At 46.4% G+C, this 116,728-nt stretch overlaps 1 protein-coding gene across 1 annotated transcript; it reads left to right on the top strand.

The window, feature by feature from the left end:
- Positions 1–14,092: 14,092 nt before the first annotated feature.
- LOC129383474 (monocarboxylate transporter 3-like) lies at positions 14,093–79,914 on the top strand. Its single transcript, XM_072283998.1, has 4 exons — positions 14,093–14,598; positions 38,517–38,660; positions 44,609–45,586; positions 79,730–79,914. Exons 1-4 carry the CDS (start codon positions 14,379–14,381, stop codon positions 79,852–79,854), a joined length of 1,467 nt encoding a protein of 488 aa, XP_072140099.1. The 5' UTR covers positions 14,093–14,378; the 3' UTR covers positions 79,855–79,914.
- Positions 79,915–116,728: the final 36,814 nt, after the last annotated feature.

The raw sequence follows: 116,728 nt of genomic DNA on the forward strand, positions 1-116,728 counted from the left end.
TTATTTGTTCAAGGTACCGCCACAGACTTATTTTTACTTCTCGTTCGCACAGTTTGCGCACGCAGGACGTGAGTGAAATGGCCCTCATAGCGACAATAGAAAGGGGGGGAGGCGTCTGTTTAGGTTTGGGGATCATGATAATTTAAATTCTTCCATTCCATTGGCAATTGGCCTTCGGGCCAGCTCCCGCAATGAAACAGTTATTAATTGTTATTAATCAGGACTCTAGCGTCAAGCTTCCGAAGAATCGTGTCCGTGATAGCATCAGGGCCGGGAGCAGAGTTTTTGGTGGCTGCTTGAGCTGCTTCAAGCTAGTTTTGCAATTGTCAGAGGTACGTCTAATTTGGGATTGCTCTTCCCAAGGCATGGATGCGTCTCATTTGAGGCGTCCGTGTTTAGTAATGGTCCTATGTATCGTTATTTCGCTCTCTGTATAATTTCCGCGTATGCGCTAGAGAAACTTGGCTCTCTAAAGGTCGACTCAGATGATCCTAACTTTATAGTCGGCGGAATTTGCCGAGCCCCAGACACAAACGAAGCATTCTGTGACATGCTAAATGAATTTCTTCGTGCCATCCGCCATTACTCAAGCAATATGGTAATAGGCGGTGATTTCCATGTCCCTTCAGCTACATGGTATTCCAACTTTCCTGTACTGCTTTCAATGAAACTAAACGCTTAGTTGATATAATTCTTTTTTATGATCCAACCAAACTACTTAAGCAACCCTCCCGCATCCAGAATGCTACCACCTCAATCCTGGATCTCTTTTGTTAGCAGCGGCATGTTACGTCATGTGCTGGACACCCACGTGTTTGATGGACTATCATATCATGAACTGGTCTACGTGAGCATTTTGTGCCGGATACCTATGTGTATGATGAAATATCAGATCATAAACTGGTCTACTTGAGCATTACCTAGACGAAGTTTCAAAAAGCAAGAGGGAAGAATGCGTGGTCTCTGTCTCCTGGCGCACCAATGATGTAGAAATGCTAGAAACATTGCTTATATTTTTCTCGATTTACCACAGTTTCCTAATCCGGAGCTTGTACTGCTGACAGTCCTTGGCGCTTCCTCAAGAACCTCGAATTGCGGTGCCTTCACGATTTTCTACCGACAATAGTAAGAGTAGGAAATGTAAGCCCATGGATTAATAAGTCAGTTGTTTGCTTGGGATGAAAGGTGAAGATTAAAAACGGCATCTCGAGAACCCATCATTGCCTAACATGCATAAAGCCTTCATCGTGCACAAAGAGCTAGTGAAAAGTATCGAACAAGCAAAAATCTATTATTATAACTTCATTTCGGACACCTTACTTTCGTTTCCAGCGAAATTCTGAAAGCATTTTTCACCAAGAAAGTAGTCTTTCCTTAAGAGGAAGCTTTAGCTCGGGCCCAACTCCAACGCGGCCTATTCAAATACATGTAAAAACGCAAAAACGTTTTTCTGAGATAACCCCTGGACTGATTTTAATGAAATTTGTTGCTCTTGAGAGAGAAAGTTAAATTCTAGTGACTGTTGGAAGCGGAATTTTGATTTAGGGCTTGAATTTTCTTAAACAGATTTACAAAAATTCAGCAGTTTGAAAAAAATAGAAGCACAAAGTTTACAAGCTAATAGCTCTGCATCAAGAACAGATATCGCGGTTCTGTAAACGGCATCCATTAGATCATTCAAAGCGGACAAATTTTATATGTCATATTTCATCTTACGTGAATTTGTTACGTTGTTTACGAGGGTTCTGCAAAAGCTGTAATTACACATTTATAAATTTTTTGAGATTCATGTATAAGATGTCAAATTTGTCCGCTTTAGATGTGCTATTAGGTACAATTCACAGAATTGCGATATCACCTATTCTTGCTGAGTTACAGAGTTGTAAACTTCATAGTTTCGTTTTTCTGAAAATTTGCGATTTTTTGCCAATTTTTTAATAAAAAATTGACGACCTAAATCGAAAATTCGAAACCAACAGTCACTAGATTTTAAGTTTTTTCTTTTAAATGCAACAAGCCCCGTCAAATTTGGTGCTGTGGTTGCCAAGAAAAACGAATTCTCCTTTTACATGTATTTAGATAGGAGCACCCGAGCTAAAGCTTCCTCTTAAGATCTCTATACATGGGGCTGTTGTTATGAACAACGAAATAATTGTAGATTCATTTAATACGTCCTTGTGCTCAGTGTTTATCAGTGCTGGTGGTAGAAAACCGTGTTCAATAGCGGCGCATAATATTTCACCAGTGTCTGACATCTCGTTATCGATCGAAGGAATCTTGCGAATGCTCCTTATTATTGATTAAAAAATGACGTTTCGTATAGATGACATAAGCGATGCATTTCTTGTTATATGTGCCTTACTTTGACGTCGAGCGTGAAGGTCTCCGGCCAGCGTTGAACCAGCTGGACTCTAGACCATTTTCGGAAATGAAGATCCTTGGACCATGGCAGTGCGCGTCGATGTCACAGAAAACCACTAAAGCGTTGTTGCAGTGCCTCATGTCGACAAGTCTTGGCGACCATGTGTAGACTCGGCGCGAACATTTAAAGTGTGCGAAAGTTTGCTCTCTCTCTCATCTTTCTCTCTCTTTTCATCCCTATACTCCTTACCCCAGTGCCGAGTAGCAAACCGGACGCGCGTCCAGTTAGCCTCCCTGCCCTTCCTCTGTTCTATTTCTCTCTCTCACTCCATTCGGCTAGAGGAGCAACGACATGGGCGGTAGCAGAATCCGATTACAAGTGTTTACACGCTTGCAAGATAACTATCGACCAACAAAGTTTCCAGGGCATCACTGACGAAGATAGGTGCAACTCTTTCGTCGTTGACGCACTTCTCAGAATAAGGAAGAGCTTTCTCTCAGCCTTGCCTTTCCGAAAAAGAAATGTTATGTTTATGGTATGGAATTCGTCGCGGTGATATCGCCGTAAAGCTCGAACCTATGGCTCCGTTCCTGGCGCGATTGACGCGAGGTTGCGAGCGTCGTTATGATACGGATGGCTTTGGAAGTTCTGTCGCAACTTGTTTCGTTCTTGCACAAGTTTAATCCACGTGACGGAAACCGGATGTTTGATGTCCTAAATAATGTTCACAAATGTCAGCGACAGTGAAGTAAAACAACACACTTTTATTCTCGCAATAATAGTTTGAAATTATCGTGCTTGCACCGCCTTTCGCTGTTCAAATTTTCGACATCAATCAAATTGCTTTCTCTAGCTTGTGAAGAGCAAACCATTTCCAAATAACAACTGGTGGCTCTGATAGTCGCAAGCTCTAAACAGCACTGAAGCACTATGTATGGTAAATATCTAATTAGGTAGGCTATCTAACAAAGTTGCCTCACAATAAATTGTATGCTACTAGCCACAAATTGCACTTAAGCAGAGTTGTTTTCTGTCGCTGAATTGTCCCTCAAAAAGCATACTCTGAAAATATTGGAGGCTTATGAAAGCCTCATGCTCTGGAATAAAAAGTTGTGGAAAATGCACTTTCATTGAGTGGCTTTGCAGCTATTGATAGAAAGGTTTAAGAGTCTGCCTTTATTTCTCGAAAGTGAGATTTCAAAGTGCACTCTTGCTGTCACAGAAGAGCATTTATTAAAGTAATGGCACACTGCTTAGAAAATAGTATGCATAGAAATTTTTCCACATCCCAAGGAACCCATCCAAGTGGTGGCGACTACCAAACCCTTATCTGCCATAACTTATCGCAGATCCAGTTTCGCGACACCTGCCTGCCACGATGGCTTAGTAGATATGGCATTCCGCTGCTGACCGCGTATTTTTGGGTTAGTTTCCAACCTCAGCAGCTGCATTCCGATGGGAGCGCACTGCAAAAGCACTACCGTCCAAAAGTCTACCGTCCATTGGGTGCACCGTAAAAAACCCAAGGCGGCCAAAATTAATCCGAAGTCCCCAACTACAGCTTGCGTCACAATCAGATCATCGTTTTAGTAAGTAAAGCATCAAAATTATTTTTCAATTGTTTTGCAATGCGTCCAACGTACCATTCGCTTGTTCGATAGCCGGAAGTTTTCAGCTACGTAATTTATCAAATGAAAGACAATTTGCCTTATGGAAGGAATCTGAAGGTTAGGAATCGAAGCAGTGGGGACGATCAGCGTGTTAATGCAACGCATATGGGAGAGGCCAAACTGAAAGGGTATCTAGGATTTCAGCATTCCCAAAGGAGATGTCACTCGACTATTGACAGCCAAAGTATAAGCGCTTTCTAATTCTCTCGGCAGCTTGCACGGCTATTTCTGTTGCAATTTTATTTCTTTGTTTTAACCACCCTGTTTTGAGATTTCAATGCAATACAGATTAGTTTTTGTAAATTTGTGAGGTATAACAGAATAGTATCAAGATGCGTACCCCCATCAAGTGCTATATTCCAAGCATAAATTGATCATCTTCTATTATTGATGATGATTTGGAATTTTTATGGCGCAGCAGCCGTGCAGACTTTAATGCGCCAACGTCTTCTATTAAGAAAACTGTCTAAACACATTGCCACAATGCACAGCATACATCGCCTGAGTACCCCTACAATAGCGAATACTTTTGACGTGCTACTCATGACATTTTTATTGCTCTTAGAAAGAAACGTGCAGGTGAAAGAATGCAAACGTGCGAGATTTATTGCAGCGAATTTCAACGAATAAAGCTTGGTGCCCTGCAAGCGACACGCCAAGGCCTCGCGTAAGAGAAATAGGACTTGCTAAAAATCAAAGTATGGACCAGAATTATTAAGGCACATGGTAAAACGAAGTGCTGAACTTTGTTTTTCTAGCACTGAAACTGTGTGGCAGAATTATACCCAGCAGTTGTGCTGTGGTTTGCTGGCGAAAGGGAAGTATTTGCCCTACCTCAATAGGGTATTTGCCCTGCCTCAATTTTCTCTCTTGCGACACCTTTTGCTATATTTTCTCCTTTCAGTACGTGTTTTTCCGGCGAATGGTAGCGATAAGGCTGTGCAAGCCCTCACCATCTACTCGAGGGTATCTTTATCAGTCGTCGACTCCTTGTTTTCGCAGTAAGAGAAACAGCGATTTCACAAGTGCGGCCCATCGCAGCACTTCTATTAAAAACTTTAATTGTACCGCTGACAGGGGAGAAAAACCTTGAGCGCAGTCAACGTACCAGCTCTCTTCGAATCGCATCGTGAGAAACAAAATTGCTAACACACTTGAAAAACACAACAGGAAATTTTCAGTCTGTCATATTTTGGGACGTTGTTTCTGTCGTTCTGTTGTTTGTAGTTCTGTTGTCTGTACTTCTGTTGTCTGATGTTCTGTTGTCTGTAGCGTGACGTCCTGTGGTCGAACGTTCTGTAGTTCCTGATCAATATTTAATTAAAAATTGACAGAGATCTCTTTAACGATATGTAAATTTAGTAGTACAAAAAAAGAAAAATATCAAAGTAAAAAAAAGTATCCCGACAGGGATTCGAACTTCGGGCCTGAAGATCCCGAGCCCAGTATCTCACCACTGTACCACGCCAAACTTTGCTTTGCTTTCTTTCATGGTATTTATTATAGTAGCATTCAACCAGACGTTCACCAGGGGTGCTAAGCGAAAGTTTGGCGAAACTCGGGATCTTCACGAGCTCTGGCGACACCCCAACATGAAAGCACAAATAGTACCAAGACACAGTTTATCTTTCGACAAGCCTCCAGTTTCATGGGTTTATCTAGATACATTGTGGGTGGCTATCATTCCTTGGGCGTTGCCTTCTGGGTGGTCGACAAACTGGGGCTCATGTGATCATACCGCCGGTGCATGGTCGTGCCTTCTTTCCCTTGTTTGTCGTTCCCCCGAGTGCATTACATGCAGAAGCAAGTTATAAAACAAATGCATTCAGTACAATATTATTAGTTACTTTACCGTTGTTTAGAAGAATTTTAAAGCTTACAAGATGTGCACTGAAGCGTATTAGACTAATTTGTAATTTGGTACGCTTCGCATTATACCACGAGGGAACGCTGTGGTGGCGTCATCACATTCGCTCACCGGGCGAGCATGGCGGCTAAGCATCCAAGAGGCCCAATGTAAACAAACTCGTACAACGAGCTTGCAGTGCGGGACGTAGTGATCAGGCTCGACGATGGCCACTATTTCTTGGATAGTTCTGTTCCTCCATGAGTAATCTTTCCGAGCACCCCGAAAAACTGCCAATAGCTTCGGCGATTTTACAGATCGTAACGCGCTCCTACTGTTCACGGCGTAATGCTGAAGAAACTTGTCCGCTGCTGTTTCTGTGAGTGCAGCGAGTTCCTCCACTCTGCGAGCGTCACGAATATTACATAGTGTGTGGAAAAGAAAGACAGCCGATATAGCTACGATGCGACAAGGCGGTGGTGCCGACGATGGATCTCGCAACCAACACAGTGACGGAGGCATCGACAAACTGCAGATAAGTATATTTCTACTGTTTCATATTTAGCATAATAATAGTGCACGGATTAAGTCACTTTCGTAGTAACGAACTGAATGTCCAGCAGTATAAAAAAGGCATTGAGAACCAATGAGTGTTCGCGCTTTTACATGCACGTGGGCCCGCGAAAATTTAAAAGTGATCACGTTTGCCCGAGCTTCGAAGCCATGCCCCTCCCACCAGTAGGCATATGTCATAGCCAGAAGCGTGGCGGAAAGGGAACTCGCACTACCTGCAGCAAAAAAGGCTAGGTCGTGGCGTCATGCGCCTAGACCTAGAGTGAGCATTGGAAGGTTGTATAATACGGAAAAGATAAAGGTAACCTTCACTAACTTGGTGAGATAACAGAAATTCATAAGTGACCATCAACCCGCAGAATCTATGGAAGAGTATCTTTCCCCAGGTGAAATCTCAATAGCAGGTAGTGACATAAAGCAGGAAATTTATACAAAAATTTCATGGGTTGAACAGCACATGGAAGGCATTACCGAATCGTGATCGCCACGTTACCAATATCCTTAAAAAAAGTTCAGAATCATTGCATTCTACAGGTTATGCAATATGGGACAAAATCTGGAGGTTAACAAAGAAACTTGAGAAGTCAAGGACTGTGCAGAAAGCAAAGTAACAAAAATTGTTGGAGATAGCATTAAGGCAGGAAGACAGTGGCGTAGTAAACCGTGGCAGCTGATTTGCTAGTCGAGATTAAGAAAAACAAATGGAGTCGGCGGGCAGGCCATGCACGTCTTCAATCGCTTGTGGCCAATTCATAACAGGTGATTACATAAGTGTGACAGAATGGATCTCAAGCAGACAGAACTGCAGCCGAGGATGGTAGAAATTTGCGTAATGGGACAAAAATATGTTTGTAGGCATAGGATGCAATCAGCTCGCATAAGACGGGATCGTAGGGAGAGGCATTTGTTTTCGACAGACCAAAAATAGGTTTGTGGTACTGACAGTAAAGACTCGTGAAGGCACCTTAGCTGCTGGCACACTAATCAACATGACAATTGGCTCTGAAAAAGACAAGCCCAGTTATGAAAAATAAAGCAACGTTGTCCCGACATATCGTTTTATTATTCATACTACTCTAAAGCCTTCCACAGTTGAGGACGCTTAGTACCAATAGTGCAACGAGCATTTTTCTTTGTAAATAATGGTTTACTTGCGGTTGATTCATTCCAACAATTCACTTTTTTTTTGCAGCAAAACATTCTCTGCTGGAGGCACTCAACCGCATGGTGGCAGTAGGCGAGTGCCAGGCACGTGCTCTTGAAAGTGTGGCAGAGGTCCAGAGGGCTGATCTTCAACAGCAGTATCTGTGCCCTCACTGCTCTACAGACGAGCCTCCAGTATACATCTTATAAAGGAGCTATCACTTTATTATTCAAGAGCATGAATAAAAATTATTGCAGTAAACTTAGTGCTGTGCATATTAGGACACTTGTAACACGCACTTGGTGTCTCTTCAATATGGGCAAAAACGTAAGACAACCTGTGCCACTCTTGGACCATGTAAATGAAAAATACACTAATGCAGCATACACGTCACTGTGCTGTTTGTTCTTTCTATGTACAAGAATACAGTGCGTGTTGATTAGCCACAAGATGAAGTGTGTGTGTAATTCACAATGAAAAGACAGGAAACACAACAAGAGCCTAATAATGCTAACACCTATAGACTGCCCTTATGAATGCAACACTCCCCAATTCAAACGTGCCATTATATGCATGTTCAATACCACATATTTGCATGTACTAATTTTCGCATAGCTAAACCCTAGCTCCCCCAGCATAGCTCACTTGTGATGTATCCGTTTCATAGGCCAAATAATTCTATTTTGTCCTTTTGTGTTGTATGAAAAGCAGCATCCCCTACATTTGGATACAGCCTCAGAAGACAGGAGGCAGTCCAGATGAGCAAAGCGCAGCAGCCGATTGCCTCCCCGTCTAAACAAATAGTCCCTCTCCAACGAGCGGGTATAGTGCATGCGGCGGCACGACATCAGTTTAGAGTGTGTGCCCATTGGTGCAGGCTTGTGTTCACCTTCCTTTGAAGTTAAGATTCCATGGCCTCCTAAAGTTGTATCCGACTATAGAATCATGCCATGCCTTGCACCAGTTGCATAGACTTTAGCAACTTGATAGCACACAATAATCAGGAACAGAAATCTATAAAGGCATCCAAGCAAAACTGGCTGGCCACACATCCATTATGAGGGGCTGCAAAAAGGTTTCACCAAATATTCCCATGACGTCCTTGAAAAATATGTGGTGTTTGGCACTTCTCTGGAATAAAAAACAGATTACAGTGAATGTTCTGTACCACGTCAAAACAAACTGAGCTTGGTTATCTGCACAGTATGTGGGAAGCTTGTGCTTCACATAGGAAAGAAACTGCTCTGTCCAGTACAATTGTCGAGTTCGGTGTGGATCCTATTATGTCATTAGCGTCAACATAAAAATTACACTTTTCAAAGGCCATTTATTTCACCATTATTTTTGTATGACGGTTCTTTCAATCAGTGCTTGTATTACATGAGCAGGTGGATTTGAAAGTAAAGCTTTGTTTGCAAACCTTCAGACTTCCATAATTGTGCAGCAAGGCACTGGCATGTTGCCGAATAGCGCACACTTCTTCGGTCTGCACCAAAGAAGCCCAATGCTTTATTTGAAGTTGGATCGTGCAACAATTCGACAACACACAAAGAAGAGTAACACACACAGCAGAGTGTTCTGCTGTGTATTTCTCCTCTTTGTGTCCCGTCTAATTGTTGTGCAATTCAACTTCAAGGTTCTGTACCAATACACCCTGTCTTCAATCTCACCAATGCTCTAGTTGTGCGCCACTCAAGATGTGCGCCATCTTTGAAATGTCCCAACAAAAATTAACTCTCCAAAAAATCACCACAAGCATTAAATTTTGCAGCACAGGTGTATGCGCGTGCCATATTCTTTACCACTAAACTCACAGGAATAAAGGGTCAAGCATTAACCAGCCTTACTGCTGCCGTTACCATCACCATCATGACACCAATGGAAATACAGTGCCACGTTTCAGTAAAGGGAGTGCTGGAGGGAAAGGAGTGACAGCGAGGCTTACAATAAAAATAGCAGTTACAAGACATGTTCAATGCCAAAATATGCTGCATGTCGCTCATCCTACTTTGGCATTGCGGCAAGTTTTTACACGCTTGAGCATATTACGTTTTGTTTATTCATTGCTCTAATGCTGTACGAAAGGTCTACTCGCTCTGCAATCTTTATTTTTGTCGTGGCAGGTTAAAGACCCACTTTTCATTGGCATCTGCACCACACTTCTCTTGAAATGTAATATTGCCTTGGTGGTTCATGACATCATCACGCACACAGAGTTATGCAGAGCATTGGATCTGCATTGTTCTACTGATTAAGAATTAGAGCCCCATTATGAGAAGAAAATATATGATTTGTCCATCCAGAATAACACTGCCCTCCCCCCCCCCCCAAAAAAAAAGATACACTGAACCTATGGCACATGCATCAACAGTGAACAGAGCAAACACTCTGAAGTATTTTCTTCATGCAAACCAACACACTAAGATTCTCAATGCATTTTTATTTCGCCACAAATGCATAGGCACAACCGGCTTAGCGCAAGATCCGCATCTCGCGTTGCAACGAAGACAAGTCTCCACAGACTCGTCTTCGCCTAGCTCGTCACACAGCCAGCGCACTGAGGTCTTCGACAGGCGAAAATGACGCTGACACTCCACGTTGGTGATGCAGGTGAACGGGTCCAGACGGTCATACTGCCGCTTGCTGCCGCAGGATGCAATGACACAGGCTGCTGCTGCCGCCGCAATGTTCCCGAGTTGAACTCGGAGGGGGTTTCGCGATGTACGAGTTTAGCACGAGTTCGGCTGTCAATCAAAACCAGAGGTAACGCCCCGCGCGAGGCATGTAACTCTTGTGCGCCCACCTACCACGGTTGGGCCACGCCCAACTTATCTTTCGGCTACAGCGACGAGCTGCCGAGCTGAGAGGCATCAACAATTTTGACCGCCGACATAAAACACGCGCAACGCACTGTCATCGGTAATGTACTGAGCACCACTACCAAAAACAAAGCGTTGACTATCGCTGGCTTATGCATATATATTCTCGGGCTGAGATGGCCAAACAAGACGGTTTCATTGCCTGCATTGTGGCGACGTAGCGCACAGTAAATAATTGTCGGCACGCCACTGTAGCTGCTTGCAAGGCGTCGATGCGCCGAGGGGGACGACGATCCTGAGGAGTGCGTATCGCAGCAGTGGTTTGAGATGGCTGCTCTGTCATCGGTGAGTATCGGAGCCACAGCGCCGTAAACACGATCAGCGTCCGAGAATCACTCGCTTTTCTAGACACAGTGCAATGCATTTCATCAGCACAATCACTGCGCACTCAACAGTTCCAACACCTTCCTGCGTTCGAAGTCTCATTTCATAACTGCACACAAGAGCCCTCACTTGCCAAAATGCGATTGCTGTGGTGTCGTTACGATATCCATCTGCGATCGCTGCTGGATCCAGCAGAGGTAATCCGCAAGCACCTTGGAGTGCACAACACATCCAAATACAGCGTAGATGCGCTCAGAGGCACCTTCAATGGGCAAGTGATGACAAGCGATGAATTGTGCCGCTGGGAAGCACGCACATTGTCGCGATGCATCGCAGAGGCTTCGCGCACAACGATAAATTGGCAGATTTTCACTGAACTGCGTCGCTACGGAACATAAAATAATGCACCGCCATTTTGCAGCGACAGCCGTTGCTCCCGTATCTATAACTAGTGTATCGTTTTCAGTTGGTAGAGCGGGAGCCTTAATAGTCTAATGAAGCACCTGCGATGAACAGCCCTACCGCGGCGCTGTGTTTTTATTCCCCTAATAGAGAAAGATTGACTTTATTGAGAATAGCACTGCAGCGCCCCTAGGCAACTTATCACCGTGTGAACTCCCTCGTGCGTGCTACCCTTTTCAATGTATCCGCTTCTAAGCTTTCGCCTCAGTGTCGCCACTCGCGGCAAGAAGTGCAAAACTTAATAATTTGCTCAATCTCCGTTTGTCATCGGAAATTTCTAGCATTCGAAACGAAAAACAGATGCCTAAAGAAATAAAAATGTTTGTTATTTTATTTGTTGTATTTTAACATATTCGTTTGAGCGAAAGCGTAGGTGGAAGAATGCGCTGCATGTACCCTGTTCGCGTTCGATGGAGGATAGAAAGAGAGTGCCCGAAAGAGGAGGCACGCCCTTGACGCGCCCGGGAAAGGCGTGGCAAGCGGCTCACGGCAAGTGTGCAGACAGACAGCGGGACAGTCGCGGTATTGTTAAGTTGCGATAATCTGTTGATAACAATACGCGGCGCTCGCGCGTTTCGTTGTGCAGCCTTCTGCGCTTGAAACGTGAAAGCAGTGGGCCGCACAGGGTGCGCTCATATTGTCATACGCGGCTTTTTGTCTACATATTTTTTTTTCCTGTAGCTTTTGCGCGTTGCACGCTATCTCCGTTCACTGACTGCCGTCGAGCAAACTCAGGTAAAACTCGTGTGAACGAGAAACTCGGCGCATCCTGCATAGCACCCCAGTTCTGCATAGTCAGAGAATGGAGGGCACAATGGAAGTCACACACACAAAAGGCAGCGTTCATACTGTGAGTAGAAACGTTCGTTTCACTTTAGAAGGGTGGCAAGGACAAGCACCTCACGAAAATAGGGTACCATTCCGGTTCTACCCCAAGTCCATCATAAACATGTTTTAGGTGGAGTCATTTGGATAAAATGTACCCTTGTAGGTACCGCCGTTTCGGCGTTTCGGTCCATCATTCGCGTTTTCCACAAACTGTGCATTCCCATGACAAAAACATATCGAAAGGTGCACTATTATCAGAGGTTGGCAGCAGCTATCGCACAGTATGAGCGATACCATATCGCGTATGTCAAGGTAGATTTTGGCTAAGTCAACAGTAAAAATCGCAGTCTGCGTTGCTGTTTTCATTTGCACTTAAAAAGCCAGGACGCACTTTTACTCCACCGCGTCAACTGCCGCATCTCTAGAAGAGCACAAGTGTTGTTACCATCGACAGGTACATCGTGGAATGCGAGAACCTCGATTTCGCTGTACGATATCCATATTGAATAAGAGAGAGAGAGACAGAGGAAAGGGGAAAGGCCGGGAGGTTAACCAACGGGGAAGATCCGGTTTGCTACCCTACGCTGGGGAGAGAGGGGGAGGTAAAGTGATAACAAAGTAGAGATAAAGAAAAAAAGGAGCGAAGATACACAATCACAGTCGGTCACTGTCGCCGCATACTGCCACCGCACTGAGCAGTAGCACTTGGAGCACTATAAACATCTGTTCAGGCTACAGCCGCTTGTCCAATTGTGTCGCCCTCAAACACCACAACGCTGCCCTCGTCACCCTCTGCTGGGATGGATTGTGATGGTGGCATTTTAAAATAAGTTCCTCTGTGAGAGGTCTTCGGTCAAAGCGCGCTATCGCGATTGCGAGGGATCGTCTATATATATTATAGCGAGGACAGTCACAAAGAAGGTGTTGAAGAGTCTCCTCGTCACCACAGTCATCACACGAGGCGTCGTCGGCCATGTAAACCTCTTAGCAGCTTCAAAGGCTATTTCTGTGATCTTGACTTTTTTTTACTCTTTCCATCCACCTTGAGAAAGCTTTGAGTTCACTATGGTATTTTAAGTTTAACATGTTGACTGGCGAGAGGCTTTAGAGCGTCGATAAGATTATCATTCTCATGGCCACGACTTTTCAGCGATCTCTTTCTTTCAGGTGATCATCTCAACAGCCGAACAGAGCGGACGGGTTGATAGACAGAATGATAAATAAACTGATTAGAGAGATAAGCAAGTCAGTTGACCAGTCAGACGCTATGTTAGTTCATCGGTCAGCTGCTTCGCCACTTGGTCAGACGGATGGACGGACGGACAGGCAGACAGGCAGACAGACAGACAGACAGACAGACAGACAGACAGACAGACAGACAGACAGAGATATGAAGACAGAGATAACCTAATCTTTCTATCAGGTAGACATCGGGGGACACGCACTTACATGATAGAATAATAATCAGTTGCTCAGTTCAAATCCAATCCAAATACATGGGTGAATGATCGCAGAGGCATGAGTTTGAATGCAGCAAACTTCAAAAGGAAGCTTCGTTCCCTGCAAACGGCTAGTGGGGGCCTCGTGTAAGAGAGTCGGACTTGCTAAAACTCGAATTGTGGGCAAGGATCGCTGGGGCACATTGTAAAAGACCGTGACAAACTTAGTTTTCTAGGCGAAAAAGAAATGGTGACAAAATGTTAACAGCAATTGTGGTACTGGGCTCTGCCAGAAGAGAGGCAGCTTTCGTTATCTAGACTATCGTTTCTCTATCGAGAGGGTCGTTTACATCGGTGTACCATCTTACTGTACTTTTCTGTATTTTATCCTTTCGTTGCATACCATGCGAGAGAATGGCAGCGATAAGGCAGAGCCAGCCCGACGCGTGTACTCAAAAGTATGTTTATCTGTTGCAAGGCTTGCAGTCTGACTAACAGTGGCAGCTGTTCGCTGAACCCAACCTCTTGCAGTCCCGCCAAACACACATTGGTCGTGCTGCGAAGAGGCGGGGACGACTTGAGCGCAGTCCCCATACAAGCTGCTTCCGCGTCGCATCGTCTAAAACAGAAGTTGTGAGCACCGCAATCAAAGGAGCCCTCCTGAAGTGATCCAGTAATTATCTAAGAGGACAAGCACTTCTTCAGCAGCGATGATCACACCTCAACAGTGAACGCTGGGCATATAGACAGCACCTCTTAATTCACTACGGTGGTTGCTTAATGCGAGTGGCTTTGATGCACTCCCGAGCCTGAAATAGTCACGGTTGCCAAGTTTTCATGCGGCGAGCGTCATGGTGAGCGCACCACGGCTTAAGGATGACCCGCTGTTTGGAGTCGACTCTCGGTGGAGTTGGATCACAGCCTTCTTCTGTGCTTGGGTGTTGTTCCTGGCCATGGCGACGCCCCGTATGGCTGGCATTTTCTTTTACGGAATCGTCGAAACATTCGGCGCAACCAGAAAAGAGGCTTCGTGGCCGTTGTCCCTGGCAGGTACCTTCACAGTATTAGGAGGTACGTGATTAACAATGAACTCTTCATCGTCGAATTTAAATAAAACTTCACTGGAGAATAATTTCGCTGCGGGCTCCAAAAAACCAAGCTTGTTTTGTGGTATTTATTTGTTTATACGAGGACTATATCACGTATGACTATTTTTAAATACTAAGGATCCAGGGAAAACCTGTAATAAATTGCAAATCTTGAGCTCCGCAGGGTCCTCAGAAAGGTCGTGCGCTGCACTACATAGTTAAATAAACGCTTGGACAAAGGCTTTACTAAATGGCGCATGAACCTTTCTAAAGAGGTAATTACTGCTCTCCGCAGACGGTTATTGGGAAGTATTTACAGTATTCCTTTTTTCTATGGACCCTGAGCACTCCAGCGCTAAACGAACAGTTTTTAATGCGTAAGCATTCTTTGGCGAGTACCCAAGCCACGTCAGGCGAAAACTGTAATGCCATGCATCTGCACAAAACTGCGTAATTTGCAAAGTTAACACATTTACTCGTTATAACAGTGTAAAGGTAGATGAGTGGCAGCTTTATAAGTGATAAGGAACAATTTAAACCGAAAAGTATTGAAAAGAGAATAGTGATAAAGATACATACGGCTCCTTACAAAACGCATGGGGAAATTTACAGTATGGGCGAGCCAACTAGAATTTCGCGTTGGTCAACTTAAAATTTGGAGGTGAGTCAATTGTAATTTAGATGTGGCAGACTCTAACTTGGGGGTGTCCGAAATTAAGATTATGGGTGCGTCAAATTGATATTTGGGGCTGAATGGTGACCCAACTTACTTTTGGGAGTGGGCCAGTTTGAAATTTGGCATTGCCACAACTCAAATGTCTGGTTGGGCCAACTTGACGTTTGCGGGTTGACCTACCTAAATTTGGGGGTTGGCCAACTTGAATATTGGGTACGGGCCAACTTCACATTTTGGTGCGACCCAATGTCCCATTTAACGCTTCTGAGCGTCCCTCGACTTACGAAGTTGCGGGCAAGCGAGCCCGTCCAGATGCCTGGCGTATTTTGATTGGGCCTTGCCAAGACACAGTCACAACGCAGGCGAGAGCTTGCGTGGACGAGAAACGCATGCAAAACACAGGCTTGTGGGGGCGATAGCGAGTGTGACATGGCTTCGCAGCGATGCACTCTCCCCTCACGAAACGCCTCACAGGCTACTGCGGCAGCTGGTATTCCCTTCCGAACACTATGCTCCGTCGAGGCTCGCTCGTTCCCGACGTTCCGCCCCAATTGGTACGATTGTATTGAAGGGGCCGAATTCGGCAAGAAAACCTCACAGTTTCCCACAAAAGCCTACTTATTCTTTGCCTCCAGAAACGCCATGCGTAGGCGCGCATAAACTGGGTGAAGCAAGCTAGCTAAAGTAAGCAAAACCGATGCCATAGCCGAGTAAACAATGCTTGCACACTAGCAGCCAAATGTCGGAATTTCTGTAGCTTTATTTTAACATAGCCATTAATTGGTCAACCAAGTGAAAGGTCAAATTTCTCGCATGAGTTCATGCATGGCACTTCTATACGTTTAGGCAGGATACAAACAGCTCCTGCTTTTGGCATTATGTCAAAATACAGCCAGGCAAACGTAACATTATTTGTATGACTTGCACACAATTAAAGTTTGAGTTTTGTTATAGTGCGGATAGCTTTTCTCGAGTCTTCCGCAAAGTTTTGTGGTGGTTAGTGGTCTTTGCACTTTCATCGCAGATGCAAATACGCTGATCACATAGCAGGTCCTCTCGTACAACCGAGTAGCAGGGTACATTCGTCACCGAATGCTAAACAATTATTAGCACCGAAATGTTAGTGGCGCCTTCTTGTGAGTAACAAGAAGGCCAGGACGCCGCTCGCACCGGCTCACTCGCCTGCCACGCGCGCTCGTTCCTTTGTGCATGCTTGGGGCATTGGTGGCTCGAGCCGTACTTGATAAAGGATATGTCGACTTCTTTCTGCTTCTCTGCCTGAATCGAAGTTTTTACTTCAAATCCACGTGAGCCGAGAAAATCCGCGGCTTGGATATCGCAAGCTATGTAGATTTGAAGGGGTTACTGATTTTGAGTTGCATATATGCACCGTGTGTGTCCATCAATTTTGCGTAAAAATAACGTCTGGAAATTCAACATACTGACACGTGTGCTTATCCTTATCGGCCGACCACGTTTCGCCGCTTAACAACTGTAATCGCACAGCGAGGGACGCGCCTGCATGTATCCGACGTTTCTGGAAAGTTATCGATGCCTCTACCCGGCTGTCTGTTGTCGCCGAACCTTGTGTTATCTGATTTCATCGCGTGACTCGAATGTTGTAGAACTTTGTGGAAGGCATGCGGGTCCCAACGATTAGTCTGGAACATTCGACGACTGTTGTATAAAAGCCGACGCGCTTGACCCGCTGATCAGATTTTCGACGATCGCCGAGCGTGTTCGCCGCTATCGTTGTGCTATAAGTGTAGCCTGTTTTGTGGGCACAGGTTCGCTCAATAAAAGTTTGTTTTGTCGTTCACAGTATTGCTACTGTGTTATTCAACGTCACCACCACGTGACATCTGGTGGAGGTGCTTTTCGTTCATGTACCGGACGCCCCCGACAAGCCGTGATCCAAGCCCGGACCGCAAAGAGAACACCAACGTAGTCCCGGAGCATCGAGCAAGCCGCCGTCTTCAACAGCTGCCCCCGGAGCACGGACTTCTACCTGAGAAGACCAAGAAGATTGTGGACAAGGCAACCCCAATGGCAGCCCCAGCGTCCCCCATCGTGCTGCAGCAGCCCAGGGAACCTCCGACGTTCCGCGGATCAACATTCGAGGACCCGCAAACCTGGCTCGAAACGTATGAGAGGGTCGCTAAGTTTAACAGTTGGGACACGCCGACCCGGAAATGTCGGAGGAGAAAAAAGTTCGCTTCCTGATGCGCGGCGTCAAGCAAGACCTTTTCGCCGGACTTATTCGTAACCCACCGAAGACTGTGGCTGAGTTTTCTGCAGAGGCATCGACGATCGACAAAACTCTGGAGATGCGCACCCGGCAATATAACCGCCAGGGGCACACGCCGCAGTATGCCATCCAAGGACTGGGTTCGGACGACCTTCAAGAGACCATCAAGGCCATTGTGCGCGAAGAACTGCGCAAGGCCCTGCCTTCGTCGCAGCCTCAAGTAGCTTCGATCGCTGACATCGTGAAAGATGAGGTTCAGCGATCGCTTGGGGTTCCTGAGGTGCAACCTCAATTACCGCAGCCCCAGCCGGAAGCGATGACCTACGCCGCCGTCGCACGCCGTCAAGGTCCCCCTCCGCGACCACGCCAGGGCCCTGCAACGACGCAATTCCGTCGTCCGCCGCCGCCGCCGCCAGCACGTCCACCTGTCGCCCAGCGCACCTACGCGAGGAAGACGGACATTTGGCGAGCCCCCGACCACCGTCCGCTCTGCTATCACTGCGGAGAAGCCGGCCATGTGTATCGCCGATGCCCATACCGGGAGATGGGACTGCGAGGTTTCGCCGTCAATGCTCCGCGCCCACAGCGAGGTGAACGCCCTCGCGATATCGCCGACTACCTCGCCGCTACTCAGTGGAGTTCTCGACGACCGTCGCGTTCACCATCACCAGGCCGCTACCTGTCGCCGCAGCGCCGACCATACACTGGCCCAGCCCGGGGCCGGTCAGCGAGCCCGTATCCGGAAAACTAAAAGCAGCAACCGATGGAGGTGCGGTTGCTGTTCGTCGAACTGACGAAGATCCTCCGCCGCCGACGAAGACGACGAAGAAACCATCTCGACGACCTAATGACGACACGCCGCCGTCCCGACGAAGTCAGGAAGCCAAGACTACACCGACGAAAGACGACTTGACGACGCGGCGTTCCAGCTTCAGTTCAACACGACGCAGCCGTGATCCGACGCCGAGACCTAACTGTAACGCAAGACAAAGAACCACCGACCTCGACGTGCTTCTCGACGGCCACGCAGTCACCGCCTTAGCAGACACAGGAGCCGATTACTCCGTCATGAGTGGACCCCTCGCCGCCCAGTTGAGGAAAGTTAAGACTGCATGGGAAGGCCCTCAAATTCGCACCGCTGGAGGACACCTGATTACGCCGACTGGGATCTGCACGGCAAGAATTACCGTTCATGACCGGACTTACCCTGCCACCTTCGTTGTCCTCCAACAGTGTTCACGAGACGTCATTCTCGGCATGGACTTCCTGAATCAACATGACGCAGTCATCGACCTGAAGTCGAAATCGATAACGCTGTCACAAGATCAAGCGATACCGCCGGAGAGCTGTCGTAGTCACCACGCCTTGAGTGGGCTCGAAGATCAAGTGAGCATCCCGCCGCGCTCCAGCATTATTATTTCCGTCGGCACTGAAACACCCGCTGACGTAGAAGGCGTCATCGAGGGCGACCAACATCTACTGCTCGACCGTGAAATTTGCGTCGCAAGAGGGATCGCTCGACTCCACGGAGGGCAAGTGGAAGTTATGCTAACCAACTTCAGCCAAGAGTTCAAGCACATCAACAAGGGCACGACAATCGCATACATCGAGGAAATTGTGAAAACAAGCAATGCCTTTGTCCTCTCGGATTCAGCCGCATCTACCCCGATGAGCATTGCCCCCGAACCAGACTTCGACGTGAATCCAAGTCTTCCTATGAGTAAGCAGCAACAGATCAGAAGTCTTCTCCGACGATACAAAGACTGCTTTTCGACGTCATCGAGGATTCGACAAACACCAGTTGCAAAGCATTGCATAATAACCGAAGAGAGCGCTCGACCACTCCGCCAGAGCCCTTACCGAGTTTCGACGCGAGAACCTGAAGCTATTAGGCAACAAGTCGACGAAATGCTGCGCGACGACATCATCCAGCCGTCGAAAAGCCCGTGGGCCTCTCCTGTAGTCCTGGTAAAGAAAAAGGACGGAACCCTACGCTTCTGCGTCGATTATCGTCGACTGAACAAGATCACGAAGAAGGATGTGTACCCCCTTCCACGGTTAGACGGCGCATCGGATCGGCTCTGCAACGCTAAATACTTTTCTTCGATGGACCTCAAATCTGGCTATTGGCAAATAGAAGTCGACGAAAGAGATCGCGAAAGAACCGCCTTCATCACCCCAGACGGCCTCTACGAGTTCAAGGTCATGCCATTTGGACTGTGCTCGGCCCCTGCAACGTTCCAGCACGTGATGGACACGGTTTTAGCAGGATTGAAGTGGCAGACCTGTCTCGTTTACTTGGATGACGTCGTTGTATTCGCCGGAAATTTCGACGATCACCTTAGGCGGCTTGCCACAGTACTAGAGGCCATCAAGTCATCAGGGCTCACTCTGAAACCAGAAAAGTGCCGCTTCGCTTACGATGAGCTTTTGTTCCTAGGGCACGTGATCAGCAAATCAGGAGTACGCCCCGACCCACAGAAGACAGCTGCCATCGCAAAGTTCCCGCACCCAACCGACAAGAAGGCAGTGCGCAGATTCCTTGGCATGTGTGCCTACTATAGACGCTTTGTCAAGGACTTCTCACGCATCGCGGAGCCGCTAACACATCTAACCAAATGTGATGTCGCGTTCAAGAACTCAAACGACGCATGCAGTCACCGCCGGTACTTGCACACTTCGACGAGGACGCCGATACCGAAATCCACACTGACGCCAGTAGCCTAGGCCTCGGTGCCGTCCTAGTCCAGAGGAAAGAAGGACTTGAAAGGGTGATATCGTATGCTAGCCGGTCGCTGTCAAAAGCGGAAAGCAACTATTCTACGACTGAAAAGGAATGCCTCGCCATCATTTGGGCTATAGCTAAATTCCGCCCTTACCTCTATGGCAGGCCATTCAATGTCGTCAGTGACCATCATGCATTGTGTTGGCTAGCTAACTTAAAGGACCCTTCAGGACTGCTGGCGCGGTGGAGCCTCAGACTACAAGAATATGACGTCACGGTAATATACAAGTCCGGAAGAAAACACTCCGACGCCGACTGCTTATCGCGTGCCCCCATCGATTCCCCGCCGCAAGACGACGAGGACGACGACGCCTTCCTTGGGATAATAAGCGCGGAAGACTTCACTAAACAGCAACGAGCAGACCCGGAGCTAAAAGGCCTCGTCGAGTATTTGGAAGGAAACACCGACGTTGTCCCTAGGGCATTTAAGCGCGGGTTGTCGTCATTCACGCTACAAAACAACCTGCTCGTGAAGAAGAACTTCTCACCAGTCCGCGCCAGCTACCTTCTTGTTGTACCGTCAGCGCTGCGTCCAGAAATACTGCACGCCCTACACGACAATCCAACCGCTGGGCACCTCGGTTTCTCCCGGACGCTGTCGAGAATACAGGAAAGGTATTACTGGCCGCGTCTGACCGCCGACGTCGCCCGTTAGGTCAAGACATGCCGAGACTGTCAACGACGCAAGACACCACCGACAAGGCCAGCAGGATTACTACAGCCGATCGAACCTCCTCGCCGCCCATTCCAGCAGATTGGGATGGATTTGTTACGGCCGTTTCCGATATCAACATCCGGGAAAAAGTGGATCGTCGTGGCGACGGACTATCTCACCCGCTTTGCTGAAACTAAAGCTCTACCAAAAGGCAGCGCAGCCGAAGTGGCGAAATTTTTCGTCGAGAACATCCTGCTGCGACATGGTGCCACAGAAGTCCTCATCACCGACAGAGGAACGGCTTTTACAGCAGAGCTCACCCAAGCCATTCTGCAGTACAGCCAGACAAGCCACAGGAGGACAACTGCCTACCATCCGCAGACGAATGGTCTCACGGAGCGCCTGAACAAGACCCTCGCCGACATGCTAGCAATGTACGTCGACGTCGAACACAAGACGTGGGACGCGATCCTGCCGTACGTAACCTTTGCGTACAACACAGCGGTGCAAGAAACAACACAGATCACGCCGTTTAAGCTGGTTTACGGCAGGAACCCGACGACGACGCTTGACGCCATGCTGCCGCACGTAACTGACGAAGAGAATGTTGACGTCGCTAGCTATCTGCAGCGCGCCGAAGAAGCCCGACAGCTCGCCCGCCTGCGAATCAAGAGCCAGCATAGGACCGACAGCCGACACTACAACCTCCGACGACGCTTCGTCGAGTACCAGCCTGGCGACCGTGTTTGGGTCTGGACCCCGATACGCCGACGAGGACTCAGTGAGAAACTACTCCGACGCTATTTCCGACCCTACAAGGTCATCCGACGTATTGGCGCTCTGGACTATGAGGTCGTGCCAGACGGCATTTCGCATTCACAGCGGCGCCGCGCACGATCTGAGGTGGTCCACGTGGTGCGCCTTAAACCCTTTTACGGACGCTGACGAACTTCGTTATTTTTGTTCTTTTCTTTGCTACGAGTGCTTTTGCTTATTAACTTCGTTTGTTTGCAGCATCGGGTCGATGCTTTTTAAGAGGGGGGTATTGACACGTGTGCTTATCTTTATCGGCCGACCACGTTTCGCCGCTTAACAACTGTAATCGCACAGCGAGGGACGCGCCTGCATGTATCCGACGTTTCTGGAAAGTTATCGATGCTTCTACCCGGCTGTCTGTTGTCGCCGAACCTTGTGTTATCTGATTTCATCGCGTGACTCGAATGTTGTAGAACTTTGTGGAAGGCATGCGGGTCCCAACGATTAGTCTGGAACATTCGACGACTGTTGTATAAAAGCCGACGCGCTTGACCCGCTGATCAGATTTTCGACGATCGCCGAGCGTGTTCGCCGCTATCGTTGTGCTATAAGTGTAGCCTGTTTTGTGGGCACAGGCTCGCCCAATCAAAGTTTGTTTTGTCGTTCACAGTATTGCTACTGTGTTATTCAACGTCACCACCACGTGACAATACGAAGTTGTGTATGATGCTTTGTTAAAGACTCACAATTCCCTTAGCGCTTCTATATGAGAGACATTGCATTCAAATAGAAGAAATATCTTGGTATATGGTGTCAACATTAAAAATCCGTGTTAAGACGCTGCCGACTGAAGCTTTCATCATGATTCTTATTATTCTGGTGAGTTGTTAGAGCCAAATATGACAACTTCATTATTGTGTAAAAGGATGAGTTAGGTGTGCTTTATATAAAAAAGTGCTACTATCTTTCAACATTCTCTGGAACAGGCACCCAGAAAACTCATTGCTCTTGGCTGTTAGCACGATGGTGCGTCATGTTCAATATGTATGCACATACTTCCCGAATGCCATAACATCAGTTACCTGAAATAAATGATTCTTAATTAAAATCAAGAGCCAATCGATTGGCGCTATGTATCACTCAGGCATTCATAGTGGCCCTCAGTAGCCTTTTTCGAAAATATGGCATACCCCTCACGCAACGGAAGCAACCAACTGCCGTTATGGCGAGGCGAACATTATTTTCGATACCGATCCGTTTCCTGCAACTTCGAATTGAAACCATGATGCAGCTTTTACAGCGCCAATTGCAATGCCTAAAGTATACTTGAGACAAAACAGCATACCTTAGGCAGCCTTGACAATGAAAATTCAAACACCGTCTGTTTTACCACGTCTCGATGCGGCGTTTTTTAATCATACGAACAGAACTATTCGCTTCGTCAGGACGTAAAAGGAACCCTCGCGTGCCCGCTTCATATGCAAGACACCACGAGACTCACATGAATTCACTTGATTTCTGACCTACACCGAGAAATAATGATATCTTCAACAATTGCTACTTAATAAGGCTTCGGCTTCTTCCTGGCTGCAGCTATACGGTCCAAAAGGCACATTTCATACGAACATGTGCGCCGAGCAGCCTCTGTCAGTTCTCCAAACAGATCATCAGTGAATTGCTCAAATGAGTTGAACGTGTAGCACGGAAAATGGAATAAATTTTGGTACATTCCTTTTCGTGTGCGGAAAACCAATGTAAGCCTCCCAATTACCTTACTTCAAATTACCGCCATTTAAAACTAATTGTGAAGTACAGTTTAATTATCATAAGCAGGTAATGAAGGAAGTGGTAATGGTAGACCCTATTTTGCAGTGTTAAGTTCTCGTGTTGCTGTCAAGCGTTACTGTGAAGAGATGCAAAAATGGGATGTTATACCATGAACTGCTTGTCTCGAGCAAATATGTTTTAGCGCTATAATATCAGGGTAAATGTTGTGGAATTTATCTATATCCAGTGTTCGTGAGATGGTTGTTGCATCACGGCAGGTATTATAGCCTAACGGGATTCTCATTTGCTGTTTTTGCTGTTAAGCTTTTATTATTCACGACAGCTACCACTCTAAAGCTTAAATCCGCGCATGAAAGACTTGCAGTGGACTGCTCTGAGCTTCTTCGGCTGCCGCTGTAGCGTTACCTTTGAGAAATGTATTGTCGTCTAGCAAAAAGCTCGTGAAATTGATTTTCGCGAAAGAAGACGTCGTAAAAATATTTGTAAGACTACCGCCAAAGTATGCAAGATTAGGGAACTTGGGCGAACAAACGGAAACACTGCACAAGACGCCCGGACACCGCCAGAACTGCAGCGGACGACAGGTGCGAGTTCGTGGCCTCACGTGACGTGAGTGGCGCTCGAACTTCCTCTGTAGTTAATTCTCTGCGCTGATAGCTCTTTGAGAGACGCACTGTCGCATGACAGTTATGGGGTATCACAATGTGTAGATGCTATGGTTGAGCGCTCAGGAAGGGCAGCCCTCATATTCTCCCCTCATCCTCTGCACCAGTGGGGCCTGTAGGAGAGCAGAAATTGAGTCGACATCCTCGACGGCAAGGGAGACAACACATGTATGACGAATTCCCTTATACCATGTGTCCCAGCGAACGGGGGGCAAATTGTTTACATAAAAAAAAATGGAGGAGACGAGATTCGACTATGAGAACAATGGGGCTCTGTTTGCCGTCGCCTTGCGCACAATGGTGATTTTTTTCCGTCTTCATTGATTTCCTAATTTGTCAAAAGTGCTTCCCTAAATTCATGTTGTTAGGCTAAAGCTACAGGAAGAACGGAGGAAGAGAAGAACGAAGTACACTTGTCTTCGCAGCAGCTCGGTGTCGGCGCGGTCCTTCTTGATCAATTCATTTTTAAATAAACCCACCATCGTAGGAGCTTTGGTGGATGGTGCGGAGTAAAATGGCGCCCCCAAGAGCGACGACGAACCGGCCGCAGAAGCGCAATCTGTGGAGCTTCGCCGAAGTCGCCGAATTGCCGGTCTTCTATTACAGATGGCTTCCGACGGCGATAATCCGCCACCTTCTTCCAGCTACCAATATCATTCCAACATCAAACCACGAAGCTTGGCCGGAAAAGCATGGCTCAACTTTTACTAACGCGCAAGTCGGTTCAATGGCTAGAATGCCACCGCCCAGCCTAACAACGTTGCCTTCTTCCTCAAGGGAACCGCGTCTGTGTGGCTTGAAATCCGCGAAGAAAGCATGACGACGTGGGAAAAGTTCGTAGACGAAATCAGGAAGTGATTCGGAGATCGAGCAGCTAAAAGGAATTGTGCAGAGCTCACCCTAATGCAACGAGCCCAAGTTCCCGGCGAAAACTGCACGACGTACATCGAGGAAGTGCTGAAGTTGTGCAAGGCCCTGGACCCCCAGATGACAGAAGAGGACAAAGTTGGCCATCTTTTAAAAGCAATCCCCTTGGACGTGTACCAGTTCTTCACCGGAAAAGACAGTCTGGACTCTGTAAGTGACGTGATTCGGCACTGCCGTACATTTGAAGTCTTGAAAGCTCAGCGTATCGCAATGGAAGGTCGGCCGCCTGGCCAACATGGTGACATGGTCCCAGCTCCTTCCGCCCTTGCGTCAGTTATTCGGCAAGTGCTGCGCGAAGAGCGCGACTGCCGTGAGCCGGCTTCCGTCTCGACTTCGTTGGCTCGAGAGCCCTTTTCTCATTGCGACTTGCGTGAGACGTACATCAACGGCAACTCCATAGACGCCTAAAACTTCACTCCTCGTTCAAGAGCGCCAAACCATACTATGAACGCGCATCCGAGTTATAATTTACAAAACGGTTACTCAGCCAGACCACCTGCAATGTCTCAAGAGGGGGACGGCCGTGCCAGTTATCCTGCTACTGAAAATTTCGGTGCGTCCCTAGAGCGCCCCATCTGCTTCCAATGCGATATTCGCGGTCATGTCCCCAGATTTTGTCCTCATCGCAATCGCACGTCACCACCGTCCCATGAGCGATCGCGCACTTTTTAATCGGCCTAGCAATCGGCACGGCGACGGGAAACGCTGGCCTCCTGAGTCTGATAGCGGGAGAAACCACCAGGCGAATTACCGTAGCGACTCACCAGCTTCTGTGCGGAGCTTGACATCACCGCCTTCACGCCAGCGCAGGTCTCCATCTCCATGACGACGTCTCACGTCACCGCCGCCGGGAAACTAGGCGGCGCGACCAACGGAGGTGAAGCCGCCAATCATCATCAACTACATGCCCCTACGCCTCCGCCAGTCACAATGTGTCATAACAAGATACGCCTTTTAGTGGACAATGTTGCTACGTTGACCTCAGTGGACATAGGAGCGAGTGTATCCGTTATCATCCTGGATTTCAAAACCCGACTAGGCCGTAAAGTGATTTTTTCGCTGGAATAACGCTGATGCATTTCGTGCGGTGAGTGGAGAGTTGCTCCGACCTATTGGACTGTGCACCGCGAACGTTTATTTCTCTGATAACGTGCATCGAGCCGAACTCGCAGAGCTTGCTCAATCCACTCACAACGTAATTCTTGGTCTCGATTGTCTACAACAGTGCGGTGCCACTGTTGACTGCGGTACTGGCGAGCTTTTCCTGTCTCCTGTTGTCGCCCAACCTGCTACCTGCTCACACGCTCTCGCCGTCATTGAAGATGCTGTCTCACCGGAACGTTTCTTATCCAGAGTTCGAGTTGCTCCTTGCGGTGTCGACGCCGATACATTCGATGCAATTGTTGAGCCTGTGCATTCGATGGTTGTGAAGAAAAATGTGCTCGTACCTCGATGCGTCCTCTCTGTCACCTGCGGAACAACTACACTGTGAGTGTCAAATTTGGTCTCCCACTCTGTTGAGCTACCCAGCGGTATGCGACGTGCCTCTTTTGAAGTGGATACCAGTCTCAGCATAGACGCTCTAACTGATGACACGTCACGTGAATCCCGAGAGCACGGGGCTGACCACGGTGTCCCTGAACTAAGAAGTCACTGTCTTCAGAGGAGCGTGAAGCCCTGGTCAGCATCCTTAGCAAGCGTGCGTTATTTGATTTCGCGAAAAACGCTAACAAAGTTCGCGTTCCAACTACGCGCGCTCGCGACAGGAGCGACACGGGGTCGGCGCCTCCCGCCAGGCAAGAGCCTTACCGCGTCTTCGCGTCAGAGCGCAAGATCATCGCTCAAAAGGGCGACGACTTGCTAGCCAAGGGCGTCATCCAAGATTCCTCTAGCCCTTGGGCTGCGGCGCTCATCCTCATGAAAAAGAAAGATAGGTCCTGGAGGTTTTGTGCCGACTACCAGCGTCTCAATTCTGGGAAGAAAAAGGATCTGTAACCACTTCCCCGGATCGATGACGTAATCGACTGCCTTCATTCCGCATCCTACCTTTGATCTGTAGACCTCCGATCGGGCTGCTGGCAGATACCTATGCATTCAGGTAACAAAGAGAAAACCGCTTTTGTGACCCCAGACGGGTTGTTTGAATTGAACGTCATGCCATTTGGTTTGTGCAACGCGCCTGCAACATTTGAAAGGTTTATGGACACGGTACCACGCGAACTGAAATGGGAGGTTTGTTTGTGTTATTTAGACGACGTCGTCATTTTGGCCGCACTTTTGCAGAGCACAAACATCGACTGGACGTTGTTATGACGTGCTTTTAACAAGCTGCCATTACCCTCAAGTCCAAGAAATGTCACTTTGGCCAACGAGAGGCGTAAGTACTTTGACATCTAGTTGACAAGCAGGGGGTGCGACCATACCTGCAGAAGGTCGCCGCAGTTAGCGGTTTTAAACTGCACTCACAACACCAGCTGAGGAGCTTCTTGGGTATTTGCTCGTACTACCGACGTTCTGTGCCCAACTTTGCCAATACTGCCTACCCTCTGACATCATTGCTGCGCAAGGATAACCCTTTCATGTGGACAGCTGATTGCCATTCCTCGTTTCGTCAACTGAAGTTCCTGCTCCCTATCGGACCCCTACTTCGCCATTTTGACCCCTCTGCCACCACAGAAGTGCACACCGACGCGAGTGGAATCAGTCTCGGCGCCGTCCTCGTCCAGCGTTTTGGTGACGCCGAGCATGCCACTGCCTAGGCAAGCCATCGTTGAGCAAGGCCGAACAGAATTACACCGTTACTGAGCAAGAGTGTCTCGCTGTTTTCTTTGGAGTTCAGAAGCTCTGCCCATATGTCTATGGACGCCGCTTTACAAACGTTACTGATCACCATTCACTATGTTGGTTGGTTGGTCAAGTTCCTTGCAGGAAAGACCTGGGGAGTGCCAATACACTCTATGCTGCAACTGTACAGGGTCCTCTTTATTGGATTCCTGCGGTACAGCCTACCTGTCATGTCCAATACCTGCAGAACTAACCTGAACACAATCCAAAGCATCCAAGCCCAAGCACTCAAGATATGTCTCGGTCTACCGCGGAGTGCGTCAACGACTGAAGTCATCGCAGTCGCTCAAGATTTCACTATTAGAACGCACATTAACATTGAAACAATGCGTGTGCACATAAGACACGTCGCCCGGACCCCTACCCATCACCTAGCAAGTCTCCCAGTAGATAGGCCCCACACGACATTCAGTGCGACTGTCTTCGCGCACCGTGCCTCTTTCAGGTCAGGTTACACACCTGCGGCAAGGCCTTCTATTCCTCCATGGTGTATGCGCCGTACTCAAGTGAACCTTACAGTCCCAGGACTTCAGAAAAAGTCGGACTTGCCATCATCAGCGCTCAAGCAACTAACTTTACTTCTGTTGTACGAGAAATACAGCGACTGCACACACGTCTACACTGATGGATCAACTACACCAACCAGTTCCGGCGGCGCTGTAGTTATACCAGCAATGAGAATAACCAAGCGATTCAAGACTTCCCATGTCACTACGTCTACAGCTTCAGAGCTCGCGGCTCTCCGCGAGGCGCTTCAAGTGATAAATACTGAAAGTCCTAGAAAATGGGCAGTCTTCTGCGATTCAAGGCCGGCCTTGCAATGTGTGCATTCATTTCTCCGACATGGGAATCACGATCAGCTCACGTGCGAAATCGCGGAACTTGTCCATCACTTAGGAGAAAAAGGCCATGATATCTCTTTTCAGTGGATACCAGGTCATTGCGGTATCATTGGTAATGATGACGCCGATAAGGCAGCTCGGACGTCAAACCAAGAAGACCGCTGCGTCCCCATTCCGCTCTCAAGGACCGACGCCGCGAGACAACTTGGCATTCTGGCACGCACGATCTCCTTAGCAGAGTGGAATACCGTACATACAAGGCGCACAAGACTGCACCGACTAAACCCATCACTTCAACTCAGACCTCCAGCCGGTGTGCACCGGCGTGAAGCGTCTCTTCTGTGTCGGTTATGGCTTGGAGTGGCCTTCACGAATGCCTACTCAGCCCTAATTGGAATGGCTGATAGTCCTGCATGTGATGTTTGCGCATGCGAGGAGAACATTGACCACATATTGTGCCATTGTCCTCAATTTCAAGCACAAAGACAGTATTTGTCCGACACATTGAGGAGACTAGACCATCGTCCTCTGAGTGAACAGACAATATTAGAGCACCGTCCCGACCGATCATCGGCTCAGAAGGCAGTGAAGGCACTTTTGTGTTTTCTCAGAACTTCTGGTTTGCTCGAGCGACTTTAACTGAAGTGCTGTCCGTACACGTACCTACACCTTCTCTCTCCCTTCTTTCTCTTCCCCTTCTCCCTTCCCCCAGTGTAGGGTAGCCAACCAGACTATTGACTGGTTAACATCCCTGCCTTCCTGTATTCTTCTCTCTCTCTCTCTCTCTGGTCTCCGCGACGCGTCTGGCCGCCTTGCTTGACGAGTGCTACGTTTGCAGGAAGTTGACTTTGCAGTCCGTTACAAGAGTGCCTGGCATCATCATGCGGACGCTGACTGTCTTTCGAGGCTCCCCCTACCAACAAGTGCATGTGACACCGACGATTTCGGTGAGTTTGTGGGTGCCATCGACGACATTCTTTTTCCCGACCTGGCCACTTTGCAGGAAGAGCAGCATGACGACCCCAGCCTGGATGCCCTCTTCGCCTCAGCTGCTCAACCAACAGGTAAAAATTGCTTTGGCACCCAAGATGACACAGCCTTTCTTCTACAAGAAGAATTATGCGGCTGATGGCACCCGCCTCCTCTTAGTGTCCCAAAGAATTTGAGAACCCACGTGTCCCGCGCCATGCACGACGACTCGACTGCTGCGCACCTAAGTTTCAGCAGAAAATAGCACCGGATTCATGGCCTATTCTACCGGACTAGTCTGAGACGGGCTATAGAAAAGTGTGTGGCCAGTTGTAACAAGTGCCAGCAATTCAGGCGCCCTAATACTGCTCCGGTCGGATTCCATCACCCTGGGGTGCCACCATCATCTCCTTTCGAAATGGTTGGAGTGGACCTTCTCCGCCCATTGCCACGCTCAACAAACGACAACTGTTGGATTATAGTCTGCGTCGACCATCTGACGCGTTATGCTGAAACTGCAGCGATGCCAACGGGTACGGCTCTTGATGTTTCGAGCTTCCTCCTGTCCTCCGTTATACTGTGTCATGGACCCCATCGTCTTATTGTGAGCGATCGTGGTCGCCAGTTTGTGGCCGACGTAGTCGAAGAACTGTTGTGTCTCTATGCGTGCCAGTTTCGCCACGCGACGCCGTTTCACTCGCATACACATGGTCTCGTTGAGCGCACTAACATAACCTTGACCAACGTGCTTTCGATCTGCGTCGATTCCAGGCACAGAAATCGGCATGATATCTTGCCTTTTATCACATACGCCTAAACACTGCAAAGCATGAAACTACTGGCTACAGTCTTTTATATCTTCTTTATGTCAGACAGCTTCCTTGACAACATTCTACCTCTTACTCCTCATGCGGACTCTTCCATTGCCCGGACTCTCTGCCTCGCTGAGGAAGCGCGCCGCATAGCTCAGCTCTGTACGTTGGCATTCCAGGACTACTCCAAGATCAGCTACGATTCATGCCATAGGAATGTGTCGTACGTCAACGGGGCCATAGTATGGCTTTGGACACCACTTCGAAAGCGCGGCCTGTGCCAGAAGTTTCTGGCTTGTTACACCGGGACTTCCGCCATCACCGATCGCCCAAATGCTGTGACCTATTCGATTGCTGGTCTCGTTTCTAATGGCTACCCGTCTAAGAAGACGCAGCTTGTTCCCGTCGCCAGCCTGAAACGCTGTCATCCCCGTGACTTCGAGTGGAAGTGACAATTACTCGCCCAGTGGGCTTCGTCTGTGAAGGGAGGAGTGTTACGCTGAAACTACAGGAAGAATGGAGGAAGAGAATAACGAAGTGCGCTTGTCTTTGCAGCGGCTCGGTGTCGGCGCGGTCCCTTCTCATCAATTCATCTTTAAATAAACGCACCTATCGTAACAATATTAATGGGCTACTTGGGTGAGCCTGAATGGCAAATTGTACATCACATGGGAAATATTTCTTCAATAGTTTCCAGCTCGCGATAATTCCCCCCGTTATCTTTTCGGTGCTTCAAAATTGTGGCGCAATCTGAAAATGAGTACGAAATGAATACGCGAAAAAAATACACAAATGCGCCGCACGCGCGGCTGCACTGCCTTAAAAATGGGTTGAAATGAATCAGCACTACTTAATTGCTGAGTTCACGAGCCCGATAAAGTAAAAAGGCGACGGTGCAGGTGTTTGCTGCGGCTACGAAAAAGCAGCCACGTCCCTGCGTTTGTTAGATCATTGCGCACTGGCATACGGCGACGATAACAAATACCACAGAAGCGAGGGAAAAATAATTAATGTCGCACTATGCGCTATTGCTTGCAAGCCACGGCGAGGCACTCACCTTGTCACAATTTCGCAGTCACGAAGTCAATCACAGAGTGATGACTCCTTGAAACCCCTTTTGAAAGCACGCAAGCCAAACGTGCGAGCCTATCATCCGGTCATTCTTTTTAATTATGGGGTTTTACGTGCCAAAACCACTTTCTGATTAAAGGGACGCCATAGTGGAGGACTCCGGAAATTTCGACCACCTGGGGTTCTTTGACGTGCACCTAAATCTAAGTACACGGGTGTTTTCGCATTTAGCCCCCATCGATCCCTTCATATTCTGTTTCGCGATTTGCCTAACTTTGAAGAGCGCAAAACATAGGTGAGGAAAATGTAGCGTGTTTCAAGCAGCTAAATATGGTGTTTCCGAATGCGATGCACAGTTTAACATGCAGGCTTACGCAATTATGTAATAATAAATTTAGGCAGTCCATATGAAATAATTATCTAATCAATGAGAACGAAAAGTTCACCAGCGTGTGGAAGGCAACTGATCGCAAAACATTGTTTGTGCCATCGTCATACCTGATAGCACTTTTATATTTAATCAATTGGACCCGCGATACATGGGCCGCACGGTCTATATAGCCACCTATATAGACGGGCGTTTTCAATATGCAATGAAACAGGAAACGCTACCTCAATATCGTCATTGCAAAAAATATGTGCCTTCAAGCTAATCATTCATCTAATAAAGCAAACAACTTTCTAGAAGCGCCCGGCTATTCCTTTACATCATGGAGGACGAAAAGCGTAGGAGAGGCCCCGGCCAGCAAGGACGTGTCCGAGAAAGTGTGGCGGAAGTCACGTGCTATTTTTCGCAGAGTAGCACTGGGAATGGTACCCCGAAGGTCAACATTCCCATAGCAACCGCGATCCTGAAGCTCTTGCCGCTGCTCTAGGCCGCTGAAAATGAGAAGTTTTGTCGGCGCGTGTCTTTGTCCCAGCACATCTTGTTCACAACACAAGCTGACTTCGGAACATGGTGTGTAAGCTTTAAAGATGTGTTTTCGGTCTGTGAGTGCGAGTGACAGTCAGCAAACGACACACTCAAGTATTGACGACGCGCGTCTTCGTCATCTTCTTCAACGTGCCACGGAAAAGCACTGGAGCGCGTCTGTTTCAATAAAATTGTAACAGAAGTTTCGCAGGCTTTCTTCTGATGCGCCTCAGCAGCACAAACCTCCGGCAGCTCGTAGCAATGCAAGTTCAAAGATGGCGCCTATCTGTACCGACGAGCTGATTAGAGGTGCAAATGGAGATGGTACACGATCATGGCTGCATTACCGGCCTCAAAATCGTGACCGCAAGGCCTCTCCTATTTTGTATCTTTCCTCCATGCCTTACATTGATAATCATCATCTATACCTGGCGACAACTTTCTGTGGCAGTCCAGTGAACGCTACGGTGTCGGAGCATATGCACATGTATTACAGCGCGAAGTAGTCCGAACCTTTCGCTCGAGGATTCGGTATTCGGTTGCGCCGGCTCCTTCCGCAAATGGGTGTTTTTGGAGATTGCTTTTGTGCATGCATGTGGTAAATACATATTGGCCGTGTTAAGGCGCTCTAAAGATTAGTCATACGTATATCGCATCGTATTTATGGAAAGGTGATGTATGTATTTTAGATATGAATACTTAAAAATTGGTTCTTTCGCAAGTTACCATAACCTTTAAGGAATCGCCGTCGTAGCTACGTACGAACTCAATTTCAGTTGAACCTTTATGCACATTAGAAGAGTTAAGTGCTGGGCTAGTTGGTGATCTTGCATACTGAAAAGATTTTGTGCCAAAAACAACACACACAAGACAGACGACGACACCACGGGCGCGCCCGTGGTGTCGTCGTCTTTCTTGTGTGTGTTGTTTTCTGGCGCAAAATCTTTTCAGTATGTTTTATGCACAATACACTATTTCTGAAAGTTTCGAAAAATGCCTTCGACTATGCGCTTTGTTGCCCATTCTAAATATATAATGCGCGTCATGCCATGCTGCGACATGCCATGCGATGTGCTTGATTGAAAGGAGCAAAGTCAGCATCTCTGTTTCTACAAACTTTCTTTCCAGGTGATTGCAGCATTCCAGAGCTATTCATAACTGTTTCCACAACTGGTATGTTCACCATCGAAATGCGCTTGTCCTGCATCCACCACGACTGCTTAGCAGATGTGCGCTGCTAAGCGCAAGTTTGCGGGCTCGATCACTGCGGCTGAATTTTGGTGCCACTAATTTTGGTGCACGTCAAAGAACGCATTTGTTCACGTATTTTGCACGTCAGCTTGGTTAAGCCTAAGGGGAAGCTTTCAAAATTCAAAGGAAAACGAAGTGGCGCTCATTGTTCCAGGGTGGAGCTCTACGCTGTTCCTTGAGATCCTACTGTGGTTTTGGCACGTAAAATCTCAAGGTAAAATATTTCATATGCCACGTGATTAGTAAAAGCTTCACGCAGAAGCCCAAGCACAAAACGCAATGTTGCGGACGCTTCGCCGACCGTGCCCGCATTCACAACAGCTGTTCCATTCCGCTCATCTCACAATCACTCGCATTGCTCTCCCTGCTCGTATCTGATACGAGTAAAATTAAAAGCTTGTCGAAGCTTGCGTCGATGATGTGTCACGCAGCCAGAATTTCTCTTCGATCTTCTGACTAGAAGAACTCTTCCTAAGCCACTTGTGTGCCGTTACAAAATTGATGGTTTCCTGCAGAAACATTTTGTCAGCTGCGATGATGAATGCGGTAATGTTTGCCGCTACAGAACCTTCCAATTGACTCCAAATTATTTCGATCAGATTCAACTCGAAGTGGTATGGAAGAAGCCTCACGACGTCGTGACTGACAGCCTTAGCAACCACATCTGCGCCATTGGCCACAAACATCTTGTTTTGTTGGGTGACGAGCTCAAGCAACTCTGGCTTCAATTGACCCTGAGAAAAGGCGATGCCTTTCTCGGTTAGCCAAGACTGAATGTTAACCTTTCGTGCTGATGCTGTCGGTAGTTTCTCGAGGTGAACACTCTGGTAGGGTGCATTGTCCGTTGCTATAACGCTGCGTGGTTTGATGTTTGGTAGAAGCTGCTCAGAGAAGTACTGCTTCTCGTACCGTGGCCCATCTATTTTTTGCGGTAGTCACCAGCTCCTTCCGTTGCTCGGAAAACGAGGCAAGCATCATTTACGAAGCCATCGTCGCTACCGGCGTGCAATGGGATCAGCCTGCCGCCGGGTGCGCCAAGGCCTGTTGTCAGACCTTCCCGGAAATCGTCCTCGCGTGTAACGACGTTCACGTCCCCCCATACCTCTTCCTTGATATTTCCGGCATTGACACAAATTTCGTCAAAGTAGTATATGTCCCTGCAAATAACAAATAAACAACGAAAAGAATTGAAGCAGCTCGCCAGGCATACGCTGCTCGCGATGCGGAGTTGGCGAGACGGGCGAAGGAATGAATAAATTTGCACTGCTGAGCCACTATGATCAAGCAATATCCTGGCACTGCAAATTCGTGAGACGCAATAAGCGAAGCATATTACTCAGCTCAGCGTTCAACGCTGGCCAGGTGATTGAGTTGAGCTGCGCAGCGAGTATCGAAATGTGGTGACGCACGACATGCGGCCACAAGAAACGCCGCCACTTGCAACGCTAACTTTAATGTACGTTCCGCGAGAATAAACAGCGCACCTAACTGTGACCATAACAATGACAATTATGTTTATTTGCAATCACTACATGATGCTAGGGGCATGCAGAAAAAGCTGCCACGTGGACAGCTTGACGAAGCGGCAGGCCTCCACATTAAGCGGCAGTCCCCCGCGTTAGCAAACACAAAGGCATACATCATTGTTTAGAAATACCATTTACACAAAATTGAGCATCGCGAACCATGCGAAGCAAATGAAGAAAAAAAAAACATGGGCTCTAAGAACAGGGCATAGTAAAAAACATCTCCAACCAATAAGCAACAACGTCAAGCAACAACGCTTGCGTTTGTGGACACAGCGCTTCTGGGAGCAGCGAAAGTTTGGACGCTGCTACTTTTTATGCGAACAATTACAGCCAAACGCTGTTTGCGTGTTTAGCCTCTACAAAAAAATCTTTTTACAGAACAATTGAAGGTTCAAGCTTACGGGGTAATCAAAAATCACTAATTTGTCCATACACTATCAACCTTGCAAAAAGAGTCGATTATAGCACATACCTTCTTGGGTGCCAAGTTCCCGGATGGTATGCAGGAACTGCCGCCGCCACAAGATGATGTCTTTTCACTTGAGGAGAGCAGAGCAGAGCAGAATAGAGCAGAGTTTCTCTTTCTTTTGCGAAAAGCCATTGTCGTTGAGCAGCCTTTGCATTCTGCGTAAAAAAAATTTTAGGCATATCCATATCACTATCATTGGTCACATCTCGAGCAAGCTTTTGGCTGTGGGAATTTCATTTCGCATTGAAATACTGGTGCACTTTTCTTCGTAGAGCAGCTAGGGAGAAACTTCCGTGAAGTTGCCGTCTAGTTCTTCCGGTTATGGCATTGATGTGTGCTTCTGGCAGACGCGGCCGTTTGCGCTTCGGCAACTTCAAGGTGCCACACTGTACGTCGCGCTTAATCCGGCACGCACTGCGTTCGCTAACCATAGACAGCTCGCCCACCTTCCGACAAACGTCTGTAATAGCCAGCTGCGGGTCGCTTTTGCATACTTGTGCGTTAAAAGTGTACATGACTTTCTTGGTCTTGCGTGGACAGTTTTTCCTGCAACAAATCTTGCCACAGATGCACGGCAGCTGGGGTGATGGAACGCTGTGGACGTGCGTCGGCAGGCGACGTTAATTCGGGGAAGGCATATCCCCGGGGACGCCATACTCGTTTAAAGGTGATGGAAAAGAGATGCGGCTGCCACAAAACCAAAAAGCATGGAAAAGCGTGAAAGAAAATTCCGTAGACACGGCAACATTTTCCATGATTATATATTATTAAACTGCATCAAAAAAGTTCTACTTACTGTACCATTTCTATTTAACCTGCACAGCGTAAAAATTATTTAGCTAAGAAACTACATGCAGGGGCTTAGCAAAATACGTGTGACTCGACTCCGTAGCCTTGGCTGCATTGCCACAGAAAGTTGGCGCCAGGTATAGAAACCTTTATTTTATGTACAACCATAACTGCCCAGCCCTTCAAATCGGTGGTGTACGTACGAGGCCGCGAAGCATTCTATACGGCACTGACGTTGCTCGCACATTCTCTCAGATCCTTTACAAAGGGTTTCCTCAAAATTTTGAGAATGACAGCCGACAAATAAATGCCGTGAAACAAAACGCCGGCAGCGAGCGTCTTTTCTGTTAAATCTTCACAAACTGAAAGAGGAAAAGAGTGAAATATTAACAAAAGATCGGCCCACGCAAGAAGCCTCGTTTCTACCATAAATGTGACCTTCGGGCATAATGTTTTGCTTAGACGCCAGGGTGCTCGCGGTGCGTGTTCAGAGTGCCTGTTTGCATATCTAGCACTTGCTCTTTCACTGTGGCACGACAGGCGTCGCAACGTTAGGATCAATGTAGCGTGCGTGATCGCGTTCGCACCATTTCAGTTTGTGATTCGACGCCATGGTGCTTGCTGTTCATGTTCGCGGCGGTTGCTTGCATGCCTATGCTCCGTTTCATACATCAGATGCAACGCTGTGGAGGGTGGAGATGCTTTTCGCAGTGGCTGATCTTTAGACCAATTCATGTGAACATGTTCTTTATATAAGGTCAGTTCTGAATGCAAATACGAATTTGCCCTTAGAAACAAACAAACCATACCCTCTTTCAGATGCTAACAGGATTATTATTATCAATTCGCTTGTCGTTGTTACATGTTGGGAGCACGTTGCGGCAGCCTCACGTGCGGGCTCGCGCGAGCGAATGCCGCTAGCGCGCAGCGAAACACAGATGAAGTGCACAGAGTGATAAAATTTCGAGACTGCACTACTTGCGTAGGTTCCACAGCGTTGTACCTGATGTATGAAACGGTCTATAGCACTTGTGGTATCACCGTCACACCGTCGACATCAATGTAGCGTCCGCGACCGTGTTCGCGCTCTTTCAGTTTGTGCTTCGACGCCGTAGTGCTTGTTGGGCGGGCATATCCGCGGTGTTTCTTTGCATGTCTCACACTTGCGCTTTCCCTGCGGCACAACAGGCCTCCCACCGTCAAGATCAATGCAGCGACCGCGTTCGCGCCCTTTCAGTTTGTTCTTCGAAGCCGTGGTGCTCGCTGCGCACGTTCGCCACGTTTCTTTGCATTTCTAGCACTTGCGTTTTCCCGGTGGTACAACAGGCGTCACACCATCCCGATCAACGAGCGTCCGCGATCGCGTTCGCGCCCTTTCAGTTTGTCCTTCGACGCCGTAGTGCTCGCTGTTCATGTGCACGGCGCTTCCTTGCATGCCTAGCACTTGCGCTTTTACTGTGGCGCAACAGGCGTTACACCATCGAGATCAATGCAGCGGCCGCGTTCGCGCCCTTTCGGTTTGTTCTTCAGCGCCGTGGTGTGCACGGTGCATGTCACAGAGTTTCTTTGTCATTCCCGGCACTTGCGCTTTCCCTGTGGCACAACAGGCAACGCACCATGGAGATCAATATAGCGTCCGCTGCCGTCTTCGCGCTCTTCCAGTTTGTGCTTCGACGCCGTGGTGCTCTCTGTGCATGTTAGCGGCGTTTCTTTGCATGTCTAGCACTTGCGCTTTCCCTGTGGCACAACAGGCGCCGCACCGTCGAGATGAATGTAGCGTCCGCGACCACACTCGCGCTCTTCCAGTTTGTGCTTCGACCCAGATGTGCCCTCTGTGCATGTTCCCGCTGTCCTTACGCTTGTGCGTAACCCGCGTACATGAAGTGAAGCATCGCTATAATTTTTATTCCAGGTCCGATAGCTGGCTACCTATGCCAGCGTTTTTCGTGCCGGGCAGTGCTGTTGGTCTGCTCACCTTTGGCTGGAATTGGAGTCTGTCTGTGTTACCTGGCACGAGATATCCTATTCATCACCATTTCCTTGGGAATCCTTCACGGTAATCATACCATATTTGTATACTATTTTTCTCCACGACAATGTTGCTTAAAATTTTACGAAGCAACTGTAGTATAGTCCACGTGTAAAAAGATTCAACACCTTTACTCAAATTATATTGCGCAACAAAAAACGACACGGACGTGAGAGGACGACACACCAAGCGCAAAGCGTCATTTTTGCGCTTGGTGTGTCGTTCTCTCACGTCCGTGTCGTTTTTTGTTGTGCAACATCATTTGAGTGATGGATTACCAACTTGCCCGGAATGCTGCTCTCATTAAGCACAACACCTACTTACATGACCTATATGACCGGGACATCTATTTCTTCCCTTTTATTGAGGTTTGCGGTTTGAAAGCAACGCTCCTTGAAATTTTTGATGCGCACTACTTCTTTTAGGGGCTAAAATAATGATTGAATATGCAATAAAAATTTTGCGCTTTGTTGAGTACATATTTTGGTCAAATGTTTAAAGCGAATAGCATTCTTTGCTTAGTCGAGCCGTTTCCAGCCTGCCTATCATCTATCTATCTATCTATCTATCTATCTATCTATCTATCTATCTATCTATCTATCTATCTATCTATCTATCTATCTATCTATCTATCTATCTATCTATCTATCTATCTATCTATCTATCTATCTATCTATCTATCTATCTGTCTGTCTGTCTGTCTGTCTGTCTGTCTGTCTGTCTGTCTGTCTGTCTGTCTGTCTGTCTGTCTGTCTGTCTGTCTGTCTGTCTGTCTGTCTGTCTGTCTGTCTGTCTGTCTGTCTGTCTGTCTGTCTGTCTGTCTGTCTGTCTATCTATCTATCTATCTTCTGACGCTAACGCCAGCGTCATTTCATTGTCGTTATTTCGCCGCCATCATACCATATTCGTCAGTCTATCGACATCATTTTTGTTCGTCTTATTACGGTAATCAAGCTGTCGTCTATAAGTTAAAATTATACCACAGGTGTCATGCCATTGCCTTCATATCGTCGTAGTCATAAAGACGCTATCTGCCTGCATTGTCATACCATTGTCATCATGCCTGCGTGTCGTGCCCTCGTCGTCTTTGGAGCCGTTCTATCCGGTTGATGTGATACCGTCACCGCCACACCACCGGCGACGTCTCATTGTCCTCATATCGTTGTCGTCTCCTTGTTTCCTTTACACCACTTCATAATTAGCAATCAAAATCTACTTGTCCTGCCGCGTCGTTATAGCACCTTTGTCGTTCAATAGATACAATTCCTTCGTCATTGCAACTTCACTGCGTCGTCGCCATAAAGTCGTTGTCGTGCCGCCATTGCCTATGGGTGGCGTTAGCAAGGGAGTGCCGTCGCACAGTGGGACAAATCAGAATAGGCAGCACATAGCCGAAACATCCAAATTTTCTGAGTTACCACTTCACGTGTTAATTGAACGTGGCTTCAGGAATATGGCCTCTCGCTGTATTGCTCGAATTCTATTCCCATTACCATCGACTGTCATAATGAGGTACATTCTGCCGTAATTGTTGCGGATCAAGTGAACATGCTAAACTGAGGAAACGACGTGTATTTCGATTCGTAGTTTGAGAAACACACTTTGACATGTCAGTTTCGGCATCACGAAAGACCATTTAGTAGGGAACAAAACAGTGCTATCGACGGAAGAGTACTGGAAAAAAGTTGCATAAACAGTACCTCTGGGCTTCTCAACTTTCCTGGATAAAACAGATGGTGCCCTACAAAGACAAAGGGAAAGCTTCTCGAAACCTTTAATCACTGAAAAGTTCCCACAGAACAGGAAAATTTATTGGAAGAGGTTTCTCCATTGGACGAAAACATGTGTAGTTACGTAAGTGCTCATTGGTACTTCGCTTAATAACAGCAGAGCACCAATGGCAGAGGGAGAGGATGAGGAACAAAGTTTATTTAAAATGAAGTTCTCACTGCTTCACCTTACAGCGTGCGAAACCGTAGTACATGTATTTTTTTATCAAATATACGCATTTCTCATCTTGTGTTCTTCTTGCTTGGCTCGGGTATTGAGAAGCCAAGCTAGTACGGGTAGTCGCAAGCTGTCAGGGTATCTGATGCTATTGCGCTGTACCTGAAGCGGGGGCGTCTGTGTGCAGTAGAGCCCTCATCTTACAGACACAAAAATTGACGATGGCTTAGCTCGGCTATGCCAGGATATACGTAGCGAAAGCTAAGGCATAGCATGGTTAGCCTTGGTTTATCTTGATTTCAAGTCCAGGTTAGCCTGGTTCTCTAGCTATGTGGCGGTGTTTAGCCAGTCGTTCGGCGCGCTGTTCGTCTGTTTCCTGGGCGATTCGTTTCATCTTGGTCTCGTTCCGATGTCGATTCCAGGCCTCCTCCTGCTTAACACAATTTTCGCCGTCCATACTGCCGCCTCAACTGTGGTTGCGGTGCACGCGAGCTCTCCTTTTCAATCCTCTGACGTGTTATCCGTCATGCGATACAGATGGCGAAGCGAGCGGAGGCGAACGCAACGACGAGGAATGTGTTGTGACGAGGAACGTGGTGTGACGTCATCTGCCTCCTCGGAGCACGGCCACGGCGAAATCGCAAGTTCGCGGCCAGTAAAGCTTCCGCTTTAAAAGCTACGCGAGAGTTTAGCAGTGCACATAATTCCAGGAACAAGGAATGTGGGCTACGCCATGTATATGGAGTGCAAACACTTCACAGGTGCTGCGGCGAACGGAAGAAAGCAGCACGTAGTGCTGGGAATCAACTTTGCAATATCCCGGCATTCAACTGGTCAGTATAGTTTGTCCGCAATTATTAATGAACACGCATATGCGACCGGACTTCCACAACTAAAAACAAGAATCCAAGCCGCACTTAGCAACCAGAGTCATTATTCGTTGCGCGCATGGTGCTTTCTTAGGATGCCGCTTCGACGAACAGCCCTAGTACGAGATATTAGATCGCTCGCACGCGGGGAGAATTTTTCTTCTTTTTTGGGGGGGGGGGGGAGGGAGAGGGGAACGCAATGACTCTGTGCTATTGTATTGCAAATCGAGGTTGCTTTAGGTGCTTGATGCAAACGTAAGGAACCCGAAACCCAAAGAGCAATTTTCGGGGCAGTTATAGTGTATGTTCGAAGCCCAAGTCACCACAGCCTAAATTTGGGCTTCAAAGCAGTGCCCTTCTTGATGTAATCCGGAGGAATATTTCAACGTACTAAAAAACGCCGGATTCACTCATTCATGGCGGCACAATGAAGTTCGTTGTCCATGATGTGCTGGGCGCATTAGAGCCTGGAATAGCCGCATGGATACAGTGGCCGCGCCTCGCAACAAGAAACTGCAGCTCATGTGCGTCACGACCAAGATGATGGCATGGCCAGTGTTGCCAAATGACTGTAAAATTTGAGCGTTCTCCCTTACTTTCTCTCTATCCACTTCCACACTTTATTGCTACTAGATATTATAGCTTTATTGCGATTCGCAATCCATCTGATGGCTGGTTCGTTATGGCTGTTGAATGAATAGAATTTATTCATAGCAAAGACAGAGAGGTCGACCTGAGCTAGTGTGTTGTAGTCTGCTAGTCTGCACTGGGGAAGAGGGAAGGGGAGTGAAAGTATTAGGATGGATTATGATGATAAGAGAAGTGGTGAGTTGCTTATGTACATGAGACAGGTGTCTCGCTAGAGCCGCTCGTCGAGGTTGGTGTCCTGCAGAAAATTCAATAACACGTTTGTTGCACGCATTGAAATCGCCGTGTCAGGCCATGGGCCGAGGATAGCTTCCTCCGACAGTGGTTGCCTGCCAACGCTGGCTAGGAAACTGTCTAACGTCCGTCGCTCCAGCATATATGCTGGGCAGTCGCACAGTACGTGTTGCAGTGTTTCGGGCATCTGGCAGTGTTAACAATCAGGGCTGTTCGATTGGCCGATGAGGTGTGCGTAGGGACGGGTGAAAGCAACGCCGAGCCGCATCCTGTGTAGCAATGATGTTTTGCTCCGTGTAAGCTTCGGGGGCAAACAGAATTTACCGTCTGGGTCAATCATATGTAGACGTCTGTGAATGTTGTCATAGTGGGCTCTGTAAGCCTTTGTAAGGTCCTGTATGAGTGCCTTGATCATGGAGTTGGTGTCAGGTCGCGAGTAGGCAATCAGTACTTCATCAGAGGAAGAGGAGGCCGATCTTGCTTCACTGTCAGCAAGTTCATTGACAAAAACACCACAATGACTAGGCACCCATTGACAGGTGATCACGTGGCCGCTTAACTCGGCACTGTGATGAAGTTCGATGATTTCCAGCACGAGCAGATAGTATGGTCCTTTCTTTGCGAAATGCGAAAACAGCGGTGTACTTAGATTTAGATGCACGTTAAAGAACCCCAGGTGGTCGAAATTTCCGGAGTCCTCCACTACGGCGTGCCTCATAATCAGAAAGTAGTTTTGGCATGTAAAACCCCATAATTTTAATCTTCCAACCACAGCTCTTCTTTCGCGTATTAATTGTATTGTTGCAAATACCACCCCGCGCCTCCGGTCTGTCTCCGAAAATCATAAGTATGACAAGCTCTAGCGAGCAGTCGAGCGCACATCTCCTGTTAACTGATCGCCATCGTTATCGAGCCCTTTACGCTGTTTCGGATCTACGACGCCGCGGAAAGGATACCGATCATGTCAGGTGCTTCAAATCTTACTTCGATCCTCCAGGGCCTGCCTATTGATGGCCAGGATGGCTCCTGCTTATTCCGTGGGGGTAATTCTCATGAAAAGAACAGCCCAGGCGCAAGCAGGATTGTCAACGTCATGCGAGAGACAAGGCTCGACTTGAACCAGTGCTCTTCGATGCATACCTTTCTGGACATACGGCCCATATCCAATAACTCCGTTTTCATAATGATTATTATGAAAACTGGTACGCACCCAGCGACAGATACAGTTTTATTACCGAGCAGCACATACATGCATACAGCTACCTTACTGCACACCTACATACCTACTAACCGAAATTGGCATCAAAGTAGTTCATTATTAGCGGCACATTGCCAGTTTACGAAGTGGTCGTTAAAGAGATTCAATGAATAGCGTGTACTCACGCCGTGGAACATAGCCGGTGACATTATTGGCGTAGAAGTGGTTCATTGAGGAAAATCACATACCCAGTATTAGATACACAGTGACGTAAGCTAGATGAACGGTTCGTTTTAACCCAGTTTCCTCGTCACAGCAACTCAATGCTCGCTATGCCTCGTCATGGACTACAAATTGGCCGAAGTTGGCGAAAAGGAGGCCACGCGCAGATATACGTACATATATATATATATATATATATATATATATATATATATATATATATATATATATATATATATATATATATATATATATATATATATATATACCAAGGCATAGATGCATAGCGACATAACGCAAACTGAGGGAAGTACCTAAAGAATGCTAATAGCATTAATAAATTCGAGTGATGCGGGAGAGTCGAGTCCTATATTAAATGTCGCGTATTCTTCTCTTTCTAAACCGTGTAGACTTTGTAGTGATCGTAATATCCCTACAGCTATCTGTAACGGGACCACCTAATGTAAAATTTGGCCTATGAATACAGAGCCATAGATCTTTTTTTTCTCTCGTTCAGCGCATCGAATTGTTACCCGAATGGTAACAGTGGCCTTGTCGTTCTATATTCAGCGGCTGAGACGGAGGCCTGGAATCAACAATCCACCGTGGCTGTGATATTTTCATGCGGGTGAAATGCAAAACTTTTCGTGTTCGTATTTCCGGTGTGCTTTAAAAAAGACCAAGTGTTTAAAACTAATCTGTACTACATGAGCGTCTCTAATTGCCACAATGCTAATTTTGGGATGCTATTCTCAAGAATCAATCATTCTTATTTGTAATAATTCTCTGAAGTTTTTGCGCCTGCCCTAGAACTCGTCATTCGATGTTTCTGCCAATTTCCAACATTTTTTTTCCAGGTACTGCGATGTGCGGCTTGTACGTGGCTTCGAACATTCTGCTCGCCCAGCATTTCGAGAAGCGAAGGGCGACGGCCATTAGCCTAGTGTTTACAGCGTTCGGCTTCAGCGCTATCGTTTTTACCCCACTGATAGAGTTCTTGCAAACGACGTATGGAATCCGTGGGGCATTTCTTATTTATGGTGCGATTATCCTAAACACGATTCCAGCCGTTATTGTTCTCCGAAGCCCACCGTGGCTGACGGAGGCGGAAGTTGTAAAGAAAGCGATGCCCAATGAAGAGGATACAAAGAATGCATCTCTTTTGATTCAAACTGCCAATCAAGACGTCAGCATAGCAAAAGCGATAGAAAGTGATGACCCTTACTCAAGCCAACGATTATGTTTTCAGCAGACAGCAGCATGGTCTGCGAAAGAGCAGGAAAACGAGTCACATACAGGCCTGTTTGCACGCAAAAGTTCTCTTAAGCTGATGGATGCAAAGAAGGCTCTGCTAAATCTTAGTCTCCCCATGGCGACAAGGCAAATCTTTACGTTGTCTTTTCTTGTCCACGCTCTGTCTTTCGCAGCCATGATCATCCCCGCGGGCTTATTCAATATAATTGTGGGAGACATTGCCAATGACCACGGCCTTAATCCTTCGAATGCCGTTTATTTTCTCCAAGCTTTCTCGGCAGCGGATATCGCGTTTAGATCTGTTGTGGGCATCGCTATCGATTCGCACATTTTATCGCATGAATACGTCATAATTTTGGGATACTTAGCACAGGGACTCACTTATGAATGGCTTATCTGGGCGAATGCGGTACCGCAAATGATTGCGGTTTCTGTCCTCATGGGCGCCACGTGCGGATCAAGAACGTGTCTGCTGGCTCCTATCTTGGTGAAGGACTTCGGCATCGGCAATTTACCTGTGATTATGGGTAGTGTGTTCTTCTGCACAGGCGTGTCTCTTCTCCTCCGTCCACCACTGATCGGTAAGTCACATTAGAAAAAGCGTTCTTTCTGTTAAGAGTGTTTAGAGGTTCTCGCTCTTGCATTGGAGGGATTCCCGGTATATTTCAATAATCGGGGTTTGTTAGCGTGCAATAAAAGCACGGCACACGATCCTTCTTCGTTCCCGCTCGATTTCTATGCGATCGAAGCGGCGAAGAATGCAACCAGTCATCTTAAGTATAGAAGCAGATCGCCATAGCCACTTAGTACTTGCGGTCGGTCAAAAGCTTTAGTAATCATCACTGAGGGCACCTATGTAGCGTGAAAGGTCCAAGCGCACTTTGCAGAAACAGAGAGTGCCACTAAGTGATTCTGAGGGGCAAGCCCCTGTCTTGCGCTTCTATGAAAATTCCAGCTTCCGTATACAACCAATAAATCCCGTTCATTTTCATAATGAGGAAGTGTATAGAGATAGCATTTTGTCAGGGACTACAATACTATTGGTGAACAAAGATGAATGTGCCACAAGCAAAAAGGTCTGCTTAAAACGCATAGCCAGCAGCACATACAGGCCCACATTTTTTAGGCTGCACTATGTTCCAGATTGGTCTACGAGAAGAAGCTCGAAACATACCCGATACGTAGAAGTGCTGGCAACTCCCTACTCGGTAAATAAAAATTGCGGCGGAAGCTCCCCATAGGAGAATGGTGATACAGTGCGCACCATTCTTTGAAGTCATTACGCATGAAGCCTATACTGTACCCTTAAATCTAAGACTGCAGTATTTCAAAGGGCCCCTCACTAGGTCCGGCAATATTGACGTGACAAGCGCAATGCAGACAATACGAGCTAACATTCGTGTCTGCTAAGTAATGCACTCCTGCGCGATGTGGAATGTTTAAAATTCAAACCAAACGCCGTTGCTCTTTTCCTCGAGGGCACCGTGCTCTCTGCCGGGGAATCGACGCATATCGCACAAGTGCACCTACGCACATGGCAGTGCTATAACATCGCTCATAGTGGCAGGTGACTTTCATAATTATTAAAGGCAACAGCATTTATTCTTACCTTCAGTTGCTTCATTAGAAGAATTAAAGTGTAAGGAAATAATAAAACCTACAAACCAATGTCTGTGTGTGTTTGTTTTACTTCGCACCGTAGCAAGAGAGATGTTCTTCTGTTTCATCTTCTCGTTCCTATGCCGTGCAGGGGCAGGTGCAGAGAGCGAAACTGTGTCATTTTCTACCATGTTCAAGCGCGTGATCATGCGCTGTGATCGTCTTGCGTCTGCCTCAGTGGTCGCTAGCAAGGTTTTCTCGTCCACGGCGCGAAAAAAATCGTACGCTGCGCGGAACGACAAAAACGCCACAGGTCGCGCGATCGGCCATCAGCGGAAGTGTGCCGCGCGGCAAAAAAGCGACAGAGAAAAAAAAAAGGAAAGTGGGGCCCATGGCGTATGCGTTACGCGATCCTTCGGCTCCGGTACGTGGAAACGCCGGGGAGGAATTTCGCTTGCGGAGGCTATACCGGGGCAAGTGGAGTGAGGGTTATGTTGGTGGCGACGCTCGCCTCCTGAAACCATGGGTTCCCGGCGCCGAAATATTTCGATCGCGGCGATTAATAAACCAGCAGGAGCTTGATGTGGGCGAGTTGGTGTAACATACTTGAAGAAAGCACCTGTCCGTCATACGAGTTCTTTTAGTCCGCGTCTTTGTAGCGCTGTTTTTTCTTGTTTTCAAGTACTAATCATAAACAAATTTGATAAATTCTTGCTGTAGAACTCTCCCCTATAGGACACGTAACAGCTTCCAGTGCATGACCAAAATTTTCTATGTGGCCCGCTAAAGGGCCCTTTAAAAGAATAGCCATTCCAATAACACCAAGCTCACCATGACGATCTCCCCAGTAAATTCGTTTTATACCTCTTATCTTGTGTTTTATAAATGAAAGAAATGTTATGCAGGGCTTTTCTTTTCGCATGCTATGCCAGCGGACGCTTTCGCCTACGTTCCAACGCATCTTCAGAAACTTCTCTCCTTTGCGGCAGACGCAAATGTGTCGTTGCTTGAGTTTTTTGCGCGTACCTTGCCCGCGCAAGCTCTCGCCTGCATTCTAACTGCGTCTTATTCTCACCGCGTTTTGTCGACTCCGTTCCTCGTCACTGAGAACTTTCTGAAGACTCAGCATAGTTATAAAGTTTCGATCTTTAAAGCAATGCAAGCAATTTACTGACGGAGAAACTATTTTTCTGGCCTATGATGCGACGCTGGTCTCCCTACGTCACGTGCGAGGGTCACGTTTAAAAAAAAATCTAACATTTTTGTGTCAAATGGTTTCCTACAGCAATTACTAGAAGGAACTCTGGCTCTACAAATGTGCATCCACCATGGGAGTTAGGGATAGTACATGGATTTGTATCATCGTCGTTCTTGTAACTCGACACTTTCTTGTTCATATTTCATGCGCAGCATTCGCTGGCTAGACGCCCGGTTCATTTTCTGCCCCGTTTTGTTGATCCTTCCGTTTCATGTCCCAAAATACCCCTACTGCCATCTAGGCCTAAATAGGTGAATTTCTGTGAAGCCTATACTGAAACGTTTCGTATAAGATCTTATAGAAAATATATGGATTCCGTAGATTTTCCTTAAGAAAGACATGGAAAACATATGGACATGATACGGAATATTAAGGAAGCATGTGAAAATTATGCGGTATATAGGGAAACTTTCTACGGATAATATGGGAAGATAAGGACAACAAACGGGCTTTCATAGAAGCACCCAGAGGTTGTGCTGGACATATGGAACATCTTTGTACGAAGTGTATGGAAAGCGTATTCCTGTATCCATGCGGAATTCTTGCGCGTATTACACACATGCAGTCTATTAGTATCGAGCAGCACATATGGAGTCTGTACAAGCATAATACACACACATGTATGTAGCCTTATGAACAGCTGCATACATGATTACAGTATTCAAGAAAAATGTAACAGCGGTATAGAATGTATAGCTTAATTTTCCTGCAGGTACGAGCGCCTGCATGCACAACAATCTTTTGGAAGTTTAGATGTCATGTGCAAGAAAAAACACTTCCATATTTCTAAATGACAAAGCCAGGTTTCTAAATCTACAGCATTAAAAAAAAAACTACGAGCCGTATGAACTACATAATTTTTTTTTATTACGTAAGATCTGCCACGTAGAATGCCTGAAACAATAAATGCACAACTGACACCTTTAGTGCTTACTGACAGAGCCTCTTGTGCCCAATGGTAACAGAAACGGTACTCTCGGGTGTGACTAGCTTGCCAAGTTGGCAGCCATTGTCTAGAACACATAACACAAAACTCGAAATTAAAGGAGAAATGCAGAAGCGGTTGGTGCGCCAACTATCATTCAGCACAAGGTAATTATTTTCAATGCAATAAAAACTGGCCGTGAAACCGCAAAAATCAATGCCGCTACAACACTCAAAGAAGCTTTCGAAATAACGAATACGTAGCATGTCACTGGGTTCGGGCACGTCGTGGACAAATGCAGGGAACAGTTTGGAATTCGCTGGCTTAGCTGACACACTAACAATAAATATCACAGGCGCGCGACCACACACATGCACACAAAGAAAACGCGAGCAGTGTCCGAAAACGCTGGCGATATTGTGGAAGTTCTATTCAACAAGTGCACAACAAAGCAAGAAATTAAGCCGCCATGACAGTACAGTAGCGTCCGATGCATAGACGGCTCTACTCATCAACAGTACACATCCGCAGGACGGCACAGAAGCCAATAAAAAGGGTGTCGAAGACACCTCTCGACTCCATATGCGCCGTCGACTACGCACAAAAGACACAACGTCATTTTACACTACTGCCGCAGAATAACACATACACCCTGCAACATTCGTAAAGCGAATGACGATATGCGAGGAACTTAAGCCCTGACAAGTTGATGCAGCTGCTCCGCAGATTGTTCTCCTCGATGTTGAAAGCAACGTTGCTGAAACATGCCGAATACAACTCGGATAACATCGAATTACTACGATATTCAGCCGCCACCAGCCCCCATCCGTGCGATCACAATTACTGGAATACGATGTAAACAACATGGCCGCCAATACGTCAATCGGCTCGTTTTCGTGTACATTAGGCACCGCAATATCTCTGTGCTTGTGTAAAGCCATTAACTTGCCATATCTTTTGTGCGCTGTGACGATTTCGAGCATTGCAGCTCTGGCCTGTTCGCACTTTCTTTGTTCCCAGCTCATAACAACCTGGTGCTCTCGCATCGAATGACAGTGTACAGAAGAATTTGATAAAGTCTTCTTATGACGTCTTGGAGTTCATCCCTAGTTTGACAGTGTTTAAGCCGGACGGAGTGCCCATGCGGCGGTATTTCTGACATGAAGGAGCGTTCGCCGAGCACGCCTTTTGAGGTAACCAAGTTTAGTGCTTGCACGCGTTTTTGTAGGTTGTGGTTCGTGTAATATCTCTTCTTATGCTGAAAAGAAGACGATTAGTACAACGACAAAAATATAGAAATATAGTATGCGATGTTAATGTTGGAGTGCACATTTAACGAACTGTTTGATTAAAATTTGCTTGAATCCTTAATGTTGGCCAGTGCTTCAACTGTCGCGTGTTTGCTTCCCATTATGAAGTAGGCCAGTGCAAGTGATTCCTTAGACTTAGTGGGCAGAAGGATTTACACTGCGACAATTAACGCTTCTTTATGAAATTTCTGATGCGAGAAATTGTGTAGGCATTTCCGCAAGCCCGTTGTGTTGTATTAACAGTTATGGGCAGCTACCAGCAGATTTTAACTATTACGCATATTTTTAGCTTTATGTATTGCAGTTGAACACAGCTGTCAGGATAACATACATTTGTGCCGCATGTCCGTGTATGTTGTCGTGTATTTGTGAAGGTTTATTATTTTGCAGGGAGGTCAACCTGAGATTGCAATGTTTCCACAATATCACTTCAACAAAACTGCAATAGCATCTTTCTTTATTATATGTACCGTTTCTTTTGCTTTCTCTGTCCGTCTGCTAAAGAATAGCATGTTTGCTCTCGTAATACTCAATGCATCGTCGAACCTCTGCGAAAGTTCTCTGATACACTGCATCAAGAAATTATGTTTCGAACGCTCCTCATCCTCAAACGAATTTTCTTTTTAATAAATTCTCATTTGACTTCATACTGATCTGCGTTTTTAGAATGTTTTCCGCGATTTCCTTCACACATGAAACAACTGCCTGTGATGTAGCAATGAGAAATTCATACACTCAGATTCAGGTTCATGTAGCTACCTGTGGGAGGATACTCTCACATTTTAACACAATATTGTTAAATCGTAAGTTCACAGTTTTAACAGTGATTGCAAATACCTTCAATATTTTTTAGTGTTTAAGTATATGTGTCTTCTGTGAACGAGAGGCATTTCTAAGTATAAGAATGTGAGTCACTGCTGCATCCTGAACACCACGACAAACAATCTTATCTGCATGCTGTGACAAGGTGTGTACAAAAAAGGTTACTGCCAGTTAAGAGCTTAAGATTTGCGTAATCATGCTTGTGAACACTACCGAATTTTTCGTAAAGCTTACGAAGCAGTCCTGATTCTACAGCTCTGGAAATGTGGCATCAAGTATTATGAAAATTCGGTTGTGTTCTTGATTATGTCATCGGCTTAAAATATGTAGCAGCACAAGGTTGTTAGAGTGCATGTAAAACGTAAATTCTGATGGTACTTGCACAACCTTCTTGATACCAGGACAAAGCGCCATACGTGTAGACCAGGGTACTTGCTTCGAACAAGTTTATTCAGATTTTTATTCAGGTAACTTCCCGGAGGAGGATATATCAGCAGGTATTAAAGGCACAGCAGAAACTCACTATGGTCTAAAATGGTGTCCGCCTTGGCTGTGAGACGCTTGCTGTAACTTGTCTCCTGCGTCTAAAGGCGAATAAGCATTAGTAATGTGTGCACATACCCAACAATGTGAGTGTTGAGCAAGCTTTTAAACAATCCTTGCTATAGCCCCTCCTAAACAAGAGATTTCGTGTTCGCAGGATTTCTCCGAATTTTAAAGTTCGCAGTTTGGCACGTATGCAGTGAGATACAATTTGGCTGTAGGTGCAGTTCTCATTATTTAAAGTTGCTGAATACTTGAGTTATATGTTTTACAATCTGGCGTACCCTCGGTTTCAATTGATATATGTACCCTCCTGTGCGTTAACTATGATTGGGAGCTCAACTAGATGTTCATATGATATATACTGACAATGTATTGGTAGAATTCTTTTAGAAACTGTGTTGTGAGTTGTGTGTATCCTTTTATGTGCCGCTATCAAGGAAGTCATGCGCAGCTTCTGCAACGTCTTTACAAACAAAACAGGTCGCGCTGTGATGTATCCTGCATACTGTAGCTATGTGCTTGAGCTTTGAGGAACACGATTACGCCATTCAGATGAAGGCGCTTTTGCGAGTCGAGCTTTTGCGAATGGATGCATAAAGAAATGTGTCTTTTTTTTCAAATAGACCACGGTTTTCCAAAACATTAAGCTTGGGAGGCCCTTTCCGTGCCAGAAAAAGTAGAATATAATTTTTAAAGGTAATTTGAAAGTGCCAACAAGAATAAGTTGGCTGTTCTCGGTTCAACTAGAGAACTCTCGAGTAAATACAATACTTGGCAAAATATGTGCCCATATGCAAAAAAGAACGCAGAATTATTTGATAGATTACCGAGAGCGGCGTGTCCTATTTCCGGATCCGTTTCTGAAGTGTGCTAGTTTAGGACGTAATGCATGTCTACGGCAGTTTGTAAATAAGGGGTGTCAGCGCTCTCTGAATGTGAACCTGGTTCCATCGATTGCAAAACCCAATTTTTGAGGTTTCTTACTTGAAAGGCAACGCCGCGATTTTTTCGCCATGTCAGGATAATGGCATTTTTAGGATCCCAAAGATTTCATAACAGGGCCTCTCACCATGCTTCATATAAAATTTTGTTGATACGCTGGAATTTGTTACGTGTCCTCTAAGCAGCGTTCTGCAGCAAAAATTTTTAAATCGGCTCAATAATAGCCGAAATAGAAATATTTCACTGCCGCGAACCCATAATTTCAGCAGGCGGGCTCCACTGCCAAGCCAGACGCTCTCTCCACTCGCCCCATCTAGCTTTCGCAAGCGAAATTCCTTCCCTGCGTTCTCCCATACCAGCCCTCGAGGATCGCGTGACGCATACGTCATAGGCCTCACCTTTATTATTTTTTTTTTTCTCGTGGCTTTTTTTCCCTGCGCAGCGCTTCCCAGCTGGCCGCGCTGCGCTCGAGCTGCTGTCTCGTTCACGCAGCGCACGATTTTGCGGGCTGTGCACAAGGAAACATGACTGTCGGTGTAATTCCGTGCTACACGAAAACTGAGGCAGAACAAGCGGATAGCAGAGCGTGACCACGCGCTGGAACACGGCAGAAAATCGCATAGTTTCGCTACTTGCGCACGTGACCACACGACCGTGGAAACAAGTAGACGAAGTGGGTCGAAGTACATCTCTCTTACTTCAGTGCTAAGTAAAACAAAAAACACGCCGCCATTCCGTTTGTGGGTTTATTAACTTTCTAAACTTCAATTCCTCAATTCAAGATCGCACAGATAACAGATATTGTCTCGAATAATTCTCGAAGTCACGTGTCACCACGAGCGACGTCACACTGCGGACCCGATTACGTAGGCTCAGGAGCCCGACTACGTCACCGTCACTCTCCGGGCGGATTTGCCGCGACTGAAGAGGGAAACGGCGTTCGGATTGAAATTTTAGGCCTTTCGGCGGTGCGGAGCGCTGTAATTCTTTGCAGACACTATCGTTGGCGCGCATTGTAGGCTCTGCGCTTGTCAGCTCAAAATTGCCAGACCTGGCAAGGGGCCCTTTAAGCAGAAGTTGAGCAATGAAAGCAAAACCTGCGCGATCAGGCCAGCGCACATTGTGTGACGTCGCGAGTGGAACACCAGCGGAGAAGGCACGTAAGGTATGCCGGTCCCCCAGAGCGGAAAACGAAAGCGGTTAAGAGCAGACGCTCAGCTGATACATGGCCACGCGTATCACGTGTATCTTTATAATGTCTTCCGTGGCAATGGCAGCTGCACCAGCTCTTTGGAGCTTTCAAACAGTGAAAGCTACGATTTCAACGATTTCAATAGCCATGAATCACCATTCGCATTCGACTTGCCACCATTAGAGCCTGCGCTCCGCGGGACACATCGCACTGCGACATAAAGACAAAGAATTATCGTGACTACTTATTTTATACGTGCTGTTTTCTATTTAGGTTTTAATGCGATAGCAATGATAAGTGCACTCCAGCAGCATTTCTCCCACCGCCGTGGTTTCTGTATCAAGTCCAAGGCCTCGCGCCGTATGCTGCAAGTGCGAGTGAAACCGTGCGACGCTGAGCCAACGATGGCAGCTCAATCTTGCGTGCTCAAATTTGAAAAGCGTGCATAAAGGTTGCCGTATTCCGTCGGGATCAAGGCATGGAGAGGGAAGGAGGGAGGGGGGTGTTCTACAACGGCTATTGCTGCGTATTGTGCGGCCGCGCGGCCGCTAACTTGAAAGCAGTGTGCCATGCGGACAGAGTGTCTCGAGTGCTGATAGCTTGGTGTGCGCTGCACTTTCACCGTTAGTTGGCGCCCGCCCGCCTTGCCGTCTTACTTCTTTAGAAGAACTTTACCTGCAATAGTGTGCAGTGGAGAGCTTATGTTGCACTGAAAAAGGCAAGTCCACTTGTCGTAACGTTGGCTCCTGCTTTCGTGTTGTTCTCGTCTTGCTCATCACCTTGTTTTTCTTTTGCGTGTTTCGCTGTGAATTATAGTACACTGCATGTGCAGCCAGGAAACGTTGTGAGCTTCATATGTATATCATGTACGCCCCATCCGCTCTACGTTAACACCTTTCAGGGTGAAGCGCGCTTATACTAAACTTTACAATAATTAATGTGAGCTATTTAGGACCACCTTCTTAATAAGCACGGAGTTTTGTCCGGTGATGATGATGATGAAGGCAGTGTTTTGTGGTGCAAAGGCTAAGTATGGCCAATGAGCGCCAGGTCAGAGCTCATTAGTTGGTAATGGAGCGATCAATTAGGAGAGGTGGATGTGACATGGTTTTAAAGGAGCCTAAAAACAATCACTATGAACTGTGTAAACTATATACGTAGTAAAATATTGACAATGAGTTGTGAGGTGCAATATGAACATAAACCATGCGCTATAAAAATATTATATGCTAGGAATAAGTGGCGGCAGTACTACTGCCTCTTTAGGTCCCTTGAATTCAAGGGCCTGAAGACACGTGCTATACAACATATAAGTGACGCCTGCAGCAGCGTCTGGTCAAAGGTTGTACAAAATAAGTTTTGGAATGATCATTTGCAGTGTAAGAATGTAATTTAGAGCATTTAAAACAGATCTTGTGTCAAATAATGAGTTTGTCCCAATAAAGTGTGCTGGTTGAAATGGAATACACTGCCGATATGTTAAAGTGATGTTCCTTTCGATTTCCGCTTCCCGACACTGCGCATGGGTGTAGATGACGGTCGTTCTTTCACCACATCTACCACATGTAGATGGTTCATCACCAGTTAGAAAGAAGTTGCGTGTAACGTGTATACGACCTATTAGCAGACATAACTGGCCATTGCTTTGTCGTGACTCTATAATTGATGGGAAAGTGCTTAGCTGTGGCCGAATTCCATCAAGGTCATTCGATGTTTGGGTGTTCCACAAGCATTGCCAATAGCCTCCGCTTTTTTTTTGTAAGTTAAAGGTTTCAAATCTATGGCGGGGACAGGTATGAAAGAGCTGAATTTTTTCGTTGCTGTGGACAGGGCACTTTCGTCGGCGAATATATAAGCCTCCATGGACCTGTTTCCGGACACCGAGTACATTATCACATGCCGATTACATGCCTAGACTGTGCACAGGAGTGTGTAAAGGTGAATACTGGCAAGACTTTTGCTTTTCTAGTGACACCAAAGCATTGAAAACGCTTACAGTGTCTGTATAGATAACTGGAAAGAGAGTAAATACACTTTCATTTTCTAGCTTTACTTCTATGATGTAATTCACAGCCGATGATAGTGCATACGCTTCAGCCCTAAATACATTTGTTTGCGCATGCAGAATGCTGGTCTACAAAAAGGACTGACCGACTGGGGCATAAGACACGCCGGCATGCCACTTGATGCATATTTTTTTATTATAACGTGCTTACGAAATGACGTCGCCTTTAATTGACGCCGCCTACTAATTTTCAGAATGTTTAAAAATAGCGCAAGGACGTACACCGGACAACAGAATACAGGATGGGACCCACGGCGCTGTCGAGCACCAGAATACTTTAGACAAGAAATGTACAAACCTGGAAAAGCCTTGTTTCGAATGCGAATGTACACCGTTTTTTGACGACAAAAATGCTGTTTGTGCACAGTGATAGTGTTACAAGGCAAGTGGCGTGAATGTTTCGCATAATGAGAAAAGGTAGTGGGTGTGCTAGTCAGCCTTCCGTATCCTTATGTTTGAAGGAAATGGGATTGCTGAACAGGTGTGAACAGCGGTGTTAATCTCACCCGCTTACACGTAGCAATGTTTTGGGAATGACAAGTGCTTTTGTTCACATCGAGCATGCGCGCACGCTTGATCTAAGGCTTCAAAGAGCCATCGTGTATTTTTCTCTAATAAACGCAGTTGTAAGTCAGTCCCATGTGTGTCCCATCTTCTATTCGGTTGTCCGGTGTAATATCTTAGCGCTGTTTTTAAACATAATGCAACGCCACCAACTCGTACAATCTGCCGTTCTTTGGTATTCAGATACAAATTCAAAAAAATAATTAACTTGCACGCATTGAAACTATACGTCAACTCCAAGTCATAATAACACAGAGTCCAGTAGAATAATTACACTAATGAAACACTGAAAGTGAAAATCAATTAAGAAACAGGAACGCAAAGTCCAGTCACATAGGTTACTGAAGTAAACACAATGTCGGGTTGCATATCTAGACTAAACTAAAGGCACATAAGAAACCACGGATTAGATTCAAATGAAGGTACATGAACCCAGCCATTGAATTAGCCAAAGTCGGGTAAAAAAAATCCATAGAATGAGTTTATCACATTTAAGCATTCTACTAAACAGCTTCCGAGAATATTGCTGGCTGCTAGAAATCATTCAAGGCACAGCAATGCTCACCTTTACAATGCGTATTTTGGCCAAGGGCTTAAGATCGTCCTGAGACTAAAGGGCCTGCGGCCTAATGCCACTAAGTCACGTGCTAAGCGTTGTCTGTCTTTGTTGTGTCATGGACGTACCACCAGAAGGTGCTGTACATTCTCATACGGGGATTAATTACGGATGATAAGCTCCTGAAATTTTATGTGGGAAGTGTTTTGTCTACGCGGTACCGAGCTGCAGAAGGTGAATGAGCGCTTCGAAAGCTCTGGTTGTGTCTAATGTGGACGAGATATTATATTGAAGTGATGTTTCAATGGGAAATACGTCTGATGATTTTGTGTTCTGAACAAACAATGTCGTCCTGAAACCACAGTATATTTATCTTAGTATGTGCTGCAATTCGCCTGGCGTTAGAGGGAGACCAGATGTGGCATAATTAACATGCGCTTGTCCAGCTGCCTTGTCGGCTGCAACATTTTCAGAGATATTGCAGTGGCCAGGTATCTATTGAAACATTACTGAGTGATTTCCTCTACTTCCTATTGTGAGTTCTTTTAGTGTCTCGTAAACTAACGACATAATTTGCGTATTACTGATGCCACCATGAAGTAAAGGCAAAGCTGCCTGCAGGTCACAATGGATGACCCATTGTACCCCTTTTCTGCATTGAATTTATGTATCGCAACAAACACAATATTCTAAAAGATGTACTCTTGATGATGTCGTGTGAGATAGTTGAAACGTCAGTATTTGGTTCGATTCTGGAATCACAATGGCAGCTGCAGAACTTGTTCGGCCAGAACCATTTGTATAGGCTTGAATACAGCCAGGGCATCAAAAGTATATCTGGTATAACGCGAGCTGTTGTGCTGCTAGCATACACATATCTCGTTCGCGAACAATTCCTTCAACCGAAAGTTCTATTTCTGGAGCGACAAGTTGGCAAGGGTCGCAGGAAATATCTGAGAACCAAAATTCTTGATGTAGTAGTATATTTTTGCGCACCTACATCACTGTATTGATGTCCTTCCTGTCTGTCTCAATAAGTGTAATTGCCAGTCGGTGCCTTTTGTGCTGCAGTGAAACTGGAAAGTATTGTCAACAGGTTTATACCATGCTCGCAATAAGAAATGAAAGAAGACGTGCCTCTGCCATTACTAAGAAGTTGAGGTTGTTCGAGGAACGCCTAAGCATAAGCTAAGGCTCCTAGTTGTTCATCGTTGAAGTCTCCCTTCAGATGAACCAGAGATTCCATGCAGAACAGGTGAAGAATACCATCTTTTGCTTTAAAAGTGCATTATGTACTGTTAGTAGAGATGAGACCGACCCTCCCCATGCCGTGCCAGATACGCCGCGAACATTTATTATTCTGACTTTATTTGTTCTTCGAGGGCTTTAATGTGAGCATTTCAAGAAATTTATTTGTCTAGTATAACCTCAAGAAATTTGCGTTGTTTCACTGCTTCTAAAGGCGGTCCCTGAAGGCACAGGTGAAAATCGCTTAGATACCTCTGGTGAAAAGCAGCCCAGCTGCCTTAGTATAAGACAGCTCCATTCATGTTTCCGTTAAGATATTACCCAGAATGATTAGGCCTTCCTGCAGAGTTGATTGAGCGAGGCTGGTACTTCATGCAGACGCCCAAATACAAACATAATCCCCGTATATACAAAGTAGAGCAGGGCACGTGTAAATCTCTGTGGTAAATCCAGAATCGCACAAATAACTAGAAACGGACTTGAAGCACTGCCTTGTGGGACTGCTTAATAATATTATGAGAGGAAATTTGTCCGTCGCTTGTTTGAATAATTATTCATCTGCGATTCAGGAAGTTGGATATCCACCGTAGCGTCCTTCCACAGAATATCGGCTGTAACAGGCGACACAATATATGAACATGGGTGACTGTGTCGACGGCTCGTTCAAAATATAAAAGAAAACCGTTATCATGACATTTCTTCTAGCTCGTTCATGTTCTGCATAGGTAACGATATCCAAATTCGCATCCATGGTGCAGCACCACCTTCGAAATCCTGTCATGTGACCGGGAAGTGCTTCTGTGTCCTCCCACCACCGTTGCAGCCTAGTGTCAATTATTTTCTCTATGACAGTGCATAAACAGCCCGTCAAGCTCACAGGACGAAAAGACTCAAGGGCATTGGGAGTTTTACCAGGCTTCAATATAGGTATCACACCTGCTGTTTTCCAAGATTCATCGGAACACTCCTTCCACGAGTCACTGCAGGACTAACTTCTAAAGGGCCAATCGACCATTAGGTCCTATGTTTTGCAACATACCCTTTGTAATCAAATCTGGACCTCCAGCGGTATTTGTCTCACAAGAAGCAAGCGCAAACTTTAGCTCAATCCTCGAGAATTCGAAATATAATTATCTAATTGCACCTGCTGCAACTGAAAACACCGAAGAACTCTTTGTTTTGACATTTCAAATTAATATTTAAACGGCGCACAAGTAGTAGATACACTTATTTTAGTTATAACTTCGCAGAATTCCCCAGTAATCACTAAATTTGTAGTACCGTTGGCTATTGCGAGAGCACGAAACCGTTTTGTTTGAACAACGAGGCCACCTAATGCCCTAGTAATAATCAATACTTGTGCAACTGGTGCCATGAGAAACAACGTATCGCGAAATTTACGCCATCTTTTTTCCTATTTTTTTTTGTAATCCTCTCCGCATTACGGGATGTATTTGCTGCCACTTTCTGTACGCGTGTATATTTCCACTCCAGCCATAAGCTCGTTCTGCTCTTCTTACAGCTCTCATATGTTCATATTCTCCATCATCTTATGCGTGTTAATCAGGAATGGGCACTTGTCTTTTACAATTTTTATTGTTTATTTTGTCATTGACTTGGGTTTCTCTACGTCAGGTTCACAATCCGCTAGACTGGACAACCGCTGAGCAAAGACTGCCAGTTTGTTATATCCACGTATCTTCGTTTTGTCGCACTTTTTAATCGTGGATTTGATGTAAGAATTCTGGAAGTGATCGCTTTCACGTATTTTTTTGTCTGTTGTCCAGCTATCATCAGTAACAAGAGCATGATAGCACATTGTTACGTCTGTTAAGCTGACGTAGCTATATCCACGCACGAATGTCACAGATAGGTCATTCAATGCTGACAGATTGCATCTTTCTGCCACTCATTGAACGATATTCCCGCGGGCATCACAGTGATTATTCCACCATGTTATTTAGTGTACGTCAAAGTTCCACATATGATCATGTTTCTTCTCGCGATGCAAAAAATATTTATGAAATTGTCAATAACAATAGTTCTCGATGCTTGGAGGTATATGGTTACGAATGTTAGACATATTTCAGCGAGATACATTTTGCATACTACGTATTCAGGAAAATGTGAAGTTTTGATTGCATAAGGTGAAAGTGGATATATTTTCGAATGCAAAGCACTGTTTTACTGTTTTCAGCTGGATGAGAGGAGTTAGATATTACGTAATTAGCAAGACGAAAGTCATCACGTACTCAGCCTTTTCGATGCACATCTCTGAGAAGCTGTATAATGCAACTATCGAACGCTATTGGATTCAACTGAAATATTCGCATTTTCGTAATGACTCTTCAGGATTGCAATACGGTAGCACCGATGTGGACAGCTGGCTCAATAATGGCTCCATAAATAGCAATGCCTTTACCTCTGGAAGCTTGCTTTAGTTCAAGATGTGGGACACATTTATTCACGGAGATTCCTCGCAGGCACTGAGAAGGTCTGCCTCGCTGTGGGCTGTTTAGCAAGTATGTTCAAGATTCGAAGTTACTTTCAGAAAATATGTGAAGCTGGAATATGACATCTCTAGACAGAGTGACCACCCGTTTGATTCCACCTGGAGGTTTCCTACAGGACTGGTCCTGAAAGCACCAGTCGCGAGGTGGATACCTACATGGTATACAGGGTCTAAGATATTTAGTGCGCTTGGCGTTGCAGAATCATACATTACAGCACTATAGCCCTGTACAAGTTCACAAGGCATCTTCAATCACCCCGCACATGTTGTGTTCATTGTTTTCAGACATTAAGTATTCAGGTATTTTGTATGGGATATGAACTTAATCTAACCATAAAATATTTCCTAGCAATTAATGCCCGTTGGTAACAGAGAGTTCATGTCCCTTGACCACAATACTGGGCACTGGTGTCAGACCTCGCTACATTAAGCACAGTACGGAAGTGCTTTTTTGGCTGTCTCTTTTAAACCTCTTTTCATCTACTCATTTTGAGATTTTGTTTATTCCAGGCGGCACTTGTCACTTCCAGATGACATTACTGCATGATTTCACGACCATGTACACATCGTCGACATAAAGAGAATGAAACATTGTGCGTGGAACTACTGCTTGTGCGCAATTCATTTTTAGAATAAATAGCGTGCAACTAAGCACGTCCCCTTGTGGCCCACCATTCGCGTGGGTGAAGGGTCTAGACAAACAGTTACCTACTCACACGCGTAATGTGCGATTTGAGATCACCTTATAATTAGAGATTAGAGATAAATTAGAAGATTAGAGAATTTCGAAGCGGCGCATCGTATCGTATGTTTTCTCCATGGCTATAAATAGGAAACGACAGAAGAACTTATGTATAAAACCGTCTTTATTATATGCCTCAATGCGAAAAAGGCGTTCTATTGCGGACATACGTTCCCTGAAACCACATTGGAAGGGGTGAAGGCTTTTGCTGCTTTTCAGAGCACAGATAAAGTGCCGGTTTGCCATTTTCTCGAATAGTTTGCAATCGAATAGGAAATGCTATTTGCCAATAGCTAGCGGCTAATGATGAGTCGCTGCCCTTGTATGTATGGGATGTTTCATATTAAGCTTTGTTACAGCGCAACACAAGACAAGAACGTAAGAAGGTATAAAACGACGACACGGCGCTTATCAAATGGCACCTATCTATATCTTAGATATATCTTCAATAACATATGAGTTGAGAGTCAGCGCCGTGTCGTCGTTTTATACTTTCCTTTGTCCTTGTCTTGTGTTGCTCTGTAAGGAACCTTAATATGAATCCCAACCAACTGGCCCAACTCGCCGTCTTGGGGAGTACTTTTTTTAAAAGAGGATGGACATAGCCAGCTGCCCACACGGTACTGAAAATACTTTAGTGTTCTCAGAGTTTCAGGCTGTAGGCTCCTCATAATTTCGTACACGATAGGACCGCCACCTGGTTCCGAGTTGTTGCAACAGCTGAGTTGCCTGTAGTTGAGCGAGACTAAATGGTCGATTCTATGATTCGCTTCGCGCAGATTTGCGTTCGAGGCGCTGTCATTCTGCGCGTCTGTGAGCTTCAAGAAGTGTTCGGCGTAGTGTGGTGCGCTTGAAATATATTAAAAATAATAATGCATAAGGTCTGCCTTACCTTCCAGGCTCAGACCTTGTGTACTTACGAAGAAGAGAGAGTATGTGTGACGTCCTTTTAATTTATTTACTGTGTTCCACATTTTTTCCTCGTCTGCGTAAGAATTTTTATTACTAAGTTACTTCTCCCAGCTAGCTCTCAGCACATATTCGTGTTCTGCCTAGTGGCTTTAATTATTAGAAATTTATTACATTTTCGGCAGTTGTAGAGTCGCAAAGCATTCCCCAAGCTTTGTTTTGTTTTCTCCATGCTTCTCTCCATTCCTCGTTCCACAATGAGTCCCTGAATTTGCTAGATGCATTTTGTGACAGCGTCTATTAGGAAATTAGTTAGGCAACCCACAACATCGTATATATTAAAATCCGCAAGGTCGTACCTTTCGGAACAGTTTTCAGAAGAGTTCCCAGATAGCGATTCAACCTTTGACTGGGGAATATGCGAGAAGCCTGTTTTGTAACATTTATGACTACAGCGAATTCGTCAATTGTGTAGAGGTTCATAATAACGTTCCGATCAAGGTATCACATCAGTGCACTGGATTCTATGCTCAAATCAGTTGAGGAGTACGTTTTGTGTACAACGCTATAGAACGTCAGTTCCTTTTAGTGAGTAAGCATGCATCACAGGAAAAGAGCAAATTTTTAATAACGTCCTCTTCCACAGCAAAGGTAGTCTTCCCACAAAGTGTTAGGCGTGTTTAAATATCCGACAACTATCTATGGCTCATGAAGCTCACCTTTGTAGTTTTGAAAGTGAGTTTTATGCAGTTGATAATTGGGAGGCATGTATGTAGAGCGTGTAGTGATTGCTTGTTAAACAACACACTGCGGATGGCAACTGCCTCTAGGGCCGTACGTAGACTTAATTCCAGGTAGACAACAATTTTATCGACTATGATAGCGACACCATCAGATGACACTATCGTGTCATCCGATGGTGTCTGAAAATGCATATAGCCGGAGAAACTGTGTGTGTCTTTGAGGTGTGTTTTTTTGACACATAGCACCGTGGCACTAATTTACGAAGTTATCCTTTAATGTCATCAAGATTGTGACTTTCCGTTGAAGTATTTCAGAAACCACATTAAAAATGGTTTATTGTGTCTTTAAGAAAGGAGAGCTTGCAGAGCCTTTACAGACCCTGCGATGGGGGTTTACTTTTTATTGGAGCTGTCGAGAGATTCTCATCGCTCCTTAGGCGTCATGGCTGTGCCGTCTCGCTCGCAATCTTCTCCATTGCCTCTTCATGGGCACTGTACACGCGCAGTGGCTTGTTTGCGGAGCAGGCCTTTTCTCTAGAGACGTAACTAGTAATTGTAGTAAAGTAGTGATTGCAGAAATATAGCTTATGAAATAAAGCAAGGCGAAAGCACTTACGTCAGGCTGAGAAAGGAGCAAGTAGCAAAGAGTTTTTCATGGAACTTACGCTTGATATGCGGCTATAATTGCTATAAATGAAACGTGCGGCATTGTTTCGGATTCCTTCAAGGGATTGAATAACGGGTTAGAGGTGCGGGTCTCAGATGGATGAGGCATACTCGATTTTACTCCTAGTAAGCGTTTTATGTAAGATTGATTTTAATGATGTCGGAGCAGAAGAAAAATATCGGTGAAGATAACCTAGCATGCGGTTAGTATTGGTAATTACCTTATCCATGTGCAACGACCAGGAAAGTGACGAGATTATGTGGAGAGTAGGTATTTATAGGAGGTTACGGCTTCTAGGGGAGTACCATTAAGGTAATAGTTCGGCGGGGGAATATTGCTGTGGGTTACACGCATACATTTAGTTACGTTAAGTTGCAATAACCATACCTCATACCAGTTAGAGATAGCGTTTATGTCGTCTCGTAATAATTTGTTATCAGATTTGTCTGAGATTTCACGAAGAATAACACAGTCATCTGCGAAAAGATAAATATTAGAAAAAACATCATTGGGTAAATTGATACTGCAAATTAAGAAATGAAGAGGGCCTATAACTGATCCTTGTGGCACACCAAAATCTACGAGATTAAATGGGGACATATGATAATTTTACACAACATACTGTCACCGATTAAGGAGACAACTTTAAAGCAATGCAAACAGGTTACGGTCAAGATTAAGTTTACTAAGTTTAAATAGAAGCAATTTATGACACTTTGTTGAAGGCCTTGGCGAAATAAAAGGAAACAGTCTGCAAATGAACCTTTGTCGAGAATAAGATGAAGGCTGCGAGTAAAAGTAAGAAGTTGAGTTTCGCGAGAGAAGTTTTTTCGGAAACCATGTTGTGCTTTTGTGAAAAATGTATTATCTATGTGCTTTGTGATTACAAAATATGTTCAGGTACCTTGTAAGGAATGTTGGTGAGGGAAATGGGACGGTAGTTGAGGGGCCAATTTTCGCTACTGGACTTGTGAAGTGGGACCATCTTCCCCACTTTCCAGTCTGCGGGTAGCTGATGGGTATTTAAAGAGTGCTTAAAATTTTTTGAAAGCGGAACAGATGAATAAACAACAGTAATTTTCAGAAGTTTCGCGTTAACCAAGTACCTGCAAAGACTTCGTGACAACTTCAGATTTTTAATCACATTTTCGACCGCAAGAGGTTGAATGATAATAAAGTCGATAAGTGGGTAATTGCAACCCTCAAGAGTTGGAAGCACCACGTCATTACATACACAAAGTTGTTACAGAACACATAATTAAGGACATGAGGACATACATCATCGGGTACTGGAATCAATCAGCGTGACCGGATTACCTTTGGAAGGGCTAATTACGCGCCAAAACTTTTATGGTGATTTGCAAGCATTGGACAAAATGTGTACTTGGAATGCGTTTTTTCGCTGTCGTTGAGCTCATGTATTGTATTTTTGAAAACGATCCAGTTCTCATCAACTGTTCGGTCATCAAATTGGCTAAGGAAAGATTCAAAAAAAGTTTCTAGCTCAATATTATTAGCGTCAAAATTAGCCCTATCAAAGTGGTAAATTATTTTTTTTCTCAACAACTGGTTTTAACACAGAATTTTATATACTGAAAGGAAACCCCAGGTGATCACTTAAGCCCGCTAAGCATGAAACATTGGTAACTATGTCAGGATGACAGCATAAGATTAAGTCAAGGAGGTTAGCAGCGATGTCTGAGATCCTAGTTGGTTCCAGTACTAATTATGTTAGGGAAAACACATAGCAGAGATCAAGAATGTCATTACTTTGTCAAGAAAATGGATAACAATGCGGAGAATGTGTAGCCCAGCTTATGTTCGGGAAGTTGAAATGTTCCAATAATATAATAGAGCTTGAAGGATGCAACAAACTAAGGGTGTTAAGCACGTCGTGAAGCTCAGCGGTGAAAGTGGATGGGCAGGATGGAGCGTGGTAGCAAACAACGATCGCAATTTCACGGTAACCGATATCAACGCAAGCGCACACAACTTCCAGGTTACAGGGAACGTAGACTTGAGGGCATTGCAGGGACTTTGAAATATTCAATAATACGCCACCGCCTTTGCCAGCAGTCCGATCACAACGGAAGATACGAAATTGAAACAAGTCAAAGAAGTCACATGCTTGCACATTAGGTTCTAGCAACTTTTCCGTTAATACACCAATACTAGTATCACAGTTACTGATGAGCCATTGAAATTCCTCGCGTTTGCGAAACACACTTCTAGCATTAGCAATAAACACAGAGGCTTGTGGTGTTTAAGATACGCCATTGCCCCTCGCGCACTGCTCTCTAGTAGGGTGATGACGCAGATTGTCAGGTACGCTTGCGTGATTTGGAACGCCACTTTTAACTCCCTTAACGCTTTTACTTGTTGGATCATACATAAAGCATTGCTTATCAATGAAACGCTTCTTGAAACGTAGTTTAAATGAGAGGAAATGAGGCTGGTCTTTGCCAAATTCGAGAACCTTTTTTCTAGCGAGCCTTGTCGCAGGCGAGAAGTCCTCGGATACTGAAATGTTACTACCTTTAAGCTGGCTGCGCGACGAAAGTATGCTCTCCTTAAGTTTCATTATAACCGGACGCCACTTCATATTTGAAAAAGCCTGATTCGATGCGCCCCTTAAACTGAGTTTGGTGGCAAGGCAGTTTCCATCACTGATGACCGGGCATCCAGAGTTTTCTGTTTAGTTTGCAGCCATGACTCAGTGGAATGGGTATGCCGTAAAAAACTCATTTACTGCGCCGTGATCGGTCTTCCAAGTCGTCTAAGCACGAGACTATGGTGCCCTGCTCGGCGCTCTTGAGTTATGGCGAAATCACTGAAAACAGTGTCTAGTGCTTCAGATTTATTTTGAAGTGATTGAAGACGGCGGAAAACATCAGTTAGCCTGCTTTCAATTGCGCTTTGGCTGGTTTTCACGTCCTTCATATCTGATTTCAACTCGGACTGACCTTTACTAAGCTCAACTGTCGTCTTCTTTATTTCTTTAAGCAATAATAAGACGGTACTCAACTGATCAAACTGGGATTCGGCAAAACAACTCGAGGCAGAGTCATCTTCAGCCGACTTCTCGTCCTTGGAGGCCTCGGGTTTTCCTCGACATCACCGCGTCGCAACAACAACAGCGCCGTGTCGACACAATCATGCAAAGTAGCATATAAGATAAGTGGGCATGGGAGCAGCAAAGTGAGTGATTATCACTCTGTTTAGCATACAGGACCCAACTGTTACGCACCTGTGGAGCGAATAAAAGCTGCGCATGAGGCATAGTGCAACGAGTGCTGATCGCATGCCCACAGAAGGAGTAGCACATCAGCAAGCTGCTTTTGAAACAGCTCGAAAAGGGGGTGAATCAGCCGGTGCCGTCATCCTAGAAGAGATGAGGTGTCCGTTTAGCGGTACATCCAGGAAGGACTAAAGAATATGGAGGCCACACATGCGGGTGACGGGCTCTTGATGATCTAGGACAGCATCAACGCACACGCCTACGGTAGGGCAGATGGGGATGGGTGCAGAAGGTGAAGCAAGGGTCAGCATCAGAATAATCTGTGGAGCGAAGAAAAGTTGCGCACGAGGCATAGTGCAACGAGTGCTGCCTCGTTGCACTATGCCATCAAAAGAAAGACCATGAAAATTTATTTCCTTTACGCAGCACGCGGCTTTCTCAAAGACACGAAATTGAATTAGAATGTCCGCTTCACACAACTTCCCATAAGAGACGGATATCCATATAAATTCTAGTCTAGGTGGGCCGATGGTTCGCAGCTTTGGGTGACCTTTGTTCTCACCGCTCAGTTCGCGTTGAAGTGATAGACAGCACGAAGGTTACTTCGCGTGCTGTTGTCGCGATTCCTCACGCCAGCGTTTTCACAGCGAGTGTTTGCAGTCATCGAGTGTGAAGTGTTCGTGTTTGCCTGTGCGCGCTGACACTATGTTAAGCAATTTATATAGTATGTGAATGTTTATAACAGGGCCTTCTACTTCAACGGCTTCTGCCTATTGCGCGGCCACGCGAGCCCTGTATTTTGTGCGTTCTGCGATGCGGACAGTGTAGGCGTCTAGGCGCACCGAGGGCCCGTAGCGTCTTGTAAATATAAACTCCGCACGCTTGTGTGTCACCCGCGTTCACGAAGTGAAACGTCGCTGTAACTTTTACGCACAAGCGTAACTGGCGAGCTCCTGAAACCGATGGTGTTTGTCTGAAGCTGCAAAGCAAGCGAACGAGGAAGGCGGCTGGTCCTGCGTGTTGGCTCTGGCTTCTCTGCAAATTTCGTGTGCACATTTGTTTAGCACAGTGGACAACGACAATGCCGCAATTTCAGGGTAAAAATTGCCAGATGTCCTTAGAAATTGCCTAAGGGATGCGAAGGCGAAAGCCTTTTAAACCCTAGTGTTTTTCACCTTACTACGCCTTAATTTAGGTTAGTCTACCGTAATACGCCTCAATCCTTCTTAATCCATCTTAATTGACCTTCATCCACCCTAACCCACTTTAATTCTTCCTAATACACATTACGCCAATCACTGTTCAATCATGAAATAACTTTGCTATTCATTATTCATCTATATGGAAGACTGGACATGCTTTGGTTCGCTTTTGGCCTTCCTTGGCTCTCGTTATATTTTCTGTAACTCATAACGTGACCTTCAAAAATACAGGTTTAAGGCTATCGCCTTAAATATTGTTAGGCGCCTCCAAACTCTTTAAAATAACACTTTCAATGCAAAGTCTGACACGCATATACCTGAAATTGCACTGCTGAAATGCTTCCTACTAATGGACACCGAAAAATTTTATGAAGAACCAACTATTGAGCGTTGAGCCTTGAACTGTTCATCGTTGAGCGTGAATTGGGAGATGGTTATTTGCTGCACTATATTGCTCTCAGTTATGGGGGGTGCTCCGTCTTACCACCGTGGCTTACCCGTAGGCGCAAGCGAACTGGAACTTCGAGGGCCAATTCCTCGTGTGTTAGGGAGCCGGGAGAACTGTGGAATGACGCGGACATCTGGCGAGCTGAAAGCGACGGCATTTTTTGACAATGACGTTGATCGGGGACACATTGTTGAGGACCAACAAGTTGAAGGCGTCGTCCGCGATCCCTTTAAGTACGTGGCCGACTTTGCCACCCTCGGCCATTTTCTCTTCGACTTTCCGGCCAAGAGTAAGCACGTCTTGTATGTACGAGACATACGATTCAGTAGAATACTGAACTCGGGCAGCAAGCTCTTTTCTAGCAGCCAGCTGCCGACCGGTGGGATTTCCAGAGATATCGTCCTTGTGTCTCCGGAACCAGACACGAGGAGTTCCGCCCAAGTAGAATAGGACATTGGCTAGCATAATGGTAGGGTCCCAGCGGTTGTTTTGGCTAACAGGTTCATACAGGTTGAGCAAGTCCTCAACATCGACATTATCTTGGCCTGAGAATATGCCAGAATCGCGGGGAATTGTAACCGTAACCTACGTTGTTGTCGGGTTCGCAAGAGTAGAAGGAGACGAGGTGTCGTCGCTGGGAGCCATGGCGGAAAGCAGGATGGTGCGGCCGCTGCAGAGCTCCGTGGCGAGGACGGGGAACGGCACCCTCCACCACAATTTTACGCGAAGGACGAGTCAGTAAGACGAGCGACTATTGACAGGTTATATTTACAAGAGCGGTTGCAGCACTGATCGGTTAGGTTCACAGCGCGAGCACAGTTCTTTCTACGTTCTTTTTTCTCTTGTGATGGCGCCCACGGGCCTTGTTCAAACAATCAAATATCACACGTGTGTAACAATATCACACTCAAAGTGCACTGAGTTTTATTGCACATTACCGGAGAAGCACTGACGAGGACATTCGACCACAATGGCGAAGTGAATAAAGGAATACAAGAGGATTGGAAAGTGAGAGGTTTAAAGCAAGCCGAGTCCACCAGGCGTATTGTGCGGAAGACGCTCAGAGTGGGCTTAAGGCCAGACGCTCTGCTCCATTCGCTCAAGATCTTTGTTGGTTCAGTACTCATTGTCGTTCCCAGGAGAGCCCCGATTTCCATTCGTCGTCGACACAAATGACACATCGGAGGAGACTGCGGAGTGCCAGGGTATGCTCAGTGCCGGGAATTCGGCTATGAAGCTCAAGATGGCGTCCCTACGTATGCGAGCGTTATTGGCAACCTGACGACGAGAGCCTTGAAATGGTGGAGGAGGAGGCACCGGAAAACCTGACAGCGTCCTTCAAAACGCAAGCAGAACAGGTTGCAAGTGACGCGAAAAAGGTGACAACGCCATCCGCCTCAACACAAGACGACAAAACAGAAAGAAATCAGAGACAAAGAAGAATGAGTGAGGAAGATGTGACATAGCCTTCACGCGCAGACGCAGATCATAGGCGTGACGCGTTGAACCAAAAGGTGCTGCATGCCGACAAGTTGCGCTCAATCTGCCTCCAGGTAGGTGGAAAGCCTCCTCAGCAGAGACACCATGGCTAACGCCCCAGCTGGGAACCATCGCCGCCGGCCGAGCGTGCTTCAGTGGAATGCGCACTCATTGTGGCGGCGACAAGCAGAGCTCTCCTTGCCCCTACTGAAGAGCGACAACGATGTATTTGCTTTACAGGAGGTGTACGCGACTGCCGATGATGTGCGTGTATCTGGCTATGTGGGCTTCAGCAGCCGCACTTCATACACGCTGCAAACCTGCATGGCGACCACATGTCTCAACAAAGAACATCCACAGGGACTTCCCCGCTGCGCGGTGTACGTGCAGGTGGACGTGCTACAAGCTGAAGTCGACGTGGCGGACCTGACTGGAGGACCACTCGAATGCTGTGTTGTTCGTTTTTGTCTTGGAGGCATTGTCATTACCTTGACATGCGTCTATATTCGACCGTGCCGGCCCTGAGATCCCACGTTCTTGCTGCAGCTAGCCCGACGTTTCGGCACAGAATTCATCCTTTGCGGATACATCAATGCCCACCACACCATCTGTGGCAGTCGCAGCTTCTGCGGACGAGGTAACAGCGTTGTGCACGTTTTAACCAGCTGGGCCTGAAGATAATCAACACCGGGGCTCCCACTTTCGTCCACCGCACAGCCAGTGCCCTCAGCACGGCAGTTGACGTGAGCCTGGCCACTGAGGGCTGCCGATACACTTGCACACGGCAGCCGGACACCTGGCAGTCCGACCACTTCCCTATCGCGCTGGCCCCGTTCGGGGACAAGACCCCCCAGGACGCGGGTGTACACCACTGTCGATGGGAGTGCCTTCCATCAGCTGTGTCAGCAGGACACCAGTACTGGGGACTTCCTGCAGCTTGTGAAGGACAGCGGCTGCGCAGCCAATGTCTGATGCACTGCGCAGGAGCGCCAGCCAGCACCAGACATTCGCTACCTCCACCTATTGAGCTGCCAGGCACAGGGCTTAACATAGAACTCTGCGAACCAATCAGACGGAGCACTGGATAAAGCACCGTCCAATCGACGCCGCCTGCAGACGACGCTCCTGGCAACGCAGGCGCCAAAGCTGGCGGCTCATCTGTGCCACCACCATCAGAGCGCCGGATGGAGCCCGTGCCTAGCCCTACTGAAGGCCTTGCTGACAGGACCTCTTCTGCAATGCAGGGTGCTCTTAGCAGCTATCTCCATGGGCATCTCCGCACAACTCTGGCAGGGTTACTAGCTGACCGGTTTACCACCTTGCCTCTGGTAAAGCGCGTCATGGCTCCGCCAGCTACAGGGCCTCCGTGCCTCCCCCTCACTTTTCACCGCCCGGAATGGATGCTCGAGCAGATTGATGCTCTTTGCTGCATCCGGGTGAATGAGCTTAAGGACGCCCTAGGGAAAAGCAAGTGACGGAGCACTCCAGGAGCCGACGGAATCACGTTTCAGGTGATTAGGGACCTGCAAGATGCAGAGCAAGATCGTTTGCCGGAATACTTCAACACCATATGGAGCACTGGGGTTCTGCCGGACAGCTGGCTCGCCGCGGTGCTGGCACATATATTTAAGCCACCGAAACCTGCAGCAGCACCCCCCTCGTACAGGCCAGTGTTTCTCACCTGTGCCCCCTGTAAGCTGATGAAGAAGATTGTCCTGGCACAAATGGAATGAATCGTCACGGAGATGCACTACTTCCCGCAGCAGCAGACCGGCTTCCGGCGCCACTGCTGCACTGCCGACTCCATCGCCGACGTCGTGGCCACACTGGAGGATGCAAAGAATTGCGGTGACGTGGCCCTTCTCGTGCAGTTTGACGTGCAGAGCGCCCTTGATAGCCTGCCCCACGTGGTCATGGAGGCCTCCTTAGATGTCCCGGGAATCACTGGCAGCCTCAGGCGCTTTGTCTCTGCCTTTCTGGTAGGAAGAACCTTCCGAGTACGAGTGCGCAAGGTGCTCAGCACCCCTCCAGTTATCGACACCGGCGTGCCGCAGGGATTGGCACAGAGCCCGTTCGTCTTCAATGCAGTCTTGGTAGGTCTACCAGCTGCACTACCGGCAGGCACGCGGTACCACACACAGTGCTCCATCTACGCTGATGATATGGCACTTGGGGTCTGGGTGCCAAAGCGCTGCCTTCCAGCTGTGCGGAGATCACTGCAGGGAGCCCTGAACGCGGTGACAACATTCCTCGGGAGCTTCGGCCTAACCATCTTTCCTGCCAAAACGGAGAGCCTACTGGTACACCCAATGGCCGCCTCCCGCCTCAGCGTCCACCATTTGAGAATCGGCACTGACCCCCTCCGCCGAAAGAGACGGTGACGTACCTTGGCCTCACCATAGACCAGCGGCTGACGTGTACCCCGGCTACTAAGGCCCTCAGCATCAAGGTGCGCCTAGTACCTGCTGACTTGGGCCGACTCCTGCAACGAGGCCGACGATGTTCAATCAAGTGGGCCCTGCACCTGAACAACGATGCAGCAACATCGTCCTTGTTGTGTGCCCTGCCACTGGATGGCCATCAAAAATGTCCTGCGGCTTCCAATGCACTCAAAGATCACCGCAATACTGGCTGAGGCTGGCGAATGGCCACTGTCACTGATTATGTTGCAGCGGGAACTGGGGCATATTGGCAGGCATTCATCACGCACCAGACAGCCAAGCTCTCCTAGCCTGGCTCCGGAGCCTGTCGGCTTCACGCATGGGCAGCCTGTGCCGCCTCTGTGAGGAGGCAGTTCCCCACCTACCTGTGGGGCAGTGGCTCTTCTTCCTCCCCATCACCGACCTCCGGATGTGCACCTCTCCCTCAAGGGGATAGCCAAGCGGAGTGCACGAGCCACAGTCGTACGGCAGGCGGAAGCCTGCAAGCTTCAGGAGGAGTTGGAAGGACATCTGCTGGTGTTCACGGATGGTTCAGTCCTCCCCAGTGGGTCGGCAGCAGAGGAGTGGACAGTTCCAGCTCTCGCCTGTTACAGGCAGTGCCAGCTCCCGTTTACAGCGTGTTCTACTGCAGCTGAGCTCGCGGGTCTGCGCCTGGCTGCCGACCTCCTTGGTGAGCATCCTCCTCAGCAGGCGGCGGTGGTAGTGTGCGACTCCTAAGCCAGCGCTCCAGGCCCTCGTCAACCCGCGGTAGGCAGCACTTACAGGTGTGCTGCTCCTTGCTAAGTGAACGGCTATAGCCACCGCGGGGAAACCAATATCCTTCCGCTGGCTGCCCTCACATGTAGGGGTAGCCGGTAACGAGGAGGCGGATACCTATGCCAGAACTGAACACCATGATGTAGTCCTGGTTACCAAAGCGGTAGTGGCTTCGGACTACAGAAGATGTCGGCTACGGTGCCTTCTCACCTCCATTCGCCGGACACCCGAGTGGCTAGCGCTCCCAGCCGCTTCCAGAAAACGGCCTCTCCAGACCGTGTTTCCTTTCCTTCGATCACTATCATCATCATCATCATCATCATCATCATCTTCAATAGCGGACGCGGAGCCAGAGATGCCACATGAGGCTCCTGATGCGACGGCCACCCAGGAACCGGCCACTCCTTCCATGCGGCATCGAAGTTGTGCTCCATGTGAGGAGACGCCGGCGGAAAGTGTTGAACGCTTGGATCCACAGTGGATGATGGTCTGGCGGAACCAAGCCAAGAAAGCGAAGTACGGCCCAGCGCAAAATCATCGTCACTCATCCGAGAAATGTAGGCGACGCAGCGACCACCACGACTGGCGCTGCAGGTGCCTGTTCAAGCTGTCGTGCCGACAGGGTCGCTTGGCTTGTGAAAGTCGCCAATTGCTCGAGGCCTTACCTTTGTTTTACATTTTCTATTTAAAATGGATATATCGCTAGCTTGACTGCGCGTGGAAACGGTCAACGTTAGAGGTTTCAGGCGAGACGCACGCAGCGTCAGCTCCGACGCGCAATATTGGAAGAAGATAGGGATATGTTGGTGATTCAGGAGACTAAAATAAAGAGTGAGAGTCAGACTGAAGGTAGGGTTCTACAGGTTGACCATTACAGTATTTACGTTAGCCATGCTGTTGGGACAACGATCGGTTGCTGTATATTAAGAAAAGTTTGGATGCCGGTGAATAAACATAAGTTGTCAGAGTTAACGATTCCGGCTGTGGATTTTGTTTCTCGCAAAATGGTATACCGAACATTATTTGTGTACGCACCAACGAAAGTGAATGACTGGCTAAGCTTATTTTAAGAAATATCGCATTACATGAAAATATACAGATGTGTGATAGCTTTGCAAGATTTCAGTTGCGTATTGAAATCGGGCGATCGCTCGAGTTAGGGATACCGGGCTGAAAAGAGAGTTGTGTTCCTGAAGCAGGCCATAGGAAGAACCCAGTTGGAGGACAATGCACACTACACGAATTGATGTAATAATCGGCATCATACTCATTTACAATGCAATAGCCATGCAACGTTGAGAGAGATTATGTTTCGCAAATTGCCACACTGTGCGTTGATTACAAGCTATGTGTGATTTCAAAACGCAACTGAAATCTTGCAAAACTATCACACATCTGTATATTTTCATGTACTGCGATATTAACATAGCACTTAGCGACCGTTGCTTAGTAGCCTTCACAATAGGAAAATGATCAGTGCAAAAGCTTCAATGAAGTGGGAAAGGCGGAAATTAACGCAATACCCTGAAAAGACTATCAATTTCTAAAAGGTATAGGTACAGAAATTGCTAAAGCAAATAGTGACTGTGAAAGAGAATGGCGTGAGCGATGAAAGACGTTTAAAGAAGTCGTAAAAATGAACGCCATAAAGCAAGCAGTAGAAATGCGTTTTGAAGAGCTCCGAAATGAAAATAACCTGAAAAGAATGACTCAAAAATTGATAAATGCTGAAACTGCAACGCCAGGCAGCTTTATTGGAGAAATAAGAGAAGCAAAGAATAAAATGGAGGCTTTCGATAAGGAAAAATACCGCGGCGCACTTGTTGAAGCACAAACGACAAAGGTCTTGGCTGATGAAATGCCAACAAAGCGGGCTTTGGGAACTGAGAAAAATTATGCGAGGAGAAACGAAATAGTTGAGATTCAATTCAAGGGGAAAATATCTATAGATGCAGAAGAAATCGCTTATGCCTTTAAGGAATAATAGAGAAAGCTGTTCAAATGTAGAATACCGAGCAAGCCTGGTTTTATGGCAGCCATTTTCTAACCACTTCCAGTTGAAATTTTTGAGCACCAGCTCCTTTTCCATCTGGTTCTCTTTCATGCTCTTTTTCTTTCGCTGACTTTGTGGCGGCGCCACCTGACGGCACAACGTGTGCAGAGAAGAAACGTGAGAAAGGAGCCAGCCTGCTTACACACCTCATACCTGACGCGTTTCGGAAGTTGTAATGTCATCTGTCGCGGCATTCCTTCAATGCTAATCATATTAACGCCAATAGTCACCGTGAGATGGATTCTGTCCGAATTTTTATGCTCACCAGTTATTTACTGGTGTCCGTCTCCTTATATTAGACACTCAAACAACATACGCGTTATAGGCTCCACAGCACCGTAGTCGTTGCACAATGGACAATGAAGCACAAAAAAATAACTATTGTTGTTTCCTTGTTTCTTTTCTTCGTATTAATTTTTCGCCTGTGCGAAACTCAGCGCAACGTAATCATGAATGTGTGGAACGTTTAGTCATAGTTGCTTACAGATGGATTCCGGTCACTGTGGTATACATTGTGGTACTGTTGAGTGTGTAGTTTAAAGGATGACTGCTGCTGCGCTAGCATCACAACTCAAAATACCCGGCGCAGCAGCATCGCGACGTTCGCAGTGGCACTTTCCATTATGACCCGAAACATTTACTGCTGCACCCTTGCTGAAATCTCTCGATCTACCGCACTTGCCCGTCATTTATATTAAGGGGACAACAGCTCGCCAACACACGACGTCACCCACTAGCAGTTAGAAAATGCGGAATACATCTGTCGCTGGTAAAAGCGTCACTACTGCAATATTCAACTGTATTGTTCAGTGCGTCTTCCATGCAGAGCATCACTGTAGTTGAGATTCCATTCTTTATAAGGTGCTGCTAAGCTACTCTCAAATGTGTCCTCCTGACCACCTTCAGTTGCACTTCACTCCTCGTAAAAATAGGGCGTATATCAAGTGAGCTCATGAACAACACTTGGCACTGTGATGAACGTGGTTTAAATCATGCAACTGCGACATGAAAGCGGTGCGACGTATTACTAAGGCATTTGTCTAGCATTTGCCACTAAATTGTCACAGATATTTTCATAGCAAGTTCCTCTTTTACAACGCGATAGGTTCGTACGAGCCATGTGCATGAGCTGATCGTTCAACGTCATTGGCGTTCTCATTGACCGTAATGCCATAGTGTCCTGCTATATCAGATAAAAAATGGCGTGATGACCAGATCGCTAGCAAGGATGCAGGGTTCACTCAGTCGAAGCAAGAAAGGTGTGTTTAGATGTTACTGGTGCAGTGATTCGTTTGTAATGGGCTTGGTGGGGATCATGGTGACGTCTGAGTATCACCGCATTTTTTTCTAGTGAGGAAACGTATACGAACCAGGGTTTCCACTAACCCGACAAATTTCCATGTAGCTTCTCCACGTGGTGTTAATTTTAGAATAATGGAGAGTTTATGCAGCACAGTTTGGGATATCTTTGTAAATCTTTCTGACGATCCTAAGCTGCGAATCAGTTCGTATCCTAGCCAATAGAGTGTCGCCCAAGGTTGAATCCGAGATTTAACGCGATAAAATTAAGGAGCCTGTGTCGCGGAAAATCTGGTTTCGATGTCGGCGGAGATGCCCATGAGTAAAAATGACCGTATATATTTAGGTATATTTATATGCCGCGCCTTGATATATGGCATGCAGTATATGAGGGTTATATTACTACACCATTCTAACACAAAAGTTTATCATACCTTGTCTTACATTCTTGACAAAGTTATTCCTTGAATTTTGAAAATAACAGCACGCAAACAAATGTAATTAAACAAAACACCGACAGCGCATGCCTTTTATGTTAAATCTTCTCACACTTCAATATTAAAAGTGCGAAGCAACGACAGAAACCTTAAAGTGATGTATTTTTTACCCCGGTTGTGTGCTACATCCAGGAGCGGCCCACGCAAGATACCGTGTTTCCACCAGATAGCTCACCTTCGTGTATGCCGTTCGCCCCTAGCATATCCGGGTAAACATTGCAGTTACACGATCTGCAGTTGCGGGGGAGCCTGAGAACCAGTCAGGGGATCTTTGAATGCTGTCGCTTTCTACTATTAAAGGCGAAGTTTAAGCGTCCCCTAAATTTTTCTGTACAATCGTCCTTTTTGACCAAGGCCGATTTGTTTTTTTAAAAATGCACATACCTAAACCCGCCCATGAGTCGATACAATGTAGGCGCGATACCACGTCCATTTCAATTTCTCTCAGTCAAAGGCGCATGCTTTATTTCCGTGATACGAAATATTTATTAGCGGTAGATCATGGGCGCCATACTGTAAAGCTCTCCCAAACTATTTATATTTCATTCCTACAATCACACCTCTGCGATTGGTCAAAATATTACACAATGCCCTCATTTGGCCTCTCTGGGATGCGAAGTCACGAAAACTACAAAAGCTCATCTGTTATTACGTGTATGGACACTAGTTATGCAAGATTAGACATAACAGAGGAAAAACTTAGGCAGAGACACTTAAGACTGCTTGCGTGTGGGAATGCGAAAGCACAATAGTCCATTTGGTGATACGTTTTAGAGCGCAGCCTCTAGGCGCCCGTTCCTGCGTTGAGCTTACGAGGGACTTGGCTGTCCCTCGTAACCGAGCCAACAAGCACAGTGAAGGATGAAAGAGTGAAGATGTAGCACAGCGGGAGATGAAAGACGGTAAGAGAGGAAAGAGCGCCAGCTGGAAATCAGAGGAGGACGGGGCAGCGGAAGCGTAAGGATGGAAGCGGTGGCGGAGCGTATGGTGAAAGGGGGAGGATGAAAGCAGACAGCCGCACGAGACAAGCTCCACCGCGGCGACCAAGCATGCGGTGAGCGCTATGGAAACAAAGCGCTGGCGTGGGCGTTGTACTCATAACGCATGAGCTACTTGCTCCGCGCGAGCGACTCGTTCCCGTGTTCATACTTTCCTTCTGAACAATGAGTGGCGCAACCGGTGGAAATGAAGAAGCTGCGCCTGCCACTGCTACCGAACGAGCTGCCCGAGCAGAGACTCCGCGCTGCCGCCGAGAGGACGCTGTCGTTCAGTATCAATTTCCTTCCCGCAATGTAGCGCGAATTGAAAACAGCTAAACACTTGCGCTAAAAATTCCCATTACCGTGTATCGTAATCGCCGGTGCATTCTTCCGTGCGTTGCTATTAAGCACAAGCCCTCGCTTGCTCTCTTACTACGCCTCGGCAAAGCCAGATCGGAACACCCGAAGCATCTCACCGGCTCGCTTGTTTCGAGGAGTTCATGACTCGAAGGGCCGGTCAGCGGCATTCAATTGGGCATGAATGCTTTTTTTTTATTTACTCAATTTATACACTCCTGACGCGGCGCCGTTTCCTGCCGATTGGCTGCACTGTTACGTTCCCAAGAACGCATGCACTAGGCGACACGTTTAGTCAGCCAGAACGGTGGCGTCGGGGAAGCGTGCTCTTCTAGCGCCCCGGAGACCCAGGCTCGATTCACACCCGTGCCAAATTTTATATTTCAGAGGCATTATTTTGCTTCGTTCGAAGGAACCTCCGTGATAAATTTGAATTCAGTTGCAGCATTTTTTGACGTGTTCTCACTATTTGCGCCGTTGGCTATTTCTGGTACCATGATTCGGTGACGCCACCGACTACGACGAATTTTCGTGCAAGGGGGCATGTAATACTGTCGCACTAATTAACCACTTTTTTTTTGCTAGCTGCCTACGTTACCGGTCAGAAGTTTCCGGGCTGAGGCCGCTTCGCCTTTGTGTCACCAGAGGTCACAAAGCGCGAAAACTCACTGTGCCAAAGGAACTTAATGCATGAAATATTGGATAATATGCCAAAAAAAAACAGATTTTTTTTTTTCAGTATAGCCAGAGACTACCCGGTTCAGATCGCAATGGAATACCCACTGATTGCTCTGGTACTGGCTGCTCGGTGACACAAGGGGAAGCAAATTTGTTTGCGTATAGTAACAATTTTTGCTTGGCAGCATAAGGTTGTCGAGACCTTTTGACGCATATGTATATGTGTATCCGCCATTTTTTCTTCGCTGAGGATCCATTTTAGTGGTATTTTTTAACTTTGCTCATGATTTCCACCAGCCACTGCAAGTTAAGCAAGCGGAAGCGGGCCAATCGAAGATGCGGGCACCTACTCTCCTCAATTGGTTGCTACTTTCACTGCACTAGCACAGCCCCAACTAAACCTTTTCCAATTCTGTGTGCTTCTGGGCTCTTGTCAGCCACTCAAATAAGAAAAAACTAACTTGTCAAGGTCTCCAATAATATTAGCTTTGACAGAAAACAAAATTGTTCTGTTATAAACGACGAGAGTGTTTTATTGGGTGTTTGAAAGTACGTTGCGGATGACTGCGCGATGCTTGCCTCGACGGTTACGTAAACTTGACGTCACGGGAGGGGAACAAAAGTTTTACGTTAGAGAGCCGCATACATTCTTTGTACATTGTGATGCTTTATTCTGTTTTTCTTCTTACTTCGCAGGATACTTCAGAGACACTTATGGCGACTACAACGGGCTGCTCCATTTGATGGCTGCACTCAATGCATTGTTCCTGTGTATTTGGGTGGTGAAGCTCGTCACTAAGAGGAAAGCCGGGCGACTGTGACATCTCAGGGTGCGCACCATGTGGATGTATCACGCTGTTCTACCAATAAAAATGGCAACGTATTTAATAGACATTTCCAAATATGCCCAGAGGCCAATGCAGAAGTTTGTCGCCTGCTGTAAGCAGTAACGTCTTCATTGAGGCACATGAGCTGTTCAAACAAGAATAACTTCAATATTTGTGTTCACAGAAGCAGTTGAACGCTTAACTGAGGTAAAAGAACCATACAATAACTATCAGAAAAAGGAAAAACATGGCAGTTTCGACATGATAGCAAAGTATTGCCAGTGATTGCAAGCTTAAGCTTCGCGCTCGAAACGTTCGGATGGTGTTCTAAAAAGTTCCGTTGGTGATTGACCTCGTGAACGTGGGTTAAAGGCAAGCGTGGGGACGCCGCGAACCTGCACAACACAGCACCGCGGCGGCGAAGCACAAACGGAAAGGGCGCGAAAGCAGTCGCGGATGCTACAATAATCTCGCAGATCAAACGCCGGAAACGCCACAGGGAAGTGAATATTGCTATATGAGTGGCTATATACTGGGGGCGAGGACTTACGGAGTCGCCATACGTCGAAAGTGCCTCTCTTGCGCAGTATGAGCGATAACGTGGTGCGCTCCACATAGGTTTGGCTTACGGCGCTCACTAAAAACACCACGTGGCGGCCCGGCTGGAGATTTCTGTAAGTACTCTCAAGACGAGGGATGTTTTTACTGTCAAAATAATAATCTTGGGCAAACTGAAAACACAGAATCGTTTACAGACGCTATCTCTTTACCGAATATGTAGAGTGAATGCCACTGCGCGTGGTCGCCGCGTTGAAGTCTCCCGAACCGCCTTCATGCGTGAAAGGCAGGCAAACACCGAGAGCAAACTACGTGAAATACGTTCTTATATGGGCTGTCTGTATGACTGAGGGGAGCATAACAAAATGAAGCCTCAGTGCAGCGATCGCATGGGTTCGCAGCGACCGACTGCGCGTCTGCTTGCATGTCCGCGCACAAGGCTTTGCTTTCGCTACGAGCTCATTTTCGCACAGGGCCGTGAGCTGTAGGCAGCAGAATATGAGCAGTTGACAGTACACATGCAACCATTGTTACGCGGACGCTATCGGAGCTGTTCAAAAATAATTTCGTTAGAGAGACTTCGACGCCTACGGTGACTGTGATGTGCCGTCGCGACGATTCAATCTTTCTTACTCAAAATTCTTGGACGTTTTAATATTATTTCTCAAGTTGCGTCACGCTGTATGTTTACAGGCCTTCTCAGCGTGCGATTTCCTGCTGCTTCTTTTTTGTAATCCAGTACAATAATTCCTAACACAAGCATGACCATGTGCCATGCCTTTTTTAATGTGCTTCTTACCGCTCCCTTACCCATACCCAAGTTGCAGCCGACGGCTGTTTGACGGTTCTAAGTTTCGCGACACAAGCTTCACGCAGCTTCTTGGCCTACGGCTACGTGTGAATAAGGCTTACACCAGGCGTTAAGATGTCTTGTTAAGATGTCTTCTGCTTACATCTTGCTAACACGTCTTTAGGACGTCTTCAGAAGACGGCTTGAGAATGTTTTGCGTAAAGGTAGGGAAGATGTCTGTACTATTCTTTTTGTGGATATGTGTAACATAAGACGTTTTGGTACTTTTCTCGGTGTACACGGCTGTTGCATATCTAGCATCCCGAAATGACTATACCTAGTACAAATACGTGCACTTGGTACTTTGTCATAGCGTCTATGCGTACATCACAGAAAAAAAGCATGGATCGAGCGTAAAATCAATAGCGCTAAACTCGATTCACCACACGTACGTGCATAGGCATATATCAATCAAAACATTGGTGAATGCACAAACTGGTTCAGAATAAATGCAAGGACGTGAATAAACGCACGTGAGAAACACACACGGGCGCAAATAACACGCTATATACTGGCGCATAGCATAGCATGCTGACGCATAGTATTTCAATGCTTTTTGAAAGAGAGATACCTATAAGTGGCTAATTTTATTGCTAGTACTTTTTCATAAGAACGTTAAATAATTTGATATCGATGCTATAAGACTATTTATCGGAACTACAACTCTTGCTGCAGAAAGCGCAAAAATACTCACGGACCAGGATATACAGAGTGTCTGAGCTATTTTTTTGTATTTTGCTTAATTAGATGATTAGTTAAGGCTAATTAATCAGCTTCTGAAGCAGCGAAGCTAGGAAAGAAATTTCAATTAGGGAGTTGCGGAGCGGTTTGCGAAACATCGGAATAAGAAGTTTCTCGCTTTCTATCTCTTAAGTATTAGGCCCAAGCAATGAAACGTTCCTTTCCTTCGAGCGCTTCCTAACCTTACGTGAGGCCTCCTTACAGCGAAGGACCGATGGCGGAAGCAAGCGTACTCTTAAAGCTGCCTTCACCCGTCCTCACGTAAGGAGTGGTTGCCGCATGCCTGGGTTCGAGATTACTTCTTAAATGCTTTACGCGAACACCATTATTCTATATAAAAAAAAATGTTGTATCGTCGCACAATCTTTAAATTGAAGAGCTAATATAGAGAAACGTGGTCGCTTTCTTCTAGTTTTGTTTACTAAAGTTAAAAAAAGTAGCGCATTACAGTGCAAAACTTGATGTGCTCCATCAACGCTGGCACGCCGGCGTCGTGCAACGCCTAGCAACGCCTAGCAACGCTTTCATGCCGCATGCGTGACTGAAACGAACATGCCTGGCAAGACGTACTGTGCTCGCGCTTCCCCGCAGGTGGGCGACTGCGCGCATGCGCAAGCAAACGTCACGTGGTTAAGCAGTGAGATGAAGTGCTCATTCAGGGCCAGGAGTGGCGTAAGGATGCATGAAGGTAGCTTTGGAGCTACCTTATGCTGAGGAAGCACCAAGGAAGCCTTGACTGAGGGACCCTCAGTAAGGACGCTTTCAGAGTGACATAAGGTAGCCTCACCGCAATGAAGGCTTCCTTACTGAGGTAAGGAAGAACTAATTGTTTGGCCCTTAGTCTTCTTCAGCTTACTGCGGATGCCCGCGAAATACAAGACCGACACCACGTGACATGCCCGCTTGCAAGTCGTGACCAAGCGTTCTGCGCACAAACGAACGTAGCATTTACCCGGGTGTGCTGCCGCTCCATCTGTTTGTCGCAATCATAAACCACCGCGAGCGAAGCACACCGCTGGCGTAAATCGCACAGCGTCAAAGCCTTCGTCGCTGCCCTGTCGCCTTATAAGCCGAAGCACGCCCTGCTGGATGCTAGGTTCGTTTGTATGCGGATGGTTTGGGATCACTAAAATCACGGCGCGCAAGCGGGTATGTCAAGTGCTACTGTTTATACTTCGCGGACATCCGCAGTGACCTGAAAAACACTAAGACTTCATAGATAGAAATGTAGAAAATGTGTAATCACACGTTTTGCAAATCGTACTAGAATTTTATAGATGGAATGTTTCGCCTAACTTCGTTACTTCAGAAGTTGTTTAATCATTCTTCACTAATCGAGTTACGCAAAGTTTAGAAAAAAGCCTGATACACTACATAGAAAGTAAGCAACATGCATTCGGTCGCGTAGTCTTAGAGAGTGCACCAGCATATTTCTTAACTACGGCTAAAGTTAGCTGAAACACCCTGTATATCGAAGCATTTTCCTTTACTGTCACCCAAAGTGTCGACTGCACGAGCGTGGCGCCAACTCATAGCGGCAAAATATGCGCGCTTTCTCTCGCGAAAATATGCGGGGTTGGTCTTCGCGCATCGCCTTCTCAGTGGCAACAGGCAATACGGAGGTCGGTCGGAGCGGAGAAGTCGATCGTGCGAACGCGTACTGTAATTGTTCTGCATGCCACCAAACAATTCACAAAATACAGTAGCTCTTTATTCCTTTATGTAGTAAAACCATTCAAGTAAATGTGGCGCTACTGATGGGATATGGAACACGGTGTATTTATTCGCGAATATAAATATCGGTACGAGCGTATAAATCAGCCCGCTACAGCTTCAAAAAAATCACTTTAGTGTGAAGCAGGGCAGTCCTGCTTGATTGCGAATCGAGACATCAAAAACTACAAGCGATCGCGTAAAAAAATGGAGGGTAACATATTCAAGAAATTCAGAAAGGATCTGCCCAAACACGGTACTATAAATACATCTTAACAGTCAAGAAAAAAAAAACATTTGAATACATCTGCCCAAAGAACAGAATACGGTTCTCAATGCAATATGGCAACAGCACAGCCGACCGCAAAAGACCATAGATCAGCCTATTAAAATCGGCATAAGTAATAACTACAAAAAATAACATATAAAATGAGAATGTCAGCACACATACAGGTAGGAATTTTTTTTCACTCCAAGAAGATAGGTAACTTACTAATTGAGCAACGTGATTGGCCAGAAGAAACTAACTTTTCTAATGCGCGCAATTCGGTGCCTCGTATTTAAATTAAACTTGAAGCTCCGACAGCTTCAAGCACTACAATTTCGCATCCACATACATTGTGAAAATGAGCAATACATTTGCGCCATTTATGAAAGGTAAGGCAGGTATTTCTCAGATTTCATTCAATTATACTGTTCATAAAGAAGCAATTTGCGGCGCAAGTCACAATCATCAGAACAAATACACGCTACGCATGTTAGGCAAATCGGTTTATCATAAGACGAAGGAAAGCAAGTTTTGCGTAAGCCACCCTAACACAGTGCACGTTGGATTTAGTCACTTCCTTTAGAGAGGCACTATTGTCAAAACACATAAGACATGCCACATAAATACATGTCACGAATGAGTGAGTTTTGGCATAACAAAACATCAAAGCACAATTGACTTTTTGGTATGCTAGTAGAGATGTAAACATGTCTTCAATCTATTTCATCGTTTTCCCACGATCGGGAAAAAAAAGAGAACGTATAGAAAACCGCCAGTCACCTGCAACTGCACATATACATACGTACACCCTTTTGTACGCATGCATGCCGTACAACACACCTGTACAAGCAACCTCGCACTGCAGAGTAAATGCAAAGGTTTTCGCAGCAGCACAGGCAATTGTATGAAATGCAAAACCGATACGTATCCTTTGCTTCAGTAGCGCAGCCGTTCCGAAACGATAAGATCTGCGGTTCCTCGTTCCAGATGCTTCTCGTAGCCAAACCTTCGAAGAAAATGCAAGTACGGTCACATCTACACGCACACAAAAGACGCACAATCGTCGAACACATCGGTCATTTCGCTGATTTATCCAAAAAAAGAAGTATAAAACACCAAAACGCGAAAGCGAAGCTGCACCCGTCAGGGGGTGCTAAACGGTGCCAGTGCGGCACCGTTTAGCACCCCCTGACGGAGAAGTGAAGGGAAGGAGGATGACATTGGAATTTTGTAGTTTCCTCCGCGCGCGACTGTCCAGGCGACATTTCGACGCCTCGATCTATCATGTGACCAAAAAAGCCTTGAGAGAGGGGGTTGCTTAAGCTGATCCTCACTCTGCCTTTCTCACCCAAGCTGCCCGTCCAATGTTTCACCCCTTCATATCTTTCCGCCGGAAGCCCGGTGGAACTGGTTGGTTGTGGTTGGCGCTTCTGTAGATAGGCGGCGTTGTTTGAATTTAAAACACTCACCAAGCAAGCTTTACACTTTGTGGTTTTTATGAATTAAGCAAGAACCCTTGTTGACCCTTGGAGTACGCGGTGTAGCTTTGAGTCGGAAAGCATATCGAGCCTCGTCGATGCCTCCATTTCGCTGACAAAAAAAGTAAGTACCACTTGAAAGCGTCTCATTTCTCCGGATTGTTACCGGGAAATGTCCTTTGCATGGACATGTCAGGTCTGCGCGACGCGCTCGAAAGGTATACTGTGAGCTTGCCGTGCTGTCAAATTTAACGTTAAGACATGCAATTTTTCAGATAATTGAGTGCTTTTTGACCGCATTGTGCGTGACAATTTCTCGCCTTTTCATGTTTGTGTCCGTGATCCCGACACGCGTGCAAGGTGTAGTGCTAACAGACAACCAATTAGTTCCTAATTCCATCCATCCATGGTCCGTGGAATGCGTACTGGAGAGTTAGTACCCACGTATATAGAGAGTCATTAGGGAGAGTTTATTATTCATGACAGGCTTATCACAGCGGGTACTGTACGCATCCCGAAACTTTAAGGATTCAACCAGTGTTGCTCGTTTGGCGACATAGAGTTGCGTGCGCATCCACAGGCCTGCTATACACGCATATAATATCACATACGCGATGAGGCAAACAAGCGTAGCCGAAATAATTTGTTTGGCATGTTCAGTATTCAATATACGGGTGGCGCGGTAGCACCGTTAAAAAATAATCCCACCTCTAATGTAATTCCCCTTCGTGTTCGCGCTAATTCGTTCGCTTGCTGCTACGGCAGTGAGTTTCGTTTCAACTTGAATTGGGCTGATTGCATGAGACACACCTGTTATAGTTTGACGGTGTACTGCGCGTTCGGTCGAGCTACATTCACGCTTCGAATCTTCTGGCCGCTATCTTGTACACGTTCGAAAAGCCGACGTTCGATTTCTCCAAACCCGATTGGACTAGACTGGCCTAGGCCCCGATATCGGCGCAGCCTGGACAATCGCGCTAGGCGAAATCGAACGTCGGCTTTTCGAACGTGTACAAGATAGCCGCCCTGGTAGGCATTCCAAAAATATTGTGATCTTCGTGGCTGGCTGCTCATGCTTGCGTTCTCGGGAGGACGATGAGCGTACGCCACTTTGTGCATGATTTTCTTTTGGCGTCACCTATTTTACCCATTATTTGTGGTTGGCCTACGTTAATTCGCATCGGCGTTCGTACAGGATGTCACAATTCTAAAGCTTTAAAATTAATTTATGGGGTTTTACGTGCCAAAACCACTTTCTGATTATGAGGTACGCCGTAGTGGCGGACTCCGGAAATTTCGACCACCTGGGGTTCTTTAACGTGCACCTAAATCTAAGTACACGGGTGTTTTCGCATTTCGCCCCCATCGAAATGCGGCCGCCGTGGCCGGGATTCGATCCCGCGACCTCGTGCTCAGCAGCCTAACACCATAGCCACTGAGCAACCACGGCGGGTAATCTAAAGCTGCTCAATGTCGCTGGCTCAAGATAACGAAACTTTAGGAGAACTCGTAGTTAATGAAAATCTCGAGTTTTTGCACGCCAGGATTACGATACGATTTAAGGTACGCATTAGTAGAGGACGTTATGACCACCTGTGTCTCTCTAACGCGTACCCAATGCACAGCACCACGGGCGTTTTTTGCATTTCGCCGCAACTGAAATGCGATTGCCGTGGCCGGGGATTTGATTCTGCGTCTTCCACGTGGCCTCGTAGTAAGATCGGTTGCAGGGCTGCTGTTCTGCACAGCGGCTTCTTTCAACGAAATGCGTGTTTAAAGTACCGCGCCGGACGTCGGAGCTCTCGTACGTAATATAGGGCGAGCTATTCTTTTTATCATTACCAGAACTTTTTTTAAACTCGCTTGTGGCTTGCAGCACAATTCTACTTCTTGAGCTAAATTGCTCTGTGGTAGACATTATTGCATGCTAAATCAAAACCTTTGATTAATTAACAATTTTTAATTAACATTTAAAAGAAATTACCTTACCGCACATGTCGCAATTTACAACTTGTAGCCGGTGTCTTCTTGGCGTGCCTCACTACGGCGTGCCTCATAATCTGACCGTGGTTTTTGTACGCAAAAAACCCCATAATTTAATTCCTGTTTTTGTTTTGTTTTTTACATTTAATGCCATATCCACTTTGAACGAGTGCTGAAGATGACATCGATGCATTCCAATGTTTGACATCATGCATTCCCAATGTTTGCGACGAAACGCATTGGTGTTCCGGCAATTCTTTTTCTTCAGTGTATAACATGCATTTTCTTCAAAAGGTAAGTAGAACAGCAGTGCATTTTTACTGCAGGTGTGACAGCACGTATCTCAGAACTGTTGCTAGCTTCAAAATTTGCTCGAAGTGTATGGGCCAAGTGAAACCCCTCGCTTCGGTTCGTGTGTTGCAATATGTGCGCTAAAGTAATTAGTTGGAATGGTGATTGTGGAGCTACTGTTAATGAGTCAATTATCCGTATCGATTTTAAGTATAACTGCCGTACGTCTGGTCGGGTAATCCAGCACAATAAGGAAATTAGTGCCACATGCCATAGGCGATTTACGTTATCACATGACATTCAGTATTTTCGCCTACAATTACAGGCTTGCCGTGTTCTTGAGCCGAACTTTTATGCCAAACGTACTGCCGGAAGGGCACGTGTAGCGCGTCCCATCGTAACATGTGGCTGCACCGAGCTGATAAACGGTTCGTTGCATTTCGGAATTAGGCTCGCTTTTTGTCTGTGGAAGCTTTTTTTTCTTTTTAAATGCCTTAGGATTTCTATGCTTACCGAACGAGAATAACCGTCCGTCCGTCGAATAAGACGATCGCTTTCACGATAGGGCCCGCAGCAGCGAGCGACTTCACATTCGTGCTGCCTCTCGCTTCAACGGGAACTATAGGCGGCGAGAAAGCACCGCTTACGAAGCTTAACTCGCCGCATTCGCTGCCGCCATCGCAGATCGCTTTCAGGATTGGGGCCCGTGCTTCTTGTTTCAACGAGGGACAATCTCCATCGCAGGTTGCTTTCGAGGAAAGACCCGCGCGATACGCAGCCGCTGCCAGCGTATCGTTCATCATGGTTTAAATGGTTCGACGTGGCTGGATATGGCGCTAGAGACCGATAACGGCTTATAATGATCGGAACGTCATCAGCGCACCTGACCCGTTGGCCGCAGTTACCTGCAGTAGTTTTCATGCGTCATGATACACCTTGAGCCGCTGTTCGCAGCAGTTCGTGTAGCCGTATCACTGTCGTTCATACTCGTAGGATCAGGATTCATAACATTCATAATGACACCGGGCTGTGTGGAGATAATTGTCACAATGCTTACGCACGCCTAGACAACTCCCAGAGGAATTTCTGCGTGACTTTTTTTTTTCCGGTGGGGGTCTCTGCTTGCAGTTTTGAGCCATCCAGCCTCTGTTGACAAAAATATCAGTCATTCAAGCAGTTTTCAATACGCCTAATTAGTACACGTGAGTTAATGACTTTGGCAATTAGCAACTTACCTACACTGTGCCGAGCACCTGTGTAAGACACGTCTTTTCAGAATCCACCTGCCAGTCTGATTTACATGCGATTGTAATAAATAATGCCAGAAAAATCGCGTATTTGATTCCATCATTAGCAGAGTCACTGATTCAGCTAAATCATGATACGAAATTGTGTTGTGCTGTAAATGAATTGTTAACCTTCGGATTTTCTGATGGTCATATCGTAACATTAGAAAAAGAACTTGTACTATGACGCCAGAATGAAACAGATGCTGTACGCTTTACCCGTCGCCAGATAGAAACTGCGATACATGCCCCGCCATCTTATTGGTGGGCATTTCTTTGATGTGTGAATTTTGCAGAGCGGCACACATACGCACGTACAGCTCGCCCCCTTTGTACGGCCCTCTCTTGGACCCGTGTTGATTACGCTGGTTAAAGAAATCCCGCCGGACCAGCTACGCGTTTCCACGATGTTGTTAATTGCCGCTTCGTTTCTTGTTATCCCTTTATTTTATGAGCGCTTCATGGTATGGTCGGTAAAGTGTTGCTCTCCTATAGCGATTTTCTCCACACTTCTTAGCGGAATGTGTACAGAAATTGCAATTTCAAGATTGTTACAGACCTTTAGCATAACGATATGCATCGTTCCATACCATTGCGGCGACGGTCTCCGGCACAAGCCTGGTTGGTGAATTCTCGCCAAACTGCGCCAGTTGCACGCGTGACGCGGTTTAGGTAATGCACGCAAACCAGCTGGTTGCCGGCGGAGACGATGGTTTAGACGATGAAGCAACATTTATTGGGTCCGAAATAAATCGGTGGTGCACGCAGGTACGAGACGGGGTGGTTCCCTAGTTACGGGACCCATATGTTCCCAGCAGCGCCTGGCCGCTGTCAGTCAGTGCGAGGTGAATCGGTAGTGCTGGGCTGGATAAAAAGAAATCTCCCATCGCTCAAGGGGTTGGGGATTGGGGGTGTTGGTGGGAAGGGGAGGAGGGGGTCTTGAGTTCTGTGCACTCTGCCAAAACGTGCGGCAGCGTGCCCTTTTCTCTTTTGCAAAAAGGACAGATCATACCGTGTTCCGCAGGGTACATGTGGTTCATCAGTACGGGATGCGCAAGTGATCCCGCCGGTGCTCGACACAGGATCGTCTGTTTTTGCCTGATGAGTCTGGGATGCTGTTCAGGCAGTCTGCGCCTTTCCTCTCGGTACATCCGGGCAATGTCCCGGCAGCTGGTAACCAGGTGAGGTAGTTCTTCCGGCTCGTGCTCGGCCCGGATTGACATTTCTCGGGCATGGTGGTCGGCGATGATGTTGCCTGCTACCTGCGAGGTGTGAGCCGGGACCCACACGAGCTCTATGGCTCTTCCCGGAGGCTTGCGCTTGGATAGAATGGCTCGGGCCGCGGAGGAGATTACCCCCCGGCGGAAGCTTCCGTAGGCTGTCTTTGAGTCGGTGACTACGGTGTGCGAGTGCGAGGGCAACGGCCGCTTCTTCGGCAACTGCAGGGTCTGTTGTCTTCAGGGACACGCTGATGATCAGTCTGTCTTTTCACGTAACCACCACCACTGCACGGTCACTGTTTTCGGAGCGAGACGTCCGCGTAGAGGACCCTGGGGTTCTCTTCCAGCTTCCGGGCTATGGCTTTGGCCCGCGCGGTGCGCCTCTCGTCATCTTTGTCCGGCGTCATGTTCCGGGGACTGCGTTTGGTCTGAATGGTGGTCTTCCAGTCTTCCGGAAGGGCCGCGTTGATGGGTACTGGCTCGATCTGCCATCCTATCTTGCGTAGGATGGCTCGTCCATGTTCCGTGTGACTGAGCCGGATTCGCTGATTAGAGAGGTGGGCTTCAATGAGCCCCTCAACCGTGTTGTGGGCGCCCATGTCTAGCAGTCTTTGCGTGGTTGAATATATGGGCATGCTGAGTGCTTGCTTCGTTGCCTTACGAGGCATTGTGTTAAGGGTGTCCCCATTCGCCTTCGTCAGCTGGAGGTACGGCGCGGAGTAGGTAAACCGTGACACGACTAACGCGCGTACCAGGCGCATGGCATGGTTCTCTTTAAGGCCTAGGTTCCTGTTAGATACCCTCCTAATCATACCAAGTATCCGCTCGGTTGTAGTCTTGATCTTTGTGATGGCGCCGTGTGCGTTCCCGTCGTTCTGAAATAGTAGGCCGAGAATCCTAATCTCTTGTGTTGGCTTGATGGTTGTTCCGTCGATGGTGATGTTAGGGTAGCGCAATCGTCGAGTGGCATATGGCGAATGCCTCTGCAATAAATGTTGTCGTGGGTACCTGTGAATTATCTGACTAATTAAATAAATGCAAGTATGTGTGCCTGCTCGCACGTAGCCTCAAGCATTGAGCAAAATGAGAGACTTGTCTATAGCGTTGCATCAGCAACCTCAAGCGCTGGTAAACAGAACGATGGGTGAGGGAGCTTTTCCCTGTGGTGTTCCGATAACCATAGGCCATTGTTATCGAAAAACTAATTAGTTGCAAGGCAGGAAAGCTCATATCTTAAAACTCCTGTGCCATAGCTATGCCGAAAGGTACTTAATAAGTGTCTGCATTTCATCAGGCAATGTACTTATGCTGACACTACGTCACATTTTTGTTGCAAAGCGGGTTATGTGTATCGATATACATGATGTTTTATTATTCCCTGCGCTAAATTGGCAATAATTTGTTATAATAAACCTTTCGAGATAATTGCAGATATATTTCAGTGTCCAAGGAAATGCACTGCCGTACCAAATAGTTCGTGCTGCAGTGCATGAAACAGCGTTTCCTTAAAAATTAAGTTAAGCAACAGTGCATTGTTACCGCAAGTTTGGCAGCGCATATCTTGAAACCAGTGCCATCTTCAGAATTCGTGCCAATTCGATATGCCTTGCATACTCCCTATGTGCAGTTTGTGGATTGAAATATGTGCAGTAAACTAATTAATAAAAAGTGAATTTGCGTAATTATATCAATTATTCAATTAACATTTGATTTTTCGTAACAATAATGGGCCGCCTCATCGAGTATTGTAGTACAAGGGTTCTTGCCCCAGACAATATTAAAAAAATTTTTCACTTAGAAAATGCCTTGCAGAATGAGAACACACGCAGTGCTAGGATTACTGCTACGATTTCTCAAATCTGCTTCATTGCGTTAGAGCTGCTACAGGTTCAGCCACGCCGCACAATCTCTGAGGCCACGGCGAGCACTCTAAAAACTAGGGACGGCATCGCAGGAGTGAAGGAGCCGATTTACTCTTAAAAGCGTTGTTTTCCTCTAGCAAAATGTTGAGTGGAGGGAAATGCATTGTTCACACCATCAGCAAGGCGAGCGTCAAATGTCCTTTTCACTATGCTCTTCTGAGAAAGAGTAGAATGCCCGTTTTACTCTTAGCTCTCAAAACGAAGCGTAAGCTTCTGCTTCAACTGTAGGAGGCTGGCCCCGAACAAGGCGATGTATCACTCATGCACGCTGAGCAAAGTACACACCGTTTTGCTTCTAAGAGAACAGGCAGCCACAGTTCAAAGGAACGCGTAGCGAGCGCTCTACTTTTTTCACTTACAGTTCCTCCAGTGGACCACGTGCGCGCTCAACATCGCGGAACAGCATAGCACCGGAGAAAGATGATCCGTCCAGCAAGTAGCGAGGGACATCGAAGGGAGATCGTGCGTCAGCCATCTCGCGTCGCCGCGAGAACACGACAGTCGTTCGTCATTCGTTGGGTATAACAACAAATCCTCCACGGTAAGTGAATTCGGACTTAAATGCACATGCTATCACCAGGAAGTCGTCGCGGCGCTTAGCCAATGTGATTGACAACGGACTAGGCAAGCGTGCTGTGTCTCTAGATGTCAATCGAAAAAGCTAGTCATGGCGATAATTGCATGTGATTTTATCACTTGCTGCTATCCGTAAGAGCTTTGAAAATCGCAACCGTTGCCAGAACCATGGTATGGTCAATACAACGTGAGGCGAGAGGACGCTTAAAATGGTTTGTTCACCAGCCCATGATTCCAAACCTATGCGGAGCGTGCTTAGCGTGCGTTTTGTGTGTTTCAATTTATTCACTCTGGTATTCTACTCTGTAGGGAACTATGTTGAAATAAGGAGTCACTTAACAGAAGGCGTCATTTTGCTGGTGGCATGCTTTCGTTATAAATAAGCCCCGCGCTTCACGGTGTCTTTCGCCCATGGGTAATTGGCGAAAACTGAAGTTACGTGCAGCGCAGGTGCTAGTTAGAAACCTTGCCTCAGGCATTCAGCTGCACGCTGCAAGAGGTCAGTTGGGCGCGTTATCTTGAACTTATTGAAAACGCATGAAGAATTCATATTTTATGCGGAATAATGTATAAACCCCACATAAGCGATGTTGCGTGCGACAGCGACAAGCGATGCGATAGAGATGGCTGTCGCGTTTGCTCGTCGCCTACCAGTCGTGCTCCGTGCGAGCGACGATATTGAGCGACGTCTCCCCGGTGTTGCCGGTATGAGGCCTGCAAATACGTGTCGCAACTAGCGTGATGCGTGCTTTATAAATTTAAGTTGGTGCATTTGACTGTAAACAGTAGCATAAATATGCCTTAAGGTCTTCTATTAACTCCTTATGCTTGCACGTATAAAAATTCAATCCTTTGCTCGTTCCGTGCGACAACCAGTAGTGTTTGAGTGATGTACATCCAGTTCCGGCTTCGCGCTATTGACTAGTCGCTCATAGCGGGTGACGAGCGACAAATTTCAGATTTCCAGAATCGAGCGATCGGTTAAGCGACGACCACTTCTGACGCTCGAAGCCGTCGCTCGTCGCCGTCGCGAACAAAATCACTCTCGTGGGGTTTCCACTTAAGAGTGAACTGTGTTTGCTCATGTTTTGAAATGTTGTGATTATATGTCTGATTTCATGTCTCCTGTTGCGGTTTTCGAACACGGTGCGAATCTGAAAGGATGCTTATGTGTACGAACTCAGTGAATTGTCAAGAAGCGAGGTATGCATCGGCATCGAATATAACGGCTGCTGTGTGGAATTACAAATGCAAGGGCGTTTTGCATACGCTGACTGTTTTGTACATGCCTGTGCATTTGCTAATATGTGTTGGCCCTTCAGAGTTATGTCATACCAACAGTTAAATCACACTTCCTCTGGGGGTTACCTGCGTGATTTGTGCATTTTGCTACCTCATGGCCGATCAAAATGTGTTTGTCGCTTTAATATTTTTAGTGAAGAATTAAAGTATCAAATTAAAACGTTGCTTTAATTCCGTGTTACCAGTCGTCTGTCGTACACAAAAGAAAGAGCTTGTCGAATAAACTAATAACTGCGGCTTAACTGCAACTTTCACAAGCCTTCAAGAATTAAAAATGCTAGACTTCAAGCTGCAGCAGTAGTCGAGTCTGTAAAGAATGAACTCCACTGCGCACCTCATCAATAAAAATAAGTTCATGCCTTTTAGTAAGCTTAGATACAGGCCGCAGTGAACTGTTTCTTGTTAGTGTTGAAATGTGGGTAAGCTTGCCATAACAAGCCTTGTTGCCCATTCTTATAGGCACATCCAGTCAGATTCATTGAACTGGAGGGCCATGTTTTCATCCCTACTGAGAATCATGTTTGCAGATATGATCCTCAAATTATGGCTTGAGCACTGGCTCAACTAGAGATGGTGCGGGGGGCACATTGGGCACATGCTCAGGATGTGTCACAAGTGGTGTTTGTGACACACCAGGCTAATGACACACTTATGATAACTGATAATGACCAAAATTATATTTAGTATTGTAATATTGCTGAGCGACGATGATCTGTTGGTTATTCCTCTTTTCTTTAAATATAAACATTGAATTTAGTTTAGCAGTTGACTGTTGCAGTCATTTAGATGTTTCGCAAGCATTTCAGAAGGAAAACTAAGAGCTAAGGTTTTCTTTTAATGCCGCGACCTCATTTCTTGACTGTCTTGATGTTGTTTTACACCATGCTCTCGTGTTTGCTTTTGCACATGATATTTTTCAGCTATCCGCTTCATATAATGTAGGAAGGCAACTTCAAGGACGCAATATCAGAGAGCCAGCCCAGCGCGACTCCACGTAGTGCAGAGCGCACGCCAAAGAATCAAAATACATTGCCACGCAATTTGGATGAGAAAACTAGAATGTGGATATGTGGGTGTACCATTTGACTAAATGTCAAGCACACTATCAAAATACAGTAGGCCACACCAAGATTAAAATTCTCACGTGCTCTAGACAGTCGTCTTAACATGGTATATTTGTATAATGTCTCTGATGGGAAAGTCAAGATAAAGTTTGCTCTCTGGAGACAAACACATAGGAGCAAGGGTCATTGATAAGTTATAAATGTGTTTAAAAAGGTTTTGTGAGAACTGACTGCTTTTTGTCTCGTCTCGCAAACAGATATATCCACGCGATAAAAAAAAGTTCTGGTACAATGAAATTGCATATTCGCTAAGCGACACAATACATACTTGCAATGAGCACGGTGCCTGTGTTCCTTATGAAAAGCAACAGCTGATGCTTGGTTAGGCGCTTACATAATTTAACAGCACGTGAATGCAAGGGCGAAAACCCAAACCACTGTCACGAACTACTCTCACGAACCACGAACTACTCTCATTGTGTATTTAAAATGCTGACATGAAGCAAACATGTTTTCATGTCTTCCCTTTTATCTATCTTTTACACCTAATTTTAGAAGTACTGCTTCCTCTTAAGTTACAGAAAGGGGAAGCGTTGGCGGTAGAGTATCCCATGTTTCAGAAGTCATTATCGCTTACGTGCGCGCTCGTGAAACCCGTTCATTAGTACTGCTCGTGCCTCCCGATGCGAAAGCAAGGAGCCATTAAGGTCTTTACCTGCATACGCCGAGGTGTGCACCTTACGTCTAGAAGCCACAGAGTCACTTGCAATTGAAAATTATTTTTAAAAAATTAATATTGTGCTTTCTCCTTTTGTGAAATAGTCATCGGGCACGTATCTGATATTTTGAATTGGGCGACTCAAACTACTTGCCAACCATGTATGCTAGTGGAGGCAGCGATGTGTTCAATGTAAAGAACAAAGAACATCTGAGTGGAACTGGTTCATCAGTTGTCGGATGTGAACATATAGTGTTAATCAAGCAAAAGCCTCTTAGTTTGATGGCTTCTGCAGAATTAATTTTTATAAGGCAAAATAAAATTCAAGCATTTTTGCACATGGCACATTTCTGGACTTAATATAGAGTGCACGGTGAAGCGACCTATTATTCTTCCCAGACATATATGTACTTGTTTTGAGATGAAGATAAGATTCTGTGAAGCGCGATATTTTTTCTTACTTTAGCGCATCTTAAACACATAAGTGGGAAAAAAACTTTGGTTCCACGTAGTTTGTTCATTCTGCAAGTATATGCTTAGCCGCATGCAAGAACCACATGAATGGAAGGGATATGTGAAAGAGGACGGTGCCTTTCCCAATTAATCATTTGCTTCTTTGTTTTTTTCTTGCACTTCCCTGCCTGTACTTATGCTTATGTCTCCTGTGATGCATCATATACATCACATGTGATTTTTCATTCACATGTGAAGCCAGGCTATAGTTTAGTTATATTGCATTTTCAACTAGTCACAATCATTGATTATGTAATTATGCAAGCTGCTCCTCAGAAGTATAGCATTCTTGCCGTAATGGGAATGAAAAGCTACCATATATGACAAAAAAGCTGACGCGCAAAATTTTAATGCCATTGCTTCTTGCACTTTTATACTCATTTGCTACACACTAAATATTATTGCAAATTTAATTTTGTTTATTTGAGATAAAGTGTAACAGATCTCAACGGCAGCAAGAAACCACTTTCGTGAGGAGGCCAACTGTGTCAGGAGGAGTTATGCTACTGTCTCTCAAAGAGGGTGGATCTACTTTCGAAAAGGATGAAATATCGTACAAGCAGATGCTCCCTCGAAGAGAGTTCTTGAAACTTTTTGTTTTAGAGTTTGTTCGGCACGGCAGTTGTGCCACTAAAGTTGTGTCGCAAAGAGGGCGCAGTCGTTGTGCTCAGTCGTGTTCAGTCGTCTTGCTAACAAACTTTAGCAACGAAACTCTTTGTTTTTAGAGTTTGTTCGGCACGGCAGTTGTGTCATGGTGCATTGAGCAAACTGAAACTTACTCTCAGGTGTGTTATCAGCTCCTTTGCTGTGTTGCATTTATCTGTGTGTGTTAGTATACGCAGCGGACTTGTAGCTCGGCCATATTACTTTCACACTATTGGGAAGAGTACTGGCACTCCCTTCTGAAGGAGTACAAACAACCTTTGTGGGGAGCGTATTATCCCTCTGCGGAAGAGTATTAGCACTCCCTTGCTGTGGAGTAATAAAACTGTGTCAGGAGGAGTTATGCTACTGTCTCTCAAAGAGGGTGGATCTACTTTCGAAAAGGATGAAATATCGTACAAGCAGATGCTCCCTCGAAGAGAGTTCTTGAAACTCTTTGTTTTTAGAGTGAAGATGAGTTGTGGGCAGCGCCAGGTGGCGGTCGCTGCCCCATAAGGCGAAGAGTGCCGTGACATCCGTTATTCATCGGCTAAATGAGCTGAATAGTCACTGAGCTGGTCATATCAAAGTACCACGTGCCAGCACGTGCTCGTGCATCATTGAGGAAGGAACTTCCATGCCGCGCATGTAATGGCTAACCGGTTGTGCATAGTTTACGATAAAATTCTTTCAGGATTAGTAGTGCTTGCTCGGTCGATTATGCGGTGGTGGCACGTCACGCATTCGTACTGTCCACGTAGCCTTAGTTGGAGAGGTCATCCTCAACCGACGGCAACCACTTCGCGCGTTCGGCACGGCAGTTGTGTCATGGTGCATTCAGCAAACTGAAACTTACGCCCTGGCCTGCTATCAGCTCCTTTGCTGTGTTGCATTTATCTGTGTGTGTTCATACACGCAGCGGACTTGTAGCTCGGCCACTTTACTAGCTGCACGACTTTAGTATGAAATTCAAATTGCTCTATTAGGTATTAGCATTGCACGGGACTGTATTGCCATGAGTTTCTTTGCGCCTTCATATGGCTCGGTTTACCGTTCCGGACACGCAATATTTTCTTTTTTCGAATACGCTGGTTGACTCAGCATCACTGCGAATGGTTGTAATTTGTTCTTCGTGAGTAGTCGCGTACGTCGATTATCTTCTTTGAGAATAATACCTATGGTGTGCGCCGTTACTCTGGAACATTTTTGATGCGGAGGAACAGTCACCGGCTAATACTCATTCAAAATCGCTGTTGACTGGTACTACATCAGCTACAAAGCCCTCGCCCATTACCACCAGTGCACATAAAAAGCAGCTTAATAGCATAATTTAATGGTTTGAAGCAGTGATATGAATAGCCCATTGGGTGTGTCCACGTTTAGTAGTATCAATTGAGTGTGCTGTTACCGGAAAGCTAAATATACCGCTAGGTAAGTTGACCTTACCGTTCAGGCGAGGATGTCAGGAGAAAGTGAATGCCTCGATAATAAGGCTAGACTTTAGAAAACACATGGATCGAACGTCTTATTTTGTGTACTTTTGTTTGCGCCTTTAAATATATAAAATAATATCTGCGTCCTCTATGTGTGGCTAATGTATTTCTGTGTCTTCATTACCTGCAAGTTTTGGACCCAATGAGTGTCAAAATTCCAGAACGATGTGATGAGGTAGCAATGTATTTTTTTTCGCTGCTACACTTGGTTTCTGAGAAATCTACTTGTCCTACTAATTTAAACCACAAGAACGTATAATAAGTAGATTTTTGTCGTCTTGAACTTTTGCTCACATTATCTTTCATACTTTGCAACAGAATAATAAAATACTGCTATTATTTTTTTCTTCTTCCCATTTGTGCTACAGCTCGATCTTCCTCGTACCAGTGCGCAACGGAGGGTGCTCAAGGAAGATGCCGGAAAAAAAGCAACCATGGGATAATGTCTGCTCGTGCACTGTTTAACGCAGCTGCTGGCAGGGCCATTTCAAAAATATCTTGTATTATATTAACAATTTCGGGACTACGGGAAAATAGGTAGTTTTCAGGTGGTCTAGGAAATATTTTTTTTCCTACCACAGGAAATACTTCATTTTCAAGGGCATGGTATCAAATTGTAGAGGACGCAATTATCTTTCCAACTACAATAGGTTCGAAAAATATTTTTACAGTAGAACCTCGTCCATATGTATCATAAAAAAAAAACTCGAGAATAAACCTGCTAAACGGAAAAACGTACGATCCGAAATAACTAAAAAAAATGGACAGACTTAACTATTGTTGGCATCTGCGTAATGCGAAGTGCCATGCGGATCGTTGCGGCACGAGACGCCGGCGCGCCTCGAGCTGGTTGTGCTCCGGCGGCCCGAGACGCGTTTCGTTGTTTTTCTATTGCGTGGTGTGTTAGGAGGGCGCAGGAAACCCGAATTGAAATCGACCTAGTGGGCGACGTCAGGTGCCGCCTGCAACAGAGAACGGCGGCGCGTTAGGGTTATAGGCTACTAAATGCATACGGTATATCGATGGCACTACGCACCACGCCCTGTAAAACAGATTGGTGACGATGCTTATCGCAATGAGTGTGGCGGCAATAGCGTTGAGTAAGGTGCGCGACGAACCGGGCGGAGATTTGCTGGTACCGTAATAAAAAACTGTCCGCGCGCTTGTCTTCACGTGATGCGGGCGGCTATATAGATACAATGATGGGGGGCTCCCGCACCGCGGGACGGCGCGTGCAAAGGTCGGTGCCATGAAAAACGATGAAGCTTGTGAGCTGCACGTTCTTCTTCTAGCCCGACATTAAAGTGAAGCTTCTATTTTGTAAGACTCCGCCTTCAATGTACGTTGCATTTTTCTGGTGGAGGTGCCGGGTACATGCTACCACTCCCAGATCGAACACCGCCTACAAGCCCAGTACGAAGTCCGGTCGAGCTGACTCCAATTCACGTACGGATAAGCCATCGACTTCAAGGACTGCCACCTGAGCACGAGCCTCTACCCAATCCAGTCAGAAGGATGAGTGCATCAGTTTCGTCTTCTTCCACAACGGCACCGACCGAGGTCGTGCTTAACCAGCCTCGAATCCCTATATCCTTCCTTGGGGACACCTTCGAAGATGTTGAGGATTGGCTCGATCACTTTTAGCGTGTCGCAGAATTCAACGGCTGTAATCCCAAAGCGCAAGCTACTCAACACCTACTTTGCCCTCGAGGACTGCGCTCGGACATGGCTTGAGAACCGTGAGGCGGCCCTATCGTCATGCGACAAATAATCAACGCATACGCCAGCCTTGATTGCAAGGAGGGAGCTGAATCTGCAATTCAAGCGAGAGTACAGCGGCCGAACGAAAACGTCGCAACGTTTGTTGAAGAAATGTGCCGACTTTTCCGACGTGCGGATCCATCCATGCCGGCAGAAAAGAAGCTCAGGAACTTGATGCGCGCCGTCAAAAAAGAAGTTATTCCGTGGCCTATTACGCAACCCACCCAAGATCGTTGCAGAGTTTCTCGCGGAAGCCATATCAATGGAAAAGGCACTGCAGCAGCCAACAAAGCAGTACAACCGCGACGTGTCGAGCCTATCGCGTGACCCTCTCGCTATGCCCTTGGACAATACCGACGCCTTGCCGGAGCGCATTAGGCTTGTTGTGCGAGTAGAGCTTCAAAAGCTTCAGGTGGCTCCGGTAACGGTACCGCGACTCGCTCTGGCTGAGGTCATCAGGGAGGAAACCAAGGACGCTGTCCAAGTAACAGAGCGACGCGAGACACCACAACAGGAGGTACGGCAGCAACAGCCTCGCATGTCGAGCTGGCCTCCGTGGATTTTCACTGAATGCGCCGTGGCGGCGCAATGGTGAACGCCCCCTGGGGATGGAAGCCTACCTCGCGGACACCAGGACCTCGTTCGCCTCACGATTCCGTGTCCCCCGGTCACCGTCATCCGCCCGAAACAGGTCTTCCACCCCCGTCTTCATGCCGAGTGCAACAAGGCGTCGCTCACCCAGCCCTGTCTCCAGGAAAAACTGAGTCCAGTGACCTGCGGAGGTGAGGTCGCTGACGTTGCGAACGCTGAAGATCCTCCACTACGACGACTGCAATATGACGTAATTTAGACGCAGACAAAACAGTGTAGTTCGGTGTCAGTATCTTGCGACGTACTGGTTACCATAGATGACTACGAAGTCACGGCGTTAATCGACATGGGTGCGGACACGTCTGTTATGAGCCAGAATCTCGCGCGTATACTGAACAAAGTTTCGACGCAATGGACTGGAACTCACATTCGTACAGCAGGAGGGGCAGATTCGTGCAAGCTGCTTTCCCCCTGTGGCACGCAGCTTGATGTGCAGAGCAGTGATGCCCACTTGCATGCACTTCTCAGCCACATCCTGAGCAGCCAACATGGCTGCGTAGGAGGATGCCTAATCACGATCTGCTTTCACCTTCATGCCACCAGTCACTCGTGCAATGGTTTCTCTGCCGGAGAGATCGGTAACATGAACGAAGGTGTCGTTGAAGCTGGCGTATATATGAGCCACGCCAAAAACATTTTCGTTGCCGACGGCTTGCGGTCCCAGAGAGACGATTGACTGTTCTTCCTTCTGCTTCCCTTTGCGTGGAGCCATAGTGCTGCTGCTGCTGCAATGGCGAGGATCGAAAATGGCGAGGATCGTGCACGGCACGAGTCCACATTCGGGGCTTCACGTACATCGGCGACTTCCTCATTCTTCCTGAATGTTCAAAGGACCTTATACTCGGCATGGATTTCCTTCAGGCGAGAGGTGCCATCATCCACTTGCAAGAGTCTAGAGTCAGCTTTGCCATAGCAAACACCAATTACAATGACCATGACATCGCGCTTCGCGTAGCTGACGATCACATCACGATGCCACCCCAGAGCAGCGTGCTTACCCTTGTCCGATGCAAAATGGAGGACGACGCCGAAGGAATTGCTGAGGCAAACATCCCCCTGCTTCTTGAGCGCCACATCTGCATACCCAGAGGGCTTCTTCAGGTGCGCAACAAATGTTCAGTCTTCTTGCTAACAAACTTTAGCAACGAATATTGGCATGTACCGCGAGCAACGGCAATCGCATTTCTTCGCGAAATAATTGACGTTACTGGCAATGCCACATTAGAAATCGCATCGTCTCAGCAATCGGAGTTGCCCAGCCTAAAAGAACGGATTCACGTTAACGCTGCTCTGCCAGACTATCAAAAAGACCGTCTACTGAGTCGGGTGAATGAATTTGCAGACTGTTTTTCAACATCGTCCAAAGTGTGGCGCATGTCCATCACAAAGCACCGCATTATTACGGACGAGTTCACACGTCCTGTTCGTCAGCATCCTTACAGAGTGTCTCCAGTGTAAAGGGAAGCGATCAAGCATCAGGTGAAAGTGGTGCTTCAATACGACGTGATCCAGTTGTCCACAAGCCCATGGGGCTCCCCTGTAGTGTTAGTCAGAAAGAAAGACACTCAATGCTTCTGTGTAGATTATAGAAAGTTGAATGGTATCACCAAGCGCAATGTTTATCCATTGTCACGCATCGACAACGCATTGGATCGTCTACAACATGCCAAGTTTTTTTCTTTGTTGGATCTTAAATCAGGCTATTGGCAAATCGAAGTTGATAGAGAGGACGGTGAAAAAACAGCGTTTGTGACACTTGACGGGCTTTATGTGCTCAAAGTTCGCCCCTTCGGTCTCTCTTCCGCACCTGCCACTTTTCAGCGGATGATGGATACCGTGCTTGTTGAACTGAAATGGCAAACCTGCCTCGTATACCTGGACGACGTCGTCGTGTTCTCGAGCACGTTTGACGAACATCTCGCACGACTCGAGAGTGTCCTCGCGGCGATCCGTACTGCCAGCCTCACCACCAAGCCTGAAAAAAGCTATTAGGGTTCCAAGAGCTCAAATTTATTGGCCATGTCATTGGCCCTAAAGGCGTCCGACCAGACCCCGACAAGTTAACTGCCGTAGCCGAGTTTTCTCCACACACAGACAAGAAGGCTGTCCAACGCTTCCTTGGTTTGTGCGCCTATTATAGGCGCTTCGTCGAGGGAATCTCGAGAGTTATTGAACCTCTGACACGGCTCACACGCGACGATGTACCTTTCCTTTGGGCGGACGAGCAGCAGCAGTCGTTCGATGAATTGCGCAAGCGCTTGCCAGCGGCGCCAATACTTGCTCATTTCGACGAAGACGCTGACACTGAAATTCATACTGACGACAGCAATACGGGTCTTGGTGCAGTTCTTGTTCAGTGGCAAGCTGGTGTGGAACTCCGCATTGCTTATGCAAGCCGCAGTCTCACCAATGCTGAGAAAAACTACTCAACCACTGAAAAATAATGCATAGCGGTTGTTTGGGCAATTAATAAGTTCCGACCCTACTTGTACGGTAGACCTTTTAAGGCTGTCAGCGATCACCACGCCCTGTGCTGGCTTGCCAACCTGAAGGATCCTTCAGGCAGACTAGCCCGTTGGAGCATGCACTTACAAGAGTACGACACTACAGTTGTCTACCGATCTGGAAGAAAGCACAGCGACGATGACCGTTTGTCACGCGCACCATTCCCTACAACGTCCTCGGACCCTGACCATGACTTGCCATTTGTCGGCGTTATCGACGCCATAAAGATGGCTATCTTATGGCGTAAAGATATCGACGTAGAGCACAAGACATGGGACGAGATTTTACCCTATATGACCTTCGCGTATAAAACTGATGTACAGGAGACTACGCAGTTTACGCCGTTCGAACTCGTATATGGGCGCCACGCCCCGTCAACACTTGACGCCATGCTTCCTCTGGTTGATAATAGCCCGACCAGTGAACACGCGGAAGAGTTCGTACAAAGAGCCGAAGAAGCACACCAGCTTGTTCGGCATCGTATCCGGAGCCAACAGCATACCGACACCCTTCCATACAACCAGGGTCGATGCGACGTCCATTACAATACCGGCGACTTCGTGTGGGCCTGGACGCCCATCCGTCGTCGTGGAGTCCCGGGAAAGTTGCTCCGACGGTATTTTGGTGCCTACAAGGTTACACGCCGCCTCAGTGACGTTACCTTCGATGTCGATCCTGCAGTTCTGACCCTGGTTCGCTCCGTCCTCGCCCTCGCGCTGAAATTTTCCATGTAGTGCGCATGAAACCCTACTGTGCGCGTACGTGAGCGCAGAGATGTACATGAGGAGCCCCAATTCTTGTCGCTGAAAGAACTTTTTCACGCGACCGAGACGGTCGCTTTTCGCATGGGGGGTAATTGACACAATGATGCGGGGCTCCCGCACCACGGAACGGCGCGCGCTAAGGTTGGCGCCATGAAAGACGATGAAGCACGTCAGCTGCTTGTTATTCTTCTAGCGCGCCATTAAAGAGAAGTGTCTATTTTATAAGACTCCATCTTCAATCTACGTTACAATACACTGCTCTCAATCGCGCGCGCCTCGCAGCTTTTCTTGTTGACAAGGGATCTACCCGCCGGAACACGTATACTATCCCGCTCTGCAGCAGGCAACCGTGGCGCGTTTCGCTTATCATTTATCAATAGCGTGCGCCACACTTCTGACGGCACCACGCATTGTGAAACGCATAGGCGAAAATGTTTATCGCAATAGGATGGGTGGTGATATCCACGAATATAACGTGCGACGACTCCGGAGAGGATTTGCTGGTACCGAAATGAGAAACTGAGCGCGTGCCGGCGTTTTCACGTAAGGCGGGTGGGCGAGTATCGCGGTGAAGCTGCCGCGTCTTGCTGCTATATACTGTTCTCGATCGCGCGCACCTCATGCATTTTCATGTTTAAATGGGCTCTAGCGACCGGAAAACGTATCACACGATCGCAGTTAGGCAACGTACTGAACGTTGGTGCAGAAAAATTTTGTTTTCTGGGAACGTATGAACCGGTAGAAAATGAGCATAACACTATTCGGTTATCTTTTTTGTTTTGAGTTGCGAACGTTGGCGCCAGGAAAACGTACATAAACGGGAACATATCAACGAGGCTGTGGTATATAAACATAGTATCACAAAAATTATGAAACAAAAAAAAATTATGAGAACATTAAAGCTGCGTTGCACAAAATAAACCTAAAAATGCGAAAGATACAATTTTAACCCAAGTGCCATATGCGCTAATCCTGAAAATGCAAGCTGTGTATGCACAAAACTTCTTAAGATAGATAGGAAAACATTAGCCCTAGTGAGCCATCTTTCCCTTATGAACCACTGCGCGGCACTCCAGAGTGCTATGCCAGGTATACTACCGGCCGTCTTTATGCACAAAACTTCTCTCCCTACGCGGCCGCCGGCTGTTAATTTTCCTCGTTTGGTCGGGACCGAATGACGTTGGCACCCTGCAGATAAGAACTCTGACCTTTAGAACGTGCGAATGTACTATACGATGGCGTCGGCTCTAGAAACACTAGAGGAGAGATGGTAGAATTCGCAGAAAGGAATAAGCTACGAATAATGAACACCTTCAGAAAGCGTAGCAACAAAAGGGGACATTGAAAAGCCGTACAGTCAAACAAGGAATGAAATAGATTCCATACTTTCTGCAGATCTCAGCATAGCGCAAGATGTTGAAGTAGTAGGTAGCATAAAGTGCAGTGACCATAGGTTAGTTAGGTACAGGATTCACCTGGATTTCAAGAGACAAAGAGTAGAATTCGTCAAGAAGAAACAGGTCATCCTAGACGCGACAAGGATAAAAGCGGACCAATTCAGGCTGGTACTTGGAAACAAATATGCAGCCTTAGAACTGCGAGATGTAGATGACGTAGAGGTAATGAAGGAAACCATTACTCGGCTGTCTACAGAATCAGCACATGAAGCGGGAGGCAATGAACCAAGGCAACCAGTAGTTATGCTCTCCTAAGCAACGAAGGACCCAATAAAGAAACGACAAAGGATGAAACAGTCTAACTCGAGAGGTCAGATAGGATTCGCGGAATTGTCAAAACTGATCAACAAGGAGAAAAAAGATATTCGAAATTATAAGGCAAGAAAGACTGAGAAAGGAGTAATAAGTGGACGCCGCATGAAATCAGCAAAAAGAAAACTTGGCATAGGACAAGGCAAGATGTATGCACTTAAATATAAGCAGGGCAATATCATCAGCAATTTCGAAGATATAGTAAAAGCAGTGGAAGAATTCTATACTGTACTACTGAGACCAGCCAGGGCACCTTCTTTGAAAGTAGTAATGAACAGGTTACAGAGGCTCCTTCGATAACTTTCAATGAAGTTGGAAGGACCTTTGAAGACATGAAACGAGGAAATGCGACATGTGAAGATGGAATAACAGTCGATTTATTCAATGAAGGAGGAGGCATCATGCTTGAAGAGCTTGTGGCACTTGATACGAAATGTCTCACGACTTCAAGGGTCCCAGAGAACTAGAAGAAAGCCAACATTATACAAATCTAAAAAAACAACATTAAAGAATTGAAAAATAATAGGCCCAATAGCTTACTTGAGTATTGTATAAAGTATTCACGAAAATAACTTCCAATTGATAAAGGGCAACACATGACTTCAGTCAACCAAGGAAACAGACTGGCTTCAGGAAGGGATCCTGTCCAATAGATCACATTCATGTAAGAAATCAGGTATTCGAGAAATGTGCAGAATGCAATCAACATCTCTACATTACTTTCATAGATTGCGAAAAGGCACTTGATTCAGTGGAGGCACCAGCAGTCATAGAGGCACTACGTTATCAACAAGTAGAGGAGGCTCAAGTAAATGTTTTGGAAAGTATCCACCACGATTCCACAGCTACCCTATTGTCCACATGAAGAATAGGAAGAAACCTATAAAGAAAGGTGTCCTCTGACACTATCTGACTCCCTCGCTATTCAGACTACGGAAAAAGCGCTCAATCTTAATGATAGCATTATTCAGCACTTCATACTTGGAACTCCGTAGTTTTGATCTGTCTGTGAAAAAGTCTTCTGTACAGTAGCCTAAACGTCCAATTTTTATTAACATCTCTTGATCAGCGTCCTATCTTTTTTTTTTCTTGTAACATGAACTCAAGAAGCAAGAGAACGCATAAGCCAGATAAAGCGTTGAATTTGAATTTTCTTATCCTGTGGCAAAGTATGCAAGTTAATGTGAGTAAAAAGTTGAAGACGGTAAAAATGTATGTTGAAGACGGTAAAAGTGCAGCAGCGAAAAAAAATATTGCTACCTCAACAAACGGTTTTGGAATTGCAATACGCATTGGGTCCAAAAGTTGCATTTAATGAAGGCACAAAAATACATATGCCGCATATACAGGACACAATTATCAATTTATTTATTTGAAGGCACAAACAACACAATTACACGCGATATGACGTTTCATTTGTGCGTTTTCTAAAGTGTAGCTTCATTATCGAGGCCGCAATGACGTATTCCCTTTCTCCTGGCATCCTCGCATTATTACTAAGCTCTACGTACTTAGGAGATTTAGCATGCCGGTCATAGAACACTCTAATAAATTTAGAGTAAACGTGCCCATGTGCAATGGCAGAGTCATATCAGTCCTTCAAAACTTCGATTATTAAGGTGCTTCTATGTGCACTGGTGGCAATCGCCAAAACTTTGTAGGTGATTTTCTAGCAGTCAACAACAACTTTGAATGGTTATCGGCCGGTCACTATTCATCCGCATCAAAAATGGTTCTACAGCACCGACGCGCACCATAGGTATTATTCTCAAGGAAGGAAGGAGGATGCCTGCTACAGCCTTATATATAAGGCTAGCAGTATGTACTAAATAAATAAATGAAATAAATTCGACTACTCCCGGACAAGTTACAACCATTCGAGGCCGCATTGTGTCAACCAGTGCACTCGAAAAAACAAAATACTGCGCGTTCGGAGCGGCAAAGTGAGCCACCTAAAGGCACGAAAACTAACGGCATAGAGTCACGTCGAATACCAGTAACCAACGGAGCAATTTCACTTTCGTGGTAAAGTCGATCAGCAAGTAAAATGGGCGAGCTACAAGTCCGCTGCGTTATGAGCACACAGCGACAAATGCAACGCAGAAAAGCAGCTGATAACAAGCCAGAAAGCTTTAGTGTGCTGAGTTTACCATGACACAGCTGCCGTGTCGAACGCGCGAAGCATGCGTAGTCGGTTGAGGATGACATCTCCCACTAAGGCCACGTCGCCAGTACGAATGCGTGACGCACCACCAACGCATAATGGACGAAGCTGACACTACTAGGCCTGAGAGAACGTCCTCTACGACGTACAACCCGTTACTGCGCAGAGAGCCTAATGGCCGAGCGCAATATGAAGGTTTCTGAAAGCCAATGAAATCAATGCGATGCATATATGCAGCTGCCTGCGCATTGCAGCATGAACTGGTACGTGTGAAGGACATGCTGTGAAATGGTTTTTCGGCGCTTTATAGGTATGCTGTGCGTGAACTGTGATTCCGTTTACCTGAACAAAAGAAGCATTTTCGAAAAGCGCTTCAAGCAGCATGTGTATGAAATAAAAACAAAAAATGTCACTTGCGAGATGCGTGTAAGCCTCTAATCATCACATTGACCTTCTTGGATAACGCTTTCGCTATCGCCGAGAAACTAGATTTCACGTCAGTATCCCGGGTTCTACCTATTAGACTACACAAAGGGCTGAATCGCAGTGATTGCAGTATTCCATCTGCATACGCGAGATGCCTAGGTCGAATTCCTAACACTTACTGTTTGCAAAGAAAGCTTCCGTACAAATACGTGGCAACACTTATCAGTCATATGCTATGAAATCTCTTTGTAACGACGTTGAAGGGAGAGTCGAAATCATTTGATTATACTCCTTACTGCCCTTCATTGCAATGCATGCGTAATGAACTGAACAAAGTTGAAATTGCATAGAAAATAGCCTTGCAGCCAGTAGAACCCTTACATGGCTACGTGCGCTGAACAGAAGACAGCAAAAGAAATTTCGGCGGCGTCAACATTTACCTTCTTTGCATCTGACACGATAGCGTTTACGATAGCTGCGTTGTATTTCAATGTGATGGTCTTTCATTTCCGCTTTCAGTTGGCATGTCTCTAGCATCGCGAATTCGCGATGCGGTTGAACAGGTTGGACGCTGCGACACCAACAACGTTTGTCGCGTTCGAGTAGCACATGCTGCACAGGGATGCGTGGTCTCTGATATTGCAATGGTACAATCTCTGAGGCCACGCCTAGCTGCGCTAGCCTGCGCGGTGCCATAGTGAGAGAAATTGCGATGGTGATAATGAGCCTCAGCTTATGCGCCTATACGCGAGAAAGAACAGTGTTCGAAGTCTCACTAAACGCAAATACCCAAAAGTTTTGGCACCGAATGTTTGCCGAACCCCGCCGAGTGCGACACAGCCTGCAAAGGTCGGTCATTTTTTGTTTCGGAGATATATCAAGTTTGTATTTCGGAGACAACTGAAGTTCCACATATCTATTCGCAGGATAAATTTACTTCGTTGAAACAAGGTTATGAAACACAGATATCTACGGAGATACGGAGATTTCAAGGGGGATTTCATTTTGTTACATCCAATAAGTCGTTATGCCCCATTTCGTTATAACGTTGTTTTATTGTAAATTGTTTAAATCTTGTCTTACTATCTAACTCAAGGGACCAAATCTGCGCTCAAGCAACATTAGGGAGCAAGCTACACTGTCTGCAGTGCATCATCCTGCGGAACTATGTAAGCCAGCTCGCTGAATCATGAAGTGACTAATGTGTGATAACTGACAGTCACAAAGCAAATGTCTAGAAAGTGTATTAGAAACATTTTGAACAGAGAGGCTTAGCTTGTCACGTATTCGGCTAAACGCAGGCCGATGGGGCGGGGCCGTAAGCGGGAGCGGCCTGCACGGTGTAGCCACCTGGTGGTACAGAGCTCAGACAAAAACAGCTAATATTGCAGCAAGAAAGTCTATTTTACTTTGCTGCGGGTGCAAATTTTTGTCGGCAAAACAATTTTTCCAGTGCCGAAAATATACACCAGCAGCGAAGTAGAGTACACTTAGTTACGGCAATATTAGCTTTTTTTTTTTGTCTGCTTGAGCTCTGCGCCACCAGGTGGCTACACCATGCAAGCTGCTGCCGTTTAAGCTTCCGCCCCGACGCCCCCACGCCCCCATCCTCCTGCATTTACCCGAATACCGGCAAAGCTAAACCTCTCTATTATGTAGTGGTGTTATTCACTTGATTTACTAAAAATTCTTTGAACCGTTTGGCTACTTTAGCGCTTCATTTGTGCAATTACATATGCTTTATGTTAAGCTTAGCTTTAACATGTGTTATAACTTTTGTGGCCTTGCCAATATTTCTGTGGTGCTAGGGTGGGTTGTAAGAAATGGGCCATAGGGATTGTGGCTGTCAGTATAGCCACACTGTTATCAATATTAGGAGGATTAGGAAAATTCCTAATAATCTGTACATTAAGCAAATATCAAGATACACACAATTCTTTTGTAATTAATGCTATAGTGCAAATGTGTGTTTTGTTCCTAAATTCACCTGTATGCCACACATCCATCTAAGAAATACTTCCGTGATAGTGTTGCTGCAGTCCTTGATATTATTCCATCGGCAAATTTTGAAAAAATGTTGACAAGGTAAGGAAAATCATTTTCGGCCTTCCCACACCATCCCATATGTGCAGTGGATGCCGTTTCTAGACAGTTCACCAAAGCTCAGCAAAATTTCATTGAACAGTTGATATGGAAAGAGACAGACACTCGGATTGCAACGTTATGACAGAATTTCTGGTCTAGAGACAACTTGAAATGTCATCTTAGTGCTAGTGCTTCCCCTGACAATAGTGTTCCCGCTGTAAGTCGACAGGTTTGGTTGACCTTGCTGTCATTTTTGCAGCTACTCCCTAGCCCAATGGACAAGTGGTGGTTCTCCATAAAGATTTAAGGTGCGGGCGCGGGCAATAAATGTTAAACATTCCTGAGTAGAAGTGCCGTCACTTTTTAAAGAGATTTGAATGCTTCATACGTACGTCATTTTAGGGTCCTAAATGACCTGTCACTCAACAAATTTACAAATGTAACTCAACAAAATCCTTTACGAGTTTATAGGGCTATTTTACACAAATATTGACTTGAAGGTATCGTACCTTGCTTTTCAGAAATCTGTTCATTATGTTGGGAAATAATTTTTAAGACGGCTATAAAACGTTTCGCAAAATTTTTACGGCCGTTTTTAAAACAACCTAATATCTTTTGCAGGACATCGTATAGCCGTTGCTAAAACGGCTACAAAACGTGTCGCAAAACGTCTTATAGCTGTTTTGAAACGGCTACGGGATGTTTTGCAAAACGTCTTATATACCTTATCTGGCCTTCACGATGGCTACAACACGTTTTATAACATCCGACAGTTTTGCTAAGACGTCTTCAGAAGTCTTGAATACCTTGCCAAGACATCTTGAAGACCGTCCCAGTCGAGTCTTCGCGGTTAATGATCCCTCAGGCTTGCGAATCGGCCGGGTCGTTCCCCTCAAGGCCTTTGTGACCTGAGTGTCATCCGATCCGTTGATGATGAGCGAATTTCGTCGGTATTATTGAGCGACATGTTTTGGTCATATGACCCCTTGAGAAGCAGGCACCATGCTTCTTGTGAGCCTGTGATTATGGTGACACTCTTCTGCGTGCGTTCGACGTGAGCGAGAGCCATTGCCACAGCGAAAGTTTCTGCAGCCGGCGGAGTACCTGCCCTGACGGATGCCGTAAACTGTTGCTTGGCTATCGTGTCCGCGATTGCCACTGCGTACCTCTTGGTGCTTTGTGCATTCGCTGGCGTTCGGGTTTACTTCGGATACCCGATTGCGTCCGTGTATATTGTGTTGCACGCATGATTATTTTCATAGATTGTTTTAATACGTTGTGCGCATGCTTTGCGCCTTGATTTGTTGTAATTCGGGTGTTTGTTGGGTATGGGGGCCACAGTTTTTTGAGCTCGTGTTGAGGTCGGTAGTGGTAAAACGTATTTTGTAATGGATTGTAGTGTGGAGGAATACGTGCCCTTGTCAGTGGAACCCGTTCTGCCTGAGTGTAGCCCCAGTGTTCCCTCTGGATGTGGATTGTTTTAGCTCTTCAAATGTGTTGTGTACTGCCAAGGCTAGCAGGCGCTCTATGGACGTCTCCTTGGGCAGTCCGAAGACCGCGTCGTATACTGATATTATGATGTCGACCTGCCTCGCCATTTCATGACTAAGGAAGTGTTAGGGCAGGTCGTGCGTCACTCGGCGTATCACTAGTGCTTGGACAAGCCTTACCATGTCGTTTTCTTACATGCCTGCTTTCCGATAAGTTACGCGGCTGATCATTTGTGCGATGTTATTCTTGGTGGTTTTGAGTGCTTTGATGATGTGTGCCGTTTTCTCGCTACTTTTGCGCCAGAAACCCGGGCTCTGCATTGTCGTAACTTCTTGGGTCGTGTACCGTCCCACTACGATGTTGACAGGTCCGTTAGATATGTAGCCCCACGAACGAACCATAATGACATGTGTTTTTTCGCGGGCACGTTTGATGCCACTGCTCCTCGAGAATATGTCTGCTCTCTCGGCTACTTGTTGTAGTACGTGTTTGTGTCCCAGGGGGCTCCTTACTGCACACAGAGTTATGTTGTCTGCGCGTAATGTGTAACCCAAATCAGGGATTTGGTCCAGCTGACACGCCAGACGACACATCGCTATGTTTGACAGCAAAGGTAAGATTGTTGCCTCATGGGGTGTTCCTCTAGTGGGCATTTTGAACATTTGTGAAGCGATTTGACCGATGCCTATTGTCGCGCTGCGGTTGAAGAGAAAAGCCCACATGTAGTTGCACGTACGTTCTCCGCAACCCATCAGTTCGATTTCCTTCAATATTGTTCTGTGAGAAAGGTTATCAATTACGCCCTTGAGGTCTATTACGAGCACTGGACTTTCCTCTCCGAGGGCCATGTTAGATATAAGGTTTATGATCGGCAAGAATGCGGCTTCACAGGATAGCCCCATACGGAACCTTATCATGGTTTTTGGGAACCATATTATTTGTTCAAGGTACCGCCACAGACTTATTTTTACTTCTCGTTCGCACAGTTTGCGCACGCAGGACGTGAGTGAAATGGCCCTCATAGCGACAATAAAAAGGGGGGGAGGCGTCTGTTTAGGTTTGGGGATCATGATAATGTAAAGTGCTTCCATTCCATTAGCAATTGGCCTTCGAGCCAGCTCCCGCAATCAAACAGTTATTAATTGTTATTAATCAGGACTCTAGCGTCAAGCTTCCGAAGAATCGCGTCCGTGATAGCATCAGGGCCGGGAGCAGAGTTTTTGGTGGCTGCTTGAGCTGCTTCAAGCTAGTTTTGCAATTGTGAGAGGTACGCCTAATTTGGGATTGGTCTTCCCAAGGTATGGACGCGTCTCATTTGAGGCGTCCGTGCTTAGTAATGGTCCTATGTATCGTTATTTCGCTCTCTGTAGAATTTCTGCGTATGCGCTAACGAAACTCGGCTCTCTAAAGGTAGACTCAGATGATCCTAACTTTATAGTCGGCGGAAGTTGCCGAGCCCCAGACACAAACGAAGCATTCTGTGACATGCTAAATGAATTTCTTCGTGCCATCCGCCGTTACTCAAGCAATATGGTAATAGGCGGTGATTTCCATGTCCCTTCAGCTACATGGGATTCCGACTTTCCTGTACCGCTTTCAATGAAACTAAACGCTTAGTTGATACAATTCTTTTTTTATGATCCAACCAAACTACTTAAGCAACCCTCCCGCATCCAGAATGCTACCACCTCAATCCTGGATCTCTTTTGTTAGCAGCGGCATGTTACGTCATGTGCTGGACACCCACGTGTTTGATGGACTATCATATCATGAACTGGTCTACGTGAGCATTTTGTGCCGGATACCTATGTGTATGATGAAATATCAGATCATAAACTGGTCTACTTGAGCATTACCTAGACGAAGTTTCAAAAAGTAAGAGGGAAGAATGCGTGGTCTCTGTCTCCTGGCGCACCAATGATGTAGAAATGCTAGAAACATTGCTTATATTTTTCTCGATTTACCACAGTTTCCTAATCCGGAGCTTGTACTGCTGACGGTCCTTGGCGCTTCCTCAAGAACTTCGAAATGCGGTGCGTTCACAATTTCCTACCGACAATAGTAAGAGTAGGAAATGTAAGCCCATGGATTAATAAGTCAGTTGTTTGCTTGGGATGAAAGGTGAAGATTAAAAACGGCATCTCCAGAACCCATCATTGCCTAACATGCATAAAGCCTGCATCATGCACAAAGAGCTAGTGGAAAGTATCGAACAAGCAAAAAACTATTATTATAACTTCATTTCGGACACCTTCTTACTTTCGTTGCCAGCGAAACTCTGAAAGTATTTTTCACCAAGAAAGTACTCTTTCCTTAAGATCTCTATACATGGGGCTGTTGTTATGAACAACGAAATAATTGTAGATTCATTTATACGTCCTTGTGCTCAGTGTTTATCAGTGCTGGTGGTAGAAAACCGTGTTCAATAGCGGCGCATAATATTGCACCAGTGTCTGACATCTCGTTATCGATCGAAGGAATCTTGCGAATGCTCCTTATTATTGATTCAAAAAATGTCGTTTCGTATAGATGACATAACCGATGCATTTCTTGTTATATGTGCCTTACTATGACGTCGAGCGCGAAGCTCTCCGGTTAGCGTTGAACCGGCTGGAATCTAGACCATTTTCGGAAATGAAGATCATTCGACCATGGCAGTACGCGTCGATGTCACAGAAAGCCACGAAAGCGTCGTTGCAGTGCCTCATGTTGACAGGTCTTGGCGACTGTGTGTAGACTCGGTGGGAACATTTAAATGTGGGCGAAACTTTGCTCCCTCTCTCTCCTCCTTCTGTCTTTTTTTCATCCCTATACCCCTTACCCCATTGCAAAGTAGCAAACCGGACGCGCGTCCAGTTAGCCTCCATGCCTTTTCTCTTTTCCATTTCTCTCTCTAACTCCACTCAACTGGAGGAGCAACCACATGTGCGGTAGCAGAAGCCGATTACAAGTGTTTACACGCTGGCAAGATAACGATTAACCCACAAAGTTTCCAGGGCGTCATCGACGAAGATAGGCGCATATCTTTCGCCCTTGACACAATTCTCAGAATAAGCAAGAGCTTTCTCTTAGTCCTCTCTTTCCTAAAAACAAATGTTATGCTTAAGGGAGGAAATTCATCGCGGTGATATCGTCGTAAAGCAGGACCCATTGCTCCGTGCCTCTCGTTACTGAAGCGAGGCTGCGAGCGTCGGCATGATAAGGGCGGCTCTAAAAGTCGTGTCACAACTTGTTTCTGTCCTGCAGCAGTTTAATCCACGTGTTGAAAACAGGATGTTTGATATCCTAAATAACGTTCATCAAAGTCTGCGACAGCGAGGTAAAACCGTATAGTTTTCATTCTTGCAATAATATTTTGAAGTTATCGTGCTTTCACCGCATTTCGCTGTTCAAATTTTCGGCATCAATAAAATTCCCTTCTCTAGGTTGTGATGAGCAAATCATTTCCAAATAACAACTAGTGGCTCTCATAGTCGCAAGCTGGCAACAGAAGTTGAAGCACTATGTTTGGCAAATATCTAATTAAGTAGGCTAACAAAGTTGCCTCACAATAAACTGTATGCTACTAGCCACGAACTGCACTTAGGCATGGTTCTTTTCTGTAGCTCAATTGTCCGTCAAAAAGCATACTCTTGAATTTTTGGAGCCTTGCGAGAGCCTCATGATCTGCAATTAAAGAGTTGTGGAAGACGCACTTTCATGGAGTGGCTTTGCAATTAATTATGCAAAACTTTAAGAATCCCCTTTTATTTCTCAAAAGTGAGTCTTGGAAGTGCACTCTTGCTGCCACAGAAAAGCAGTTAATAAAGTAATGGCACACTGATTAGGAAATAGTATGCATAGAAATTTGTCCGCACCCCAAAGAAGCCATCCTAGTGGTGGCGACTACAAAACCCTTATCTGCGATAACTTATCGCAGATCCAGTTTCGCGATACCAGCCTGCCACGGTGGCTTAGTAGATAGGGCGTTCCGCTGCTGACCGCGAATTCTTGTGTTATTTTCCGACCTCGGCAGCTGCATTCCGATAGGAGCACACTGCAAAAGCACTTGTCTACCGTCCATTGATGCACGTTAAAGAACCCCACGCGGCCAAAATTATTCCGAAGTCCTCTACTACAGATTGCGTCACAATCAGATCGTCGTTTTCGTAAGTAAAGCATCAAAATTATTTTTAATTGTTTTGCGATGCATCCAACGTACCATTCGCTTGTTCGATAGCCGGAAGTTTTCAGCTACGTAATTTATCAAACGAAACACAATTTGCCTTACGGAAGGAATTTGAAAGTTAGGAATTGAAGCAGTGGGGACGATCAGCGTGCTAATGCAACGCATATGGGAGAGGCCAAACTGAAAGGATATCTAGGATTTCAGCATTCACAAAGGAGATGTCACTCGACTATTGACGGCCAGAGTATAAGCGCTTTCTAATACTCTCGGCAGCTTTCAAGGCTACTTCTTATGCAATTTTCTTTCTTTGTTTTAACGACCCTGTTTTGAGCTTTCAATGCACTACAGATTAATTTTTGTGAGTTTGTGAGGTATAACAAAATAGTATGAAGGTGCATACCCCCATCAAATGCTATATTCCAAGCATAAGTTGATCATCTTCTATTAAGAAAACTGTCAAAACACA

Source organism: Dermacentor andersoni, chromosome 8 (assembly GCF_023375885.2).
Source record: "Dermacentor andersoni chromosome 8, qqDerAnde1_hic_scaffold, whole genome shotgun sequence".
Lineage (NCBI taxonomy): Eukaryota > Metazoa > Arthropoda > Arachnida > Ixodida > Ixodidae > Dermacentor > Dermacentor andersoni.

Excerpts from the sequence above, each read along its gene's own strand:
- LOC129383474 (XM_072283998.1), top strand. The coding sequence starts at position 14,379 with ATGGTGAGCGCACCACGGCTTAAGGATGACCCGCTGTTTGGAGTCGAC. Across the intron at positions 14,599-38,516 it reads TACCTTCACAGTATTAGGAG|GTCCGATAGCTGGCTACCTA; the intron begins GTACGTGATTAA and ends TTTTTATTCCAG. Across the intron at positions 45,587-79,729 it reads CCTCCGTCCACCACTGATCG|GATACTTCAGAGACACTTAT; the intron begins GTAAGTCACATT and ends CTTACTTCGCAG.